Source organism: Caretta caretta, chromosome 23, assembly GCF_965140235.1.
Source record: "Caretta caretta isolate rCarCar2 chromosome 23, rCarCar1.hap1, whole genome shotgun sequence".
Lineage (NCBI taxonomy): Eukaryota > Metazoa > Chordata > Testudines > Cheloniidae > Caretta > Caretta caretta.
In genome coordinates, this window is record NC_134228.1 from 14778455 (window position 1) to 14908925 (window position 130471).

At 64.6% G+C, this 130471-nt stretch overlaps 10 protein-coding genes across 19 annotated transcripts in view; 4 read left to right on the forward strand and 6 right to left on the reverse strand.

Moving 5' to 3' along the window:
* Positions 1–662: 662 nt before the first annotated feature.
* On the reverse strand, positions 663–17498 carry SMC1A (structural maintenance of chromosomes 1A). 2 transcript variants are annotated; one of them, XM_048832698.2, is made up of 25 exons: positions 17372–17498; positions 16179–16367; positions 15974–16086; positions 15654–15857; positions 14548–14786; positions 11926–12184; positions 11406–11546; positions 11061–11143; positions 10511–10718; positions 9621–9806; positions 8509–8688; positions 7057–7203; positions 6657–6794; positions 6160–6276; positions 5399–5505; positions 5082–5223; positions 4683–4828; positions 4148–4301; positions 3846–3956; positions 3160–3316; positions 2602–2756; positions 2160–2311; positions 1846–1915; positions 1484–1594; positions 663–1205 (listed from the first exon to the last, which is right to left on the reverse strand). In XM_048832698.2, exons 1-25 carry the CDS (start codon positions 17478–17480, stop codon positions 1122–1124), a joined length of 3702 nt encoding a protein of 1233 aa, XP_048688655.1. In that variant the 5' UTR covers positions 17481–17498; the 3' UTR covers positions 663–1121. The 2 variants fall into 2 exon arrangements, with proteins under 2 accessions (XP_048688655.1, XP_048688653.1); XM_048832696.2 differs by lacking the exon at positions 17372–17498 and adding an exon at positions 16863–17004.
* On the forward strand, positions 17479–22783 carry RIBC1 (RIB43A domain with coiled-coils 1). 2 transcript variants are annotated; one of them, XM_075122578.1, is made up of 8 exons: positions 17479–17638; positions 18911–19035; positions 19820–19901; positions 20341–20676; positions 21102–21220; positions 21447–21674; positions 21793–21959; positions 22217–22783. In XM_075122578.1, exons 1-8 carry the CDS (start codon positions 17479–17481, stop codon positions 22296–22298), a joined length of 1299 nt encoding a protein of 432 aa, XP_074978679.1. In that variant the 3' UTR covers positions 22299–22783. The 2 variants fall into 2 exon arrangements, with proteins under 2 accessions (XP_074978679.1, XP_048688657.2); XM_048832700.2 differs by lacking the exon at positions 17479–17638 and adding an exon at positions 17779–17989.
* Positions 22784–23034: 251 nt separating this feature from the next.
* Positions 23035–28607, reverse strand: HSD17B10 (hydroxysteroid 17-beta dehydrogenase 10). 2 transcript variants are annotated; one of them, XM_048832701.2, is made up of 6 exons: positions 28096–28607; positions 25086–25250; positions 24741–24905; positions 24442–24570; positions 23651–23759; positions 23035–23466 (listed from the first exon to the last, which is right to left on the reverse strand). In XM_048832701.2, exons 1-6 carry the CDS (start codon positions 28120–28122, stop codon positions 23276–23278), a joined length of 786 nt encoding a protein of 261 aa, XP_048688658.1. In that variant the 5' UTR covers positions 28123–28607; the 3' UTR covers positions 23035–23275. The 2 variants fall into 2 exon arrangements, with proteins under 2 accessions (XP_048688658.1, XP_048688659.1); XM_048832702.2 differs by lacking the exon at positions 28096–28607 and adding an exon at positions 27559–27585.
* Positions 28608–28720: 113 nt separating this feature from the next.
* GPKOW (G-patch domain and KOW motifs) lies at positions 28721–34535 on the reverse strand. Its single transcript, XM_048832699.2, has 11 exons — positions 34324–34535; positions 33517–33665; positions 33174–33313; positions 32941–33047; positions 32498–32708; positions 32237–32369; positions 32003–32138; positions 31475–31613; positions 31239–31308; positions 30530–30615; positions 28721–30045 (listed from the first exon to the last, which is right to left on the reverse strand). Exons 1-11 carry the CDS (start codon positions 34518–34520, stop codon positions 29911–29913), a joined length of 1503 nt encoding a protein of 500 aa, XP_048688656.2. The 5' UTR covers positions 34521–34535; the 3' UTR covers positions 28721–29910.
* A 3098-nt stretch (positions 34536–37633) lies between these two features.
* MAGIX (MAGI family member, X-linked) lies at positions 37634–50102 on the forward strand. Its single transcript, XM_048833313.2, has 11 exons — positions 37634–37829; positions 38815–39194; positions 40759–40918; positions 41270–41346; positions 41522–42064; positions 43099–43374; positions 45160–45318; positions 45482–45564; positions 45837–45998; positions 46409–46547; positions 48683–50102. The coding sequence occupies exons 3-11, from the start codon at positions 40854–40856 to the stop codon at positions 49126–49128; spliced, it is 1950 nt and encodes a 649-aa protein (XP_048689270.2). The 5' UTR covers positions 37634–37829; positions 38815–39194; positions 40759–40853; the 3' UTR covers positions 49129–50102.
* A 4074-nt stretch (positions 50103–54176) lies between these two features.
* PLP2 (proteolipid protein 2) lies at positions 54177–61972 on the forward strand. Its single transcript, XM_048833157.2, has 5 exons — positions 54177–54396; positions 59321–59476; positions 60257–60352; positions 60819–60909; positions 61144–61972. Exons 1-5 carry the CDS (start codon positions 54307–54309, stop codon positions 61161–61163), a joined length of 453 nt encoding a protein of 150 aa, XP_048689114.1. The 5' UTR covers positions 54177–54306; the 3' UTR covers positions 61164–61972.
* A 337-nt stretch (positions 61973–62309) lies between these two features.
* PRICKLE3 (prickle planar cell polarity protein 3) lies at positions 62310–74165 on the reverse strand. The gene is given in 11 exon segments (XM_048833156.2): positions 62310–63788; positions 63790–64364; positions 64599–64788; positions 64790–65016; positions 66842–67028; positions 67287–67490; positions 68729–68866; positions 69437–69550; positions 70029–70212; positions 71304–71389; positions 74082–74165. Coding segments are annotated over 11 exon segments (2025 nt in total). The 5' UTR covers positions 74124–74165; the 3' UTR covers positions 62310–63710.
* Positions 74166–75587: 1422 nt separating this feature from the next.
* On the forward strand, positions 75588–84580 carry ALAS2 (5'-aminolevulinate synthase 2). 2 transcript variants are annotated; one of them, XM_048833050.2, is made up of 11 exons: positions 75588–75721; positions 76990–77181; positions 77342–77500; positions 77661–77783; positions 79085–79292; positions 81587–81771; positions 82174–82353; positions 82445–82609; positions 83221–83489; positions 83906–84068; positions 84338–84580. In XM_048833050.2, exons 2-11 carry the CDS (start codon positions 77004–77006, stop codon positions 84499–84501), a joined length of 1794 nt encoding a protein of 597 aa, XP_048689007.2. In that variant the 5' UTR covers positions 75588–75721; positions 76990–77003; the 3' UTR covers positions 84502–84580. The 2 variants fall into 2 exon arrangements, with proteins under 2 accessions (XP_048689007.2, XP_048689006.2); XM_048833049.2 differs by having other exon boundaries at positions 75589–75721; positions 77339–77500.
* Positions 84581–91044: 6464 nt separating this feature from the next.
* Positions 91045–98505, reverse strand: APEX2 (apurinic/apyrimidinic endodeoxyribonuclease 2). The gene is made up of 9 exons (XM_048833308.2): positions 97860–98505; positions 96569–96750; positions 95780–96044; positions 95318–95625; positions 95020–95072; positions 92979–93165; positions 92614–92760; positions 92219–92288; positions 91045–92115 (listed from the first exon to the last, which is right to left on the reverse strand). The coding sequence occupies exons 1-9, from the start codon at positions 98013–98015 to the stop codon at positions 91201–91203; spliced, it is 2283 nt and encodes a 760-aa protein (XP_048689265.2). The 5' UTR covers positions 98016–98505; the 3' UTR covers positions 91045–91200.
* Positions 98506–104679: 6174 nt separating this feature from the next.
* HUWE1 (HECT, UBA and WWE domain containing E3 ubiquitin protein ligase 1) overlaps positions 104680–130471 on the reverse strand; it is a 60250-nt gene continuing 34458 nt past the window's right edge. For 3 of the 6 annotated variants that reach the window (XM_048832996.2, XM_048833001.2, XM_048832995.2), the window contains 50 exons: positions 130299–130394; positions 129867–130136; positions 129568–129720; positions 128711–128838; positions 128377–128458; positions 127815–127991; positions 127568–127727; positions 126678–127036; positions 126231–126426; positions 125807–125974; positions 125570–125715; positions 125396–125462; positions 125020–125234; positions 124665–124879; positions 123964–124146; positions 123629–123801; positions 123167–123315; positions 122986–123061; positions 122495–122593; positions 122136–122269; positions 121761–121932; positions 121141–121369; positions 120843–121021; positions 120661–120750; positions 120426–120580; positions 120166–120211; positions 119085–119351; positions 118688–118934; positions 118412–118545; positions 117820–118034; positions 117103–117391; positions 114781–114883; positions 113759–114302; positions 113105–113543; positions 112734–112849; positions 112493–112649; positions 112143–112275; positions 111862–112064; positions 111151–111278; positions 110019–110115; positions 109533–109682; positions 109184–109429; positions 108638–108755; positions 107923–108063; positions 107098–107385; positions 106854–106959; positions 106597–106714; positions 105973–106154; positions 105466–105656; positions 104680–105270 (listed from right to left, as the gene is read on the reverse strand). In XM_048832996.2, the coding sequence (XP_048688953.2) occupies positions 105168–105270; positions 105466–105656; positions 105973–106154; positions 106597–106714; positions 106854–106959; positions 107098–107385; positions 107923–108063; positions 108638–108755; positions 109184–109429; positions 109533–109682; positions 110019–110115; positions 111151–111278; positions 111862–112064; positions 112143–112275; positions 112493–112649; positions 112734–112849; positions 113105–113543; positions 113759–114302; positions 114781–114883; positions 117103–117391; positions 117820–118034; positions 118412–118545; positions 118688–118934; positions 119085–119351; positions 120166–120211; positions 120426–120580; positions 120661–120750; positions 120843–121021; positions 121141–121369; positions 121761–121932; positions 122136–122269; positions 122495–122593; positions 122986–123061; positions 123167–123315; positions 123629–123801; positions 123964–124146; positions 124665–124879; positions 125020–125234; positions 125396–125462; positions 125570–125715; positions 125807–125974; positions 126231–126426; positions 126678–127036; positions 127568–127727; positions 127815–127991; positions 128377–128458; positions 128711–128838; positions 129568–129720; positions 129867–130136; positions 130299–130394 (8832 nt within the window). In that variant the 3' untranslated portion in view covers positions 104680–105167. The remainder of the gene's footprint in view (positions 105271–105465; positions 105657–105972; positions 106155–106596; positions 106715–106853; positions 106960–107097; positions 107386–107922; positions 108064–108637; positions 108756–109183; positions 109430–109532; positions 109683–110018; positions 110116–111150; positions 111279–111861; positions 112065–112142; positions 112276–112492; positions 112650–112733; positions 112850–113104; positions 113544–113758; positions 114303–114780; positions 114884–117102; positions 117392–117819; positions 118035–118411; positions 118546–118687; positions 118935–119084; positions 119352–120165; positions 120212–120425; positions 120581–120660; positions 120751–120842; positions 121022–121140; positions 121370–121760; positions 121933–122135; positions 122270–122494; positions 122594–122985; positions 123062–123166; positions 123316–123628; positions 123802–123963; positions 124147–124664; positions 124880–125019; positions 125235–125395; positions 125463–125569; positions 125716–125806; positions 125975–126230; positions 126427–126677; positions 127037–127567; positions 127728–127814; positions 127992–128376; positions 128459–128710; positions 128839–129567; positions 129721–129866; positions 130137–130298; positions 130395–130471) is intronic. The other 3 variants (XM_075122562.1, XM_048832999.2, XM_048833000.2) reach the window with 3 other exon arrangements.

The window sequence follows — 130471 nt, forward strand, 5'->3', positions numbered from 1 at the left end:
TTCTGGGGCTTCTCTCTGGGGACACCCCGATTGCCCCACATGCTCCTACCCCTCGCAGCTCAGCATGATGATAATTGACTCCAATCCACTCTCCTGTTTCAGGGCGCCAGGCGGTTGCCTGGAGGGGTCAGGCAGGTTATTTGCTCCGTGTCCCCCCCAGGCTGCCCTGGCACCCGGACAGCGGGCGGGGGGCTCTGAGCCGCTCCAGGGCACCGGTAGGGGAAGGTCAGACGAGCAGGGAGCTGGCAGCACCTGGCCGGTCTCACCTGATTTCCTGCCACCACCCAGATCTAGGCCAGGGTTGGCACTTTCTGCTACCCCTGTACCACGCCTGGCCCACAGCTCCGGGCCCTGAGGGCTGATGGCTCTGGTCTCAACCAAGGGGGGGGGGGGGGGGGGGGGAGTCAGACCCACAGGCCCAGCCTCCCCCCCATCTTCCTAACAGACCCCAGTATCCCTCCACGTCAGATCAGCCCCCCCATTTTGGCCACCTCCCCTCACAGGCCCCTGGCTCGTATCCGGGGCCCCATCCCAGGGCACGTGCCGCCCTGGCGGGGAGCAGCAGGGGGATACACACACAGCAGCAGGTCTGATCCCTTCCAGCAGGGGGCGCATGTATACACAACCCCGCACCCCAAAGATTGACCTACTAGCCATCCAGGGAAGAGGAAAATCTGGTTTATTTTGTTGCAGAAAGACACATTCCACACACACACACAAACACACACACACAGAGAGAGAGACAGGACTCGAAAAGCAACAGCCTGGTGATCCCTCCGCCACCCTACCCTGCCCTACCCCCTCCCCCCAACTTCTCCCCTAATTCCAGCCCTCCCGGGGCTAAAACTTCCAAGCCTGATTCCCCGGGGGCTGGTTTTAAAAAGCAAGTTAAATAGCATGATTCTAAAAAGAGCATCGGAGGGGTGCGGGGAATTGAGGGGCCCCCCCGGGATAAAACCGCTACCCTCAGTTTTGTGGGAGACAGGTAGCCCCCACCTTAGAGACGGGGGGGTTAACAGGCCCCCTCGGACTGCACTGGCAGAGGCAATGAAATGGTTAAAATGGGGATGGGGGTTTAACCCATCACATCCCCCCACCCCCCATGGCAGCGTCCGGCCGTCTTATTGCTCATTGGGGTTCGGGTTGGCATCGGGGTACTTGGTGAGGTCAAAGGTCAACACTTTGCTGATCACGCAGTCCCCTTGCTGTGGAGAGAGGGAGGAAAAGGGGGGGGGGTCAAAGATGGATCAAAGGGGGGGGTCACTTCCCCCCACTCCTCCCTACTGAATATGTGCCCCCCCACTTCAGGCAGGGCCTGTGGTCCGTGCCGCCCCACCCCAATGCCCTGCCCTCCCCCCGATCCCTGTGCCCCTGGAAACAGGCACCCCGACAGCCAGGCCTCCTGGGCCTCACCCCCGAGGGCTGGATGGATCGGACAGGGCCCCAGGCCCCAGCAGAGAAGTGGGGGGCATCCCCCCCGTACCTCGGGGTAGACCCCGATCAGGCTCTCGGCCTTGGTGTAGAATTCCTCCTTCAACGAGATGACGATAGCCTGGAAGTTGCAGGTGGACTGCTCTTTGATGTAGTTGGCCACCTGTGGGGGGCATCGGGGGGGTCAGTGGGGGTCCCCTAAAACCCCCAGCCCACCCCCTCCCCCACAGACCCCATCCCCAGACCTTCCCCCCAAACCCTCTAAGCTACGGGGGCGGATCAACGGGGCACCCCCTTCATGACCGCCTCCCCCAAACCACTTCCCTTTCCTCTACCCGCCTTCCCCCCAGCTTTCCGCCCATCACATGGCCCACGGAGGCCCCTCACTGTTGCCCCCCTGCCAGCCCCACACACCTTCCCGATATTGGTGTTGTCCAGCGCGGCGTCGATTTCATCCAGCACGAAGAAGGGGGCGGGTTTGTAGCTGGGCAGGGAGCAGAGATGAGGGGGTGATGGGGAGTTTGCCAATGACCCTGCCCAACAGCCCCCTGCTCTCAACCACTGTACCCCACTCCCCTTCCCAGAGCAGGAGAGAGAACCCAGGAGTCTGGCTCCCCCCCCCGGCTCTAACCACTAGATCCCACTCCCCTCCCAGAGCCAGAGAGAGAACCCAGGAGTCCTGGCTCCCAGCCCCCGTGCTCTAACCCACTGGGCCCCAGCGTCCCTACCTGTGGATAGCAAACAGAAGGGCTAAGGCTGCTACAGTTTTCTCCCCTCCGGACAGGTTGTCCATGGGCCGGAACCGCTTGCCAGGGGCCACGCAGTTGTAATTAATTCCATCCAAGTACGGCTCTTCGGGGTTCTCCGGGCCCAGGAACGCCTACAGAGGGGATGGGAAGGGCAGTAAGGGGGTGGGGCCCGAATGAGGGGGAGCCTCTAGCCCCAGCATCCCCACTTTCAGATTAAAATCATACTAAAGTCTCTAGCCCTTATGACTGGGGAGAAAAGCTCAAAAGGCAACGGAGCCTGAGTCTGCCGAGAGCCTGAGCCCATCGCTCGCAGAGGTGTGAGCTGCCACATGCATCTCAATGGGGATTAACTCCCAACCCAATGTGGGGTTTGGGCGGAGTCACAGAGGGTCCCAGATGGGGCGGGGGGCACAGAGCTCACCTGGGCGCTGCTGTTCCGCGACAGAGCCTTGTAGATCTCATCGATGTTCGTGGCCACGGACTCGAAGCAGGCGTTGAACCGGTCAAATCGCTCCTTCTTGATCTGCTCAAATGCCTGCTTGGCCTTCTTGGCGCGCTTCCGGGCCGCCTCAAACTCTGCGGGGTGGGGTGGGGGTGGTGAGCGGGAACCCAGGTGTCCGGGCTCCCGCCCCCCTTCTCTAACCTACCAGATCCTGCCCCCCTCCCAGAGCTGGGGAGAGAACCCAGGAGTCATAGAATCATAGAATATCAGGGTTGGAAGGGACCTCAGGAGGTCATCTAGTCCAACCCCCTGCTCAAAGCAGGGCCAATCCCCAGTTTTTGCCCCAGATCCCTAAATGGCCCCCTCAAGGATTGAACTCACAACCCTGGGTTTAGCAGGCCAATGCTCAAACCACTGAGCTATCCCTCCCCCCAGGAGTCCTGGCTCCCAGCCCCCCCACTCTAACCCACTAGACCCCACTCCCCTCCCAGAGCCAGGGCGAGAACCCAGGAGTCCTGGGACCCAGGCGGCCGGTACCGTCGGAGGTCTCCTGGAACTTGTCCCGGACGCTCTCCAGCTTCTCCATGGCCTTCATGTTGGGGGCGGCGATGCGCTGGAGGACGCTCTGCTGCTCATTCAGCTTCTGCTGCAGCTGGTTCATCTCCTGCTTGATCTCGTCTTCCGCCTGGGCGTCCTGGGGGCGGGGCAGAAAGGGGGGGTGGAGCCAGCCACTCTCATGCCCCGCCCACCGCCCTCCATGGGCCCATCCAGCCCTTTATCTCGCCTTCCCCCGGATCCATCTCCCGGGCCTCAGAGGATGGTGCAAATCGACAGTGGGGTGGCCTGGAGGGAGGAGACTTGAGAACCCTCATCCATTTTTACCATCAAGTGATCGTCTCCATGGAAACCCTTGCTGGCAGAGGAACCCTCTTCCCCCCCGCCCAGTGGCAGGGAGTCCCGCAGGGTCGCTGTGGCGGGATCTCCAGTGGCGGGGAGTCCCGCAAGGTCGCTGTGGCGGGATCTCCTGTGGCGGGGAGTCCCGCAGAGTCGCTGTGGCGGGATCCCTAGTGGCGGGGAGTCCCGCAGGGGAATCCCGGCAAGGTCGCTGTGGCGGGATCCCTAGTGGCGGGGAGTCCCGCAGGCTGCTGCCCACGGGAGTCCCACCCCCAGGCCCTGTGCGCCGGGATCTCCAGTGGCGGGGAGTCCCGCAGGCTGCTGCCCACCTTGAGGTCCTCGGACAGGTCGCTGTAGTCGATCTCGATCAGGGCCTCCCGGGCGTACATGTTGGAGGTGCGTTGGGAGCTGCTGACGGGCTCCTCGCCGTGCGCCCCACCCTGGGGGGAGACGGAGGTGAGGGGAAGGTGAGCGAAGGAGGGAACGGGAAGCACAGAGCCCTCCCCCTCACTGCCCCATAGTGCCACTCCACTCCCCGCTTCCCGTAGCGCCACGCCCCCCATTCCTCCAGCCCCCATTTGTGCCCCCGCTGCCCCCCCGCATCACAGCCAGTCCCCCTCCCTTCCCCCACCTCCTCCTGGCTGATGTCGTCCATGGTGCCCTTGGAGAGGGGCAGTTTGATGTCCTGCATCTTGCAGGCCTGCAGCAGGTTGTGGCGGTCGCTACGCTTCTGCTCCAGCTTCGTCTCGATGGCCGTCACCTCCTTCTGCAGGTGGGTCATTTCCCTGCGGGGAGGGGGAGCGGGCCCGGGGTCACTGGCTGGCCCCGCCTCCAGTGGCCCCGCCCCCTTCCCCACTGGGGGGGTCTATCATTCACTGGCCCTGCCCACTCTCCCAGCCCCACCCCCACTGCGCCTGAGTCAGTGGCCCCGCCTCCAATGGAGAGCTACCATGGACTGGCCCCACCCCAAGGAAGCTAGATCACTCACTGGCCCCGCCTCCAGTGGGCATCTACCATACACAGGCCCCACCCCACAATGGGCCCAGGTCACTCACTGGCCCTGCCTCCAATGGAGAACTTCCAATGCAGTCCACTCCACCACACCGACATGGGGCGGGGCCAAGTGGAGACTGGCTCCCTGGCCCCACCCCCTGGCTGTCACTCACTTGTTGGCCCCGCCCAACTTCTTGCGGATCTCCTCCATCTCGTGGTTCTTGTCGTTGACCTCGGATTTCTTGGCCAAGTGCTGGTTCTTCAGGTCCTGCAGCTGGGCCATGGTCTCGTCGATGATCTTCATGTGACGCTGCTCCTCCTGCACAGGGGAGGGCGGAGTGAGCCCCGCCCACCAGGACCAGAGCCCCGCCCACAATGCTCCTGGGGGGACAAGCCCCACCCACCACTGCCCATATGGCTCCTCTTGGACAGGGGGAGGAGGAAAGAGCCCCCCTTCACACCACACCCCAACACTGCTCTTCCGGGGTAGCTGGAGAGGGAGCCCCACCCTTCAACGCAGCACCCCCATGCCCACCCCCCCTCAACACCTCCGCCCCCCCCCTGCCCGGTACCTTCTTGAGCTTCTCGATCTCGGCCTCATCCTTCTTGACGGTCTGCTCCCACATGTGCACCTTCTCCTGGTCCTCCTTCAGCTGGTTCTTCTCGAAATCCAGCTGGATCCCCAGCCGCGTCTTCTGGTTCTCAAACTCCAGCCTGGGGACCGGGGGGGGAAGAGTCAGAGTGCAGGGTTCTCCTGTCCCCCTGTCCTCTCTAGGGGGCGCCGGCTCCCATCCGGCCACAGGGCAGGGACTGGCTGGTTCAGGGGGTAGGGAATGGGGCCTGGGGCCTGTCCCCTCTAGGGGCCGCCAGCTCCCCTCCGGGCCGGTACCTTTTCTTGGCAATCTCGTTCTGCCGCTTCACTTTCTCCTCCTCGAACTCCCGGATGTTCCTCACCCCGATCTCCCGGCAGAACTCCTCGAACACCTCGTCCTCCACCTGCCGGCGGGGGTGGGGGGTGTTGCTGTTAGACCCTGGCTGGGGGGTGCCCCTTCCCTGGCCCCATTGGACAGACCCAATTCTGGGTCCCGAGCTACCAACCTGGCATCACCCAGGAACTTCGAACACCCCGCACAGCAAACTGATCTCCCCTCCCTTTCAGCAGCAAAACACCGGCAGGAGCAGAGCCACAGACTACAACCCCCAGGATGCAGCACGGGAGTGCAGCAGGGCAATGCCACGGGGACTACACCCCCCACAATGCACTGCAGCAGGGCAATGCCACGGGGACTACACCCCCCACAATGCACTGCAGCAAAAGAGAGCAAGGGACCAATGTTATTTTGACTACATCCTCCACAATGCATTGCTGCAGAGCAATGCCACATGGACTACACCCCCCACAATGCATTGCAACAGCTTATCCTCAAACTACATGCCCCCCTATAATTACCACACCAGGCCACCTGGCAGAGTGTAACCCCCACAATGCATTGCAGCAGGGGACAGGCCTAAGCAATGCCACAATGTGTGGACTATGTCCCCCACAACGCACTGCTTCCAGGACACGATGCAGACTACAACCCCCACAATGCACCACTTCCAGCATGCAGCAGACTATGCCCCCCCACGTCCAGCATGCCTCAGGCTTACCTGGTTCATCTTCTCCTTGAGGTCCTTCATCTCCCGCTCCCGGCTCTGGATGATTCGCTTGATGTCGTTGATGCGGGGCCCAAAGTTGGCCAGTTCACTCTCCAGCTTCGACTTCTCCTGCGCGGGAGGGTGTGGGGGGTGTGAGATGGGGGGCAGAATACCCAGCTGGGGAAGCAGCCTACCTTCCCCCCCATCGGCCATTTCCAGATCCCCTTACCCTAGCAGGCCCCCCAACCCTACCCCCACCCGACCGCAGCAGGCCCACAGCAGCCCCAATCTTGTCCCCCCACACCCCAGCAGGCCCCGCATAATCCCCCATGACTTTTTACAGCCCCAATCCCCACCTGGGGAACATCTGTCCTGGAGACCCCGCCAATGCCACCTCCCAGAAACAGGTGTCTGAGGGCAGAGACTCCACAATCCATTTAGCCAGCCCCCCTCCGAAGAACGGCCAAGTCGATAGCAGTAGCCCAGGGGCAGTCGCTTTACCGCCGTACCTGGAGGTTCAGGGCGAGGTGACGGGTCTTGGTCTGTTCCAAGTCGCTCTGGGAGTATTTCAGGCGCATCTGCAGCCCGTGGGCTTGGGATTGTACCTGCCGCAGCTCAGCCTCTTTGCGCTTGGCCTTCATTTGCTCCTAAAAGAGAGGATTTTAACAACAGCCTGATGGCTCACCCGCTGCTGAGATGCAGCCACCTCTAGGGCGGAGCAGCTGGGGAACAGCCGCACATAACGCCGCATGGAGACGGCTCACCCGGCACTGAAATGCAGCCACCTCTGGAGCGGGGCAGCTGGGGAACAGCTGCACATACTGCCACACAACGCAGAGCTGCCTAGCTCCCAGCACTGCCTGCCAGGAGAGCGCCCCCATACTGGATCCAATCCCCAGCGTCCCTCACCTTTAACTCCTCTGTCAGCCTCTCCTTTTTCTCCTTCAGTTTATCCACGGCCTTCTCGTCCCAGCGCCGGGCCTTGGCCTTCAGGTCGCTGGCGCCTCCGGAGATCACCCCCGACTTCTGGAACAGGGTGCCGTCCAGGGCGACCGTCTGCAGGGGTGAGAGCACGGCAGGTCAGGGCGCGGCTCCTGCGATGCACCGGGCACGGCCTCCTGCCCCCCGATGCGCCGCAGCCGGGGCGAGGTTCAGGGATATCGTCTAGACGGCCTGGAAAGGGGCTGCAGCGAACTAGGGACACCGGGGCTAGATGAAATGACCATCAGGTGGGCAGAAAAAAACTGTCCTCAAAGACTACGGGTCGCTGTCAAACTGGGAGGGCGCATCCAGCTCCCGAGGGGCTTGGTCCTGGGGCCGGTGCGATTCGACATTGTCACGGACGATTCGAGCGAATGTGTGGAGAGCGGGCTTATGAAATCTGCGGCTGAACCAAGAGGGTCGCCAGCCTTTCGGAGGGCGGATTAGAGCCGGGGTCTGAATTCAGCAAGATGGCAGGGAGCCAGGACGCCTGGATTCTCTCTCCAGCTCTGGGAAGGAAGTGGGGGTCTAGTGGGTTAGAGTCTGGCGGGTGGGGGTGGGAATCAGGATTTCTGGGTTCAGTGTCCTGGGTCCAGCTCGGGGCACCGCACGTGGAGGAAGATGGGACGAAACTGGAGAGGGTCCGGGGAAGGGCGACAAAGATGATCCGAGGTTTTGCAAACCCGACCTAGGGGGAAGAGGCTGTGACATGGGGCGTGTTAGTCTGGAGAGCGTGGGGGGTCCTGGGGGCTGATAACAGGCTTCAGAGCCGCGAAGGGCTGCAGGAAAGCGGCCAGGATCAGCTGTTTGCTGCGCCCACTGATGGCAGGACGAGAAGCCACGGGCTTTATCTGCAGCAGGGGAGACTGAGGCTGGCAAGCAGGAAAAGCTTCCCCGTTCGACGGGGAGCCAAGCGCTGGAATCGGTTCCCAAGGGGGGTGTGGAAGCCCTGTCATGGGAGGGGGTTGGGCAAACCCCTGCTTGGGTGGCCTAGGCTGACTCGGGCCCGTCTCGGTGCCGGGGGGCAGACGGGACACCCTGTCGAGATCCCCTCCAGGCTCACTTCTAGTATTCTGCCATGTGGCTCCGGCCCCTGCAACGCACCAGGGTGGGGAAGAAAGCCAGGGGCGGGGGGGCTGGGAACCCAGACTCCTGGGTTCTGTCCCTGGCTCTGAGGGAGTGGTGTCTAGTGGTTAGAATAAGGGGCTGGGAGTCCAGACTCCTGGATTCTCCCCCCAGCTCTGGGAAGCAAGTAGAAGGGGCCTAGTGGTTTGGGGGCAGGGCTGGAAGCCAGGATACCTGGGTTCTCTCCCGAGCTCTGAGAGGGAAGTGGGGGTGTTTAGTCGGTTGGGAGGCAGGACGCCTGGGTTCCCAGCTCACCTTGTGCCTCTGGTGGCCCCCGAAGGCAATGCGCCGGGCGTCCTCCACGTTGTCACACACCAGGGCATTCCCGCAGGCGTACTGCAGGGCCTTCTTGATGTGGGGCGGCTCATAGCGGATCACGTCGATCACCAGTTTGGCCCCCTTCAGCTCCCGCAGCTTCTCGTCCGTGGGCTTCACCTGCGGGGGGAGGGGGAGAGATCGCAGGAGATTCCCGGTGCAGTGGGGGGGGGGGGGGGTGATCACAGAGCCAGTGGGGAGAGGAGAAGACAAGCACGTGGGGAGGGGCGGGGGGGGAGCGCCAGCCAGGGACCCCTTGCTACCAACTGGCAGAGCCCCTGGGAAACACGCGGCCAGCTAACACTCCCGGGGTCACCCATCAGCACTGGAAATTAGGCACCCCCTGGCAGTGAGTTCCCCAGGTTGACTGTGCGTTGAGTGAAGGAATATGTTAGCTCGTTTGATTTAAACCTGCTGCCTGTTAATTTCAGCGGGTGACCCCTGGTCCTTGTGTTACGTGAAGGGGTGAATGACACGTTGTCCACGCCAGTCCTGAGTTTAGAGCCCTGTCATATCCCCCCTCAGTCGTCTCTTTCCTAAGCTGAACAGTCCCGGTCTCTGTAATCGCTCCTCAGATGCGAACGGTTCCAGACCCCCAATTGTTTCCGTTGCCTTTCTCTGTACTTTGCCCCAATTCTAATATAGGTTTCGAGAGACGGCGCGCCCAGATCTGCCCACAGCATTCAAGGCACCATGGATTTACACAGCGGCACGGTGATATTTTCGGTCTTATTCCCCATCCCCGTCCTATATCCAAGCGCCTATTTACGAAGGAAAGACAAAGGCTCGGGTGGGTACGTCCCAGGCTGCGAAGAGCCAGGCCGTGAGCGGTCTCGTGAAAGGGAGCCCCAAGCGCTGGAGGGGTCTGGGGGGAGCTGGCACGGGCTGGGCGTGGATCTGAAGGGGAGTCGGGTGGCTGGCATGGGTTGCTTTGCGGGGAGCATATCACAGAGGGGCCAGGCACTCGGGGGTCAGCGTGTGCCTATCGCCGACAGGGGCCGAGAGGGCAGGCGGCAGGGGAGCTGCAGGTGGGGAGGGGAAGGGGGGCTCACCTCCAGGTAGTCCAGGGGGAGAAAGGTCTCCGGCTCGCCCCGCTGCTCCTTGATGTACTGGATGCAGTCCCGGCCCGTCTTCTCCGAGTCCACAATGATGGCGTCCATGTTCTTGCCCAGCACCTTGGTGACAGCAATCTGGTATTTCTTCTGTGTGGGCTGGCAGAGGTCGATGAGCCGCCCGTACTGTGTGGGGGGACAAGGGAGGGACAGGGGGTGAGCAGGGCAGGGACCCCCCACTCCCTGCTGGTCCAGAGACCCCCCATCCAAGAGCCCCTTCCCAGAGACCCGCCCCCCAAATCCATTTCATTTCAGAGACCCCCTCACCCCTCCTGTTCGAGACCCCCAAATCTCACAGCCTCTTTCCAGCGACCCCCAAAATCTCTCCTGTCCCAGAGATCCCCCACCCCTCCTGTTCCAGACCCCTCCAATCTCCCAGTTCCTTCTCAGAGACCCCCAAAATCCCTCCTGTGCCAGAGACCCCCCAAATCTCAGTCCCTTCCCAGCCTCCTAAAAATCACTCACCCCAAAGAGTCCCCCACCTCTCCTGTTTCAGACATGCCCCCAAATCCCTCCTATTCCCAAGACTCTCCCCCAACTCCCTCCCATGCCAGAGACACCCCCCCATTCCCAGACACTGCTGCAATCCCTCCTGTCCCAGAGCCCCCCCAACCCCTCCTGTTCCAGAGACCCCCAACGCCCCCATGAGCTCCCCAACCAATGGGAGACCCCAGCAAGCCAACAGTCCCCTCCCAGTTGCCCCTCTCCCCCCAAAATTACAGAGCCAGAGACCCCCCCCCCCCGCCACCTCTCTCCCCCAGGCACCTGGCCCCACCCCCCATGCGCCAGGGGAGCCAGCCCCCCATAGATCGCCTCCCCCCGCCACGCACCACGGAGCCGGGATAGAGGCGCTTGATGCTCTCCATGATCTCGGCCTTGCGCTGCTGGCGGCTGTTCTCCTGGCGGTCGATGCGGGCATCGCCCAGCTGCTCCATCACCTGGTTCAGCTCCTTGTTGATTTCGTCAATGCGCCGCTTGGCCAGCTCCACCTCCTCCGTCAGCTCCCCCTCCAGCTTCTTCTGCTCCTCCAGCGACTGCCTGCGGGGGGCGCCGGCGACTGCTCAGGGGACCGCTCCCCCCAGTACCCCCTGCCTGGGAAGAGTGTCCCCATCTCCCCCAAGTACCCGCTGCACGGGGACCGCGCCCCCTGCTGAGCCACCCACCTTGCTCCATGCAGCAAGCGCCCCCCAGTACCCACTGCCAGGGGACAGCACCCCCCGCCAACCCAGCCCCCGCAGCACACTGCCCCCCCAGTACCCACTGCCATGGGAACACCCCCCTGCCGAGCCCCCCGCTCCCTGGTCCTGATTGCCAGGGGAGAGCGCCCCCTGCTCAGCCCCCGGAGATAGCGCCCCCTAGTGCCAGCAGGGCGGGGCGTACTTGCTGGTAGCGATGTACTCCTCCAGCTTCTCAATCCGCTTCTGATTCTCCTCTATCTCCCGCAGCTTCTGCTTGATCTTGGCCTGGGGAGGAGACGCAGCGTGAGGTGGATGGACAGACGGACGGCTGCGCCGTAGACGGGGGCAGGGTGGGTTGCAGGGCCTGCTTCCGAGCCCAGGGCTTAGACATCAGGAAGGAGCTCATTAGCCTCTGGGCTCGGGAGGGCTGCACCGAGAGGGAGGAGCTGAAATTGGCGACAGGGGCGGGCGGCGTGGGGAGCATGCCCAGGGGATCCCGGCAGTGCGGGGAGAGAAAACTGGGGAAGGATCCTAGGTCCGGTCTCACCTCGGTCTCCACTTTCTTCCTCTCCTCCAGGTCCAGCCGGTCCTGATCCGCTTTCTGGTCCCGGTTAAATTTCTCCAGCTCCTGGGCCAGTGTGGCAGCTCTTTTACTGGCCTCTTCCTTTAGCCGGTGATATTTCTTCACCTGCAAGGGGGAAGAGAACAGGACAGCAACAGCATCAAATCTCAGCTGCAGAACGACACTGCACGGGGAGGGGTCGCTTGGCACTGAGATGCAGCCACCTCTGGGGTGGGAGAACTGGGGAGCCGCAATGCCACACACCAATTTAGGACAGGAAATGAAAGAAAATCCTGTCTGTAACTGAAACTGCAGCTGGCTCATTCTGGGGGGGGCAGAATAGGATCCCCAAGGTCAGAATTGACCCAGATGCCGGGGTTCACACTCCAACGCCTCAGAAAAAAGGATCTTAATAAATACAGTGGTTCAGGGCATCATCCCTAGGCAATCTCTGGCAGCCTAGCCCCCAGCCCCGCTCCCTGCAGCCCAGCACCCCACCCTGTACCTGGTTCTCTTCCAGGGTGAGGTCTCGCCCCTGGCTCTGGCTCTCCTCCTCCATGCGCTCCTCAAACTCCTGCCGAGCCTTCTCCACCGACAGCATCTCCTTCTCCAGCTCATCCATGTCACCTTTGCGCTTCTTGTACTGCTTCTGGGCATTCTGCAGGGACTTCTTGGCTGCCTCCAGCTTCTTGATCTTGTGAGAGGTGTTCTCCTTGGCCTTGATGTACTGAGGCCGCTTCTGGTTCAGCTCGGAGTCCTTCTCCCTGGGGAAGTGGGGGGGCACCATGGGTTACAGATCCCCACCCGGCTCTAGGCTGTGCCTGTAGGATCCTAGAACATCCAACTTGGACAGCCCACCTGCTCCATTCTAGATTACAGCGCTTCTAAGGTGCATTTCTATGCCATTCTAGACAACCCAACCTAGACAGTGTCAGCTTGATTGTGCTAAATCATGTTTCTAGATCATACGTAATGTTCTAGGACACCCAACCTAGTCAGTGTCACCTACCTCATGCTAAATCACCACATTTCTAGCTCATACATGATGTTCTAGAACAGGCAACCTAGACAGCGTCACGTTCTTTGTTCTGAATCACCCTGTGTCTACACCATACATACATAATGTTCTAGGCCACCCAACCTAGACATTGTCATCTGCCAGACCTGTGTATCACTGTGTTCTAGACCATACACCTGTAGTGTTATAGGCCACCCAGCCTAGCCACTATGACCCTGCCTCATTCTAAATCACTGTTTCCAGAGTTTACATTCATATAATTCAAGGCCACCCAACCTAGACAGTGTGACCTGCTCCATTCTAGATCACCTCATTCTGGAGCAGTGGTTCACAACCTGTGGCTCGCTTCCAGCCCAATCAGCACACAGCTGCATGGCCCATGTGAAATCCTCAGGGCCATACAGATAGTATATATAGTGTGTGAATGCAGCCCACATAACACAAAGAGAGCTGCATATACGACCCACAATGGTAAATAGCTTGAGAACCACTGTTTTAGATAGTATATTCATACTACTGTAAACCATCCTACCCAGACAAGTATGCTCTAGATCACCTGAGATGTTCTAGATCAACATTTCTGGAATCTATATCCATCCCGTTCTAAGCCACCCAACCTAGACAGCATCACCTGGCCTATTCTACACCCCATTTTCTAGGATACCAGAGTGGCATTCCAGGCCATGCAATGCAGACAATGTCATCAGCCTGATTCTAGAGTGCGCATCCAAAATGATGTAGACCACCCACTCTAGACACTGTTACCTGCCACATTATACATTACCTTGTTCTAGAGCATATGACCATACTGTTTCAAGTCACCCAATTTATAGTTCACCCACATTCCTGCACCATCAGCTCCTGTTCTAGATCAGCCATGATTCTAGAGGGGACCACGACCACCGTCATTCTAGAACAAGCCCCATTCCACACTGTTCCACCACCAGTCCCATTCCAGAGAAACCTCCATATACCACACCCATTCTAAACTACACTAATGTGGAGCTAGACTGACTTAACCTCCTCGACCAACCACCCCTTGTTCTAGACAATGCAATGTTCTAGACCATGCTACTGAGATCAGAATCACCACTCTACTAAATTTAATCACCTCCTTCCAGCCCAGGACATGTTCTAAACCTAACTCCATTCTAGAATGTAATGCGACCCTGCTGGCTTCAGCCAACCTTACTCAAACCATACTGCTGCCCCATACTTTGGTTCAAGACCTAACTCAGTTCTAGACCATCCTTCCAAACCATCCCTCTTAAAGACTATACAGCCGCTCTCAGCTCTAGACCCAGTTCCTTTTAGACTGCACCCAAGATGCCCAAGACTATATCAGTATCCCCTCATTCTAGATTGGGCTCCTTACCAAACCACAGCACATGCATCGGTCCTGCCCCCCACTCCTTTTCTAGAATCTTACCTCCAGTTCTACAGTGCAGCCCTACCCCCGCTCCTGTTCTAGTGCCCCACAGCGGTTCTAGAGTATAGCCCACACCTACTCATGTTCTGCCATCTAGCTCCCATTCGAGAGTAAGACTCTGCCTGTAGTGTAATATCCCATTCTAGAGCAAAGCCTTCACCTGTTCTAGTGCAACCCATAATTTTACAGCACAGCTGCCCCCTGATGAAGTGAGCTGTGGCTCACGAAAGCTTAGGCTCAAATAAATTGGTTAGTCTCTAAGGTACCACAAGTCCCCCTTTTCTTTTTGCGAATACAGCCTAACACGGCTGCTACTCTGAAACCCCTTTCTAGTGCAACCCCAGGTTCTAGAGTGCTGCACGTACCCACTCATGCTCTAGAACAAGACCCAGCTGCAGTGTCCTCCATCCCATCCTAATGTGCTAGACCATGCTCTAGACCAAGAAGGGGAAGGGCCATTCTAGAGCTCACAAGAGCTAGAGCCCTTCTCCTGTTCTAGAGTGTGCAGTGACCTGATCTAGAAACTTTAGTCCTATTCTGCAGTGCACTGGTCCAGATTGTCTTCTTACTCCAGTTCTAGGTCATAACAGCACCCTCTTGCTCCAGTGTCTTCCAGCCCCACTCTGGAGCATGGTCCCCTCCCGTTCTAGCACCCAAGTTTTACAGCATGCTGCCCTCACTTGATCTCCTTCTCGATCTGCTGCTGCTCCCTCATCATTTTGCCCAGCTCCTTCTTCTTGTCCTTGAGCTCATCCTCCACCTTGTCCATGCGCTTCTTGTCCTTGTCGATCTCCTTGTTCTTGGATCCCAGCTCCTTGTTGAGCTTCTCGATCTCGGCCTCGTTGTGGTACAGCTTGAAGAGCTGCAGCTGGACCTGGGCCCGCACCACCTCGTCCTTCAGCCGCTGGTACCGGTCCGCCTGCCCAAGTCATGTGTGCAGTAAACACCAGGTCGGGGGAGATTCCCACCCCACCACCTCCTCCCTCTTCTGCCCTGGCCCATTGGAAACCTCGCAATACCTCCTCCTCCTTCTGCCCCCCAACCACCCCTGCAGATACCACCCTACTCCCTGCAGATACCTCTGACGCAGGCCAGTCAAGGGATCCCACTCCACCCTCTACCCCCACCCTGATATCCTGCCCCACGCATTAGGGATCCTGCCCCACCCTTTACTGCCTCCAGAAATCCTGTCTCCCCCCTTCCTCCCAAGACATTCCTCCTTCTCTGTCCCGCTGAGGAAACCCCACTCCAGCTCCAACCCCCACCTGAAGATCCCACCTCCCGCTCCTCCTGCTGCCCCTGCCCTTCTAGATTCCCCTCCCTACCTCCCAACCCCAGCCCCTGCTCCACCTTCTTCTTGTGTGCGCAGCCTCATCCGCCCACCCCCTCATACACTAGGGCTCCCCACAGGCTCCAGAAACTGTGTCCAGCCCCCTACTCCCCATGCCCTCCAAATCCCAGACAGATCCACCGCCCATTAGAACCCTCTCACAACCCCCACTCCCCACCCTGCTCCCACCCAGCCCCCAAGCGCCCGTCCACTAGAACCCCCCTGCGCCCCAAGACTCATCCAATACCTCCCAGATGCCCCACCTGCTAAAGCCCAGCCATCCCTGAAAACACGTCACAACCCTTAGAGACACCACCCCAGCCCCTATATCGCTGTCCCACAGCCCCTACCCCCACTAACTGCTCAGAAAGACTATCTCCTCCTGCCTCCCACACACCCAGAGATTCCACCCCACCTCGTTCTTCCCTGCCCCACGGGCCCAGTGAGCCCCCCCACCTCCTCTTTCTCCTGTTTGGCCTCCTTGCGCTCAGCCGCGATGTTCTTCTTGCGGTGGTAGTTAAACTGTGTGTCCTCCTCGGCTTTCACCATCTCCTTCTTGCGCTTGTCGTACTCCTGGGCCAGCTCCCCTGAGCGGCTGATCTCCTCGAACAGCGCCGTGCGCTCCTTGGGGTTCTTCATGGCGATCGACTCCACCGCTCCCTGCGGAGAGTGGGCCAGGGCTGGGTTAAGCTCACAGACCCAGCCCGGTCTCTATCCTTTCCCCCCTTCTCCCCAGCCTGGATGGCCCCACAAGCCGTGCACCCCCTGCCCCTCACCTGGAAGACGAGAAAGTTTCTGGCTTTGATGAGGATCCCCAGCTTCTCCAGCTCCTCGCTGTACTCGCTCAGCTGCACCACTTTGTTATTGATCTTGTATTCCGACGAGCCCCCTGCAAGGGATGGCGGGGTCAGTCCCAGCAGCGCCGGGGGCGAGCCCCCCGCGGCCCAGCCCCTGCTCCCCAGCGCCCGCCCCGGGTCTCACCCACGATGACACGGGCGAAGGTGCGGTCCTCGGCCCCGTCCTCGGAGTACACCATGCTGACGAAGGCCCGGTTGGCGGCCGGCTTGCCCACGGGCGCCCCGTGGATCAGGTCCCGCAGCGTCTTCACCCGCAGGTTGCTCGTCTTCTCGCCCAGCACAAAGCTGATGGCGTCCATGAGGTTTGACTTGCCTGGGAGAAAAGGGGGCGGGTGCCTCAGCGCCCTGGGGTGGGGCGGGGCGGGGCTGGACCCCCTGGGGCGGGGCGGGGCTGGGCTAGGCGGGGGGGGGTGTCTCAGCCCCCTGGGGCGGGGCTGGGCTAGGCATGGGGGGGTGTCTCAAAGCCCCGGGGCGGGGCTGGGGGGGGTCTCTGCGCCCCGGGGCAGGGCCGGGGGGGGACCTGGACTGTACCACGTGCCTTTCAGGGAGGGTTTGTCCTCAGGACTAAGCGACCCCTCCCAAGGGGGGTGTTGGTCAACGGCCCGCACCATCCCCCCTTCCCCCACACGGGGGACGGGGGGGGTCGTTCTGCCCCTTCCCCCACACGGGGGGTGGTTTCCATGGACTGTACCATTCCTCACTGGGGAGTCCCATGGATTGCCCTGCCCCCCATGGGGGGGTGTCCATGCCCCCCACTAGCAGCCCCTCCACCACAGGGACATGGCGCCCACGGACTGCCCCACCCCACCTCTGTCCCTCGCATGCGGGGGGCGGGAACAGTCCCACGGCCTGAACCATCCCCCACGGTGGGAAGGAGGGTCCCGCGGGCCGTGCCACCTCTCGTAAAGAGGGGAGATTTCCGTGGACCGCACCATCCGGGTCTTCCGTGGGCCGTACCACACACACACCCCGTGGGGGGGGCTTCCGTGGGCCGTACCACCCCGCCAGTGGGGAGGGGGGTTCTGTGGGGACGGGGGTTCCACGGGCCGTACCACAGACACCCCGTGGGGGGGGGCTTCCGTGGGCCGTACCACCCCGCCAGTGGGGAGGGGGGTTCTGTGGGGACGGGGGTTCCACGGGCCGTACCACAGACACCCCGTGGGGGGGGGGCTTCCGTGGGCCATACCACTCCGCCAGTGGGGAGGGGGGTTCCGCGGGCCGTCCCACCTTTCGTGAAGAGGGGGGTTCCGTAGGCCCCCAGCGGGGAGGGGGCTCCCGTGGGGCAGGGGGAGACGCGGGCCGCACCATCCCACTTACCGGAGCCGTTGGGCCCGATGATGGCCGTGAACCTCCGGAAGGGCCCGATGATTTGCCGCCCCTTGTAAGACTTGAAGTTCTCGATCTCGATCAGCTTCAGGAACCCCATGGCTGGGGAGCTGCGGGGGGGCCCGGGGGGGGAGGGAGGGCTACGGCGGCCCGCGCCGGACACGGGGCCCGCGAGCGGTCGGGCGGGAATCGCGGCTCGGCCACAGCCACCCCCCTCCTCCCGGAGCCGCCAACAGAGCAAATCTCGCGAGAGTTCAGGTAGGAGGGGCTAAGGTGGGCTCGTTTGCAGAGAGCGCGCGGCTCCTTTCCGTCACCAGGCCGCGATTCAGAACGAGATTTGCATAGCAGCGTCACGCCTCCTGGGGCAATTTGCATATAGGGTCCCGCTCCCGGCGTTTTCTCCGCGCTGATAGGGCCGCGCCTCAGAGCCTGATTTGCATATCGTGACCGCCCTCTGCGCTCCCGCCCCGCTGATAGGCCCGACTCCGTCATTTCCATAAAGGGGCGGTGGGATGGCACCAAGTGGGAAGGGGGAAAGGGAATGGGCTGTCCCGTTACCAGGGAGACCAGGCTCTAAACAGAGAGAGAGAGAGACGGGTGGGGGCTTCGGTGAGTAGGAGCCCGGCAGCCAGAGGGCGAGGGGCCAGGGACCGAGGTCAAAGGGTAGGGAGACGGGGTCAGAGGTCAAAGGGCAGGGCGAGGGGGTCGGGGTCAAAGGGCAGGGAGGGGGTCAGAGGTTAAAGGCAGGGAGAGGGGATCACCACGAGGGTGCTCAGAGGCTAAAGGGTGGTGTGAGGGGGTCAGGGGTCAAAGGTCAGTGCAAGGGGGTCAGAGGGTTAAACGGTACAGTGAGGAGGTCAGATATTAAGGGGGAGAGGGGTCAAAGGTCAGGGGAGCACCCCAAAGGTAAGAGGTCAGGGGTCAAATGTCAGTGCAAGGGGGGGCCAGAAGGTTAAAGGTTACAGCAAGTGGGTCAGATATAAATGGGAGAGGGGTCAGAGGTCAAAGGGTAGAGTGAGGGGGTCAGAGGTTAAAGGGCAGGGAGAGGGGGTCAGGGCAAGGGTGTTCAGAGGCTAAAGGTGGTGTGAGGGGGGCCAGAGGGCTGGGGGAGGGGACCGGGGGTAAGAGGGCGGGGGGGGGGTCAGGGCTTAAAGGGTACATTGAGGATGTCAGATATTAATGGGAGAGGGGTCAAAGGTTAACAGGGTGGGTGTGGGGGTCAGAGGGTAACTTGCAGATAGGATGGGTCAAAGTCAGAGGTGGGGGCAGAGGGTAAAGGTCAGGAGGCAGATTCCCCATGTCCAACCCTCAGCTTCGGGGACCCCAGATTTAACCCCCCCTCCTGCCAGAGCAGAAAGGTTCCCCCCAGATCTTTCACAGCTCCACAGGAACCAATGCCCTGATCCCCTCCACTGAGAGCCTGGACTCCTGGGTTCTCTCCCTGGCTCTGGGAGGGGAGTGGGGGTTGGTTGGTGGGCGGGAGCTGGGAGCCAGGACTCCTGGGTTCTAACTTTCTTTCCTCCCACGTAGGCGCCAAGATGCACAAAGTGGACCTACTGCTGGAGACCAAGGAGGCGGCTGCCCGCGAGGCGCGGAGGGAGCGAGAGAAGCAGCGGCTGAGCCGCATCTTCAACTCACGCCACCGCACCATGGGGGTGAGCCCCGCGGGGACCCGCTGCGTCCCCCAGGGGGTGCAATGCTGGGAGAGGGGCTGGATCTGAGCCCTCCCCCCAACCGGAGCCCAGAGCAGGAGCAACGGCTGACCGGCAGGGAGGGCTCTCACCTACACAGCTCCCGTGTGCTACCCCCTCCAAGGGGCATTTGGTGCCCATCACCTGCTCAGTGCTTGGCCTCACCCATCTGGGTATCAGGGAGCCCTGACAAAGTTGGGCACCATCTGCTGTGGAACAAGCTGAGACCCAGCACCTAATTTCACTCAGAGGCCACCTAGCGGACACCAGACAGGAGTGAATGGTTTTTAGATCAATGGTTCTCACACTCTTGTACTGGGGACCCCTTTCACACAGCAAGCCTCTGAGTGCGACCTCCACCCCCATAAATATATTAAAAAAGTGTTTTTAATGTAACACCATTATAAATGCTGGCAGCAAAGTAGGGTTTGGGGTGGAGGTTGACAGCTCACGACCGCCCCATGTAATCACCTCACAACCCCTTGAGGGGTCCCGACCCCGAGTTTGAGAACCCCTGGTTTAGATTGCAAGCCTGGGTTCTGTCCCCGGCACTGGGAGGGGAGTTGGGTCTGGTGGTTAGAGCGGGGACTGGGAGCCAGGACTCCAGGGTTTTCTCCCTGGCTCTGGGAGGGGAGCGGGGTCTAGTGATTCGATGGGCGAGCTGGGGAGTCAGGACTCCTGGATTCTTTCCGCAACTCTGGGAGGATTTTTGCCTCCTCAGTAGCTCTCCCCTGCCCTTCTCCCCAAGGTGGACATGGAAGCCCTGAGGAGTCAAGTGGAGGAGTGGAAGCTGAGAGTGGAAACGGAGAAACGCCGGGATGAGACCTATGGTGAGAACACTGGACAGTCCTGCCTCGCCCACCCCTTTGATCTCTGGGGGAGGTGCCCCTGAACCCCAGCATCAGAAAACAATGCGTGGGGAGGAGTAGGCGAGTGAGCTGGCAGGACAGTGGGGGTCCTCTGTCTCTGACCAAGATGAGGACTGGCTGTGGCAGGGAAATCCCAGCTATTCCAGCCCTGGTCTCTCCAGCAGGGGGCGCCATGGGGGTTGGGGCAGGAGAACGGGCTCAAGATGGGGGGAGATGCCCACTACTCCAGCCCTGGCCTCTCTAGCAGGGGGTGCTATGGGGAGTGAGACAGGAGCACTGGCTGCTGGGAGGGGCTCCTTGCTACTCCAGCCCTGGTCTCTCCAGGAAGGGGCCCTGTGGGGAGCTGGGCAGGAGCGCTGGCTGGTGAGGGAAGAGGGGATCTGACCCTCTTTCCCCACAGATGCCGAGCAGGTGCTGTGCGACCGGGTGGCACAGATGCTGGAGGAGGAGGAACGTCAGAGGGTGCGGCGCCTCCACCAGGCCGTGCAGGAGTTCCGGGAGCAGGAGCAGCCACCCCACACCCGGCGGGAGTGGGACCTGTACAACCCCGAGGGGCTGCGCCTGGACCGGCCAGCCCGGCTCAGCGACTATGACCCACGCTGCGGTCCTGCCAGCCTGCAGCGCTTCGCCGGCGAGGACCTGGCGCTGCCCACCCGCCGTCGGCTGCAGCAGTGCCGCAGCCTAGAGGACCAGCGCGCCGAGCGGCAGCGGGCCCGAGCCAACGCCCAGTATGCAGGTGGGAGCATGAGCACAGATCTAGTGGTTAGAGCAGGGGGAGTGCAGTAGCTGGGACCCAGAACTCCTGGGTTCTGTGGGAGAAAAGTGGAGTCTAGTGATTTAGAGCAGGAGGAGGGGGCTGGGAGGCAGGACTCCTGAGTTCCTTCCCTTCACCCGTCTGGGAGAGGAGGGTGGTCTCATGGTTAGTGCAGAGAAAGCTGGGAGTCAGGACTCCTGGGTTCTACGGAAGGACAGTGGGGTCTAGTGCTGATTAGAGTGGGGGGAGCTGGGAGTCAGGACTCCTGGGTTCTACGGAAGGACAGTGGGGTCCAGTGCTGGTTAGAGTGGGGGGAGCGGGGTCGAGTGCGTTAGATCAGGAGGGAGGAAGGACTCCTGGGTTCCCAAAGTAAAGCCACTCAGAGGCTCTGTGCACTGTCCTGGCAGACACGCTGGAGGATAAAAAGCGGGTGGAGCTGGATCTGCGGGCACAGCAGCTGGCCCAGCTGGAGGAGGAGTGCCGCCGGGCCAAGGATCTTGCCACGGCCGACTACAACCGGGCCCAGGTAACTCCCTGGCCACCAGACGGGGACCAGGGGGGTAGGGGCTGTGGAGCCGGCAGACCTTGGCATGGGTTGGACAATAGGGCTGGCTCCTCCGCCCTAGGGGATTTGTAGGATACCAGGTCTCACCTGCTCCCTTGCCCTGGTGGGATGTCAAGGCAAGACCACTCTGGGGCTGAGGGGGTCCCCACACCTGGGGCTCAGGGGCAGGTCTCCTCTCTCCCCCCAGGCAGCGGAGGCGGCGGAGCAGCACCGGCTGGCGTGTCAGCGGGAACAGGAAGACAACCAAGCCGAGATCCACAACCACCTGACAGGGCAGCTGCTGACAGAGGATCCAGCCATGGCCGAGAGCCTGCTGGGGCCTCACCGCATCATCACCGACCGCTGGAAGGGCATGAGCCCGAAGCAAGTGGAGGCCGTGTGGAAGGCCCAGGAGGAGCAACGCCGGGAGAACCAGGTCTCCAGAGGAAGGGAAGGGAGGGATTCCAGCAGTGGGGAACGTGGGGAGCGCAGCCCAGTGCGAAATGGGGCACCGTTCCCCCCCTTCACCTGCCCCTCTCTCTGCCCCACCGCAGAGGCTGCGGGAGGCGGAGCGGCAGCGGGAGGCTGAGTGGGAGGCGCAGCGGCAGCTGGCAGCCCGCGCGGCCATGGCGCTGGAGGAGAAGGAGCGCTTGTCCCGGCTACAGCTGAGGAAAGGCCTGGATGCCTACAACCAGCAGCTGGCACAGGAGCAGAGGGCACAGTGAGTGCCCCCCCTAGGGTGGGGATGGGCCCTGGGGGGCTGGGCTAGGGATCCCTGAGGAGCAGGGCAGGAGTGGGTGCAGGAAGAGGTGGGGCTACATGAGGTGCGGAAGCAGGAGGGGGAGAGATGGGGCAGGGGCAGAAGTTGAAGGGGCAGGGCTGGGGCTATATGGAGGCGGGGCTAGGAGGTACAGATTACCGAAGGGGTGGGGCCAGGTGAGTTAGGCTGGCGGCTAAGCCCCGCCCTTTGTCTTGCAGGCAGCAGTACCTGCAGAGGGAGGTGTACACCAATCCGCCCAGCGCCCAGTACCACCTGCAGTTCAACACCAGCAGCCGCTAGGCCCAGCCCCGCTGCACCAACTTCGAAAACCCCATGGACCACCCCCGCCCCAAAGGGACACGCCCCATTCCCTGCCCCACCGAGATATACCCAATCCCCACCCCCTGCCCCAATCACTACCCCCACCCTGCTGGAACATTCCCAATCCCCAGTTCCCTACCCCACGGGACACGCCTAATCCCAGCCCCCTTCCACACCGGGATACCCCCAATCCCAGCCCCCTGCCCCAATCACTATCCCCACCCTTCTGGCACATGCCCAGTCCCCACCCCCTCCCAGGACACAACCAATCCCTGCCCCAAACACTACGCCCACCCTGCCAGGACACACCCAATCCCCCCATGGACACCCCTGCTGCCGGGACACACCCAAGGCTCTCCCCTCCTATGAGCGGGACGCTCCCACTCCCCCCTTGCAGAGGGGATCTGACACTCTGCACTGTTCCTTCAGCCACAGCGGCATCCAATAAACCCTCATGCCCCAAAGCATACTGCCCCCCCAAGTCTGTAGGGCAGGGCAGGAGAGTGCTACACACCCTTCCCCGCATGTCCCTCGCAACCCGGCCCCTGCCCTGCCCACACCGCCCCCAGGCGAGGGCGGCAGTCAAGGATGGGAGAGGAGTTGGAATTCGTGGTTACAGCCGGGAGCTGGCAGCCAGGACTCCTGGGTTCTCTCCCTGGCTCCAGGAGGAGAGTACGGGTTCGTGGCTAGCACAGAATCCCGAGCACTCCTGAAAGCACATTGAGACAATCGTTTATTAAGGCCCAGACGCCGACCAGGGGCAGGAGTCAGAACAGCTCAGACCCCCCTGCCCCCCCCCCCGTCCTCATTGTGCGGGGGGACGAATCACTGCAGGAGTCCATGATTAGAGTCCAGAGAGGGCGGAGCCACAGAAGGGGGGGAATCAACCCCACCCCCTTTCAGGGGCAGCCAGGGGAGGGGGAAATCAGCACCCCCCTGAGGCGTGGGGCAGCGGCTCAGGGCTGCAGGCGGATGGCCCCATCCAGGCGGATCACCTCCCCATTCAGCATGGGGTTCTCCACGATGCACTGGACCAGGTGGGCGTATTCCCCGGGCAGCCCCAGGCGGCTGGGGAAGGGCACCTGGCGAGCCAGGAACGTTTGCACTTTCTCGGGGAGCCCTGCCAGCAGGGGGGTGGCAAACAGACCTAGGGGGAGAGAGACAGTGAGGGGGGCTGGCTCTCTGCTACCTCCCCAGCTCTGCCGGTGCCCCTCAATCCCAGCCCCCAGGAGCCCCCCGCTACCTCCCCAGCTCTGCCGGTGCCCCTCAATCCCCACCCGTAGCCCCCTTCTCTCCCCACACCATGACAGGAGCCACGCTGGGGTTGGTACCTGGGGCGATGGTGATGACACGGATCCCCATTGGGGCCAGATCCCTGGCGATGGGCAGGGTCATGCCCACGATGCCCCCTTTAGAGGCAGAGTACGCAGCTTGACCCACCTGTACGACAAGCAAAGCATTATCTGGGGTGCAGGGACATGGGGGACTGCCGGGGAGAGCAACCTCTTCCCAGCCTCCTGCCTGCTCCCCACAGCACAGCACAGCACCCCCCCAGCGTCCGGCCCTGCCTGCCAGGGGAGAGCACCCCCTGCCCAGGCCCCCGCCCACAGCACCCCCTCAGCGTCCAGCCCTGCCTGCCAGGGGAGAGCACCCCCTGCCCAGGCCCCCGCCCACAGCACAGCACCCCCCCAGCGTCCGGCCCTGCCTGCCAGGGGAGAGCGCCCCCTGCCCAGGCCCCCGCCCACAGCACAGCACCCCCCCCCAGCATCCGGCCCTGCCTGCCAGGGGAGAGCGCCCCCTGCCCAGGCCCCCGCCCACAGCACAGCACCCCCCCAGCGGCCGGCCCTGCCTGCCAGGGGAGAGCGCCCCCTGCCCAGGCCCCCGCCCACAGCACAGCACCCCCCCAGCGGCCGGCCCTGCCTGCCAGGGGAGAGCGCCCCCTGCCCAGGCCCCCGCCCACAGCACAGCACCCCCCCAGCGGCCGGCCCTGCCTGCCAGGGGAGAGCGCCCCCTGCCCAGGCCCCCGCCCACAGCACAGCACCCCCCCAGTGCCCGGCCCTGCCTGCCAGGGGAGAGAGCCCCCTGCCCAGCCCCTTGTAGCACAGCGCCTCCTAGGGCTCACCTGGCCCTCGAAAGCAGCCACGCTGGCTGTGTTGACAATCACTCCTCTGTGCCCATCGGAGTCAGGGGCATTCTTGCCCATCTCACCAGCACTCAGTCGGATCACGTTAAAGGTGCCAGCAACATTGACCTGGGGGGCAGGGCAGACAGATCAAACCAATGAGCCCACCCACCACCATATCCCACCCCCAAAATCCAGCCCATTATCCCTCCTTGGTCCCCTCTCACCACCATGGCGTTGGCAGGGCAAAGGGGATCAAGGAGGGGATGGAGGGAGGGGGTCCCTCCAGCTCCACTCACGTTGAGGACCCTCTGGAAATCCTCCAGGTTGTGGGGCGTGTCCTTCTTGGCGTTGTAGGTCTTGACAGCCACAGCAATTCCAGCACAGTTCACGGCCAAATCCAAGCGCCCAAACTTCTCCCGCACCAGGTCCAGGACCCCCTTTACATCCGCCTCTGACGTCACCTGAGCCACCGGGCAGGGAGGAGAGGTTAATCCATGTCACCTCCGCGCCAGACCCCACTCCCCTCCCAGAGTCAGCGAGAGAACCCAGGTGTCCTGGCTCCCAGCCCTTCCCCGCTCTAACCCACTAGTCCCAACTCCCCTGCCAGAACCAGGAATAGAACCCAGGAGTCTGGGACCTACATCAGCTGGAGCAAAGACGCATTGTTCCCCCAGCACTTTGGCCACACTTGGCCCATCCGACGTCGGCAGGTCCACGATCACCGCGCTGGCTCCCTGCTGCACCAGGCGCTCGGCAGTGGCGCGACCCAGGCCAGAGGCCCCACCGGTAACCAGGCCAACCATTCCCTGGGAGCAAAAGCAGAGGAAGGGAGCAGTGAATACAAAAAAAAAAGCCCTGAATACCACCCATAGCTTTAATGAGCTATCCCAGACCCCCCCATCTCACGTGCATAATGGACTGTCCCTACAATCCTTTCTTCCTCTGACCATAATGGTTTCTCCCAGACCCCCCCATCACATGTGCATAATGGTCTTTCCCTATACCTCCCTCTTTGCCTGTGCATAATGGTGTCACCCACAACCCCCTCCTAAAGTGTGCACACTGGTCTCTTCCTAAGACCCCTGAATCTTGCACATAATGGTCTCTCCTTAACCCCCATCAGTATAATGGGCTCTGTTTACTGCTCTCATGAGCATAATGGTCTCACCCAGGATTCCCTCATACTGTGTGTGTTATAGTCTCTCCCTAACCTCCCCCAGAAATATAATGGTCTCTCCCTACACAGCCTCCTCCTGCTAACTGCATAATGGTCCCTCCCAGCCCTGCCTCCTCCCAGTGCACAGAATGGTCCTTTCCTTTGATTCCCCCCCCCCCCCGGTCAAATGGTCTCCCCCTCTTCTCAGGCTCATCATGGTATGGTCCAGCATGCTCCGCTGCCCCATGCGTAACGGGGCGTGGCTACACTTGCAGATGTGGAGCGCAGGGAGTTAAACCCGCCTGCTGTCCCCGCTGCCCGCGCCCTGGTGGGGCCTCAGTGGCGGCACTTGCAGTGGTGCATTGTGGGCAGCTACCCCAGCATGCAAGTGGCTGCAACGTGCTTTTCAAAGGGGGGGGTGGAGTGTGACAGGGAGTGTGTTGTGTGTATGTGTGGGGGGGAGAGGGGGTTTTGGGGGGGCTGAGAGCATGTCAGCATGCTGTCTTGTAAGTTCAGACAGCAGCAAACCCCCCCCCCCCCGCCCGCCTCTCTCTCTCACACACGGCATTCCACAGGAACGGTTGCTTTGTCTCGGGGCAGATAAGCCCCCGGCTGTCAGAAACGGAGCTTCCAAAGGGCACATCCGCGTTCCTGCGGCGATTCCAGAACAATGACAGGAGCGGCCACTTGACTTCAGGGGACTAGGGGACGTTTCCGGAGGCTGATCAGAGTGCAGTAATGCAACACCTCGTTCACACTGGCGCCGCGGCGCTCCAGGGGGGCGCAAATGTTATTCCACTCGCCAAGGTGGAGCCGCGGAGTCAGAGCGCTCTACATGCCTCGCCAGCGTGGATGGGGAGTGAGCTAGTGCGCCCGGGGCTTGCAAGTGTAGCCAAGCCCCCATAGTCTCTCGTAGAATATCAGGGTTGGAAGGGACCTCAGGAGGTCATCTAGTCCAACCCCCTGCTCAAAAGCAGGACCAATCCCCAATTAAATCATCCCAGCCAGGGCTTTGTCAAGCCTGACCTTAAAAACTTCTAAGGAAGGAGATTCTACCACCTCCCTAGGTAACGCATTCCAGTGCTTCACCACCCTCCTAGTGAAAAAGTTTTTCCTAATATCCAACCTAAACCTCCCCCACTGCAACTTGAGACCATTACTCCTTGTCCTGTCATCTGCTATCACTGAGGATAGTCTAGAACCATCCTCTCTGGAACCACCTCTCAGGTAGCTGAAAGCAGCTATCAAATCCCCCCTCATTCTTTTCTTCTGCAGACTAAACAATCCCAGTTCCCTCAGCCTCTCCTCATAAGTTGTGTGTTCCAGTCCCCTAATCATTTTTGTTGCCCTTCGCTGGACTCTTTCCAATTTCTCCACATCCTTCTTGTAGTGTGGGGCCCAAAACTGGACACAGTACTCCAGATGAGGCCTCACCAATGTCGAATAGAGGGGAACGATCACGTCCCTCGATCTGCTCGCTATGCCCCTACTTATACATCCCAAAATGCCATTGGCCTTCTTGGCAACAAGGGCACACTGCTGACTCATATCCAGCTTCTCGTCCACTGTCACCCCTAGGTCCTTTTCCGCAGAACTGCTGCCAAGCCATTCGGTCCCTAGTCTGTAGCGGTGCATGGGATTCTTCCGTCCTAAGTGCAGGACCCTGCACTTATCCTTGTTGAACCTCATCAGATTTCCAATCCTCCAATTTGTCTAGGTCCCTCTGTATCCTATCCCTGCCCTCCAGCATATCTACCACTCCTCCTAGTTTAGTGTCATCCGCAAATTTGCTGAGAGTGCAATCCACACCATCCTCCAGATCATTTATGAAGATATTGAACAAAACCGGCCCCAGGACCGACCCTTGGGGCACCCCACTTGACACCAGCTGCCATCTAGACATGGAGCCATTGATCACTACCCGTTGAGCCCGACAATCTAGCCAACTTTCTACCCACCTTATAGTGCATTCATCCAGCCCATACTTCTTTAACTTGCTGACAAGAATACTGTGGGAGACCGTGTCAAAAACTTTGCTAAAGTCAAGAAACAATACATCCACTGCTTTCCCTTCATCCACAGAACCAGTAATCTCATCATAGAAGGCGATCTCTCTCTTCGCCAGACTCCCCCCTCCTATTGTGTATAGTAGTCTCGCCCAATTACCACCCCTCTTGTTTGATGGTCTCTTCCATCCCAATCCCCCCATTGCGTAGAATGGTCTCTACCTCTCACGAGAAACAAGTCCTCCAGCCACCACTATTGGTAGAGAACAAGAAGTGTAAAATGGTTTCTCCCATCCCAATCCCCCCCCCATTCTACACAATGGTCTCTCCCAGGCACAGCCTCCCAGGGGTCTCTCCTGCCTACGTGGGCGCAGCGGCCTCCAGGCCTGGGGAGATGCCTAATGATCTCACCCATCTTGTGGTGCCTCCCCCCTACCCCGCATAGAATGGTCTCACCCTCCCCGTCCTTATGCTGCCCCAGCTGGGTACCTTCACGCTCCTCAACGCCGCCGCCATCTTGCTGCCGCTCCACGCCCCGCCCCCTGACACAGGGGCTGACCAATCAAAGGCAAGGCCACTCTTAAAGGGGAGGCAGACACTATTTAATAATCAGGGACTATTAATCCCCAGGAGAGAAGAGCTCTTAAAGGAGAAAGCGCAGGGAGAACTTAAAGGGAAAGAGGGAGGCAAAAAATGAACATAGCCATTAAAGGGGAGGGAGGGCTTAAAGGGGCAGGGGGAGCCAGGACGCCTGGGTTCTCTCCTTGGCTCTGGGAGGGGAGTGTGGTCTGGTGGTTAGAGCGGGGGGGGCGGAGGGCTGGGAGCCAGGACGCCTGGGTTCTCTCCCCGGCTCTGGGAGGGGAGTGGGGGTCTAGTGGTTACAGCGGGGGGAGGCGGAGGGCTGGGAGCCAGGACGCCTGGGTTCTCTCATTGGCTCTGGGAGGGGAGTGGGGTCTAGGGGTTAGAGCGGGGGTGGGCTGGAAGCCAGCACACCTGGGTTCTCTCCCCGGCTCTGGAAGGGCAGGGGGTGAATAGGTTGTTTCTTCTTTTATAATTTCCCGCAGAGCCCCCCCCGGCCCACCCGCCATGACCAACACACATCACCGGGGCGGGGTGGGGGAGGGACTATCGCAGTTTATTTACATTTTTTGATCCCATCCTGCTTTACAAAGTGCCCATGGGCAAGGGGCTGTCAAAGTCCCAGCAGCCATCTTGGAAGCTGGCATGTGGGGGGGGGGGGTCCTGCCAGGTCTCCTGCTGAGCCCCCCTCCGCAGACAGTACCTGCACAGCGCAGCTTTGTCCATGGCCCCCCTCTGACAGATGAGACCCCCCCTCTGGGGGGCACCCTCCTGTCCCACAATCTCCCACTGTGCCGCCTTCATCCCCGCCACTAAAACCGCTGGCTCTGGAACACTGCTCCAGAAATGACGGGTTCTGGGGTCACAAACACTCAGTAGGGGCCAGAGTTGATCTAGAACCGAGCCCCAGTGCTCCAGAAGCAGCTCAACTTGCTCCAGATCTCGCAGGCTACATCATCCTAGAAATCACTCGCTGCTCTAGAATCAACCCCCTTCTCTGTCATCAGCATACCCCCCCCCACTCCAGAACACTCCGGGTTGGGTCTAGGACCCAGGGGCCTCCCTCCAGCCCACACTGTAAACCTTGCTCTCAAACCCCATGCATCTGGCTCCCAGCCCCACATCTACTCTGGCTCTAGAGCCCATTAGGCTCCAGACCCCACTTTACAGGGTCACTCCAGTGTCGCTCTGGATCCAGTTTGAACCCCACCCTAGAACGATTTTAAAACTTTGCTCTAGAACCCATTGCTCCTACGCCACGTCCCACGTAAAAGGTCACTCTAGAACAGGTTGGTTTCACTCGAGAACCCACGTTGAGGGTTCCTTGAGAACCCAAAGCCATATGTGCTCTAAAACACATTGGCCCTGCTCTAGAGCCCATTTAAAAACCACCCCCGAAAGCCATCTTCTCTGCTCCCAAACCCAGCTTTCAGCTCATTCTAGAACGCACTCTTATTCTAGTTGAAGCCTCACTCTAGAGCCCAAATCTGGTCATGTTCTAGATCTTGTGGCTCCTGCCGCAGAACCCATCGAATTACCACTCTGGAACCTGTGGAAGTTGTTCTAGAACTCAGTCCCAGCCATGGTGGCCATGTTCCCCCTCTGCCGGACTCCATCCACGTCCTGCCACTCCCCAGAGGGGACGTGCCCTCTTCCCCTGCCCCGGGAGGCACACAGTCCAGCAGTCCATCTGTCAAGCAGAAGGGGGGGAGGGGGAAAGGGGGCTCAGTCGTCCTCAGTGCCCCCCACGTAGTGGCAGACAGCGTCGTAGTCTAGCGCCAGGACGTCCCCATCCTCATCGTGCTGCAGCTGCACCAGCGCCCGGCTCCGCTGCTGGTCGCGCTGCAGGATCCGACCCACCTGGGGGGGGGCGGGGGGGAGACAGGAAGCTCCTGTGAGTCTTGCATGTGGGGGGGGGGCAGTTTGCAAAGGACTCTGGGAAGAAGGGCAGCTGCGTACAGACTCCCGCAACAGGAAGGGCTAAGCTAGTAACTTCGGGGGCAGATGAGGGGGCTTCTCCAGCATAATCCCCCTCACCCACGAACCCCCTATATCTCCCTCTCCATTACCCCTAGATCCCCCCCCCGCAGCACTCACCCCCAGCTACCCCACCCCCTGCGTATCTTCCCTCTAGCTCCCAGAATCCTCAGAATCCATCCCCCACCCCTTCAGATTCCTCCCACTACCTCCAACCCCCACATGTTCTTCCCACTAGCCCCCCAGAGCCCCTGACTACCCCACCCCCATGTGTCCTCCCCCCACACTTCCTCCAGCTCCCAGCCTCCCCGTTACCCCCACTGCCCTCTGCGGTCCCTGCCAGGGAGGGGGGTTGGGGGTCACTCACCCTGCCAGCGTGCTCCCCCAGCACCACCATCACCCAGTCTGCAGAGCCCCTGGGGATGACCGTCTCCAGCATGGCCTCCCGGATGCCTGGGGGGTTGGGGAGGACATGGGTCAGTGTCATACAGTGGGTCCCCCATACACGATCCCTGGCCCCCCAGCCACCCACCCCACAGATGCCCCTCCATCCTCTCCAACACCCTCGCTCCCCAATGACCCAGGGTCACCCCTCCCCCATCGTAGTCACCTCGCTTCTCACACAACCCCCTTACCTCATGGGTGTCAGCCCCTCCTGGCAATTACCCCAGATACAGCCGCACGGTCACCTGCCCCATGGATCCATCTACAGATCCTCCCCCCCCGCAACAACCGTGTCTCCCCCACCCCACAAAACCCAAACTGGCTCTTCTAGCATCCCCAATAATCTGGGGTTATCCTGCCCCCCACAACCCTCTCCCTAGAGTCACGTGCCTCATATCAGGCCATATTCCCCCATAACCTCCCCCAGGGAATGAACCCTCTTCTGCCAACCAACTCTCCACGGGATCACCCCAAAACCCCCAAATGGGAGTAGGCCCCCCCCCCCACAACCCTCACATACACAACTCCCCTACCCCATAGGCTAGAACAGAAAGGCCCTGGAAGAGTGCAGAGAGGTGGAGAATGGGGAAGAGCTGGGATATAACAAAGGGGTGCCCCCCCTCCCAACTTACCATCCAAGACCTGCCCCTCTTCTGTCCGGCAGACACAGGTATCTGGGCTAAGCACATCCTCAATCTGCATCTAGGGAGAGAGAGAGGGGGGTGGAATGGACATGGGGCCTGTCCCCTGTAGGGGGCGCCAGCTCCCATCCAGCCCCAGGGCGGGGACTGGCTGGCTCAGGGGGGATGGGGAACGGGACGCTGGTTCCCGTCTGGCCCTGGGGGGGGCAGGGAGGGGAAGGAGGTACCTTGGTGTTATAGTATTTTCCCCCTTTGTAGAGCTTGTCCACGAAGCGAACCCGCAGATCTCGCCGCAGCCAGTGGGGGGAGCGGGAGGACGAGGAGCCGCTGCTGCCACCTTTACTCTGCTTCCCAGCGCGGGTGTCGCTGCGGGAGAACAGGCAGTCAGGGGCAGTCCTGGTGCCAGGGGGCGCCATGCTGCAAGGAACGGGGTGCACCGTGCTGTGGGGCGCTGTTTTATCAAGAAAGGCATTTGAGCTGCCCCAGCCTCAGGGCAGGAACCCTGGCATCCGGGCGGCACTGCAGCTCGGGGGATTTTGCCTTTTTAAATCTTCCTCTGGGCTTTGAATCAGAGACAAGAATCAGCTGCACTTCCTGTCCTAACAGCAGCACCAGCTGTCACCCGCCCCAGAGGTGGCTGCATCTCAGCCCCAGGTGAGCCACTCCCGAGCAACGTTGTGTGTGGCTGTTCCCCAGCTGCCCCGCCCCAGAGGTGGCTGCATCTCAGCACTGGGCGAGCCCTCCCAGGCCTCTACCTCTCCAAGTCTGCTGGCTGTTTCCTCTTTCTGTCCTTCTCTTCCCCCTTCTCTCGGGGAACCCTGGCGTCCGGGGTGTCAGAGGGTCCATTTCTCTCCTTCTCTTCTTTCTCTTTGTGGGCTTTGCTTAAGTGGCCTGAGAAGCAGATTGGGGAGACAGATGGGGGTGAGGTTGGCGGGGAGGAGGAGGGACTGTGGTGTGGTGGGGGTACCAGGGAAAGTCACGTGACTCACTCAGATCCTTGGCTAGTTTCTCGTACTCCTTTCTGGTCACAGGTCGCAGGCTGTGCTGGCTGACAGTGACGATCTTCTCCCCGATGGCCAGTTTCACCATCACCCGGGCGTTATCGGGGTCTACACCTTCGATCTGCAGGCAGGGAGAGAAAAAGACGAGAATCGGGCATGGGGCCTGTGCTCTCTAGGGGGCGCTGGCTCCCATCAGCCCCAGGGCGGGGACTGGCTGGCTCTGGGAGGCAGGAAACGGGGGAAACTCACCTTCCCGTAGAGGTCTTTGTGGGGCCCAGCCACGATCAGCACAGCGCCCCCTGCCACCAGCCCCAGCGGCTCCTCCTCGCCCCCCCGGCGCTCCTCGCCCGGCTTGGGGGGCCGCAGGGGGCAGGCCAGCTGCAAGTCCTGGATGGCTGAGCGGTCGGCTCCCAGGCCCAGCCCCCTGGGGCGCAGCTGGTGCTCCAGGGGCTTCACGTCTCTAAATAGGGGGGAAGGGAAGTTCAGGGACCCCCCAAACTCCCCTCCCCCAACTGACCTTTGACCCCCACCGGTCTATCACCACTCCATGATGACCTATGATCTCCGCACTGGTCTATAACTCCACCCAAACTCTGCCTGCCCCCCATATGAACCCTCCACCTCCTGCCTCCACCAGATCTGACCCACAACCCCCGCACTGATCTATGTTCCCCCCTCCAGGGGTCACTCACTGCTTAAAGGTGCGTCCAATGCCCTCGCCCGCCTTCCAGCCCATGCCCCTCAGCATTGCAACGCCGTAGGCCTCCACAGGCACCACCTCGTAATCTGCGTCCGTCGACTGCAGGAAGAGAAGGACAGGAACAATGTTAACCTGTGGAACTACCTGCCACAGGACCAAAGGGGCCCTGCCACAGGAGGGTGGGGCTCCAGGGACGGATGGGAGTCCGTCAGGGAACCCTCTTACCGATTCCGGCCGCAGGCTCACGTCCACCCGGTTGCTGTCTTCGTACCCGTCAGGGACACGGTTCTGCAGGAGCAGGGGGATGGCCAGGTTGGGGTCTGCCTGGGAGCCGCTCTCCCACCGCTCCTGGGACTGCCGGCACTCTGCAACGCACAGGAACCCATCAGGAGCTAGACACCAGGGTCCCAGCCGTGGTTCAGTGAGTGGGGGCTAATGGTTAGAGCAGGGGGGGCTAGGAGCCAGGACTCCTGGGTTCTCTCCCAGCTCTGGGAGGATAGTGGGGGTCTAGTGGTTAGAGCAGGGGGATGCTGAGAGCCAGGACTCCCGGGTTCCCTGCCGTGCTCACCCTCTATGATCTCCCTCACAGCCTGGGACTCCACCCCGTCATCCCTCTGCTGGTTTGGGGCCCCCGCAGGGGGCATCTCCGGCTTCTTCCATTGGTTGCGCTGGATCAGGGGGATGACGAGAGCCTTAGGTGGTGGGGCAGGCCGGAGGCTGCGGGCCAGAGAGAAACCATACCATTACCATGGGTTAGCTGGACCGTGCCCCCGCCCCCTGTACCATGGCTCCTCCCACTGCCCCAGAGCCTCAATGCAATGCCCCACCCCCCATGGGCCTGCCCCATGCCCCAATAGCCCTCCCCAACTCACACGCTGCATGCAGACCCTGCACACAGCCCCCCTCCCCGCCCCACTGCCCCTCCCAAAGTGACCTCCCCACCCACCTCTGATCCCACCCATCTGCATGGCCACACCCCACTCCTGCCCCACGGCCCCTCCCAGCCCCACGGCCCCTCCCCCAGGCACGCCCCCTTCCAGCCCCACAGCCCATCCCCAAGACATGCCCCCCACGGCACCTCCCCAGACTAGCCCCCTCCCGCCCCACGGCCCCTCCCCAAGACACGCTCCCACCAGCCCCACGGCCCCTCCCCAGACAAGCCCCGTCCCGCCCCACGGCCACGCCCCCTCCCAGCCCCACCTCCTCCCACCCCACGGCCCCTCCCCAAGACACGCCCCCACCAGCCCCACGACCCCTCCCGCCCCACGGCCCCTCCTCCCAGGCACGCCCGCTGGCGCACGCGCTCTTGCTCACGTGCGCAGAGCCCGCGGCTGCCCACCCCGGCCCGGCGCCCGCGCATGCGCGCTGCTCTCACCTGCGCAGCTCGCTCCCCTCCACGGCGCTGATGAAGTCGGGCTCCGGGGCGGCCCCAGCCCCGCCCTCCCCTACGAGCCGCCTGCGCGCGGTCGTGCGCGTGAACCCGAACGAGACCGGGCGCGGGGCCGGGGCGCCGCCCGCCGCCGGGCCGCCGTCCGACGCCATCTTGCTGCCCCTCGCAGCACGGGGAATCATGGGGGTTGTAGTCCCGCCCCCCGCGCAAGGCCTCATGGGGGTTGTATAACCCCGCCCCCCCCCGCGCAGAGCCTCATGGGGGATGTAGTCCCGACCCGACCCGCGCTGCACCGGACATAGCCCCGCCCCCCCCCGCGCAATGCCTCATGGGGATGTAGCTCCGCCCCCCGCGCAGGGCATCACGGGGATGTCGTCCCCGCCAATGCATCATGGGGGATTAGTCCCTCCCCCCGCGCTGCCTCATGGGGCAATGTGGTCACGCCCCCGCGCAAGGCATCATGGGCGTTGTAGTCCCGTCCCGGCGCACGGCTCCATGGAGGTTGTAGTCCCGCCCCGGGGCTGTCTCACAGGGGATGTGGGGGGGCTGACACGACAGCTCCCATGATGCCGTGCGAGTCTCCTCAAGTGCCCCCCGCCCCAATGGCCTGTGAGCCCATGAGACCCCCCCCGTGGCCCTAGGGGAGGGGGCGCTGGGCCAGGAGCCGGGGAGCCCCAATCCCCCCCCGTGGCCCTAGGGGAGGGGCGCTGGGCCGGGAGCCGGGGAGCCCCAATCCCCCCCCCGTGGCCCTAGGGGAGGGGGCGCTGGGCCGGGAGCCGGGGAGCCCCAATCCCCCCCCCGTGGCCCTAGGGGAGGGGGCGCTGGGCCGGGAGCCGGGGAGCCCCAATCCCCCCCCCGTGGCCCTAGGGCAGGGGGCGCTGGGCCAGGAGCCGGGGAGCCCCAATCCCCCCCCCGTGGCCCTAGGGCAGGGGGCGCTGGGCCAGGAGCCGGGGAGCCCCAATCCCCCCCCCGGTGGCCTAGGGGAGGGGGCGCTGGGCCGGGAGCCGGGGAGCCCCAATCCCCCCCCCGGTGGCCCTAGGGGAAGGGGGCGCTGGGCCGGGAGCCGGGGAGCCCCAATCCCCCCCCGTGGCCCTAGGGGAGGGGGCGCTGGGCCGGGAGCCGGGGAGCCCCAATCCCCCCCCCCGGTGGCCCTAGGGGGAGGGGGCGCTGGGCCGGGAGCCGGGGAGCCCCAATCCCCCCCCGTGGCCCTAGGGGAGGGGCGCTGGGCCGGGAGCCGGGGAGCCCCAATCCCCCCCCCCGTGGCCCTAGGGGAGGGGGCGCTGGGCCGGGAGCCGGGGAGCCCCAATCCCCCCCCCCGTGGCCCTAGGGGAGGGGGCGCTGGGCCAGGAGCCGGGGAGCCCCAATCCCCCCCCCGGTGGCCCTAGGGGAGGGGGCGCTGGGCCGGGAGCCGGGGAGCCCCAATCCCCCCCCCGGTGGCCCTAGGGGAGGGGCGCTGGGCCGGGAGCCGGGGAGCCCCAATCCCCCCCCCGGTGGCCCTAGGGGAAGGGGGCGCTGGGCCGGGAGCCGGGGAGCCCCAATCCCCCCCCCGGTGGCCCTAGGGGAGGGGGCGCTGGGCCGGGAGCCGGGGAGCCCCAATCCCCCCCCCCCGGTGGCCCTAGGGAAGGGGGCGCTGGGCCGGGAGCCGGGGAGCCCCAATCCCCCCCCAGTGGCCCTAGGGGAGGGGCGCTGGGCCGGGAGCCGGGGAGCCCCAATCCCCCCTCCGGTGGCCCTAGGGGAGGGGGCGCTGGGCCGGGAGCCGGGGAGCCCCAATCCCCCCCCCGGTGGCCCTAGGGGAGGGGCGCTGGGCCGGGAGCCGGGGAGCCCCAATCCCCCCCCCCGGTGGCCCTAGGGGAGGGGCGCTGGGCCGGGAGCCGGGGAGCCCCAATCCCCCCCCCGGTGGCCCTAGGGCAGGGGGCGCTGGGCCGGGAGCCGGGGAGCCCCAATCCCCCCCCCGGTGGCCCTAGGGCAGGGGGCGCTGGGCCGGGAGCCGGGGAGCCCCAATCCCCCCTCCGGTGGCCCTAGGGAAGGGGGCGCTGGGCCGGGAGCCGGGGAGCCCCAATCCCCCCCCCCGGTGGCCCTAGGGGAGGGGCGCTGGGCCGGGAGCCGGGGAGCCCCAATCCCCCCCCCGGTGGCCCTAGGGGAGGGGCGCTGGGCCGGGAGCCGGGGAGCCCCAATCCCCCCCCCGGTGGCCCTAGGGGAGGGGGCGCTGGGCCGGGAGCCGGGGAGCCCCAATCCCCCCCCCGGTGGCCCTAGGGGAGGGGGCGCTGGGCCGGGAGCCGGGGAGCCCCAATCCCCCCCCCGGTGGCCCTAGGGGAGGGGGCGCTGGGCCGGGAGCCGGGGAGCCCCAATCCCCCCCCGTGGCCCTAGGGGAGGGGCGCTGGGCCGGGAGCCGGGGAGCCCCAATCCCCCCCCCCGGTGGTCCTAGGGGAGGGGGCGCTGGGCCGAGAGCCGGGGAGCCCCAATCCCCCCCCGCCCGGTGGCCCTAGGGGAGGGGGCGCTGGGCCGAGAGCCGGGGAGCCCCAATCCCCCCCCCGGTGGCCCTAGGGGAGGGGGCGCTGGGCCGAGAGCCGGGGAGCCCCAATCCCCCCCCCCCCGGTGGCCCTAGGGGAGGGGGCGCTGGGCCGAGAGCCGGGGAGCCCCAATCCTCCCTCCCCCCGGTGGCCCTAGGGGAGGGGCGCTGGGCTGGGAGCCCCAATGCCCCCCCCATCTCCTACAGGCCTCAGGGCACCGTGCCCCAGACAGCAGCCGCCCTTTCCCTGCTGTGTACACACATAAATCCCTTAACCCCTGTTCCAGCCACTTTTGGGCTCGATGCCGAATCGATGTCCTTTACCTCGCCGCTCTAACCCGCCAGCCCACACTCCCCTCCTGGAGCCAGGGAGAGAACCCAGGAGTCCTGGGTCCCAGCCCCCCCCCCCCCCGCTCTCACTCCCCTCCTGGAGCCAGGGAGAGAACCCAGGAGTCCTGGGTCCCAGCCCCCCCCGCTCTAACCACCAGACCCCGCTCCCCTCCCGGAGCCAGGGAGAGAACCCAGGAGTCCTGAGTTGAGCCCCCCCGCCCCAATTGCTCCTGTACCGTGTGTGGCAGGGGTAAGACCTCTTTAGGGGCTGGGTCTGTTGAATGAACCCCCCCCCCCCTTCACAGACTGCACCCTCCTTAAGGAAGGCTTTATCATGAAATGACTGATGATTAATTACTCGCCCTTTTGGGGCTGGATTGGAGCCAGCGCCCCCTAGAGGGGAAAGGCCCCGTGTCCCATATCCTGGGGCGGGGGGGGGGGGGAATTAGCCGCTCTGGTCTCCGATTCGCTGGCCCGTCTGTCCATCCCCCGCCCCCCCCCCCGGCTCTCCCAGCCTAGCGACGGAGGAGGAGGTGGAAGGTTACCGGGACAGCAAACCCCGTTGCCTTGGCGACCCCCCGTTGCTAACCCCGGCAGCATCGGGTACCACTGGGGGGGGGCGGAGCAGCGCCGGAGGCCGGGGCACCGCAGGGTAAGGGCCCCCCCCAGCCAGCAGAGATGGGGCGGGCAGCAGGATCAGCTGTTAATTGGATTGTCCCGGCGGGGGGGGATGTAAAGGGGGGGGGGCTTGGATAGATCGAGGAGGGGCCCAGGGGGGATCCTAAAGGTCGAGGGGGGGGGTGGGATTGGATCTGTGGTGGACAAATGGATCTTAAGGGACTGTGGGGGGGGGGGGGTCGGGATGGATCGGTGGGGTCTGGGGTGGCATAGGGCAGGGATGGAGGTGGCAGAGGGGACAGATTCAGATTCCTCCTTTGGGGGGGCTCTGGAGTGGGGGAACCACCTGCCCTAAGGGAGACTTCCCACCCCGTGGGGCTATTTCTGGGTTCTCCCAGATGCTAAGGGGGGAGAGGCTGGCGTCACCCCTCCCCCTTTTAACCAGTCAGATCTAGACTCAGATCTTTTTCCAGAGTCTGTTCTGGAGCCTGGGGGAGGCGGGGGCCCCTTTTACCAGACCCACCTCTCAGCACCCCCCCCCCCCCACAGCGTTGGCTCATGGGATCTAGACCCCCTCCCATCTTCCTGCCGGGGAGCTGCAAAAACTCCCAACACCCCCCCGACGCACCCCAGGGCTTGGACCCCAGGGCTGATTCTCCCCCCAGGCTGCCAGCCCCGTTCATGGAGGCCCCAGGTTCTGGGATCTGTCCCAGCCTAGATCCAGGCTACAGGGAGCAACTCATTTAATGTGCTGGGCCCCAACGGCCAGCCCAGTTCTGCCCGGCTCCATCTTGTCTCTCCCTTCCTCCCCCCACAACACCCGGGCTGGGCTCCAGAAGCCTCCAAAAAAACCCAGTTTCCCAGATGCATCCCCCGTCCGGCCTGTCGGGCTTTCCCGCTGGTGTGGGGTGGCTGGTTGAGTCATGGGGGCAGGGCGTCTTGCTTGGACCCTCTGTCGCTTTGGGTCAGTTTTGACCAATTCTGCAATGGCCCGGTTATTTCTCCCCTTCCCACCCCAGGTGGCGAGATGACACCCCTACCTCATACCTCCCACCGTGGCCAAGGAGCGGATGGAAACCTCCTCCCCCTGCAAAGGCCGGAGGGAAACTGAGGCACGCAGTGGCAAAAGACGATGGCAGCTTCCCCCTTCGTCCCAGCCCCTTTCACAGGGGTGGGGCTGTGGGGCGGAAACACCCGTTTCCCGATCCTCGTGTCCCGCATAATCCATTGCGATGCCTGTGGGCTAGCAACAGACAGCTGCACCCGTGCCAGCCCGGGTCGAGCCTGAGCCACATCGGCCTCGAAGGAGAGCAGGGTCTTCCGGCAGGAACCCGTTCTGGGCTAACACCCTCTCTCTGCACCAGCCGGCCTGTCCCACCTTCCCCCCAGCTGCAGCCAGGTAATATCAGTTGCTCAGAGCCTGGGTAGGGGATGAACCTGCCCACCACCCCTGCCTGGAAGAGTCCCAGGCAGGAGACAGTTCTAGATCACGCCCCAGCAAAATGGGTTCTAGAGTTTCCAGATCCCCACTGGGTTCTCGGGGGAGGGAGGCGTTTCCAGCTATCCAGTGGGGCCCGGTGGGTTCTAGAGTGACTGAGGTTTGCGGCCAATCCAGCCCTCCCAGGGCCAGTGTGGGGAGGACGCCCCGTCACCCGGGGGGCTTGAGCTGAGATCCATGCTCTAGATCCCCAGAGTACTCGAACTGGCTCCTCACATGGTTCTAGAGTACCCAGGGGGGCCTCTAGATCCCAGCCAGTCCCTACATCCCGGGATCTAGCTCTCCCGGGGGTTCTAGAAGGGGCGGGGGGTTTCTAGAGCCCAATGGGTTCTAGAGCCAGAAGGACCTGAGAGATGGGCGGAGGGGGAGCCCAGGGGGCTGCGGGTCAGGAGTGAGGAGCATTTTCCCCCCAGGCTGGTTCTGTGGGGCACGGCCGCCCTCCCCGGCTGAAGGGGTGCCTCGGGGCTGGGGATAAGTGTCACCAGTGTCTGGACCCAGGAGACTGAGGAGCCAGAGTCCCCCCAACATGGCCCAGAGTGACTCTAGGGGGGACAGGAGAGAGGAGACATACAGGGTGATGGGGGGCACCGTGGGGCAGGGGATTGGGCAGAGGGTGCTCTCCCCTGGCAGTCAGGGCCAGGCACTGGGGGGCTCCGTGGGGGGGGCTGGGAAGGGTGCACTCTCCCTTGGTAGGGCTGGGTGCTAGGGGGTGCTATGGGGGGGATAGGCAGGGGGCATTCTCCCCTGGCTGTTGGGGCTGGGTGCTAGGGGGCACCATGGGGGGGCTGGGAAGGGGGCGCTCTCCCCTGGCAGTCAGGACCAGGAACTGGGGAGCGCCGTGGGGGGGTGAGGGTTGGAAAGGGGGCACTCTCCCTTGGCAGTCAGGGCCAGGTGCTGAGGGGTGACATGTGGGGGCTGGGTAGGGGCACTCTCCCTTGGCAGTTGGGGCTGGGCGCTGACGGGTGCCGTTGGTCAGGGGGCGCTCTCCCCTGGCCGTCGGGCCGGGCGCTGGGGGGCGCCATGGGGCACGGGGCTGTGCAGGGGGCGCTCTCCCCTGGCCGTCGGGGCTGGGCGCTGTGGGGCAGGGGGCTGGGCAGGGGGCGCCGTAGGGCAGGGGGCTGAGTAGGGGGCGCTCTCCCTTGGCAGTTGGGGCCGGGCACCGTGGGGCAGGGGGCGCTCTCCCCTGGCCGTTGGGTCAGGCGCTGGGGGGGCGCCATGGGGCAGGGGGCTGGGCAGGAGGCACTCTCCCCCGGCCATCGGGGCCAGGCGCTGGGGGGGTGCCGTGGGGCAGGGAGCTGGGCAGGGGGTGCCATGGGGCAGGGGTACTGGGGTTGCGGTGGGGCAGGGGGCTGGGCAGCGGGCACCATGGGGCAGGCTATTTCTGTGCTGCTGTTACCTCCCTGCCTCGCCCCAGAGGTGGCTGCATCTCAGGAGGTTCCAACTCTCCCATTCTCTCTCCTTGCAGAGCTGAGGCAGCCGGTGCCGGGGGTCGTGGGATTCTTCCCCCCGGTAGACAGAGACCCCGGTTTGGGCCCTGAGAGCCAGGCCGCCGTCTGCACCATGGGCGGGGCGGGGCCCCATCTCCAGCACTGGGGGGCGGAGCAAAGTGAAGCCTGCGGAATCAGGTGATTCCTCCCCCCCAGGCTGGGGGTCCTGTAGGGGGCGGCAACTGGGGTCAGAGGGGTTGGGCGCTTCCTGGGGCAGTTGAGGATGTGTGGCGGAGACAGGGATGATCTGGGGCTAAGGGGGTGCAGCTGGGGTGGGGAGACACTGGGGGAGGGGCAATTGGGGGAGATCCAGGGGGTCGGGGAAGTGGGGATGGGGGCAGTGTGTGGGGGGGTAGCATTTGGAAGTCCCAGGGGGAGGTGGGGGGCTGTGCGGGGTGGAAAAGGGGAGGAGATTCCAGGGGGAGAAAGCTGCCTGAGGAAGGGACCCCCTCAAATATTTAACCCCACCATATATTCTCCCCCTCCCAGCTGCAGCGCCCACCAGAGCCCCCACAGGGCCCCTGAACCCCCAATCCCAGCAGCAGAGACAGCACCGGTGGCTAGAGGTAAGTGGGGGGGCTCTAGGGGGCACCGGACACCCCGTACCCATCCCCTGGGTACTGGGAGGCCCCGCTACCCCAGCCCTGGCTGCTAGGGGGCGCTGTGGCCCCGCTATCCCTGCCCCGGGCACCGGAGGGTGCCGCGCTCTGCCCCATTAATTCTCCCCTCTCTGCCCCACAGTGAACGTGGTGGTGGTGGTGGACGGGAGCTGTATCCTCCAATACACCCATCGCGACTCCCCCTGCCTTTGCCTCCACCGCGGGGACGCCCTGCCGGCCCATCGGCCTCCCCCCTGCTATGGGGCCGCTGCCCCCTGCAGCCCCCCCGCCGCCGGGCCCCCCATCTCCCGCCGGGCCCGGGGCCTGGGGGTCCGGTGCTGCACTGAGTTTTGCCTGGGGAAGGAAGAGGAGCGGGCGGAGTGGAGACCCCGCCACCAGGGGGCGCCCCCCCGCCGCACCCCGCCACCTGGCCGGCTGACGCCGGTGCCCCTGCCCCGCAGCGCCACGGGGCCCTGGTTTACAGTGGAGGCGCCAGAGGACGGTGGACCCGGGGCCCAGGTGGCCAGGATCTGGGACCGGGGGCGCTGCCCCCTGCTGGAGGAGGGCGACCTCGTGGCCAAAGTGAACGGGGCCGACGTGAGGGGCCTCAGGCCCCGGGAGGTGGAGAACGTCCTGCAGCAGCACACGCGGGCCGGGGACGTCATCCTGCTGGTGGAGCGGAGAGGTAATGGGGGCCGCGGGCACTGGGGGGGGGCCCGTTCCTGGCTGCTTCACTTCCTGTCTGATCCACTAGGGGGCGCTGGGGGAGCTCTCACTGCTGCACCTCCTGCCTAACCCACCAGGGGGCGCCAGGGGCTGCTCCTGGCTGCTTCGCTTCCTGCCTGACCCACCAGGGGGCGCCAGGGGCTGCTCCTGGCTGCTTTGCTTCCTGCCTGACCCACTAGGGGGCGCTGGGGGAGCTCTCACTGCTGCACCTCCTGCCTAACCCACCAGGGGGCGCCAGGGGCTGCTCCTGGCTGCTTTGCTTCCTGCCTGACCCACTAGGGGGCGCTGGGGGAGCCCTCACTGCTGCACCTGCTGCCTAACCCCCCAGGGGGCCCCGGGGCTGCTCCTGGCTGCTTCGCTTCCTGCCTGACCCACCAGGGGGCGCCAGGGGCTGCTCCTGGCTGCTTTGCTTCCTGCCTGACCCACTAGGGGGCGCTGGGGGAGCTCTCACTGCTGCACCTCCTGCCTAACCCACCAGGGGGCCCCGGGGCTGCTCCTGGCTGCTTCGCTTCCTGCCTGACCCACCAGGGGGCGCCAGGGGCTGCTCCTGGCTGCTTTGCTTCCTGCCTGACCCACCAGGGGGCGCCAGGGGCTGCTCCTGGCTGCTTTGCTTCCTGCCTGACCCACTAGGGGGCGCTGGGGGAGCTCTCACTGCTGCACCTCCTGCCTAACCCACCAGGGGGCGCCAGGGGCTGCTCCTGGCTGCTTTGCTTCCTGCCTGACCCACTAGGGGGCGCTGGGGGAGCTCTCACTGCTGCACCTCCTGCCTAACCCACCAGGGGGCCCCGGGGCTGCTCCTGGCTGCTTTGCTTCCTGCCTGACCCACTAGGGGGCGCCTGGGGGTCTGGCTGCTTCGCTTCCTACCTGACCCACTAGGGGGCGCTGGCTGTGGGGGGAGCTTCTGGCCTTTCCCAGCAGGCGGAGATGTGGGGTGTTGGTAATTTTGGGGGACCCTGTACTTATTGACCCCCCCACTTTTCTTCCCCCCCCCAGGTCCTGGACTCTGCCGGGCCCCCCTGGAGCCCCTGTTCTCCATTCCCTCTCCCTGCTGGGATCCCCCCTGGACGGGGGGGGCCCGGGACTCTTGGGGGGGTCCCAGCAGGGATACCCTGGCCGTCACCAGCTTTGTGGGGCCCGAACCCAGGGACATGCTGCTGTGCCCAGCCCGCTGCTGCGGGGGGGAGACCCAGAGGCCGCGATGCCCCCAGCCCGCGGGGGGGCCTGGGGAGCTGGGGGGCAGCGTGGCCCCAGACAGCGCTGGGAGAGCAGGTAAGTGGGGAGGGGTGCATGGCGGGAATGGGGGGACAGAGGTGGGCGGGAAGTAGGGGGGTTTGGAAGCAGAGGGCTGCAGGTTGGGGGAAGGGACTATGGGGGATGGGTTTCGGGGTGTTTAAGACTGGGGAGTCTGCAGGGCTGGAGGGGTCTGTGGAGCGGTGGGGGAGGGGCTGGGGGCACAGCTGAGGGGGGATGGCCTCCATGGGGAGGGAGTGAAGGGGGAGCAGGTGATCTGCGAGGGTGGAAGATGGGGTGGCTGAGAAGAGGGGGGATCATGATGAGGGGATGATGCAATATGGGGGGGCTACAGGGGGAGGGGCAGGGAGCTGGGGGGGGCTCACCGGGAGATGGATATAGGGGGCAGGGTGACTCCTGTGTGGGGTGGGGGACATGGGGAGGCTGCTTCCCCCCCATACTCCCAGCTATCCCCTCCCCCCCATTTCTGAGCCCCCCCCATCCGGGCTGGCACAAGAGACCCCATTGTGTTCTGCTCCCCACTGTGTCAGGCTCCGCCCCGCTCCCCAGGCGGCGGGGGCACCTGTGGCAGGGGGGGGCTGCCTGTTCCACCCCATAAAGCTCTGGAATGTCTCCTCCCCCCCGCTCCCCACAGCGCCCCCTGCTGGGAGAGGCCTGGCACTCCCCCCCAGCCTCCAAAGGGTTAACCCCCCCCATGCCCACATGCCCCCCCTCAGTGTCCTTGACTTTCTCAGCCCAGCTTGTTTGTCCTGGGAAACTCCTCAGGGAGGAAGGCGGCCGAGCTGGGGGGCCCGTGGACACCCCGCCCCACACCTGTGCCCCCACCAGGAACCGGGGGCCTCCCCTCCCGCCACCCCACAGCCAGCCATGCTGCAAAGGGTCCAGTCCGTGCTGCGAAACGTCCAGGGTTTGAACCGACACCCCCTCCATGGCCCCCGGCTTCCTCCCCCTGGCTGTTCTCCTCCTATCCTGGGTTTGGGGGTGCGGTGGGGGGGCTGCATCCTGGGGGAGGGGGGGTTCTCCCCACATACAGGGGGATTCTGTAATTGAGTGGGTGGTTTTGGGGGGCAGATGGAAATGGGGGGGGCTGGAAGTCTCTCACCCCACACATGCCCCCCCAGCCTCCCTCCACACACCCCTGCCCCACAGACCACCACCCCCCACTCTGCCACCTCCATACTCACACTCACCTCGACTCCCCCTGCCCCACACGGCCCCCTGCTGCCAGGCCCCACACCCCACTCTATCCCCCTCTTCCCCCAACCCCCCCAGCCCCACCTCCAGCCCCCCCCCACAGACCCCTCTCCCCCACCCCGCACACAGCTCCTTCTGCCCCCCACAACCCCCCACAGCCCTCCATATCCCACACTTTGCCTCTTACCCCACAGCCCCCCCTTGCCCCCACAACCAACTCCACCCCCTCCTCCCACCCCTGTCTGTCCCCTGCCCAGCCGTCCCCCCCCCCCATGGGTAAATATTGACCCCCGATAAGAGCTTCAAGTTTGAAAGCTTGGGGGAGGGAGGGAAGAATTAGGGTGGGGCCCTATCTGGAGGAGGGGGAGGGTCGGTGTTATAGGGTTGGTGTTTATAGGGGGCTTGGTTGGGAGGGAAGGGGGGTGGTTGATGCTGGGTGGGGGGCTCTGGTCTCTAGAAGGGGTTGGGTGGGGAGGTTGGGCCAGTGCAGGGGGGGTCTGGTCATGAGGGAGAAGGGGGGGCAGGGTCTGTGGGGAGGAGGTTCAGTTCATCGGTGGGGGGGTATTCACTGACCCTCTCCCCATCTCCCCCTCCCCCCCCGCCCAGCAGACAGGCTGGTGCCCGGGCCCAGCGGGGACCCCCCCAGTGGGAAGCGTTCGGAGGACGGGGGGCTCCTGGCCCGGTTCTCCCACCGTGAACTCGGGAGCCTCTTTCGCCAGGTGGGGGCCAAGGTCCGGCTGCGAATTCTGTCCACCCCCAGGGACGCAGGTGAGTGACCCCCCCCAGGTGGAGGAGAGAAGCAGGCAAAGGGTGGGGAAAGGGGAGGGTTGGGAGTGGGGGAGGGGAGAAGGACAGGGGTGCGAGGGAGGGGTCGGGGGGGGCAGGCCACTGCCCCCTCCCACACCCACTGACCCCCCCATCCTCTCCCCAGCTGCCTCCAGTGACCTGGACGCGGCCGACATCCAGGTGGAGGAAAGAGCTGTGAGGCCGGGGTGCCGGCTGCCCCAGCCACAGGTAGGGGGCAGGGAGAGGGGCTGGTATGGGGGGGGAGGGAAGGCCGGGGCGGGGGGGGCAAATGGCTATTGCAGGACATGGATATGTGGGGAGGGCTGGGGCCAGCAGAGGGGGGGACAGATAAAGGGGAAGGGGTGGGGCCGGGGGGGCCAGCAGGGGGGCAGATGGCAATTGGGGATGGGGAGGGGCAGGGCAGTGGGTTTGCTATCAGGGGCTGAGAGCCCTTGCGCCGGGGGTCCCAGCCAGGCACTCACCCCACCCCCACTCCCTAGTGTCTGTCGGTCCCCTGGGACCCCCCCAGCTACTCGGTGGAGCTGGTGCGTGGCCCCCTCGGCTTCGGGTTCAGCCTGCGGGGGGGCAGCGAATACAACATGGACATCTACGTGCTGGGGCTGCTGGAGGGGGGGCCGGCCCAGCAGAGCGGCAAGATACAGGTACCTGCCTGCACTGGGGGCCCATGGGGCAGGGGGCGCTCTCCCCTGGCAGGGGGGCCGGGCGCGGGGGGGGCGCCGTGCTGCGGGGACTGGGGCGGGGGGCTGGGCAGGGGGCGCTCTCCCCGGGCAGGGGGGCCGGGCGCGGGGGGGGGGCGCCGTGCTGCGGGGACTGGGGCGGGGGGCTGGGCAGGGGGCGCTCTCCCCTGGCAGGGGGGCCGGGCGCGGGGGGGGGCGCCGTGCTGCAGGGACTGGGGCGGGGGGCTGGGCAGGGGGCGCTCTCCCCGGGCAGAGGGGCTGGGCGCGGGGGGGGGGCGCTGCGCTGCGGGGGCTGGGGGGCACCATGCTGCGGGGGGCGCAGGGGCTCTCCCTGGTGGCAGCGGCCGGTACTGCAGTGTCAGTCTCTGGGGCAGGTCAGCGACCAGCTGGTGGAGATCAATGGGGAGCCCACGCTGGGCATGACGCACGCCCGGGCCGTGGAGCAGATCCGCCGGGGGGGCAGCCGCATCCGCCTGGTGCTCAGGAAAGGCGACGGATTCGTCCCTGACTACGGTGAGTCCTGGCCCCCCCCCCCACCTCCCTCCTGCTACAGCCTGTCTCCCCCCAAAACTGAGGGCAGATGGTATTTCCCCACCAGCCCGCCTCCCGAGGGAGATGGTAGGACCACAATAATATCCTCCCCCTCCCCTATCCCATGGGAGATGGTATGATCTAAAGTGAGGTTCTTTCCCCCCCCTCCTCTAAATCCTAAGGAAGATGGTACCACCCATAGTGTGCCCCTCCCCAGTTCCTGGGACGATATGACCACCCCACCATTCCCCTCCCTCCCCACACAATCCACAGTGACCTCCCCTGACTCTCCCAGAGCAAATGGTACAACTCATGGTGACCCCCCGCATCCCCGGGGAGATTATATGACCCCATAGTGACCCCCAAACACACATCTCAGGGCAGATGGTATGACCCCCGGTGATACCCCCCTGCATCCCTGGAGAGATGATACAACTCCATAGTGACCCCATGCACACATCCCAGGGCAGATGGTGTGAACCACAGCAACACTTCCTTCCTGCATCCCTGAGGAGATGGTAAGACCCCATAATGACCCACACACACACACAACCTAGGGGAGATGGAATATGACCCCCAGTTATACCCCCCCTGCATCCCAGGGGAGATGGTATGACGCTCAGTGACTCCTCACCCCCACCCCCGCATCCCAGTGGAGATGGTACACCCCTCAGTGACAACCCCTGCATCCCTGGAGAGATGGTATGACCTTCAGTGACCCCCTCTGCATCCCTGGGGAGATGGTGCAACCCCATGACACCCTCCCATCCGAGGGCAGATGGTTCGACCCATAGCTGGGCAGGTAGCAGGTTGCCCAGTGCATGGGGGGCAGTGGGGTCTGGGGGGGACAGTGTATAATAGCCAGGAGCTGGTTTACCCCTCTGCCCCTCCCCTATGGGGGGCATCTCTAAATGGGGAGCAGATTTTCGGGGTTCAATACTCATCCTATTTTTCTCCCCTTTCTGCCCCTTCTCTGACTCTGACCCTCCACATCCCCCCATTCTCCTTTTGTCCCTCCCTGGGCCCCCACCCCTCCCACCATGTCCTCTCTGCCCCCCCTCCCCGGCCACCCCACACCTGTCTGCCCCACCCGCCCATGCCCCCTGCTGCTCCCACTATTCACGGCACCCCCCATGTCCCGTTCTGCCCCCCCATCCCTGCTGTCCCCTCCACACCCATCTGTCCCCTTTCCTGGGTCCCCCCCATCTGTACTGCCCCCCCCCCAGTGTCCGTGTGCGCCCCCCCCACAGCAACACCGCTCTGCAGCCTGGCGCTGTGCGTCACCAACTCCCGGCGGGGGGAGCCCTGCTTCTGCCTCGTGGGACGGCTGGAGCGTGACTGGTGGGTTGCCCCCCCCCTCGGTCACAGCATGCTCCCACCACAGCCCGGCCAGCACAATGGGCCAATCCAGGTCCGCCCTGGACAGAGCAATAGGCCAATCCACCTCCCCCCACCCAATCCCACTCACAGCAATGGGTAAATCCTTTCCCCCCCAGGCCAGAGCAATGGGCCAATCCAGCCCCTGCATTCCAGGCACATCAATGGGCCAATGCAGTTGCCCCCCCAGATCAGAGCAATGGGCCAATCCTGTCCCCCCTCCCCACACTACCAGGCCCCCTTTATCTGTTTGCTTGGCCAATCCTGAGAAGACACCCCCTCCCCCCCCCCCTGGGAATGTGGAGTTCGGTGCTGTTTCCCGGGGGGCGGGGTGTCTCTCCAGTGCCAGAGAGATAGATACTCCCCGCACCCCATAGATAGGGATATATGAGTAACCCCCCTCTCTGTTCTAGGCCCCTTGCCCTGACCCTGCTGTACCCACAGACTACCCCCACCCTCCCATCACTGACCCTGTTGTACCCCCCCAGAAACCCCCAACTACCAACCGCCCCCCCCCAAAGCTTCACTAAACATTCGCTGTTTAGCCAAACCATCTGAACTGATGTTGGCGAGGACATGCGGGTGGGTGGGGGACAGCCCCCAAAAAAACAGGGGGTTGATCCCAGGGAGCAGGACCCCTAAGGAAGCAATCCCAGGGTAACTGTGGGGAAGATGGGGGGTCTTTCACTACGTTCTCTGGGCCTGATCCCCCCCCATCTCATTCTGTCTCCCCTCTCCAGACCATGAGCACATCCCCAGCCCCGCCGGGCGGGACCAGATGCCAGAGGGTGGACCGGCACCACACGGCTGGAGAGCAGACACGGCCGAGAGGTCTCTGCGGTGGGGTCAGGACGCCGGGGGCTGCCTGGAGGCTTCTCCCAGCAGTGGCGAGCGAGGATCCCACCTCTGCCACCAACGTGGGTCCCGGGACCATCGGGGCACAGAGCAGGGCTGGCTGGCATCGGGGAAGGAGGCAGAGGCCAGGAAGGGAGACAGCGGGTCCCTCTCCCCCCGGAAGGAGCGGGTCTGGAGGGGCCTCTCAGAACCAGCCCCTGGGCCCTGGCTGGTGCCCAGCAAGGAGCGCCTCTCACGGGCCCTGAGGGGCGTCTGCATGGGGGACGGGGAGGACGACAAAGGGGGCAGCCTGGGGTGGAGCAAAGATGGGGAGGGGAGGAGGAGGACTTAGTCCAGCCCTGCCCAGCCCCAGATGTTCTCAGTGCCTGGGACAGTCCACCCACCTCTCATCTGGATGTGCAATGGTACCTTCCATTCTCCTCTCACCTTTTCAACCATGGTATCCTCCACTCTTGTTCCCCTCCCCATTTTGACTAATGGTACTGTCTAATCTACTCACAGTGGTACCTGCCATTCCCCCCCATCAGCAATGCAGTGGTATCATCCTCTCCTGTCCCCCATGCTGTGAAATGGTACCTTCCATTCGTCTTATGGTACTTTCCTATCTCCCCTGCCCCAGTCATAGTCTGCACTGATACCTTCTACTCTTCTGTGCTATGGTACTGTCCACTGGTGCCCTCTGTACTTGGCAATGGTATCGTCCATTGGTAATTTTGCACCCCCTATGGCAGGATTGCAATGGTACTGTCCACTCTCTCTTACTAACAAAAAGAAAAGGAGGACTTGTGGCACCTTAGAGACGAACCAATTTATTTGAGCATGAGCTTTCGTGAGCTACAGCTCACTGCATCGGATGTTTACCGTGGAAACTGCAGCAGACTTTAAATGAGCTGTGGCTCACGAAAGCTCATGCTCAAATAAATTGGTTCGTCTCTAAGGTGCCACAAGTCCTCCTGTTCTTTTTGCAATCCATTACAGGCTCACAGGTGGACTGATCCATTCTGTGTGGCAGGGAGGGGGAAGAAGATGGACACAATCCCCAGAGCCACTCACAGATGACCTATTCCATGGAGGAATGGATCAAACCATTCCATCAAGGTGGGGGGCAGATGGGAAAGGATTGGTTCTGCTCCAGAAGGGGTCCTTCCCCAGGGGATGGGAGGTGTTGGGGGGGGGGGGTGTCACAGTCTCGCATTAAGATGCTGCAGTTGCCTTGGTTTCTGTCTCCATGGGGACAGTGTTTATTTAAAGTGAACAGAAACTCTCTTGCTTACTGGCAACGAATAAAAAAGGAAAAAACCCAGAGAGGTTTGTGGTTGTCGCCTGAGTCATTTCAGTACCACAAAGAGCATCTGGGACAGGCCCGCCCCTCCACAGAGGGGACCCAGGTGTCCTGGCTCACAGCCCCCCTCTGCTCTAACCACTAGCCCCCACTCCCCTCCCTGGGGAGAACCCAGGAGTCCTGGTCCCCAGCCCCCACTCCCCTCCTAGAGCTGGGAGGAGAACCCAGGAGTCCTGGCTGGCTCCCCCCACCCCATAATCCACCAGAACTTGCTCCCCTCCCAGCCCTGAAGAGAGATTCCCTCTGCTAGCTTCAGAATCCCACAGCCTCGCTCGACTGGACAGGGGCCTGCTCCTGGGAGCCGGACGCCAGGCCTGTGCTGACCATTCGCCCCCACAGCTGCAATTGCCCCTCTGGGAGCTCTTCAGCTTAGGAGCATCGCTGCCTCCCGCTGAGCTCCGGGAGCCTCCTGAGGAGGAGGTGCTCCTTAGCCAGTTAGCTGCCGGCCACCTAGGTGGTTAATTACCTACAGGTGAGTCCAGCTGGATTCACTCTGGTGCAGCATTGGGATGGACTCCTGGTCGTGGAGCACCTCCTAGTGGCCAGATCAAGCATAGCAGCCCCATAACCACTGGCGGGCCATGCAAGAGTTCCAGCCCAGCGGGACAAACCCTCTGCTACCTTCCCTGGGCTCAGGCCACTTTTGCCCTGCCTCAGGTGTTTCCTTGAGCCCAGCTGCCTGCTCCTTTCCACTCCAGGTCCCACTGTGGGTCTTTCCAGGGAGTAGAAACTCTTGGTTGGCTAGTTGCCTCCTCCTACTCTGCCTTGAAGGTCAACATCAACTCTCCCCCTGCACCCTGCAGCTCTTTATAGAGCACCCATGACCCGGCCCCAGCTGGAGCTTATCACTGAGCAGGCCTCCGGCCTTTAAAGGGGGCAGGACCATTGCAGCCTCTTGGGGGGGAGATGTTGGTAGCAAATGGTGGGGTAGGAGGAGAGGAAGAGTGTTGTATGCAGGGGAGAGTGCCGGCAGCCACGGACTTGGGGGCCCGACGTCAGCACCAGAGATCAAAACTTGTGTCACGTTGTGGGTCTGGAGCAAGGGTCGGAATCCAAGTCCCAGTCAAGGCCGGGAGTTCAGGAGCAGAGTTGGCCATGGTAGCCACATTGTTGTCCTGACACTTTCTTGGAGGGACCTCCTGTGGGCCGGTAGGGGGATCAGGTGCCAATTGGGAGCCTCCCAGGGGGCTACCAGTTGGGTCTCTGGGGCAGGGCTTTCTGTAGTGGGTCATGGGGGGGAGGAGGGATCCCCATGCTGCCAAGGGGTGGGTGGTGACACAGCCCCTCTGAGGCCCACTGGGTGGAACGTGGCGGTGGGCCGTGCAAATGGTGGGTGGGGGAAAAACTTGGGGGCAGTCACTGGTGGGCCATGGCCCTCAGGGGCGGAGCGGGGCAGGTGCTGGTGGGGGCCTCCGGGTGAGGCGTGGGAGAGGCTGGCGAGGAAGGGGGCTGATGGGTGACTCTTCTCTGCTGGCTCTACCCTTGAGAAGTCCTTCCCCCCCCCCGCCCGCCTCCCAAGAGCCTCCCTCCTGGTCACCGTCATCCTTGTGTTAGTGGGAGGCCCAGACGCTGCTGATATTGCTGGAGGAGGAAGAGAACTGATCAGGGAGGGGAGTGGGGTCTAGTGGTTAAAGCCGGGGTGGGGGCTGGGAGCCAGGACTCCTGCGTTCTCTCCATGGCTCTGGGAGGGGAGTGGGGTCAAGACCTCCCCTGGGGGGAGCCAGGGAGCAGTGTGGGGGGAGGCAGTTCAGACACATGGTACCAGTGATGCCCCCTATATGCTCTCAGCCCCCTCCAGGTCTGCAGGCTGCCCTTGATTCCACCAGCCCCGCTCGTGTGGGCTCCCCCCCGGCCGGTAGATGGGGTGAGGGGGAGTGGGGTAGGCATGGGAGGGGGGTGACTCCGGATTAAGCCTTGGAGCTGAGCCCGGATTCAGGCCCCAATCCCCTCGCAGGCTGGGGGGACTCCGGCTTTGCCGCCCCAGGTGCCAGCTGCTGTTTGTTCCCCCGTCTGGCATGGCTCTGCCCAGCCTGGCCACTTCCTGCCAGGCTCTGCGAACACCAGGTGACTCAGCCACTGGCATGACGCCCACGTGGGTCCTGCCCTGCAGGGTGCAGCCACTCCTGGGTTGGGGGGGCAGGTGTCTGGGAACACCTGGATGGATAGAGGAGGGTGTGGGGAGATGGGGGGGGTGGCTACACGGGTGTGGGGGGATGGGTGGATAGAGGGGTGGCAGGATAGAGGGAAGCAGGGATGTGGGGGGGAAAGAGGGATGCAGGGGGATGGGTGGAGAGATGGAGGGATGTGGGGGGTTAGGTGGATAGAGGGGAGGTGGAATAGAGGGAAGCAGGGATGTGGGGGGAAAGGGATGCAGGGGGATGGGTGGGGGGATGGAGGGATGTGGGGGGTTGGGTGGATAGAGGGGATGTGGGGGGAAAGAGGGATGCAGGGGGATGGGTGGGGGATGGAGGGATTTGGGGGTGGGTGGATAGAGGGGTGGTGGGATAGAGGGGCGGAGGGAAGCAGGGATGTGGGGGGATGGGGGATAGAGGGGTGTGGGGAGAAGGAGGGGGGATGGGTGGATAGAGAGGTTGCAGGATAGAGGGAAGCAGGGATGCAGGGGGAAAGGGATTCAGGGGGATGGAGGGATGTGGGGGGATGGATAGATAGAGGGGCGAAGGGAAGCAGGGATGCGGGGGCGTGGAGGGATGCGGGGGGATGGGTGGATAGAGGAGTGGAGGGATGTGGGGAGATGGGGGGGATAAAGGGGTGTGGGGGAATGAGGGGGGATGGGTGGAAAGAGGGATGTGGGGGGATGGGGGGATAGAGGGGTGTGGCGGGAAGGAGGGGGGATGGGTGGATAGAGGGGTGGCGGGATAGAGGGAGGCAGGGATGTGGGGGGAAAGAGGGATGCAGGGGATGGGTGGGGGGATGGAGGGATGTGGGGGGATGGATGGATAGAGGGGTGGAGGGAAGCAGGGATGTGGGGGGATAGAGGGGTGGAGGGAAGCAGGGGGGATAGGGACACAGGTGGGGGGGTGACTAGATCCCTTCTGAGCCATTTGTAACGCACAGAGCGGGGGGGGGAGTGGAGATAAATCTCTGCATTAAGCATCTTCCCGTAACTTCCATGACTTTGTGTTAGGTCTCTATTGCCACACAACTTTGTATCAGATCCTTATGTAGAAAACGTTGAATTGAGCCCTGGTCTAATGTCTTTTCGCTGGGAGCAGAATAAGATCCCCCCCGCCCCGTTAATCAACGGCCCTGTTGAGTGACCGAGGCTGGAAGGCAGCGCCTCCGGCCCTGGGAGCGGGACCCCGGGCAATGAGCCGTGCCAAGTGGGCTCACTGAAGAAGAGCGGACACACGGGCGGCCTTGGGGGCGAGGAGCCGGCCCCTTCTCTGGGGACACCCTCTTTGCAGCATCGGGACGACCCCCAGAAGGAGGCGCCACAGGGGGCCAAGGGACCCAGACTTTGACTCTGGGACGGATTCGCAGGAGAGGGACGCGGCGAGAAACGTGGGGTGTCTTGCAGGGGACCCCCCCCTCGTCCCGACTCCTGCTCGGCAGCCGCCCAGCTCCAGCCCTCCCGCGTCTCACGCCCCTGGCCAGGGACGGTAAGGGGGGGGCAACAAGTTGGTAACAACAAGACGGAGTGTGTGTGTGTGTGTGTGTGATGGCGACCGTCCGCATACGTTCAGCGTCGGCTGATTCAGGTATTACCAATAAACGCGGCGGGGCGCCTTATCCCCCTGAACAGACCCCGTGCGGTACTTTAAGTAGAACAGGGACCAGCCGCGTCCCTCCCTCCTGTCCGGCTTCCTCTGTTCTGCACCTCTTGCGCCCCATAACCAGCCGGGCTTCTCCCCTGAGCCCTCCACAGCCCCTAGGCCAGACTCCGGTGCCCTCCCTCCTTGCCCTCCGGCGCCACCTTAACCAGGCTGCGGCACCCCCAGCGCCACCTTAACCGGGCTCCGGTGCCCGCCCTGGTTTCCTGAGCCGCTCTCCGTCCAATGCCTTTCTAAAGTGACGGGCTCTCTCCAGCTCCTCTTAAAGGGCCAGCCCCCCCAGCCGAGCCACGCCCGGCCCTACGCCCTGCCCCGTCGGCTGCCAGCTTTGACAGTCGCTTGACAGCCGGAGCCGTCTGGGGGGTTCTCCGGGGCCATGGACTCCTCTGGCGGCACCCCGGGGTGCATGGGGCAATGCACCAGCTTCCTCCGCTCCCACAAGGGCACCGTCCTGGCGCTGGAGATTGTGAGTTATCCGGGGGCTGGGGGCACGGAGCTCGGGGGGGGGGGGGTCCCGTGGAGCACGGACGAAGGAGGAGCCCGTGGGTGTCAGCTGCACGTGTCAGGTCTGACACACGACACACTACCCACAGAGGCAGAAACAGGGTCCTGACCCGGTCTGTCCACAGCCGCTGCTCGAACCCACGAGACCCTGCCCAGAGCCAGGGAGAGAACCCAAAAGTCCTGGCTCCCAGTCCCCCCTGCCCTGCTCTAACCACTAGACCCCACTTCCCGCCCAGAGGCAGGAGAGAACCCAGGCGTCCTGGCTCCCACTCTCGGTGTGGTGTGTGTGTGTATCTGTGTGTGATTTCTGGGGGGTTACCGCCCTGTTAGAGATGAATCAGCTGCAGCCCATGAAGGGTTAACACCTGCAGAGCTGGGGTGTGTCTCCTGCCAGCAGAGTGGAGGGAACTGAGATTCAAACAGGGCTGGCACCCCAAAGCGGGGGGGAGGGGAGCTGGGAGCTGGGACTCCTGGGTTCTCTCCCTGGCTCTGGGAGCGGAGTGGGGTCTGGTGGTTAGAGCAGGGGGGGCTGGGGGCTGGGACTCCTGGGTTCTCTCCCTGGCTCTGGGAAGGGAGTGGGGTCTGGTGGTTAGAGCAGGGGGGGCTGGGAGCCAGAACTCCTGGGTTCTCTCCCTGGCTCTGGGAAGGAAGTGGGGTCTGGTGGTTAGAGCAGGGGGGGCTGGGAGCCCGAACTCCTAGGTTCTCTCCCTGGCTCTGGGAGGGGAGTGAGGGCTAGTGGTTAGAGCAGGGTGTGGGAATGCCAGGACTCCTGGGGCCTATCCTAGTTCCTCCCTGTCCTCCATTATTTCGACACCCCAGAGGCTCCCTGCAGTTTGTGTCCCGCTGGGCCTCCCGGGGCCATGTTCCTGGGTGTGGCTGTCCCAGACAGGGCTCTGTGTGTGTGTCCCTGGTGGAGAGGCTGGGCCCTGCACTGTTGTGTGAGTGCTGGGGTTAGAGAGAGAACGTGTCTGTGTGTCGTGGACGCCATGCGGCTGGAAGGGAGCGGGGGGGGGGGGGGGTGTCTCTGTGTGTATCTAGCTGTGTGTGGCTGTGTGCACATGCGGGGTGGGGCCTGTCTCCTGGGGCTCTGGGCGTGTGAGTGTTTGTATTGTGGAAGGGGGGGTGCGGGGAGTGTCCCCATCGCTGCAGAGATGGGGGGCGGGGGGGTTAGTGTCTTGTTAGGATGGGAGGGGTACAATGGGGGGGTGAGATGATAAGCCTGACTCCACCCCACCCCGTGCCCCTCAGATCTGGCTGTGCCCATGGGCAGGAAGGAGGATTCCCTGCCCCCCACCCTCTGCACCTCACCCAGAATCAATTAACCACCCAGCCACCCTGCCCAGCTCTTGCAAAGGGAGAAATGAGCCGAGCAGAGAACCCAGGCGTCCTGGCTCCCAGCACCCCCTGCTCTAACCACCAGACCCCGCTCCCCTCCCAGAACCAGGGAGAGAACCCAGGAGTCCTGGCTCCCAGCCCCCCCGCCCCGCCGCACTAATCACCAGACCCCACTTCCCTCCCAGAGCCAGGGAGAGAACCCAGGAGTCCTGGCTCCTAGCCCCCCCCCCCCCCCCACACACACTAATCACTAGACCCCACTCCCCTGGCTTTCCTTCTTAAAGGGGCAGGGCTCCTTTAAGGCTCGGGACATGTTCTCCGGGGAAGGAGAAGGGGCGTTTATGGGGTGGGAGTGGGAGCAGCAGGTCCCGGCAGGACCGAGGCGCGGTGGGGTTGGGAACATCCACCCAGTTCCGCGCCCTGTCCAGACCTGTCTCCTCGTGCCTCGCTTTCCCCACCCCACGACTGCTGGGGCACCGTCTCCCTGCCACGGCGGGCTGGCCCGTTAAGTGCTTGCCGGGGGAGGGACACCCCGTCCCTTTAGGATTTATCACCCCACGACCCCTCCGCCTGGGGCAGGTGCCATCCCGGTGCCATCCCCCATCACCTCCGCCTGCGGCGGGCCCCGCCGCGGGAGCAGCCCCCCTCCGCTCCGCCTGTAGGGGGCGCCACCCCTTTCGCAAGCCCCCCGCTCCCCCCGTCGCGGGCCCCGCCCCTTTAAGACACCCCCCCATGTGCCCCCACCTGTGACAGACTCCACCCCTCCCGACCAGGGAATATTTGGCCGGGAGAGCTGGTTTAATTTAGTAGTTGCTATGGCGACCGGCCCCACCCCCCCCTCCACACACTCGCCCCTTTGTGTGCCCAGCGTGGGCTGGTATTTTTAGCCTCCAGATGTGACTCAACCTGGAACATTCCCCAGGCGCCCCGGGTGCCCCACCCAGCCCACGAGGGACCCAGGAGTCCGGGCTCCCACTCCCTCCCCACCCCCCAGCTCTAACTCACTAGACTCCCCCCTTCCCAGAGCTGGGGAGAGAACCCAGGAGTCCTGGCTCCCGGCCCCCTGCTCTAACCCACCAGCCCCCGCTCCCCTCCCAGAGCTGGGGAGAGAACCCAGGAGTCCTGGCTCCCGGCCCCCCCTGCTCTAACCACCATCCCCCACTGCCCTCCCAAAGCTGGGGAGAGAACCCAGGAGTCCTGGCTCCCGGCCCCCTGCTCTAACCACCATCCCCCACTGCCCTCCCAGAGCTGGGGAGAGAACCCAGGAGTCCTGGCTCCCGGCCCCCTGCTCTAACCACCAGCCCCCACTCCCCTCCCGAGCTGGGGAGAGAACCCAGGAGTCCTGGCTCCTGGCCCCCTGCTCTAACCACCAGCCCCCACTGCCCTCCCAGAGCTGGGGAGAGAACCCAGGCGTCCGGGCTCCCGGCCCCCTGCTCTAACCACCAGCCCCCCCTCCTGTCCCAGAGCCGGGGAGAGAACCCAGGAGTCCTGGCTCCCGGCCCCCCCTGCTCTAACCACCAGCCCCCACTGCCCTCCCAGAGCTGGGGAGAGAACCCAGGAGTCCTGGCTCCCGGCCCCCCTGCTCTAACTACCAGCCCCCACTCCCCTCCCAGAGCTGGGGAGAGAACCCAGGAGTCCTGGCTCCCGGCCCCCCTGCTCTAACTACCAGCCCCCGCTCCTGTCCCAGAGCCGGGGAGAGAACCCAGGAGTCCTGGCTCCCGGCCCCCTGCTCTAACCACCAGCCCCCACTCCCCTCCCAGAGCCGGGGAGAGAACCCAGGAGTCCTGGCTCCCGGCCCCCCCTGCTCTAACCACCAGCCCCCACTGCCCTCCCAGAGCTGGGGAGAGAACCCAGGAGTCCTGGCTCCCGGCCCCCCTGCTCTAACTACCAGCCCCCACTCCCCTCCCAGAGCTAGGGAGAGAACCCAGGAGTCCTGGCTCCCGGCCCCCCTGCTCTAACTACCAGCCCCCGCTCCTGTCCCAGAGCCGGGGAGAGAACCCAGGAGTCCTGGCTCCCGGCCCCCTGCTCTAACCACCAGCCCCCACTCCCCTCCCAGAGCCGGGGAGAGAACCCAGGAGTCCTGGCTCCCGGCCCCCTGCTCTAACCACCAGCCCCCGCTCCCCTCCCCGAGCTGGGGAGAGAACCCAGGCGTCCGGGCTCCCGGCCCCCTGCTCTAACCACCAGCCCCCGCTGCCCTCTCTCAAGAGACCCTCTCCCCAGGCACATCCAGGAAAGCGGCGGGTGAGTCAGGCCCTTGGCAGAGAAGCGACGCCCCGTCTTGCAGCTACTGGAACCAGCGTGACTCAGACTCTCCAACCACCCCCTTGCCCCTCCGAGGGGGCGCCGGGCTGCGGGGAGCGGTTGGGCAGAGCTGGGTGCTGGGGGGCACCGCGCTGTGGGGACTGGGGGGGCTGGGCAGAGCTGGGGGGCACTGTGCTGTGGGGAGCGGGGGAGCTGGGCAGAGCGGGGGGGTGCTGTGCTGTGGGGAGCAGGGGGGGCTGGGCAGAGCTCGGGGCTGGGGGGGCGCTGTGTTGTGGGGAGCGGGGGGGTGGGCAGAGCTGGGTGTTGGGGGGTACCGTGCTGTGGGGAGCGGGGGTCCTGGGCAGAGCTGGGTGCTGGGCGGTGCTGTGGGTAACAGGGGGGCTGTGCTGTGGGTTGCAGGGGGGGGCTGGGCAGAGCTAGGTGCTGGGGGGGTGCAGTGCTGTGGGGAGCAGGGGGGGTGGGCAGAGCTGGGTGTTGGGGGGTACCGTGCTGTGGGGAGCGGGGGTCCTGGGCAGAGCTGGGTGCTGGGCAGTGCTGTGGGTAACAGGGGGGCTGTGCTGTGGGTTGCAGGGGGGGGGCTGGGCAGAGCTGGGTGCTGGGGGGCGCTGTGCTGTGGGGAGCAGGAGGGCTGGGCAGAGCTCGGGGCTGGGGGGGCGCTGTGTTGTGGGGAGCAGGGGGCTGGGCAGAGCTGGGGGGCGCTGTGCTGTGGGGAGCTGGGGGCTGGGCAGAGCTGGGTAAGGTGCTGTGGGGAGCAGGGGGGCTGTGCAGAGCTAGGTGCTGGGGGGTGCTGTGCTGTGGGGAGCGGGGGGGCTGTGCAGATCTAGGTGCTGGGAGGCGCTGTGCTGGGGGGAGCAGGGAGCTGTGCAGATCTAGGTGCTGGGGGGCGCTGTGCTGGGGGGAGCAGGGGGCTGGGCAATGCTGGGGGGTGCTGTGCTTATTTAAATATCTAAACCTGGGGCCCCAACCCGTTCTGCTCATTACCCGCTTTATCCCTTCCCTGTATGTTCACGATGGGAACCCCGGCGTCCGGGCCATATCCCACTTTAGGGACGCTCCCATTCGGTTTCCTTTCACCCCCCTGGAGCTGCCACTGGAAACAAGATTCTCCCTCTTTCACGTCCTGTCCCAAAAGTCTACGGCTGTTCCCCAGCTGCCTCTGAACACCGGGCGAGCCATCCCTGAGCGGCGTTAAGCGCGGCTGGTCCCCAGCTGCCGCGCTGCAGAGGTGGCTGCATCTTAGCAGTGGCTAAAGAATTTTCCTAACTCTTGTCCATTTCCACCCCACCCAGGGCCTCTGTATTGTTATCCTGATCTGCTACGGTGCGTCTTGGACCCCTGGTTACACGGGTTTAGCCATCTTCGAGATGGTGTTTTCCATCGTCTTCTTCATCATCTACACCCTAGGATTAAACAAGCAGCTGGCTTTTGTGCACTGGGGCTGGAGCGTAAGGAGTTTTATTCTATCCACACCATTGTGGGGTGCTGTAACATGCAGCTGTAATCTTCTTCGGGGTGGCCGTACAATCCGCTGTTCTGAATAACCCTTAAAAAGGGGGGAGTTCCCCTAACAAACTGGTTTTAATGGATTAACATGCAAGAAAATTACAGCACAAAAACCTATGTTAAAATGCAATCAAATTCTTAAAGGCGGATTTGTGACCCCCAAAGAGATTGCTACACATGCAGATTGTTAATTTAGAATAAATAAATGAAAAAATTGCCATAGGGAAAAAATATTAAGGTAAAACCAAACATACAAGAAATGCCAATGTAAAAAAAACCCAAGTCCATTAAAGGGGTTAATATACTGAGAAAATGCCCCCATGAAACCCTGGTTAATTTCTTAATATACAAGGATTTTCCATGGGAAATTTGTTAAAATGCAAAGAAATTCAGATAAAAAAGTGGCCAAGTTATTCATCTGCCAGGAAATTTCTGTGCAAACGAGTTAATTAATTTATCACAGGCATAGAAATTCCCATGGAAACAACTCCATACAAATGCAAAGAAATTTCTATGCAGGAAGCTTTGTTAAACTGACAATTTCCTGCAACCAATTTCATTTATTTATTAATATGCAAGCACATTCTTATGCCAAAAAAGCCCGTTAAAATGCAAGGAAGTTCCTGTGCCAAAAACTTCGTTAATGTAGGTCAAGTGCATCGTACCAAAGATGGGTCGGTGCATCTCTCTTGCTTCTTACCTTCCGTTTCTTTCTTCCCCAGGATTTCATCCGTGCTGTGATTGGTGCTTTGCTCTTCCTCATCACCTCCCTCATCGTTGTCATTCGCCACAGGGACGGAGCTGGGATCGCAGCTGGGGTAAAGCAACTGTGGCTCCCCTGGCAGCCAGGACCGGGCGCTGGAGGGCACCGTGGGGGCAGGGAGCAGGGCAAGGGGGCTCAGCAGGGGGTGCTCTCCCATGCAAGTCCGGGCTGGGCGCTGGGGGGCCCCATGGGGCTCAGCAGGGGACATTGTCCACCAGTCAGTGCTGGCCTTGGCAATAGGGGGCACTGTGCTGCAGCATGTCTGTCATTCATTCCTTGCAATCAGCTGCCATGCCTGACCCCAGAGGTGGCCGCATCATAATGTTGGGGTGGGGGAAGAAATGAGGCAAACTGCCCAAAATTGGGGAGGGGGGGAATCTTTTGCTTCTCTTGATCCAGGGGCCTTGAACCGCCCCCCACAACCCTGGATGCTAGCAGTGCTTCCCACTGCAAATCCTCTGCTCGTTACTTGCAATCAACAGATACTGCAATTAACTACCGCTTGGTCCCATCCCGCACAGGTCTTTGGGCTCCTGGCCGGCATCCTGTTTGCATATGATGCCTATATTACATTCCCCACCCTCCGGAAAACCCACACAGCTGCCCCCACTGGTAAGTGCCCCCACTCCCCAGGATGGGGGGCCTAGACAGGAGCAGGCGACCCTGCCCCACCATGGAGCTGGGAGGGGTCGACCTTGCCTCACCACGGGGCCGGGGGGGGGGGGGGGGCTAGATGGGAGAGAGCGACCCTGCCCGACCATGGGGCTGGGTCGGGGGGCTAGACGAGGGAAGATAGGGGGTGATCCCTGACTCTAATGCCCCCTTGTGGTCTCTCTCTCCTTACAGAATCCCCGGAGGCTGTCTGAAGAGTTGCACGACCCCAGCCTCCACTTTGCTGTCTTTGCCCCCCCCCACCTCGCTGTTTCTAAGGATTCTTGTACATACTGCTGGGGGGGGGGCAAATAAGAGATTTCCCCCACCCCCAACTAATCTCCCTCCAGCTCCCCATCCCCAATTCCGGCCCTGACCTCAGGGCCCCACCCCACCCATGTTTAGAAGCCTTGACAATGGGGATCGTATGGGGGGAGCCAGTCCCCCATCCCAGCAATGCCACCCCCACTTTCCTAGGTTGGCTGGAGTGAGGATGAGGGCAGTGGGGTCTAGTGGTTTTGAACAGGTGTGGGCGGGGAGGTGGGATTGCTGGGAGCCAGGACTCCTGGGTTCTATCCCCAGCTCAGGGCAGGTAGCGGGGTCTAGTGCTTTCTGTCCCTACCACTTATTCCTTATCAAGTGCCTTTACTCTTTCTGTGCCTCAGTTTCTTCTGCGCTAACGGGTGTTACATTGCCAGCTGTTTAGGGCAGAAGGACCCATGTGTTTACATAGGGCCTACCAGAACCGGAGCCCATGGGATGTATTCAAGGGAAATAAATTTTAATATAAGGAGGAGATTTTTTAAAATTAATTAAACTTAATGCAAGGAAACCGGCCCCAGGGTGGGGGACTGGGTGGGGAATGTCACATGGGGGGATTCGTGTGGTGACGCTCAGGGCACTGACTTCCCCCCAAAAACCTTTCACGTTCCCCCCTCCTCCCCAGTCCCCGATCCTGCATGTGGCTTGTGTTAATTTCTGCTTATTTGGGGGGGAAAAGGGTTAATAAAAATACTGATAAATGGTTTTGTTTGATCCCAGTGATGTTGCGGGGGAGGGGGGTGGAGAGGTAACTAAAAGGGGGTTCTGAACTGGGGGTGGGGTCAGAGGTCCCATCTACCCCGGCTGAGAACCATGGGCCCAGACAGCCTGGCTCCCCCCTCCCCAGTTTCTGTTAAAACACAGGTCCCATCGGGCCTTATCACTTATCACATTGCAATGACACGGGCGCCCTCTACTGCCAGGAAAAGAAATAACTCCCTCCATTGCTCGCCAGGTGCTGAGATGCAGCCACCTCTGGGGCGGGGCATCTGGGGAACAGCAGCGTATAACGCCACAAGGGGACGGCTCAGACTCTGATCCAGGTTTTAAAGGGCTCTTTTATTAAAAGGTTGCTTTTTTCCCCTTTAAATTAACCCTTTAAGAGAAAAACAAATTGGAAGGTTAAATTCCAGACACATTGGGGACCCCAATTCTGTACTGAGACCAGTACAGGGTGTACCCCCACATATAACTGTACCCCCCTATTCTCTGAAACCCCCCCTCCACCTGCCCCCGAGCACAGCCCCCAAGGGGGTCTGGAGGGTGGGAACTGAACCCCCCAAATGTTCCACTATTAAACAATCAAAAAACCCCTGATCTAAATGGGGGAACACACCAAAAAAAAAGCCAAAATCCTGCTGACCCCCCTCCCAGATCAAAGTTCAAAGGTCACAATGGACAAGTCACAGGTCAATGATGATCCCCCAAAAATCATGTGAGGGGGTGAAAGGTCAAAGCGCAAAAGTCAACAGGTCAAGGGCCCCAAAGTCACAGTGCAAAGCTCCCAGCCAAAGGTAAAGGGTGAGAATGGGAGGGCATTTTTCAGGGGCTAGAGGTCAAAGTTCACAGCCAAAGGTCAAGGGGCACAGTGGAAAGGTCAAAGGCCACAAGGGAAAGCTCACCACCAGCAGGTCAAAGGTCACCACCAAATCTAACCAGCCACAGTGGAAAGGTGCCAGAGTTCAAAGGTCACCGATGCAAAGATCCTGAGTAGGGTTCAAAGGTCACAATGGGTAGGTCAATGCTCATAGGTCCCTGAGGAGAGGTCAAAGATCACACAGGCGAGGTCCAACCTTCCACAGCCCCAGGGCAAAGACAAGGGTCAAGGTCACTGTTGAGAGGTCTTTGCCCCAGGATTCTTGGCCAGAGGTTAAAGTTGAAAGGTCACAGTGCAAACATCCCAGGTGAACAAGGTCAGAGGTCACAGCAGAAAGGTCAAAGTCCAAAGGTCCCCAGTGATACGTGACGAGTTACGGTCATAGTGGAAAGACCAACCACCGAGCATTCACAGCAAAGGTCAGAGGTCACCACAGAGGTCAATGGCTGAGGATTCCAGATGAAAGGTCACAAAGGTCATAGAGCTGGAAAGGTCACAGATCAAAAGGTCAGAGGTTCCAATGCAGGAGCCAATCGTTGAGAGTCCCAGGGGTGACTCCAGAAAAGGTCAAAGTTCAAAGGTCCTCCATGGAAGGTGACCATTAAAGGTCAGAGCTCACAGCAAAGAGGGCAAAGTCTAAAGGTCACAAGGAAAGGTCAGAGGCCACACCGGAGAGGTCAAAGCTCATAAGTTGTGAGCAAGGACAGAAGGCTACAAGCAGAGGTCAAAGGTTGCCAGCCGGGGGTCAAAGTTCAAAGGTCACGAGTGCAGGTCAGAGGCCGCCGTGGACAGGTCACATGGGAGAGGTCGTTGCCAGCAGGAGGGTCGAAGTTCAAAGGTCGACTCAGGCCACCACGCAGCTCCTGTCCCGAGCCCCGCGCAGCCCCTGGTGCCCTTTGCCCCCTCCTTGCCGGGGGGGGCCCCGCCGCAGCGGCCAGCGGGGGGCCGGCCCCGCCCCGCAGGTGGGGAGGCAGGGGGATTGGCTCCCCGAGGAAGAAGCCTTCCTCCTCCGAGTCCGAGGAGGAGGAGGAGGAGGAGGAGTAGCAGCGCCAGGCGCCACCGTGGCCCCGGAGGTAGCGGCGCCGGTGGCTGGGGAGGAAGGCCCCCTCCGAGGCCGAACAGACCAGGGGCCGCCCCCCCCGGCCCTGATCCTCCGGGGGGAGCCCCCCCTCGGGCTCCCCCTCCCCTGCCAGGTGCAGGGCGTTGTCGGAGGAGGAGCAGGGCCGGGTGTGGGGCCGGCTCTGATGCAGCTGGCTGCTGTGGGGCCCCCCCGGCTCTCCTGCCACCAGGGGCTCCCGGAAGCTCACCCGGGGGGCGGTACCCCGCGGGAAGCCCCCCGCCCCCCTGTCTTCCAGCGGGGGGCCCTGGCTGAGCCGGGGGGAGACCGAGAGCTTGGAGGCAGAGCTGCTGGTCCAGTCGGCCCCCTTGGCCGGGGCCAGGCCCAGCTCGGGCATGGAGTGTCGGTGGGGGACGCCGCGCAGGAAGCGGGACTCAGAACCTGGGGGGGAAGAGACCAGGGTGGGGGGGTTAGAGACAGAAGCTGCCACGCTGCCCGCCTCCCCCCCCCACACCTGCCTCCCACCCCCGTCTACATTCCCCACACTACCCGCCTCCCCCCCCACCCATCTGCGCTCCCCACATCCCCCGCCTTCTCCCTCGCTTGGATCCCCAACCCGTCTGCGCTTCCCACACCACCTGCCTCCCCCCCATCAGGATCCCTCCCCAGCCTCACCTCCTTCCTCCTCTTCTGGGGGTCCTGGGCAGGTGGAGGTGCCCCGCGAGGTGCATCCGGCCAGCTCGCCCCCCTCCTCCGCCCCAGGGGTCCCGCTCCAGCTGCGCCGCCCGCCGGGGTCTGCACCCCGGGCTGGGGCCGTGCGGCCGGCGAAGGAGATGGAGCGGGCGACGGGTGGTCGGCGGGGGGGGGGCCCGGTGCCCGTCCTGGGGGCGGGGGCCGTGGAGGGCCGAGTCGCAGGAGTCCGAGGCGCTGGCGTCGTCCCCCCCCAGGCTGCAGCCCCGGGAGCAGAAGATCTGCCCCGCCTTGGGCAGGAAGGGTTTGCCCAGCAGCGGCAGCCGGCACCGGGTGCAGCAGAAGCAGGCATCAGTGGCATGCCAGTGCTGGCCCTCGTAGGTCATCTGGCCCTGGTTGATGCCTGTGGGGGGCAGAGATGGGGGGAGGAGAGAGAGGGGGGACACATCAGCTCAATCCCCAGGCCTCCGGGGTTCTATTCCGGCTCTGGGTGGGGAGCGGGGGCTGGACCAGGGGGGGCAGGGCTGGGAGCCAGGACTCTTGGGTTCTATTCTGATACTAGGGTGCTCCTTACAACCCCCCCACCTGCTCTCCTGCTTCATGAGTCCACGGACATCTGGGTCCCTCTGCTGCCTGGGTCCTCCCTCCTTTTCCGTTGCCTGGAGACTGGGGACCCCCTGCTGCCCGGACACCTGGGTTCCCCACTCTCCATTGTCCCCAGATGCCCGGACACTGGGGTTGCTCTGCTCTCCAGGTCCCCAGACACCAGGTCCCCCGCTGCCTGGATGCCAGGGTCCCACCGGCTCTCCACGGTTCCCGTACACCAGGTCCCCACCCTGCCCGGTGTAGCCCATGGAGTTACTTTCCTAGCTTGCTATATTATAAAATCTGTTGGGTTTTTTTAATCGGTTTGATCAATTATATGATTTTGGTTTTTCCATTTCAGCAGCCATTATCTCATTCGATTCAGCTGTAACACAAGGAACCTGCAGGCCTGTATCCTGTCTGATTAGCTAGAGCGAGTTAACACAAGAGTTAGTCTATAACCTTTGGCATAGAGAAATGGCCCACCGGTTACCCCTTGTGATTCCAAATGGGGAACCAAATGTGTTTACCAATACACTGGGGTGGACCGGTAACCGCAAGGACGTGGAAGTAACGGCTCAGGCCAAAGGAAACGCTTTTGAGAACAAGATACTCGAGGTGAATATGTGTGTGACTATGTGAGAAGGTGCCAGCCCATGGAGTAAACATCCCCCAAGATTTATCCGGGAGAGGAGATCAGATTTGGGCATGGACGGCTGGGCACGGATACAGATACTCTTGATCGTGCCAGGACGCTGTGAGAGAGTAAACCGCCAGACAAGCTAGAGCAGGACAACGTCTTTGTGGCTCCGTGGTTCAGAGCTTTGGTTACTCGCTCATATAGTTGAATGTACTGAACTCGCGATGTTCGCAAATTCTGTAGCCTGATTTTGGGACAAGAACCTAAGTATCTGCTGGTCAGATCACTGGCGAGCCTATAATAAATCAGCCCTATATAATCAGGTTAACAGCGGATGCCGGGGTCCGCCTGTTCTCCACCGTCCCCGGACACAGGGGTCTCCCCACTCTTCACAGTCCCCGGATGCCAGGTCCCCCTGCTGCCCGGACGCTGGGGTCCCCCTGCTCTCCATGGTCCCCAGACACCAGGCCCCCCCCGCTGCCCGGACGCGGGGTCCCCCTGCTCTGCAGACACCGGGTCCCCCTGCTGCCCGGATGCTGGGGTCCCCCCACTCTGCAGACACCGGGTCCCCCTGCTGCCCGGCCGCGGGGTCCCCCCGCTCTCCACGGTCCCCGGACGCCAGGTCCCCCCACTCTGCAGACGCCAGGTCCCCCTGCTGCCCGGCCGCGGGGTCCCCCCGCTCTCCACGGTCCCCAGACGCCAGGTCCCCCCACTCTGCAGACGCCAGGTCCCCCTGCTGCCCGGCCGCGGGGTCCCCCCGCTCTCCACGGTCCCCGGACGCCAGGTCCCCCCACTCTGCAGACGCCAGGTCCCCCTGCTGCCCGGCTGCGGGGTCCCCCCGCTCTCCACGGTCGCCGGACGCCAGGTCCCCCCACTCTGCAGACGCCAGGTTCCCCCTGCTGCCCGGATGCTGGGGTCCCCCCACTCTGCAGACGCCAGGTCCCCCTGCTGCCCGGCCGCGGGGTCCCCCCGCTCTCCACGGTCCCCGTCCACAGCCCCGTACCGACGGGCTCCCCGCAGGCGTCGCAGTACTCCGCGTAGAGGGCCTGGTAGCAGCGGCAGCAGAAGGGGCGGCTCTGGCGCATGACGTAACGCTGCCCGCCCAGCGCCTCCTCGCACTCGAAGCAGCAGAAATGGCGCATGTGCCAATGGCGGCCCTCGGCCTCCGTGCACTCGTCGGCGAAGATGATCTGCGGGGGGCGGGAGGGGGCAGATGGAGGCACGGCCCTCTGACCCGCTGGGGGGACCCCCTCGGTCCCCTACAGGACCCCCCAGATCCCCCCTCCCCCGAGCCCATCCTCCCGGACCCCACAATCCCACCCACGGAGTACCGTCCGGACCCCTGATCCCCCCGCCATACTCCAGAGCCCCCATATTGCCCCCCTCAAACTGCCCCCCCCGGTGTCGGCCCCAGGCCCCTGCCCCCCAGCCAGCCCCCTGCCCCGCACCTCGTCACAGGCCTGGCAGCGGGGTTTGAGGCGCTCGGCATGGTGCCGCCCGCAGTAGATCTTCCCCTCCTGGTAGAAGTAGATGAGATCCACGAGCAGCTCCCGGCAGGTCGTGCACTGGAAGCACTGGGGGTGCCAGCAGGCCCCGTGCCCCGCCCGGCTGGCGAACACCGCGATGTCCCCGCCGCGGATCTGCTTCCCGCACTGCCCCGCACAGACAGAGAGAGAGAGACCGGTCACAGGGAGCCAGGCGCCGGCTCCCCCCCGGCCCCAGGGCAGGACTGGCGGGCTCCGGGGGGCAGGGAACGGGGCTGGGGCCTGTCTCCTCCAGGGGGCGCCGGCTCCCCCCCGGCCCCAGGGCAGGACTGGCGGGCTCCGGGGGGCAGGGAACGGGGCTGGGGCCTGTCCCCTCCAGGGGGCGCCGGCTCCCCCCCGGCCCCAGGGCAGGAGGCTGGCTGGCTCCAGGGGGCAGGGAACGGGGCTGGGGCCTGTCCCCTCCAGGGGGCGCCGGCTCCCCCCCGGCCCCAGGGCAGGAGGCTGGCTGGCTCCAGGGGGCAGGGAACGGGGCTGGGGCCTGTCCCCTCCAGGGGGCGCCGGCTCCCCCCCGGCCCCAGGGCAGGAGGCTGGCTGGCTCCAGGGGGCAGGGAACGGGGCTGGGGCCTGTCCCCTCCAGGGGGCGCCGGCTCCCCCCCGGCCCCAGGGCAGGAGACTGGCTCGCCTCGGGGGGCGGGGAATGGGGTAGGATATCGTCAGATGCTGCAATGCCCCCTCTGGCCTGTAGATGTCACTGTGCAGCTGCTTGCCGACAGGGGCCTCCAAGGGCAGGGGGCGGGGCGCCGAGCTCTGGGTGGGGCTTTGGGTGCAGCCCCCGCCCCCCCCCGACCCCCACACAGACAAGTCTGGGCAGCCTGGCCAGGACTGAGGGCTCAGTATGGGATTAGATCCCCCAGCACGTGAGCGGGGAGAGAACCCAGGATTTAATTGGGGATGGGTCCTGCTTTGAGCAGGGGGTTGGACTAGATGACCTCCTGAGGTCCCTTCCAACCTTGATATTCTATGATTCCTGGCTCCCAGCCCCCGTGCTCTAACCACTAGCCCCCATTCCCCTACTAGAGCCAGGAGAGAACCCAGGAGTCCTGGCTCCCAGCCCCCCCCCCGCGCTCTAACCACTAGCCCCCACTCCCCTCCCAGCACCGGGGAGAGAACCCAGGAGTCCTGGCTCCCAGCTGCCCCTGCTCTAACCACTAGCCCCCCCTCCCCTCCCAGAGCTCCCAGTCAGCACCCACAACTCGCTGTCTGGCCAAGGGTGGCGTCCCAGCCCCCACAATGCTTTGCACAGCCCACAGGGGTTGGGGGTGTTTGCTCCCAAAATCCCACTAGGGGAAGCGGAGTGTGGGGTGGGAGTGGGGAGACAGGGCACAGGCGGGGGGTGTGCTGGGTACCTGCTCACAGATGGCACCAGTAATGGTGACCGGGAACAGCCGGACCGTCCCTCGCCCGAGATTCTCCCTCTTCCGCTGCTGGGAGAAAACCTTCAGCTCCTTCTTCTCTTCCTCCTCCAGAGGGCTGCAGTACTGAGCCTGGGACACAGAGAGACCGACTGAGCCAGCGCCAAAATGCAGCCAGCTCTGGGGCGGGGCAGCTGGGGAACAGCCGCACATAACGTCACATGGGGACGGCTCGCCCGGCACTGAGATGCAGCCAGCTCTGGGGCGGGGCAGCTGGGGAACAGCCGCACATAACGTCACATGAGGACGGCTCGCCCGGCACTGAGATGCAGCCAGCTCTGGGGCGGGGTAGCTGGGGAACAGCCGCACATAACGTCACATGGGGACGGCTCGCCCGGCACTGAGATGCAGCCAGCTCTGGGGCGGGGCAGCCGGGGAACAGCCGCACAGGGACATCCCAGACCAGTCTGGGGTGGGAAGAGCGACCGAGGGAGGCCAACTGGAATCCCTTGAGCTGGGATTTGGCCTGGACGCCGAGGTTCGCTCCTGGTCTCCTGGGGGAAAACACGCCAGGGGAATTTTTAAGAGATCCGGATCTCATTTAGGGACTCCTCCCACAGCACAGAGCCGGCCGGCCAGAGGAGAGTGCCCCCCGTCCAGGCCTCCAACCTGCTCCCCGCCCCCCAGAGCCTGGCCCCTCACCTCGCTGTCATGGGGGGGCAGCTGGTGCAGGAGCTGGCGGAGCCGGTACTGCTCTCCGGGACTGTTCACATAGGGCACCTTGTCCTCAGGGAGGCAGCTGAAGAACTGATACACCTGGTGTGGGGAGAAGGGCCAGTGGGGGGGTGTGTGGTCAAGCTCAGGGGGCGTGGCCTGGCCACCCCAAGGGGCGGAGTCACAGAGCTGGGTTGGGGCTGCGATGGGAGGGGCCTGAAGCCAAACGGGCAGGGCTGGGACGCCACTGGGGGAGGAGCCAAAAGGGCGGTGTCCTGCCTTCGATCCCGCCGTGGGGCACGGCTAGAGTCCCCCGGGTCAGGTATCTCTGGTCCCTACGTGGGCGTGGCTTTGGCCCCCTTGGAGGCGGGTCTAGGATCCCAATGGGGGGCGGTGCCCATGTACCTGTGTGGGCGTGGCTTCCACCTCCGGGACCGATGGCTGTGGCCATGGGGTGGAGCTATGGGACAGCTCCCTCCAGGGGGCGGGGCTATGATCACAGGGGTGGGGCTATGGGATCCTGCCCCATGAGACAGAGATTTGACTACGGGGCGGGGCTCCCCCAGGGGGCGGGGCTCACCTGCTCCGGCTTGAGGCCGGGTGGCACCCAGGCGTACTCCTCGGAGGCGCAGCCCGAGTCGTCGTCGGAGATGGAGTGGCGCTGGAAGTCCGAGATGAGCCGGCCCATCATGCGCTCCAGGTCGACGGGCACCGCCCGCACCATGTGCTCCTCCCGGGGGCACTTGCAGTGCTGGCAGATCTTCCTGGGGGAGGAGAGACCCTACGATAACGCCCCCCCCAGAGAGACCCTACAATAACACACAGCCCCCCCCCTCCAGAGAGACCCTACGATAACGCACCGCCCTCACCCGCCCCGGAGAGACCCTACAAAATAACGCCCGCCCCGGCCTCGGAGAGACCCTACGATAACGCCCCCCCACCGGAGAGACCCTACAATAACGCACAGCCCCCCGGCCTGGGTGAGACCCTATGATAACGCCCCCCCCGGAGAGACCCTACAATAACACACAGCCCCCCCCCTCCAGAGAGACCCTACGATAACGCACCGCCCTCACCCGCCCCGGAGAGACCCTACAAAATAACGCCCGCCCCGGCCTCGGAGAGACCCTACGATAACGCCCCCCCACCGGAGAGACCCTACAATAACGCACAGCCCCCCGGCCTGGGAGAGACCCTATGATAACGCCCCCCCCGGAGAGACCCTACAATAACGCACAGCCCCCCAGCCTGGGAGAGACCCTACAATAACGCACCGCCCCCCCATCTGGGAGAGACCCTACAATAACGCACCACCCGGAGAGACCCTACAATAAACACACTGGAGCAGAGAGTGACTCCTGGAGGACGGAGAGTGGGGCTGCAGCCTGGGCACGGGTGGGGGCGGGGGTCGGTGAGAAGTCTCTTGGGGATGGGGTCACAGGGAGGGGGGTCCCCAGAGGGTGTCTGGAGTGGGGGGGGGTCCCTTCCCCTCCCCATGCAGCAGGTGCAGAGAGTCTCCTTCGCCCCTTTAACCCCAATGGCCTGGGCCCCACAGTGCTAATGGGCTGGGAACAGGGCCCAGCTTGTCTGAGTCCCCCCCACCCAGGGCACCAGGCCAGGCCCATTACTCTGGGGCCGCCTCATATTGGGAGGGCAGTGGGGTCAGCAGGGTGGGTGCCGGGGGCAGCTGTGGGTGGGATGGGCAGAGTGCCGGGAGGCAGCGAGTGCTGGGGGGGCAGTGGGGTGGGATGGGCAGGGTGCCAGGAGGGCAGCAGGGTAGATGCCAGGGGGCAGCAGGGTGCCAGGGGGGAGGCGTAGATGCCAGGGGGCCAGCAGGCCAGCGCAGGGTCCCTACCTCCATCCGTGCACCAGGAAGCCGGGACACTGGTCCCCACACGCGTGGCACGGCTGCCCCCGGTCAGGGTCGGCATCGTCGGCCGGCTGCGGGGCAGAGACACAGAGTATCACCACCCGCCCCGGCCCCCCCGCCCCACGCCGTGGGGTCCGGTGGTTAAAGCAGAAGGGAGGGGGTCCGGAAGCCAGGACTCCTGGGTCCCATCACCAACTCCAGACGGGGCGGGGGTGTCTTTCTCCAGCCCCACGGCCACGCGCCCGGTCTCTGAGCTGCCAAGGCAGAGGCCAGAGCCGGGGGGCAGGTCTGGGGCAGGGATAGAAGCCACAACCCCTGCACCCAGGGCGTGGTGGGATCCCAGACCCCAACCCGGGCGCCCCAGGGCGTGGTGGGAGTCCAGACCCCAACCTCAGCCATGCAGGGGGCTCGTGGGAGCCGCGGCGCCGGGCCACCTGGGTCACGCTGGGGCTTGTGGAAGCTCAGACGCAACCGGGCCGGCCCAGGGCATTGTGGGAGGCGCGAGCCGCCCCACACGCCAGGACCTGCCCCAGCTCGGCTCAGTGGAGCGTGACACACGCCGAGAGCTGGGCCGTGGCCAAGGGCGGGGGGCAGAGAGTGGGAGGGGCTGGGGGTTGTATTTGGGGGGACCCACCCCTTCCCCTTGGGGAAGGTCACGTCAAGGGGAGACCAAATATGGGGAGGTCGTGCCGAGGAACCCACCCCCATGCCCGAGGTGGGGTGGGTCGGGACAGCACCCAGCCTGGCGGGGGGGGGCGGGTAGGAGACGAGCCGGGGAGGGGGGGTGAATGAGAGAAAGACAAAGCCCCCCCCGGACCCTATTCACACCCCAATAAACCCCCATTCCCCACAGCACCCCCTGCTGGGAGAGGCCGGGGCTGGAGCAGCCGGGAGCTCCCCCCACAACCTTTGCTCCTGCCCCGCTCTCCACAGTGACCCTGTGCCCCCTCTCCAACCCCCACCGTCCCTCCTCACAACCCTCCCCACTCCGGGTCTCCATACACAGCCCCCCAACCTCCCCTCCTATCCCATGGCCTCTGACTTGGGACCCCTTTCCCTGACACAGCACCCCCAAGCACTACCCCTCCCAACTCAGGGGCCCCCAAGACACAGATCCCCATCTTCCCCCCCCACAGTCCCCCATTCAGGAAACCCTCTCCCCCCACAGCCCCCCATTCCCCCCCAGTCCTGTCCTCCTGCCCTCAGACACAGCCCCGTCACTGCCCCCACAGCTCCTTGTCCTCCCCTCCCCCTCCTCAACCCCCCCATACATATACAGGCCCCCATTTCCTCCCCCACAGACCCCCCCCGTACCTACATGGCCCCCTCCCCCTACACGCATAGACCCCTTCCCACTCCACAGCCCCCTCCCCACACCCCTCGTGAGGGGATTGACCCCCAAAGCCGCATTAAACCTGACTCCTTAATACCACCAGCGAGTTAATCCTGACCCAGATGAGAGACAATCCCCACCCCCAACACCGGGGAAGTGACGTGGTCCGGTGAAACAGCCTGGATTATCCCCCACCATTTAACCCCCCCATACCCGCCACTCAACTGTCCCCCTGGAGGGAATGGGTGGGGGGGTATTGAGCTTGAAGCGCCTGTGGGTCTGACTGGGGGTGATGGAGGCGGGATACCGGGGTAGATGGGCCCCCAGGTCTGACCGGGGGTGATGGAGGCGGGATACCGGGGTAGATGGGCCCCCAGGTCTGACCGGGGGTGATGGAGGCGGGATACCGGGGTAGATGGGCCCCCAGGTCTGACCGGGGGTGATGGAGGGGGGACACCGGGGTAGATGGGCCCCCAGGTCTGACCGGGGGTGATGGAGGGGGGACACCGGGGTAGATGGGCCCCCAGGTCTGACCGGGGGTGATGGAGGCGGGATACCGGGGTAGATGGGCCCCCAGGTCTGACCGGGGGTGATGGAGGCGGGATACCGGGGTAGGTGGGCCCCCAGGTCTGACCGCGGGTGGTGGAGGGGGGACACCGGGGTAGGTGGGCCCCCAGGTCTGACCGGGGGTGATGGAGGCGGGATACCGGGGTAGGTGGGCCCCCAGGTCTGACCGCGGGTGGTGGAGGGGGGACACCGGGGTAGGTGGGCCCCCAGGTCTGACCGGGGGTGATGGAGGCGGGATACCGGGGTAGGTGGGCCCCCAGGTCTGACCGCGGGTGATGGAGGGGGGACACCGGGGTAGATGGGCCCCCAGGTCTGACTGGAGGTGATGGAGGGGGGACACCGGGGTAGATGGGCCCGTGGGTCTGACGAGGGGCAGCAGCATGGGAAGTGGGGCAATCGTAACCAGGAGTTGCCCTGCGCCCATGTAGGGCAGATGTCACAGCTGGTTTGTCCTAGGGGAGGGAAACTGAGTCAACCAGCTGGGTCAGCAGGTAACACCCCCATTCCTGCCCCATCCCCAGCGGGAGGGGAGAAAACTCCCCATCTGTCAACAGCAAAACACACAGCTCCCTAGTGCCGGGGCTGATACAGACGGCCAGGGGAGAGGGGCCTGCGCCCCCCAGCCCCCTCTCGAACTCCTGCCCCACGGCGCCCGGCCCTGACTACCAGGGGACAGTGACCCCCCCAACCCCCTGCTCTCCCCCCAGCCTCCTGCCCCACGGCCCCCCCCGGCGCCCGGCCCTGACTGCCAGGAGACAGCGCCCCCCCCCCACCCCCCGTTCTCCCAGCCCGTGTGTCCGGGATCGGAGGCCCCGTGCTTGGTTCCCCTGGGCGCTCCCCCCCCAGACCCCCCCAGCACTCACAGGGCGGGAGGAGCGTCGGCGCCGAGACCCCCGGGTGAACATCGTCTGGTGACGGCACCCGGCACCGCGGCCCCCCCCAGCTCCTCCCCCGGCCCCCCCGCCACGCTCCTTCTTCGCCCCCCAGCTCCTCCCCCGGCCCCCCCCCCCGCCACGCTCCTCCTTCGCCCCCCAGCTCCTCCCCCGGCCCCCCCCGCCACGCTCCTCCTTCGTCCCCCAGCTCCTCCCCCGGCCCCCCCCGCCACGCTCCTCCTTCGCCCCCCAGCTCCTCCCCCGGCCCCCCCCGCCACGCTCCTCCTTCGCCCCCCAGCTCCTCCCCCGGCCCCCCCCGCCACGCTCCTCCTTCGCGCCCCAGCTCCTCCCCCGGCCCCCCCCGCCACGCTCCTCCTTCGTCCCCCAGCTCCTCCCCCGGCCCCCCCCGCCACGCTCCTCCTTCGCCCCCCAGCTCCTCCCCCGGCCCCCCCCGCCACGCTCCTCCTTCGCCCCCCAGCTCCTCCCCCGGCCCCCCCCGCCACGCTCCTCCTTCGCGCCCCAGCTCCTCCCCCGGCCCCCCCCCCCGCCACGCTCCTCCTTCGCGCCCCAGCTCCTCCCCCGGCCCCCCCCCCGCCACGCTCCTCCTTCGCGCCCCAGCTCCTCCCCCGGCCCCCCCCCGCCACGCTCCTCCTTCGCCCCCCAGCTCCTCCCCCGGCCCCCCCCCCGCCACGCTCCTCCTTCGCGCCCCAGCTCCTCCCCGCCAAGCTCCTCCCCCGGCCCCCCCCGCCAAGCTCCTCCCCCCACCCTGTCCTTCACTCCTCCCCCCTCCACCTGCTCCTCCCCTTAGACCCCCCCAAGCTCCTCCCCCGTCCTCACGCTCCACCTCCGGCCCCTCCCACACCGCTCGTCCCCCGTGCCCTGCCCCCCCAGCTTTCCGCCCCTTCTTCCTCTGCTGCATCCCTCCCGCCCCCTGCTCTCCCCCCATCGCTTGTCCCGGCCCCGCCCCCCCCAGTCCCCGGGGTGCTGGGAGGTAACATCGACCCTGTAACACCTGCCCTTGGCCACCTGCAGCTCCCCCCCCCGCACCCGACCCCCCCATAGCTCTGTCCCTGCCCCCGCCCTCGCCCCCATTCCCACCCACAGCCCCCGCGAGTCCAAAGCCTCGCCTACAAACACCAGGGACTCGGGGGGTCTCTCCCCTGCTCTGGGAGGGGAGTGGGGTCTAATGGTTAGAGCGGGGGGGGGTCAGGAGCCAGGACTCCTGGGTTCTCTCCTGTCTCCGGGAGGGGAGTGGGGTCCAGTGGTTGCAGGGGGGCTGGGAGTCAGGGCTCCTTGTATTTCTGGCTGGTGGGTGATTAGTTCTGACCTGGCCTGTGCGCATGAAATGAGTTTACTGGATCTCAGCCCCATTCCTCCCAGGGAGGGTGACTTTGGGGGGGTTGCTGGGACATAGAACCCAGGCATCCGGGGCTCAGCCTCTGGGCCTGTTGTTCCCCCCAAACTGCGACACAGGCCTTTCCCTCCCCGCCCCCGGCTCTGTAGAGCCTGCCCTTATCTGTGGGCCTGGGTGGCTCCGTTATGGGGTGGGGCTGGCGAGCAGGGGCCCGGGCAGCCCTTGCTGGGGGTGCGTCAGGCAGTGCTGGTTGTTCGTCCTCAGTGCAGGACAACAGGTAATGGGGGTCAGCCGGGGAGGCACAGGGGGCCAGTGGGGGGGGGGGAGCATGGGGGGATGGTTAGGGGATGCAGGGGGCTGCTGGGGGACTCATCTGCGGGGCTGGTTAGGGGGAAGGGGCAGCTGAGGAGGACACACCTGGAGGGATGGGGGGAGCAGGGCATAATCTAAGGGGGGGCTCAGTTGGTAGAAGTGATTAATCCTGGAGGGGTTTGGGGGGTGTTTCTACTGGGGGGGCTCAGCCAGCTGGGGGCCATCAGCAACCCGGTGACACCAATAACTCAGCCCCATGGCTTGTTAGGGGGCCCTGCCCCTTGAAGGGGCACTGGCTCTGATCTGGCCCCACAGCGGGGGGGGGGGGGGGGGGTTGAGTCCTGAGGGGCAGGGAATGGGGCCTGGGCGGTGCTGCGCCCATAAAATCCCCTAGGCATTTGGGGCATCATTCTTCTAGGGCCTCCCCTCTGCTCCCCGTCCATCCGTGCTCCCCCCCGCAACCCTCTCCCCACAGCTGCATTGGGTGGGCCCCCCCCATGGCTCTTATCAGCCTCCAGCAGACACGGCCCCGCCCTGCTGCTGGGGAGAGATGGCCAAGTGAAAGGGGTGGAACCCAGGCTCCCAGCAACCTCCCCCCCACTCTAACCACTAGACCCTGCTCCCCTCCCAGAGCCTGGGACAGAACCCAGGAGTCCTGGCTCCCAGCCCCGCCGACTTTCACACAACCTCGGCTCCATAAAGACCGACAGGACATGGGACGGAGACGGGTCCCATCCACCCACCTCCGCCCACCCTCCAATCCCGCTTGGTGGATGGGCCCTTCCAATGCTCCCACTCAACCTGTCCCCCTATTGTTACTCCTCTGGGATGGGGGGGGTGAGTCATTCGGAGGGGGGGTCTCCATGGGGGCACTGGTGTGCTGGAAGGCGTCGATTTCTGCCCACCTTGATCTATCAACAGACAGGTGCTTACCGGTGTGGCTGTACTGAACCAAGGTGCCCCCCCCCGTTTCCATTTTCAGATTTGCCCCTCCCCCCCAAAAAAAATCCTGGAGGGGCAAATTTGGCCAATAGGCCAATCACATGCTTCAGGGCTCCCGAGGGTCAGGAAGGAAATTCTCCACCTCCGCCATACCCCTCCAGGCACAACTGGCCAGATGTATCTGCGTGTTCTCTCCTCCCCCGAAGAGCTGGGGGGGTGGGGATGTGCCGTGCTGCAGGGCGGGGGTCCCGGACGCCTGAGTTCCTCACGCCCTTTCTTTCTCCTCGGCAGCACCACAATCCGGCATGATGGCTTCCTTCCTCCAGCGCTGCCCCTTCCTGACCCGGGACCCCAGCGTCTTCTTGGTCAAAGCTCGCCCCCTGCTGGTGAGCAGCGCCCAGCGATGTCCCATCATGGTGGCTCGGACCCTGATGGGCTCCTCCCCAGACCTGCAGAGGGGGATGGACAACCCCATCCTACTTGGTGAGCAGTGGTGGGGCTGGGAGCCAGGACACCTGGGTTCGCTCCCCGTCTCTGGGAGGGGAGCGGGGTCTAGTGGTTAGAGCGGGGTGGGTGTGGGGGGGTGCTGGGAGCCAGGACTCCTGGGTTCCATCCCTTTCACTTGGCTGTCTCTCCCCAGCAGCAGGATCTGTCCCCCAGGAGTCAGGGTCCCCAGAAGCAGCCTCCAGCCCTTCCCAGACCCACTGCCCCTTCATGGAGTCGGAGGTGCGGGGCGGACGGAGCCGGATCGTTCAGCGCGCTGGGCCAGAGGTGCAGGAGGATGTGAAGGTCTACAAGGCAGGTGAGGACTGCTCTGACCAGGAGGCCAGGCTCCCAGCCCCTCCCCTGCTCTAACCACTAGACCCCACTCCTCTCCCAGAGCCAGGGAGAGAATCCAGGAGTCCTGGCTCCCAGCCCCACACACTCTAACCCACTCGCCCCCCATCTCTGTGCCCCTCCAGACCCTCTCAGCTCTTTGCTCCGCGAGGTCCAGTCCAGCCTCCGGAAGAAATTTCTGGGCCATGAGGGGCCGGGGCCCGACGCCCGGCTCCTCCCCACCCACCTGCTCCAGGACAACATGCCAGGTGAGGCCTGATACCGGGTTAGATGGGCCCGTGGGTCTGAGGGGAGCCATCGGGTCGGACGGAGGAGACGCCTGGCGGGGATACGGAGAGGGGATGGACAACAGTGGTTTGACTGTGGGGTGCTCTTCTGGGGGGGCCCTTCCTTCCCAGCTAGCCATAACCAGGTCTTGTGAGCCTCACCTGTCTTCCCCCTTGGCTTATATAGCCCTAGAGTGGGTGTGTGTGGGGGAACTGGGGGGGCTCCTTCCACCCAATCAGCTCCCTCAGCAATTAGCCTGCTTGGTTAATTGACCTCCTCTGCCAGCGGCCTTTCAACCCGGGCTCAGTCCAGATCAGCAGGCGGGGAGCCAAGGGCATCCGGCTCATGGAATGACCGCCCCCTCCTCCACTGGGGCCCCCCCAACATTCAACTCAGCCTCCACCCTGGACCCCCCCTCGGTGAGATTCATAGACACCCCCCAGGCCAGAAGTGACCCCCCCCCGTATAGCGCAGGCCAGAGAACACCCCCCCACCCCCACAATAATAATTCCTGGAGCAGATCCCTTCGGAAAAACGGCCCAGATTGACTTAAGAAATCAAACCTGCGACCCCAGTGAAGGTTTAGGGACACCCGGAGCATGGAGTTGCCTCCCTGCCCCTCCTGGCTACCAGCCATTGCTGGATCTAGCCTCCAGGAACTTCTCTGAACCCAGTTATAGTTCCGGCCTTCACAACATCCTGCGGCAGGGAGTTCCGCAGGTCGGCTTGCGCCGCGGCCTTGTGTTTGTGTGAAACCAGCCGCCTCTTGAATTTGTGGGGGGATCCCTGGCCCTTGTGTTAGGGGAAGGGGTGAATGACGCCCCCCAGTTCCCTCTCTCTGCACCAGTCCTGAATACAGAGCCCGCGCTCACCTCCCGCCTCCGTGGGCTCTTTTCCGAGCTGAACTTTTCAGTCTCCTACGGTGGCTCCTCCAGCCCCTGGGTCGGTTTCCTTGCCCGTCTCTGCACCGTTCCCAATTCGAACAGAGCTCTCTGGAGCCGGGGCGCCCAGCGGGCCAGGGCTGGGGGGCCCGGGGATATTCCCTGGCTGATTCCCCAGCCCTGTCCTAGACGCCAAGGTCTCCTGTGGGAGCGGGAGCCGTGGATTCAGGACCCCGCCCTTCGCCACTGCGCAGCCCCCCCCCCCCCGCTTGCCCCACAACTCTGTGACCCCTCCCTCACGCCCCCACTCTGCAGGCCTCCCCTTTCGCCCCACAGCTCTGGAGGGGGGGATACCGCTGTGTCGGGGGGGGGTCTCTCTCTGACCCTGCTCCCCCCTGCAGGCTCCGGGACCTTCTCCTACGATTCCTTCCTGGAGGGGCGGCTGGAGGCCAAGCACCGGGATCACACCTACCGCGTCTTCAAGACGGTGACGCGCCGGGCGGACGCCTTCCCCTTCGCCCGGGCGGCCGCGGGCCCCGAGGTCTCAGTCTGGTGCAGCAACGACTACCTGGGCATGAGCCGCCACCCGCGGGTGCTGCAGGCTGCCATGTGAGAGGGTGCCCCTCATTCCCGACCCGCAGCCCCTGCTCCCCCAGCCCTGCCAGTGCCCCTCACTCCCGACCCGCAGCCCCTGCCCCCCCCAGCCCTGCCGGTGCCCCTCACTCCCGACCCGCAGCCCCTGCCCCCCAGCCCTGCCGGTGCCCCTCACTCCCGACCCTCAGCCCCCTGCTTGCCTGGCCCTGGGCTCCCCCCAGCCCTGCTGGTGCCCCTCACTCCCGACCCGCAGCCCCTGCCCCCCAGCCCTGCTGGTGCCCCTCACTCCCGACCCGCAGCCCCTGCCCCCCAGCCCTGCCGGTGCCCCTCACTCCCGACCCACAGCCCCCTGCTAGCCTGGCCCTGGGCTCCCCCCAGCCCTGCCGGTGCCCCTCATTCCCGACCCGCAGCCCCTGTCCCCCCAGCCCTGCCGGTGCCCCTCACTCCCGACCCGCAGCCCCTGCCCCCCAGCCCTGCCGGTGCCCCTCACTCCCGACCCGCAGCCCCTGCCCCCCAGCCCTGCCGGTGCCCCTCACTCCCGACCCGCAGCCCCTGTTAGCCCAGCCCTGCCCCCCCCCCCCAGCGCTGCCGGTGCCCCTCACTCCCGACCCGCAGCCCGTGCCCCCCCAGCCCCGCCGGTGCCCCTCAGTCCTGACCCACAGCCCCCTGCTAGCCTGGCCCTGGGCTCCCGCCAGCCCTGCCGGTGCCCCTCACTCCCGACCCGCAGCCCCTGCCCCCCAGCCCTGCCGGTGCCCCTCACTCCTGACCCGCAGCCCCTGCCCCCCAGCCCTGCCGGTGCCCCTCACTCCCGACCCGCAGCCCCTACCCCCCAGCCCTGCCGGTGCCCCTCATTCCCGACCCGCAGCCCCTGCCCCCCAGCCCTGCCGGTGCCCCTCACTCCCGACCCGCAGCCCCTGCCCCCCAGCCCTGCCGGTGCCCCTCACTCCCGACCCGCAGCCCCTGCTCCCCCAGCCCTGCCGGTGCCCCTCACTCCCGACCCGCAGCCCCTGCCCCCCCCAGCCCTGCCGGTGCCCCTCACTCTCGACCCGCAGCCCCTGCCCCCCAGCCCTGCCGGTGCCCCTCACTCCCGACCCGCAGCCCCTACCCCCCAGCCCTGCCGGTGCCCCTCACTCCCGACCCGCAGCCCCTGCCCCCCAGCCCTGCCGGTGCCCCTCACTCCCGACCCGCAGCCCCTGCCCCCCAGCCCTGCCGGTGCCCCTCACTCCCGACCCGCAGCCCCTGCCCCCCAGCCCTGCCGGTGCCCCTCACTCCCGACCCGCAGCCCCTGCCCCCCCAGCCCTGCCGGTGCCCCTCACTCCCGACCCGCAGCCCCTGCCCCCCCAGCCCTGCCGGTGCCCCTCACTCCCGACCCGCAGCCCCTGCCCCCCCAGCCCTGCCGGTGCCCCTCACTCCCGACCCTCAGCCCCCCTGCTTGCCTGGCCCTGGGCTCCCCCCAGCCCTGCCGGTGCCCCTCACTCCCGACCCGCAGCCCCTGCCCCCCAGCCCTGCCGGTGCCCCTCACTCCCGACCCGCAGCCCCTGCCCCCCAGCCCTGCCGGTGCCCCTCACTCCCGACCCGCAGCCCCTGCTCCCCCAGCCCTGCCGGTGCCCCTCACTCCCGACCCACAGCCCCTGCCCCCCAGCCCTGCCGGTGCCCCTCACTCCCGACCCGCAGCCCCTGCCCCCCCAGCCCTGCCGGTGCCCCTCACTCCCGACCCGCAGCCCCTGCCCCCCCAGCCCTGCCGGTGCCCCTCACTCCCGACCCGCAGCCCCTGCCCCCCCAGCCCTGCCGGTGCCCCTCACTCCCGACCCTCAGCCCCCTGCTTGCCTGGCCCTGGGCTCCCCCCAGCCCTGCCGGTGCCCCTCATTCCCGACCCGCAGCCCCTGCCCCCCAGCCCTGCCGGTGCCCCTCACTCCCGACCCGCAGCCCCTGCCCCCCAGCCCTGCCGGTGCCCCTCACTCCCGACCCGCAGCCCCTGTTAGCCCAGCCCTGCCCCCCCCCCCCCCCCAGCGCTGCCGGTGCCCCTCACTCCCGACCCGCAGCCCGTGCCCCCCCAGCCCCGCCGGTGCCCCTCAGTCCTGACCCACAGCCCCCTGCTAGCCTGGCCCTGGGCTCCCGCCAGCCCTGCCGGTGCCCCTCACTCCCGACCCGCAGCCCCTGCCCCCCAGCCCTGCCGGTGCCCCTCACTCTCGACCCGCAGCCGCTGTTAGCCCAGCCCTGGCCCCCCACAGCGCTGCCGGTGCCCCTCACTCCCGACCTGCAGCCCCTGCTAGCCCAGCCCTGTATGCTGACCCATCTCTCCCCTTTAGGGACGCCCTGCAGCATCATGGCTTGGGGGCTGGGGGCACCAGGAACATCTCGGGCACCAGCCAGTACCACGTGGACCTGGAGCGGGAGCTGGCCCAGCTCCATCGCAAAGACGCTGCCTTGTTATTCTCCTCCTGCTACGTTGCCAACGACTCTACCCTCTTCACCCTGGCCAGGATGATGCCCGGTAACCGGACGCCTGGGTTCTCTCCCTGGCTTTGGGAGGGGAATGGGGTCTAGTGGTTACAGTGGGGGGGTGGGGCTGGGAGCCTGGACTCCTGGGTTCTCTCCCTGGCTTTGGGAGGGGAATGGGGTCTAGTGGTTACAGTGGGGGGGTGGGGCTGGGAGCCTGGACTCCTGGGTTCTCTCCCTGGCTTTGGGAGGGGAATGGGGTCTAGTGGTTACAGTGGGGGGGTGGGGCTGGGAGCCTGGACTCCTGGGTTCTCTCCCTGGCTTTGGGAGGGGAGTGGAGTCTGGGGTTTAGCACGGGGGTGGGCGGGGAGCCAGGATGCCTGGGTTCATTTCCCAGCTCTGGGAGGGGACCAGGACGCCTGGGTTCTGGTCACAGCACTAACCCACCCCCCTCTAGGCTGTGAGATCTTCTCAGACGCGGGGAATCACGCCTCCATGATCCAGGGCATCCGCAACAGCGGGGTCCCCAAGCACGTCTTCCGGCACAACGACCCCCAGCACCTGGCCCAGCTTCTGGGCCACAGCCCCCCCGGCATCCCCAAGATTGTGGCCTTCGAGACCGTGCACTCCATGGACGGTAGGGAATCCCTGCCCTGCCCCCCCACGGTCCCACCCCTCCCCCCACATCCCAGGGACACCCCCCACAACTGCTCCCTCTCCCCCCGCAGGTGGGATCTGCCCCCTGGAGGAGCTGTGTGACGTGGCCCACGCACACGGCGCCCTCACCTTCGTGGACGAGGTTCACGCTGTGGGGCTGTACGGCGCCCATGGGGCAGGCATCGGGGAGCGTGACGGGGTGCTGGGCAAGGTCGACATCGTCTCCGGCACCCTGGGTGAGTCGGCAGGGGGGCGGGCGCTGGGGGGCTGGGCAGGAGGGCACTCTCCCTTGGCAGTCAGTGCTGGGCACTGGGGGGCGCTGTGGGGCAGGGAGCAGGGCAGAGGGCAGTGTCCCCTGACAGGCAGGGCTGGGCACTAGGGGGTGCCATGATGTGGGTGTCTGGGCCGGGGGCACTGGCAGGCAGGGTGGGCATTAACAGGTGCTGTGATGTGGGGGGTTCTCCCCGGAAGGCAGGGCCGGGCACTGAGGGGCTTTGTGATGTGGGGGGCTGGGCAGGGGAGTGCCATGCTGCATGGTGGGGGCTGGGTGCTGTGCGGGGCTGGCCAGGGGACGCTGGCAGGCAGGGCCAGGCACTAGGGGCCGCCGTGATATGGGGGGCTGGGTGGGGGGGCTCTCCCCGGCAGGCAGGGCGGGCACCCAGGGGCGCTGTGGGGTGGGGGTTTGGGCAGGGGGCTGGGCAGAGGGCATTGTCCCCGGGCAGGCAGGGCGGGCACTCGGGGGCTCTGTGATTTGCGGGGCTGGGCCGGGGGCTCTGAGGGGTGCCGTGCTGTGGGGCGGGGACCTGGCCAGGGGGCACCGTCTCACCCCACTCCCCCCCGCCCCCAGGGAAGGCCTTCGGCTGCGTGGGGGGGTACATCGCCAGCACGGCCGCCCTGGTGGACACGGTTCGCTCCTACGCGGCCGGCTTCATCTTCACCACCTCGCTGCCCCCGCCGGTGCTGGCGGGCGCCCTGGCCTCGCTGCGGGTGCTGGCGGGGCCCGAGGGCCGGGGGCTGCGCCGGGCCCACCAGCGCAACGTCAAGCACCTGCGGCAGCTGCTGATGGACGCCGGGCTGCCCGTCGTCAACTGCCCCAGCCACATCATCCCCATCCGGGTACGGCTGGACGCCTGGGTCCTCGGGGACGGGGGTTGGGTTGAGCAGGGACGTGCTGGGAGCCAGGACGCCTGGGTTCTCTCCCCAGCTCTGGGAGGGGAGCAGGGTCTAGTGGTTAGAGCTGGGGGGGGCGGGGAGCCAGGACTCCTGGGTTCTCTCCCTGGCTCTGGGAGGAGAGCAGGGTCTAGTGGTTAGAGCTGGGGGGGGGCGGGGAGCCAGGACTCCTGGGTTCTCTCCCTGGCTCTGGGAGGAGAGCAGGGTCTAGCGGTTAGAGCGGGGGGGGGGGGGCAGGGAGCCGGCACACCAGGAGGGGAGCGGGGCCTAGTGTGTTGGAGGTGTGTGTGTGGGGTGTGGGAGGGAGGGGCTGTTTCCCCGACTCCTGGGTCCCACCCTTGTCTCTCCGGCTCCCCCCGCAGGTGGGCGACGCGGCCCTGAACTCCCGGCTCTGCGACCTTCTCCTGTCCCAGCATGGCATCTATGTCCAGGCCATCAACTACCCCACGGTGCCCCGGGGCGAGGAGCTGCTGCGCCTGGCGCCCTCCCCCCACCACACGCCCCCCATGATGGACTACTTCGTGGGTGAGGGCAGTGGGCTGGGAGCAGGGGATGGGCCAGCTGGAGCTGGGGGGGTCAAACGGGAGGGAGGTGGGGGCTGGGAGGGGCCATATGGGGGGGCAGTAGGTGAGGGATGGAGGTCCCATGGGGGAGGGGAGATTAGGGGCAGCCGGGGGGGGCTGGGGTCAGAGGTCAGGGTCCCGTGCCAGTCCCCTCCTACCGCTGGTGCAGTGAGGGGATGGACGGGTACCTGGGGGGGGCACAGAGGTCTCACCCCATCTCTCCCCCCCCAGAGCGGCTTGTGCAGGGCTGGCATGCCGTGGGGCTCCCCCTGCAGCCCCCCGCGTCCTCCGCCTGCCACTTCTGCCAGCGGCCTCTGCACTTCGCCCTCATGAGTGAGTGGGAGCGGGATTCCTTCGGCAGCCTGGGGGCCCAGTGCGTCACCAGCAGCGCGTGAGCCCGGACGGACCCCCCCCACGCGGGACAGACCCCGGGGCGCGACCTGGCCAGGGCTCAAAATAAAGCACCTCAGCTTGTGTCCGTGTCCCTGACTGCGTGGAACCCAGGCGTCCGGGCACCCATCTCCGCCACTGCTCCTCTCCCAAAGCCGGGAAAAGAACCCCGGCGTCCGGGCTCCCAGCCCTGCCCCCGCTGTCACCCATGGAATCCTGGGCCGGCTCTTCCCCCGCCATGTGGGTCCCTGGGCGCCCTGCCTGGTGGGGGGGCTGGGGGAGCGGGGCTAGCCCGGGTGCTCCAGCCTCCCTTGGCTCTGGGCTGGGGGGAGGAGAATGGGGGTGGCACTGGTGTGGGAGTGAAGGCCCGAGGGGGGTGGCCAGTGGGATCTAGCGGCCCCATGTGGCAGGGTGGGGAAGATAATCATGGTTGCACTTGGCCATGGGGCAGCCCCATGGTGCTGGGGGGGGGAGGCTGTGCGTGGGAAGTGTTGGTCCTGGTTAGGTGAAGGGGGGGATGGTGTTTCCCATCTTGCTCGCTCTCTACCCCCCACCTGCTCCAGAGCCAGGCTGCCCCCCCGCCCCCGCTTGCCAATGAAAGCACATTTAGTTGGGGGGGGGCGGCTCAATGAACCACAGCCCCCCCCCGAAGTCTTCAGGCACTCACGGTACCAGCCCCCCCCCCCCCAATCGGCAGCTCGGGGACAGGGGCTCATCAGCGGGGCTGGGAGGATTGGGGGGGGAGGGTTTTTAAAAAATTTTTACATGTTGCAGTTGCTGGCATTAAGTTCTTTTGTGTGTCCCCCCCCCATCCGCTGGGTGTCCCATGGGTGGGGGGTGGCAGAATTCGGGGGCGCGTCCCTCACCCCCCGATTTCCCCTTTAGTGTCCGAGTCGTAGAGGTAAGTGGGGGTTCTACTGTGTCATGAATATCGGGGTCCCCCACCAGCACCTAGACTCACAGATGATGGGGGTGGAAGGGACCCCAGGAGGTTCTAGTCCAACCCCCTGCTCAGAGCAGGACCAGCCCCAACTAAATCATCCCGGCCAGGGCTTGGTCCAGCCAGGCCTTAAACCCTCCAAGGATGGGGATTCCCCCACCGCCCTAGGGAACCCACTCCCGGGCTTCCCCCCCTCCTAGGAAAGCCCCTCCTTGGGAAACCGTGTTTCCTAATATCCCACCTAGACCCCCCCCCCCACTGCAACTCGAGGCCATGGCTCCTTGTTCGGCCCCCGCTGAGACCAGCCGAGCGCCATCCTCTTGGGGACCCCCCTTCACTGGCTACTGTCAACCCCCCCTTCTCGTCTGCAGACGAGATAACCCCAGCCCCCTCAGCCCTTCCTCGTGACCCTCAGCCATGTGCCCCGGCCCCCTGATCATTTCCGTTGCCCCCCGCTGGACTCTCCGATTTGTCCACATCCCTTCTGTCGTGGGGGGCCCAAAGCTGGACGCAGGACTCCAGACAAGGCCCCCCGAATAGAGGGGAACGATCCCACCCCTCGATCGGCTGGCAACGCTCCTACTAATGCAGCCCCATGTACCCTTAGCCAGCTCGCTTGCCACCCCCCAGATTGGAGCATCCGGCTCCCCCCCCAGCGCGTGGGGCTGGGGGGGGCTCCTGCCTCCCACAGTTGGAAAACAACTTTATTTTCTATAAAACTTTCTTTTTGGGCAAAGAAGAAAAAAAGCCCAAGGGGGGGACGGTTCCGTGATCCTCCCTCCAGCGGACTGTGCCCCCCCAGGTGGGGGGGCTCCCTGCTCACGGAGGGGGGCACAAGTCAGGGTTTAAATGACATGGCAGTAATTAGTCCATTGGGTCTTTTATGGGGGTGACGTTTGCTTCCCCCCCCCTTCTGCCCTCCCAGCAGACATAGCCCGCGGGGGGGGGGGGGGGGGATGTTAAAACCCGTTTGTGGTCACACAATCACAGACATGAAGGTCGCTATCTTAAAACAAAAAAACTTCAAATCCAGACTCCAGCGAGAAACTGCTGAATTGGAATTCATTTGCAAATTGGATACTATTAATTTAGGCTTGAATAGAGACTGGGAGTGGCTAAGTCATTATGCAAGGTAGCCTGTTTCCTCTTGTTTTTTCCTACCCCCCCCCCCAGATGTTCTGGTTTAACTTGGATTTAAACTTGGAGAGTGGTCAGTTTAGATGAGCTATTAGCAGCAGGAGAGTGAGTTTGTGTGTGTATGGGGGTGGGGGGGATGTGAGAAAACCTGGATCTAGGCAGGAAATAGCCCGACTTGACTATGTAAAGAGCTGTCACTTTGGATGGGCTAGCACCAGCAGGAGAGTGAGTTTGTGTGGGGGGGGGGGTGAGAAAACCTGGATTTGTGCTGGAAATGGCCCACCTGTTGATCACTTTAGATAAGCTGTTACCAGCAGGACAGTGGGGTGGGAGGAGGTTTTGTTTCATGGTCTCTGTGTGTATATAAAGTCTGCTGCAGTTTCCACGGGATGCATCCGATGAAGTGAGCTGTGGCTCAGGAAAGCTCACGCTCAAATAAATTGGTTCGTCTCTAAGGTGCCACAAGTCCCTCCTTTTCTTTAGACTCTCAGCGGTGGCCAAGGCAGCCCCCCCGGGTCTTTCGCATTGCACTGGGGGGGAATCAGGTGACTTGGTCACATGACCAGCCCCACAGGTGGGTCCTGATGGGCCTCCTCCGAGCCCCCGCCCCATTAGCTCCTGCCCCCCCTTGCTCTCTGTCTCTGACCCCCCCCCCCCATTGGGGAGGGTCGCCCCAACACGGCAGGGACGGGGGAGGAGCAGCTGGGCGCCGGCCGGACGCCTGGGTTCCGCTCCCCGCCCCCGCTGAGTCCGTCTGGCCAGGGAGCCGAGCCGGGCCGGGCCGGGCCGGCGGACGCTGCTGGAGGCCGGGGCAAGCGCTGGGTGGAGCCATCGGCATCTGGGCCCCCCTCCGCCCCCGAGTGAGTGAGAACCCAGGCGTCCGGGCTCCCCCCGCACCCCAACCCACAAGACGCCACTCCCAGAGAACCCAGGCGTCCGGGCCTTACCCCTGAGCCGCAGGTGTGGGGGGATGGGGAACAGGTATTGGGGGTGGTGAACGGGGCGCGGGGGACTTGGATAGCAAGGGGTGGGTACTGGGGGGGCCTGTGCGGTCGCGGGGAGGGGAAGCAAGAGGGGCCCACGCCCCTGCCGCCCTCCAGGTCTGGGTCTATGTCCTAGTCTTGGGGGGGAGGCCCTTGGGGGCCGGGTGGATTAAAGGCCTGGGGGGGGCGGGAGGAGTGGAGGGCTGAGCAGGGCAGGGGCTGTGGTCCCTGGTGGCTGCCACAAGGTGAGGCGATGCAGAGATGGGGTGGGGGGCTGGGACTCCTGGGTTCTCTCCCGGGCTCTGGGAGGGGAGTTGGGGGGGGAGGGGCTGGCAGCCAGGACTCCTGGGTTCTCTCCCGGGCTCTGGGAGGGGCTGGCAGCCAGGACTCCTGGGTTCTCTCCCCAGCTCTGGGGGGGGGAGTGGGGGGCTAGTGGGTTAGACCAGTGGCCCCTGGGGGTCCATCAACTTCTCTAGAGATTTGCCTGGTTCAGTGGTTCCCAAACTGGTGGCCGTGAAATGCTCGGGGGGGTTCTCAGGGAACCCCCCCCCCCCAACGGGGGACAGACAGAGCTGTCCCTGGGCCCCCCAGCCCGGAGCCCCTGGACTTCCAGAGCCGAGCCGCCCGAAGCCGGCTTCTCTCTCCGAGGCGCTTATTCTGCTGCTTTTAAAACGAAGGAGGCAGCTGGGCTGGTCCTAAAATGAGGCGGCTGAAGAAGAGCGAGTTGGCGCCTCCGTCCGCTGGGTTTTGCCCGGGCGGCTCAAGACCCGAATTCTCTGAGCTGGCGCCTAAATCCCGCCCGGCGCTTGGAGGGGCCGGGGCGCCCTAAACCCGAGGGTCCGTTCCCGAGAGCCCGGCTTTGATCGCCCCTGCTCGGGCCAAGGAGACACGTTCCCGGGGCGGGGGCGGCAGACTGACGGGGGGGGGCAGACTGACGGGGGGGGGGCCCGGGTTGTGACGGGGGGGGGGACAGACTGACGGGGGGGGCCCGGGTTGTTACGGGGGGGGCAGACTGACGGGGGGGCCCCCCCATGTACAGCGCAGCCCTAGGGTGCAAACGTCCCTGGGGGGCGGGGGCCCTTCAGCCCCGAGGCAGGAGAAGTTCTGGGCACAATATTTCGAGCTCCGGCCAGTCCCAGGCCGCCCGCCGGGCAGGGGGGACCCGGGACCCCCCCGCCCCCAGGCTCGGCGGTGGGGAGCCCGCAGAATCGCTGGGCGGGGCGGGGGCCTAGATAAGACCCTCGGACGCCACCTGGCGGCCGCGCTAGTGAACCGCGCCCTCCCGGCAGAAGGGCGCATGCGCGGCTCGTCCGGCCGCCCCATTGGCCGGTCTGCGGCGCGGCGGGCTATAAAGCCGGGCGCGGCCCCCGCGCGGGGAGCGGCGGCTGCTGCTGCATCCGGAGCAGGGGCTGCAGGGAGCGGCCGGGGCCGGGCTGCGGGACCCAGGCGTCCGGGGCTGCTGGTCTGGCTGGGCCCGCGGGCGGACCGGACCGAGCTCTGCCCTGGGCCTGCCTGGCTCTCGCTGCAGCGTCCAAATCGGTGACTAAAGAGACGGTGTGAACACCCTTGGGAGGGCTGAGTCCGCAGGTGTCCCTGTTTGGTTCCTGCCTCCCAGGCTCCCAGCCCCCTGTGAGCAGCGTAGCGGCCGCCATCGGGATTCTCAGAGTGTCCTTGTTGAACCTCCTCCGATTTCTTTTAGAATCATAGAATATCAGGGGTGGAAGGGACCTCAGCTAAGCCAGAGGGTGCTACCCTTCAGCCCAGGCGACAGGGTGTCGGCCATTCTCTGTGTCCAGACCCCTGCACACACCTGCCCTCCAGGGCTCATTATACCCAGTGACCTGGGGAAGTTCGAAGCCACCAACGTTCCCATGTTACACCAGGTCCTTCCAGTTTCACGCCCTCCCTTAGGTTGGGGGCGGTCGATAGCACTCGCAGGCCGCATGTGGGAAGGTTTCCACTTGGTTATAAGAAAAGGACTTTGTATACACACAGAGACCATGGAACAATACCTCCTCCCACCCCACTCTCCTGCTGGTAATAGCTTATCTAAAGTGATCATCATCGAATACAGACTAAGTGTGTATATAAAGTCTGCTGCAGTTTCCAGGGTATGCATCTGATAGACGTGAGCTGTAGCTCACGCTCGAATAGTCTCTTCCTAGATAAATTTACAGTGTTTCCACACCCTCAGTAGGTAACACAATAGACCCTAACTGGATGTGACCTAGTTAAAGAGACAAGTCCCAGCACATTGACAGAGCCTTCAGCACACCAGATCTGCTCCCCATGAAGCCAGTCAGGGAGCATTCAGCATCCTCTGCCCCTCCATGCACTTCCCCAGCAAGTCCGCTCAGGCAGGGTCCTGCCCCCCAACTCCACAGTCAGCTTTCACCTTGACCTTACAAGGGGGGGGGGACCCTGCACCTGCCCTCTAGGGCTCTGCAATGATCATACACCCTTACCCCACCACCTAGATACTTTAGAACTGCATAGGGGAAACTGAGGCACCCCCACAATATTCGGAGGAAACATTAAGAACAGTCCCACTTCATCACACAGGCCAACGCTCAAATCACTGAGCTATCCGTCCCCCCCCCCAATCCTCTCATGAGTGTCAAAAAGGGAAGAAGACAGTGGACATAGAATATCAGGGTTGGAAGGGACCTCGCAGGAAGGAGACACCTGATGAGGTTCAACAAGGATAAGTGGGAAGAGAAGATGAAGGGGGGGGGTGAGCAGGGCTAATCCCCAATTTTTGCCCCAGATTCCTAAATGGCCCGCTCAAGGATTGAACTCACAACCCTGGGTTTAGCAGGCCAACGCTCAAACCACTGAGCTATGCCCCCCCCCCCATCCTCTCATGAGTGTCTGCTAGCAATGCCCCTACTTAGTCCAGTGCAAGCCACTGGACATAGAATATCAGGGTTGGAAGAGACCTCGCAGCTAGGGCGGAAGGAGATTCTGAACGCCCCCCTTCATCTTCTCTTCCCACTTATCCTTGTTGAACCTCATCAGGTGTCTCCTTCCTGCGAGGTCTCTTCCAACCCTGATATTCTATGTCCAGTGGCTTGCACTAGCCTAATACTGATGAGGTTCCTGAACTGAGAAGGCCAATGGCATTTTGGACTAAGTAGGGGCATTGCTAGCAGACACTCATGAGAGGATTGGGGGGGGGGGGGGGGGGGGGGCATAGCTCAGTGGTTTGAGCGTTGGCCTGCTAAACCCAGGGTTGTGAGTTCAATCCTTGAGCGGGCCATTTAGGAATCTGGGGCAAAAATTGGGGATTAGCCCTGCTTTGAGCAGGGAGTTGGACTAATGACCTCCCGGATAAGGTTCAACAAGGGCAACCCAAGAAGGCCATGCCTGGGATGAAACCCTGATATTCAAGCAGGCACCTTTGCAGGGGAAGGGCCCCAGCCATCAGTGCCCCAGAAGAGCTGGGGAGAGAACCCTGGCTTCCCCCACAAACAATGACACCAACCCAGTGTCTTTCATCTTCTTTATTTATAAAAATAGACGGAGTTTCCCCTTCTGTACATGCCCAGGCTCCCAGGTTCCTATGCACGGGGTGGTGGTGTGGTGTGTGGAATTCCTACAGGAATGATTTGAGGGAGGAAAAAAACACACAACCCCCCCCCCCCTCACGAGCGCCCCTTGCTGGCCCAGCGGAAGAAGTCGCAGCGGGCGCGGGGGTCGCTGGGGCGCCCAGGGGGCTGGGCGCACACGTAGAAACGCCGCCCACGGTTGGGGCCGGGTTTGCGGACGGTGCGCAGGGCACAGGGCTGCCCATGGGCCGGGCAGCAGGGTGGGGGGGCCGGGCCGGGCAGCACTGCACGCCAGCGGGCTGTGCAGCTGTCCTGGGTGCCTGCTGCCTGCCCCATCATCAGCTCCCTGGGCACCAAGCCATTGCAGGGCTCCCGTTGTCCACCCTGCCCTGGTGCATCATGGGCCATCTCCTGTGTCCTGTGCCCTGGGGCATCCTGGGCTGGCTCTTGTCCGCTCTGCCCCAGTGCATTCGGGGTCGTGCCTGTCCTCAGCTGGCCCTGTGAGGCTCTGAAGTAGCTCAGCAGGTCTCCTTGCCCCCTGGGTGGGCATCTCCCCCTCTGTGTAGAGCACCCCCGCCCCGCCCCGGCCGCCTGACACATCGCGCCCGCTCCCCGCTCCACCCTGACCAAAAAGCGGCTGAGCTTCTGCTGGGTGCCGGCGAATTCAGGCATGTGGCGGGTGCAGAGCGGGGGGCAGCGGCGCGCCGGCAGGAAGGTGGCCGCCAGCTCGGCCAGCACGGGGCAGTGGTCGGAGCCGGGCACCTCGGGCAGGACGCGGGCGTCCCGCAGCTCGGCCAGCGCCAGGGCCCGGTCAGCCAGGACGTAGTCTAGCCGTGTGCCGTAGTTGGTGAGCCGGGCGCCAGTGTCGATGCGCCAACAGGTGAAGGCATAGGGCTGGCTGGGGTGCAGGAGGCGGAAGGTGTCGACGAAGAGCCCCTGCCCGGGGGGCCCGTCTGGCACCCATAGGAACCCATCCAGCCAGCGCCGGCCTGGGTGCTCCTGGAACGCTTCCTGGGGGAAGGAGAGGGGAGAGTCAGTATTCTGGAGAACCCAGGAGTCCTGGCTCCCCACCAACCCCCCCAGATTAGAGGGGGGACCCCCCCTGGGCACTAACCAGGTCCCCGGGCTCGCAGTGGTCGATGGGCCGATGCGATGTGTTAATGTCCCCCAAGATCACAACGTGGCTGGAAGACAAAAAACAGGGCCGGGGGTCAGGGGTCTGGAGGGAGGAGCCCAGGCAGTGAGAGGATGGGGAGGTCTCTAGTCCCAGGAGGGGCTCTGAAGGGTGGTGGTGGAGAGACAAGACCTGGGTGGGGCTATGGGGAGGGGAGGGGCCTGGATCCTCCAGGAGATGTGCGGGTGGCCTGGATCCTCTGGCTTTGAGAGGTGCTTGGGTTTGTGTTGAGGGGGAGGTCAGGGGAGATTGAGGGGAATACGAACCCCGTCTCTCAGCAGCGCCTCGGCCCAGGTAGGGAGGTGTTGTGGATTGGGGGGGGGCAGGGTACCTACCCCCCGTCTCTCAGCAGCGCCTCGGCCCGGCCCTGCAGCAGGCGGTAGAAGGACGCCTGGTAGGCGGCGCGCTCGGGGCGCTGGGGGTCGGCCCGGGGGCAGTACACGTTGATCACTGTCAGAGTGGTCTCCTGCTGTGCTGAGGTGCTGCGGGGGAGTGCAGAAAACACGTGTGCGAGGGGAGGGGGTCAGGCTGGCATCTGCCCCCCCCTGGCCCCAGCATTTGGCAACAACCATCCCCCCTCACCTGGCCCCCTGCCCCTCCCAACCCAGCACTCTGTGGGCACCTGCCCCAGCACAGCTCCTCACCCCACAATCCTCAGGGACAATACCCCGTGGCCCGCAGGGGTCCCCGCGCCCCTCACCGTATGCGGTGGTGGGTGATCACCGCGCGCCCCTCGCTGTCCAGCGCCTTCAGCTCTTGGGGTGTGAAGGCCCCTAGGTCTCCGTAACACCCCACGGCACCGCCCTCCCCAGGCTGGGCCAGGAGCCCAGAGAGCCCCTCCTCCGCTGCCAGCGGGGTGGCACTGTCCTTACAGAAGGTCGCCACACCTGATAGAGGGGAGAGAGAGAACCCAGGAGTCCGGTGCCAGTCCCAGCTCTGGGAGGGCGGGTGTCTAGTGATTGGGGGGGGGGGGGTACTGGAAGCCAGGACGCCTGGGTCCCAAGCCCCCCGGTTACCTGAGTAGCCGCTCCGGGTGCGGCAGAAGCTGAAGTAGGAGTTGTAGCCATCCACCATGGCCAGTGGCTCCTCCAGCAGGTCCCCTGGGGACACGGGGTCACCACAGGGTCAAGCTGGGCTCTGCCCCCCTCTCCCCATCGCTCTGGGGGCAGGTTGGGCCTGTCTGGCCCCTTGTGCACGGTGCCCTTTGACCCCTGACCCCCATCGCTAGCCCTGCCCTTTGTGCTCTACCGCCACCCGCACTTCCCTGGCCATGCCCTTTGACCCCTGCCCTGTGACCCCCCCCCTTCCCCGGCCATGCCCTGTGACCCTCCTTGCCATGCCCTGTGACCCCCCCTTCCCCGGCCATGCCCTGTGACCCTCCTTGCCATGCCCTTTGACCCCTGCCCTGTGACCCCCCCCCTTCCCCGGCCATGCCCTGTGACCCTCCTTGCCATGCCCTGTGACCCCCCCCTTCCCCGGCCATGCCCTGTGACCCCTGCCCTGTGACCCCCCCCTTCCCCCGGCCATGCCCTGTGACCCTCCTTGCCATGCCCTTTGACTCCCTTCCCCACGGGACCTCCCACCCCAAGCCCTGCTCTGCTCCCTTCCCCTGGCTCCGCCCCTGTGACCCCTGACCCCGCTCACGCGTGACGCGGGTCTCCTGCAGGCAGATCACGTCCCCGCCCAGCGCCCCGAGCCCCGCGGGGCCCGGCCCGGCCCGGAGCCCGGCCACGTTCCAGCTCAGCAGCCGCATCCCCCGAGCCCGCCGCGCCGGAGCGCCGCCTCCGTCACTTCCGCCCCGCCCCGCACCACTTCCGCCCCGCCCCGGAAGTGATGGTCTGGGAAGCGGGAGCGGACTAGAAACGCTCCGAGCTCCCTCTTCCGAGCCCCGCCCCCTGCTGCCAGGGCCACGCCCCATGGGGTAGCCCCGCCCCCTCAGGACCACGCCCCTTGCTGGTAACTGAGACTTTATTGGGCTCTCAGGCAGGTTCCTCCCCAATTGCCCCAGGAGGCTCCGCCCCTTTCTCCATCATGCCCCTCCCCCTTCTCTGCTGGCTCCTCCCCTCAGCGCTTCTTCTTCTTGTCCTTGGGGGGGCGGCTCCGGCTGTCGCCCCGGCTCAGGCTGGCGCGGGACAGAGACTTCACCAGCGACAGGATCCGGCTGGGCTTCCTGCCTGCAGCCGGGGCAGAGAAGGGGGCCGGGCGTCAGCCTGCCTGGGGGGCCGGGCGTGTCCCCACCCGGACCCCAGACCGCCCCTTCGCAGAGGGACGCTGGCGGCTCCCGCCGGCACCGCGGACCGGGCTGTGACAAGTCCGGTCGGTGGCGCGGGGGGTGAAGTCCGGCTCCCTGCCTGCCAGGCTCCGCACGGCTCCCGGAAGTGGCCACCGGGTCCTTCCCGGAGCTCGCACCCCCCCACCCTCACCCCAACCCCACCCCAGAGCCCGCACCCCCACCTGGAGCCCTCACACGCCCCCTCCAGCACCCCAACCGCGGGCCCCAGTCCTGCAGGGCCTGAGTGAATGGGGGCGGGACTTCAGAGAAGGGGCGGGGCAGGAGGCGGAGCAAGGTTGTTTGGTTTTCTGCCATTAGAAAGTTGGCAACCCTGGGTGGCAGAGGGATGGGCAGACGGACTGCACGGGGGTCGGGCCGCAGGGGCTAGCTGGGGGACGCAGTGGGGGAGGGCTGGGCTAGGGGGCTGTCACGCAGGGAGAGCAGCTGGGGGACTACTCCGGGTTCCTACTCCGGGTCTGCGATGATTTGCTCCGTGTGGTTCCCCCTCCTCGATCTGCCCGCCTGGAAATGAAACGATGAAACAATGAGACCCTGAGATCCCCCCCACGCCTCCCCCCACCTTCCCCTGATCTCCCAGGCCCTCCATCTCGCCCCCCATGCCTCCCTTCCCCCTGACCTTCCCATCTTCCCCCCCATCCCTCCCCCCCCAACCTCCTCCAACCCTCACAGCTCCATACCCCCGGCACTTCCCATTGCCCCCAACCCGCCGGATCCCAATTTCCTCGGCCCTCCCCCCACCCCCTCACCTGCTGGACTCTTTCTTCTTGCTCAAGGGGCTGCTCCCCTGGCTGCCCTGCAGGCTGCCCTGGTTCCTCTCCTGGGGGGCCGGTGACCCCCCTGGCGACTCAGCCTGGCTCCTGAGCTCCCCTGTGGACCCGCCCCGCTGCGACCCCCTCCCCACGCTGGGCGGCTTGCGGGGCAGCGAGGGGCTGAGGCTGGGGGGGGTCCGGCTGCGCAAGCTCTCTGGGTCATCCCTGGAGGGGCTGGCGGTCCGGAGACTGCGGACGCTCAAGGCATCCAGGCCCTCTTCCTCGGCGGCCAGTGACTCCAGGCTCTGGGGAGGACAACGGGATGGGTTAGAGCTAGGGAACCCAGGAGTCCTGGCTCCCAGCCCCGCCTCCCCGAGCCAGGGAACTCAGAAGTCCTGGCTCCCAGCCGACCTGCTCTAACCACTAGACCCCTAGCCCAGCCCTGGGGGCAGAGCTCACCCCGGTGGTGTCCTGGCTGATGCCTCGAAACAGGGGTTCCCCGAAAGCCCCGGGGTCTCCGGGCAGAGCCTGGCCCCCGTAGCTCCCCTCGGCGGGCGGCCGGAGGAGGTTGACGATCTGCACCCACATGTCGAAGAGCTCGCAGTGGGTGTCGCCCTGGGGGCAGAGCTGCAGGTAGAACGAGCGGCCGCTGGCCAGCTTGAGCCGCAGCTGCCGCATGTCGCTGTCGTGCACTGAGATCTTCACAAACCGCAGCGGGAGCAGCCTGCAGGGACAGGAGGGGGCTGCGGGTCAGGAGTGAGGGGCACCGGCAGAGCTGGGGAGGGGCCCAGGGCCGGGCTAGCAGGGGCTGCGGGTCAGGAGTGAGGGGCACCGGCAGAGCTGGGGAGGGGCCCAGGGCCGGGCTAGCAGGGGCTGCGGGTCAGGAGTGAGGGGCACCAGCAGAGCTGGGGAGGGGCCCAGGGCCGGGCTAGCAGGGGCTGCGGGTCAGGAGTGAGGGGCACCGGCAGAGCTGGGGATGGGCCCAGGGCCGGGCTAGCAGGGGCTGCGGGTCAGGAGTGAGGGGCACCGGCAGAGCTGGGGGGGGGGCCCAGGGCCGGGCTAGCAGGGGCTGCGGGTCGGGAGTGAGGGGCACCGGCAGAGCTGGGGAGGGGCCCAGGGCCGGGCTAGCAGGGGCTGCGGGTCGGGAGTGAGGGGCACCGGCAGAGCTGGGGAGGGGCCCAGGGCCGGGCTAGCAGGGGCTGCGGGTCAGGAGTGAGGAGCACCATTTATGGGGGGGGGGGGTCTCACCTGGTAAGCTCTAGTGCCTTGGCAGGGGGACCCCGGCGGCCCCGGCTCTCCTCGGAGGGGACCACGGGCCGGGCCAGCAGCAGCACGTTGGGCACCAGGAGGGCTGGGCTGGTGCAGGCCACGCCCACCGTGACCACTCGGACACGATTGTGCACGTCCACCACCTCCCCACGCTTGCTGATCTGTGGGTGGGGCGTAGAGGGGCAGGTTAGTGCATCCCCCCTCAGCTGCTTAGCCCCAGCTGTTTGCTGCCCCATAGGCCCGCCCCCAGCTCTGCCCTTCCCCTATAGCCCCGCCCCCAGCTGAGCCCCCACCCCTATAGCCCCGCCCCCAGCTCTGCCCTTCCCCTATAGCCCCGCCCCCAGCTCTGCCCTTCCCCTATAGCCCCGCCCCCAGCGGTGTCCCTGCCCCCTATAGCCCCGCCCCCAGCTGAGTCCCCGCCCCCAACACTGCCCTTCCCCTATAGCCCCGCCCCCAGCTCTGCCCTTCCCCTATAGTCCTGCCCCCAGTTCTGAGCCCCCGCCCCCAACACTGCCCTTCCCCTATAGCCCCGCCCCCAGCTCTGCCCTTCCCCCATAGCCCCGCCCCCAGCTCTGCCCTTCCCCTATAGCCCCGCCCCCAGCTGAGCCCCCGCCCCCAGCTCTGCCCTTCCCCTATAGCCCCGCCCCCAGCTCTGCCCTTCCCCTATAGCCCCGCCCCCAGCTGAGCCCCCGCCCCCAGCTCTGCCCTCCCCCTATAGCCCCGCCCCCAGCTGAGCCCCCACCCCCAGCTCTGCCCTTCCCCTATAGCCCCGCCCCCAGCTGAGCCCCCACCCCCAGCTCTGCCCTTCCCCTATAGCCCCGCCCCCAGTTCTGAGCCCCCGCCCCCAGCTCTGCCCTTCCCCTATAGCCCCGCCCCCAGCTGAGCTCCCGCCCCCAGCTCTGCCCTTCCCCTATAGCCCCGCCCCCAGCTCTGCCCTCCCCCTATAGCCCCGCCCCCAGCTGAGCCCCCACCCCAGCTCTGCCCTTCCCCTATAGCCCCGCCCCCAGCTCTGCCCTTCCCCCATAGCCCCGCCCCCAGCTCTGCCCTCCCCCTATAGCCCCGCCCCCAGCTCTGCCCTCCCCCTATAGCCCCGCCCCCAGCTGAGCCCCCACCCCCAGCTCTGCCCTTCCCCTATAGCCCCGCCCCCAGCTGAGCCCCCACCCCCAGCTCTGCCCTTCCCCTATAGCCCCGCCCCCAGTTCTGAGCCCCCGCCCCCAGCTCTGCCCTTCCCCTATAGCCCCGCCCCCAGTTCTGAGCCCCCGCCCCGTACCTGTATGAAGTCGCTCTCGAATATGGGGGCGTACTGGAAGATCTCGTACTCGCCCGCCCGGAGCTGGCGCTGCAGTGGCCCCATGGCCGTGTTCATCAGCCCTCGCGCCTGGTCGCAATCCGCCGTGTAATACGGCAGGACGAACTCCTCATGCATCTTCCCACCAGCCTAGAATATAGGGGCAGGGAGCCCGGACGCCTGGGTTCTCTCCATGGCTCTGGGAAGGGAGTGGGGTCTAGTGGGCTAGAGCAGGGGGGGCTGGGAGCCTGGACTCCTGGGTTCTGTTTGCAGCCTGGAGAGTGCTGGGCTTTTTGGGTGTAAGCCCCCCCCACCCCAGACCTGCTGGTCCTGCAGCCCCAGGTGCCTCTGCCCCCCCACCCCATTGTGATAGTGGTGGGGGTGACACAGCCGACGTGGGGTGGGGTTGTAGCAGTAGGAAATTTCCCAGCTATCTTGAGACCCCCTCCCAGCTCTGAACCTCTCCCGCAGCTCCAGGCTTTCCCATAGTCCCGCCTCCCGAGGTCCAAGCTCCGCCCCCTAGTTCCATGCCCCGCCCCCTATTGGGGACAGTTCTATCCCTTGGGAGGGACCAGCCCCTTTGGGGTGGGGGGGTCTCTGTAGCCGCTATTTTAGAGGAAGGGGAGCTCACTCCCCCGCCCTGCGTATGGGGCTGCAGCTCACCTCTGCGGCCCCTCTAGGGGGCGCTCGCAGCGACAGCAGCTGGGGGCGGTCTCCAGCTCCCACTGGCCCCACCCCCTTTCCCCCCCTCCCCGTGCCTGGCGAGGGTAAATTATAACGTCACACTCCTCTCTATGACATAATGCGGGGGGAGCAAATCTAGCACATGCCACACCCAAGATGGCGCATCAGTAGCGGCCATTGTGGCAGGGCCACACCCAAGATGGCGCACAGGGGGCGCCCTCCATTATTTCCGACACAATAAATATGGCGTCCTTCTCCCGACTGCACTGAGTACTCATCCGACACATCCAATATGGCGCCCACGCAACAGCCTTTCCAGGCCTCTACCAAGATGGCGCCGGCATTCCAGTGCTCATTCTGCCCCCCCATGCAACAGAGGCTGCGTGATTTAAGTTCCAGCCTGGTTCCCTGCAGAAGGACTGGGGTAAGGGGGAATTAACATCTCCCCCCCCCGCCCCAGCAGTATCTCACCCCTGCACCCAGCTCTTGCCACCCCATGGCCACCCCCCAGCCTGGAGCCAAGATCGCAGAGCTGGGGTTGGAACACCCCAGGGGCTGCAAGTCAGGAGTAAGGGGCACCAACAGGGCTGGGGGTCAGGTACTAACAGAGCAGTAGCCTGGTTATGAGTCCCCCACACCCCAAACACCCCCCCCCCCCCCAGGATCTCTAGCTGCTCCCAGTTCCACAGGCAGGACCAGTTTGTGAAGGAGAACTGCAGGGTCCCACTGCGTGGCTGAGATGACAGGGTAGGGAGGAGGCGTTTAGATTTATTAAGAACTGGGGAAACTTTGGGGAAAGGGCAGCCTGCCCAGGAAGGACGGGCTAGACCTGAACCAGAGTACCAGCACTTAGTTTAAAAACCACTCTGCAACCTTTTTAATGTTAAGGGCTGGGGGGAAGCCAGGAGGTGGAGGGGAGCACGTGTTCTAGCTAGAGCCAGCCCCGAAGGGAGGATTATTAATGGAGATTCTCTATGTTCTAATAAGGGGGAAGAGGATGGAAGAGGATAAAATAAGGGTAAGATCTGATGAGAAACAATCAAAATGACAGGTTTCAGAGTAGCAGCCGTGTTAGTCTGGATCCACAAAAAGAACAGGAGGACGTGTGGCACCTTAGAGACTAACCAATTTATTGGAGCATAAGCTTTAGTGAGCTGCATCCCATGAAGTGAGCTGTAGCTCACAAAAGCTTATGCTCAAATAAATTGGTTAGTCTCTAAGGTGCCACACGTCCTCCTGTTCTTTAATCAAATGAGAGAGTCCCATTCAATTACATCATGTAATGGGAGAGAGCTAAAAAGTGACAAGTTTTTGAAGTGCTTATATACCAATGCTAGAAGTCTAAATAATAAGATAGGTGAACTAGAGTGCCTCGTATTCATTGAGGATATTGATATACTAGGCATCAGAAACTTGGTGGAATGAGGATAATTAATGTACCAGGGTACAAAAATATATCATCAGAATGACAGAACAGGTCGTGCTGGTGAGGGAGTGGTACTATATGTGAAAGAAAGCATAGAATCAAGTGAAGTAAAAATTATAAATGGATCAAGTTGTACTATAGAATCTCTCCATAGTAATTCCATGCTCAAATCCCTACTGCTATATTCTTAGAGACTAACCAATTTATTTGAGCATGAGCTTTCGTGAGCTACAGCTCACTTCATCAGTGTAGCTCACTTCATCACTGTAGCTCACGAAAGCTCATGCTCAAATAAATTGGTTAGTCTCTAAGGTGCCACAAGTCCTCCTTTTCTTTTTGCAAATACAGACTAACACGGCTGTTCCTCTGAAACCTGCTATATTCTTATTATTCATTACCGACCACCTGACCAGGATAGTGACAGTAACTGTGAAACGCTCAGGGAGATTATAGAGACAATAAAAACAAGACACTCAATAATAATGGGGGATTTCAACTATCTGCATATTGACGGGGCACATGTGCCCCCAGAACAGGATGGAGAGATAAAGATTCTTGACACCTTAAATGACGGCTTCTTGGAACAGCTAGTCCAGAGAGGCAATTCTTGATTTAGTCTTTAAGTGGAGCACAGGATCTGGACCAAGAGGTGAATATAACTGGACTGCTTAGTAATAGTGACCAGAATATAATTAAGTGTAACATCCCTGCGAGGGGAAACGACCACTGCAGCCCAACTCTGTAGTATTTAATTTCAGAAAGGGGAACCACCCAAAAACAAGGAGGTCAGTGAAACAGAAATTAAGCAGTATAGCACCAAAAGTGAAATCCCTGCAAGCTTCCTGGAAACTTTTTAAAGACACCATAATAGAGGCTCAACTTAAATGTACACCCCAAATTAAAAAAAAACAATCGCAAGAGAACCAAAAAAGAGCCACCCTCGCTCAAAGTAAAAGCGCAGTGAGGCAAAAAGGCATCTTTAAAAAGTGGAATTTAAATCCTAGTGAGGAAAATAGAAAGAGCCTAAACTCTGGCAAATGAAGTATAAAAATACAATTAGGAGGCCAAAGTAGAATTTGAGGAACAGCCAGCCAAAGACTCAAAAAATAAAACCAAATTTTTTTTAAGTACATCAGAAGTGGGAAGCTGCTAAACAACCAGTGGGGCCACTAGATGATCGAGATGCTAAAGGAGCACTCAAGGACGATAAGGTCTTCGCGGAGAAACTAAATGAAATCTTTGCATCCGTCTTCATGGCTCAGGACGTGAGGGAGATTCCCTAACCTGAGCCGGTCTCATTAGGTGACAGGTCTGAGGAACTGTCCCAGACTGAGGTGTCATTAGAGGTTTGGGAACAAATTGATAAATTAAAACAGCAATAAGCCACCAGAACCAGATGGGATCCCCAAGAGTTCTGAAGGACTCAAATGTGAAATTGCAGGACTGCTAACTGTGGTTTGTAACCTAGCATTTAAATCAGCTTCTGTACCCAATGACCGGAGGGCAGCTAACGTGACACCAATTTTAAAAAGGGCTCCAGAGGCGATCCCAGCAATTACAGGCGGGTAAGCCTGAAACTATAGTAAAGAACAAAATTGTCAGACACAGAGATGAACATAATTTGTTGGGGAAGCGTCAACATGGTTTTAGTAAAGGGAAATCCTGGCTCACCAATCTACTCAAATTCTTTGAGGGGGGTCAACAAGCATGTGGACAAGGGGAAGCCAGTGGATACAGTGTACTTAGATTTTCAGAAAGCCTTGGACAAGGTCCCGCACCAAGGGCTCTTACGCAAAGTCAGCTGCCACGGGATAAGAGGGAAGGTTCTCTCATGGATTGATAACGGGTTAAAAGATAGGAAACAAAGAGTAAAATGATCAGTTTTCAGTATGGGGAGAGGTAAATAGTGGTATCCCCCAGGGGTCTGTATGGGCACCAGTCCTTTTCAATATATTCAGAAATGATCTGGAAAAAAGAGGTAAATAGTGGTATCCCCCAGGGAGGTGGCAAAATTTGCAGAGGATACAAAAGCACTCGAGATAGTTAAGTCCTAGACAGACCACGAAGAGCTACAAAGGGATCTCACAAAACTGGGTGACTGGGCAGCAAAATGGCAGATGGAATTCAATGTTGATAAGTGCAAAGTAATGCACATTGGAAAACATAACCCCCACTACACACATACAATGATGGGGGCTAAATTAGCTGTTACCACTCAAGGAGGAGGAGATCTTGGAGTCATTGTGGAGAGTTCTCTGAAAACATCCACTCAATGTGCAGTGGCCGTCAAAAAAGCGACCAGAGTGTTGGGAATCATTAAGAAAGGGATCAAGAATAAGACAGAAAATATCGTACTGCCTCAATAGAAATCCATGGCACACCCACAACTTGAATAGTGCATGCAGATGTGGTCGCCCCATCTCAAAAATGTTATATTGGAATTGGAAAAGTTTCAGAAAAGAGCAATAAAAGAAGAGATTAACAAGACAGGGACTTTTCAGTTTGGAAGAGAGACGACTAAGGGGGGATGTGATAGAGGTCTATAAAATCATGAGTGGGGTGGAGAAAGTGAATAAGGAAGCATTATTTACTCCTTCTCGTAGCACAAGAACTAGGGGTCACCAAATGACATTAACAGGCAGCAGGTTTAAAACAAACAAAAGGAAGTATTTTTTCACCTAACTCACAGTCAGCCTGTGGAACTCCTTGCCAGAGGATATTGTGAAGGCCAAGACCATAACAGGGTTCAAAAAAGACCTAAATACATTCATATTAGCCAGGATGGGCAAGGATGGTTGCCCGAGCCTCTGTTTGCCAGGAGCTGGGAATGGGTGACGGGATGGATCACTTGGTGATTCCCTGTTCTGTTCATTCCCTCTGGGGCACCTGGCACTGGTCACTGTCGGAAGACAGGACACTGGGTTAGATGGTCATTTGGGCTGACCCAGTAGGGCCGTTCTTATGTTTTAGGCCTTGTCCAAACCTCACAGCACTAAAAGTTAATGGGAGCGGCGGTCCATGTGATTTGCAGCCAGCCTAGTGACAGCTACACCTGGTGCTTTGACAGGGCCAGTTTCCCAATGCTGAAAGAGCTGATGAGCCCAGGCAGCTGGGAGGAAGAATTTAACCACAAAAATGTGACTAGAATTGGGAACCATTTAAGGACCACGTACTAGATGTCCTAAAAGCCACAATCTCCCCCTTGACAAAGGTTGAGTGGGGATGTGAAGGGAGCTATTTATTTATATATATTACACACACACACGCGAAGGGAAAGTTGATAGTAATGAATATAAACCAGAAGTTATGAATTGTAGAAAACTGATGAGGGAAGCTAAGAGACGCACAAGGAGCCAATAGAATTAAGGACAAAAAGGAGTATTTCATATATATCAGGAACAAAAAGAATCCTGACACTGGCATGGATCCATGACTAGATGGAAACAGTAGAATAATCAATTTTAATGCAGAAAAAGGCAGCTGTTTTTAATAAATAGTTCTTTTCTGTGTTTGTGAGGAAAACAGATGACAGTCATATGGTGACAACAACACTTTCCATTCCACTAATATCTCTAGAGGATGTTCAGTAGAAGCTACTAAAAAGTTAGATATTTTTAAATCAGCAGCTCTAGGTAACTTGCATCCAAGAGTTTTACAAGAGCTGGCTGAGGAGCTCGCTGGACCATTAATGCTGATTTCCAGTAAGTCTTGGCACGCAGGTGAAGTTCCAGAAGAGTGGAAGAAATATTATGCCAATATTTAAAGAGGGTGCATGGTGTGGCATCAATCCTGGACAAGATAATGGAGAGGTTGGAACAGGACTCGACTAGTAAGGAATTAAAGGAGGGTAATGTTAATCAAGATGGGCTTACCAAAATTAGATCCTGTCAAACTAACTTGTTATCTATGGTTGATGAGATTACAAGTTGCATCAACGGAGGTAATAGCGCTGACGTAACAGACTTTGGTGAGGCATTTCAGTTGGTACCGCAAGACATCTTCATCAGAAACCTCAAACGATGTAATATGAACCCAGCCCACATTAAATAGACACACTGCCTAACGGATAGGTCTCAAAATGTGACTAACCACGGAATCTTCATCAAGTGGGTCTGTTTCCAGCGGGGTCCCACAGGGATTGGTTCTTGGTCCAACGCCAAGAAACATTTTGATCAATGACGTGGCTGAAAACAATCCTTGCTGATAAAGTTTGCAGACGACACAAGCATTGTGGGAAATTGTGCAGAGGGCAGGTCACTGCTCCGGACCAGGCTGGCAAACCGAGCGCAAAGTGCTTTAATCCAGCGAAATGGAAACCGGTCCGTCGGGGAACAAGAGGCCGGGCATGCGTACAGGCTGGGGGTCTCTCCCCTGGAAAGCAGTGAGTCCTGGGCAGATTTGGGGGTCGTGGCAGAGAACCGGCAGAACAGGAGCTCCCAGTGCGAAGCTGGAAGCGGAAGTGAGACAAACAGCCTGGAATGGACTGTGCGGTGAGTTACTGGCTGGAACGTCCGACCCAGGGGCGTGGGGGAGTCTCTGGTTCCGACCGTTTTCCCATCAACACGCGGTGTGTTTCCAACAGAGCCGCTCTAGGCCGTTCCCTGGCCTGGGTCACACAGGCCCCTCCGGTTTTGGGGCCCAGGAGCTCTCTGCCCCCACGCGGCAACGCCGGACGAAGACACGACAGCCGGGTTTCTTACCAAGAGTGCGCTTTTATTTTTTAATTTTTTTTTTGTCTTTTTCTTCTTTTGGAGGGGGGAGGGATTTCTTCTTTTAAACCTCAGGGCGTCCCACCCCCCCTTGTTTTCCCCTCCCCCTCTGCAGGGGCCCAACAGGGTGGGGGCGGGGACAGAAGGGGGCTGGGGCAAGGGGAAGGATCGAGAAACCAAAGCAGATTGTATCATCGTCTCGTCTGTCCGGCTCACGTCAACACATTCCAAGCACAACTTAAGAAATGCAAACTAAACCAAAAAAAATATATATATATTTATATATATCATTTGTCTTCTCTCCGGACGCATGTGGGGATGTGTGTGTGTGGTGGGGGGGCGCCACCTCAAAGGGAGGGGGTGGAGATCCGCTAGGCCCCGCCCCCATGGCTTGGCCCCTCCCCCCACGCCCCTCCCTTTCCCCCGAGTCTGCCTCAGTACAAAAAGAGCCGTGGAGGCGGGAAGCCCGGCTCATGCCAGGCCGAAGCCTTCCGAGCACTCCTGGATGGCCAGTAGCAGCATGTGACGTAGCTTCTCGTAGCTCTCGTAGGCGGGAAGGTCCAGCTGATTGAAACTGGGGTGGAGGGGGAGAAATCAGTGAGGGGGGGCAGGAGGCCAACAACCCCCCCCATTCTAGGATCGGGCACTGTGCACCCCACCCCCCAATTCCCAGGAGATCAGAGTCTACAGCTCACCCCCCGCCCCGGCGCCTGTCCCCCCCTTCCCATGGGTGGGACCCAGCCCCGTGTGTCCCCGCCTGGCCCCTCACCATGTGTGAGCGGAAGGCAATCTGTCGGTGGAGCGGTCGTCTCGGTGGATCTGGAATTTCTGGATGCCGTTCATACCCTCCAGGGCGGCGAAGCCCTGCAGAGGGACCTTGGAGGTGCCCGTCACGAACTGCAGGAACTTGGCTCGGTCTGCCTGGTCAAAGGAGCGCAAGGCTCGCCAGAACCACTGGATCTGCCAGGGGAGAGGGAGCAGGTCAGAGCCGGCGGAGAGGAGCTGGGACACAGCCGCACCCAACGCCGCACAGGGCTGGCTTGCACGGTGCTGAGATGCAGCCAGCTCTGGGGCGGGGCAGCTGGGGAACAGCCGCACATAACGCCGCCCGGTGTGGAGCTGCAGCCAGCTCTGGGGCGGGGCAGCTGGGGAACAGCCGCACATAACGCCGCCCGGTGTGGAGCTGCAGCCAGCTCTGGGGCGGGGCAGCTGGGGAACAGCCGCACATAACGCCGCCCGGTGTGGAGCTGCAGCCAGCTCTGGGGCAGCCCCTCACCTGGATGGAGTTGGACTGGTACTTGTGGTATTCGGTGTTGGATTTGAGGTCGTCAATGTCGATGGTGGGCAGCCCCGAGATGAGGAGCTCCAGCTCTTGCTCCGTGAAGATGGAGATGAGGCGCTTGGGGATGATCTCGTAGAAACCCTCCAGGAAGGCAGCCAGCTGCTTGCGGATGGCTCCTGAGGTGTGAGGGAATGAAGCCAGTGAGCCCCATCCTGCTCTAACCCCAGCCCCACCTTCCCTCCCGGAGTCGGGAGAGAACCCAGGAGTCCAGGCTCCCTGCTCCAACCCCCAGGAGGGAAGGCGGGGCTGGAGTCGGGAGAGAACCCAGGAGTCCAGGCTCCCTGCTCCAACCCCCAGGAGGGAAGGCGGGGCTGGAGTCGGGAGAGAACCCAGGAGTCCAGGCTCCCTGCTCCAACCCCCAGGAGGGAAGGCGGGGCTGGAGTCGGGAGAGAACCCAGGAGTCCTGGCTCCCTGCTCCAACCCCCAGGAGGGAAGGCGGGGCTGGAGTCGGCAGAGAACCCAGGAGTCCTGGCTCCTGCTTAGCACTCTATTTACAGCTCACTCTCACTGGCTAAAGAAACCCGGGCTCCCCACCAGAACCACCCCCCAGCCGCCTACCTGTCATCCTCATCTGGCAGACCAGGTGCACGTATTCCTTCTTGTTCTCCTCCGTCACCAGGATATTGGCCCCGTTGGGCTTGAGGTCCCGCACCTCACATACCCCGAACTCCTGTACCTGGGGAGGGGGGGGGGCAGGGGGTGAGGGTGGGGCTCCATTCCCAGCCAGTGCCGCCCATACCCTTGGCCCCATCCAGCCTTCCCCAAGCCCATCACCCTCCCCGCAGGGTGTCCCGCAGCCCCCTGGCACCCGGTACCTCGGTGCTGAAGGTCAGGTCGTAGCCTAGCGTGGACACATCATTCTCTAGGAGGTAAACCAGGCCCTGGTAGAAGTGGTAATCCTCGCTCTCCATATCCGTGTACCTGGGGGGGGACGGGGGTCAGTGGGGTCACGGAGCCGCCCCCAGCCCCAGTAACCCCTGGCGGGCCCCTTGAAGACCAGTGTCCCCCCAATCCCAGGCCGAGGCCCCCAGAGACCCTTGCCCCCCGGCCCTGGCGCACCTGACAGACTTGCCCAGGATGTGCTTGTAGAAGGAGCGGGTGAAGTAACACTCCAGCAGGCGGTTGTCGTACACGGCCTTGGCCACGATGCGCCCCACGAACTTGAAGTAGCTCAGGTGGTTGGGGTTGCAGTGGGACGAGGGGTTGATGGTGTAGGTGACGCGGTCGCCGGGCGAGGTGCGGAACAGGGCGTACATAGGGTTGAACATCTCCCGCGAGATGATCATGTACCACTCCCGGAGCAGCCCACCCGCGTCCTGCCCCTCCTCGCCCTCGAACACGATGTACCTGCGGGGACAGCGGGTTAGGGGGGGACCCACGCAGCCCCGTCCCTGCTGGGTGCCCCCTGCCCCACTCCCATCTCCCCTGTTCCCCCCGCCCGCGTCCTGCCCCTCCTCACCCTCGAACACTATGTACCTGCGGGGGCGGGGGGGGACCCCACACAGCCCCACCCCCTGCCCCACGTCCTGCCCCTCCTCATCCTCCAATACGATATGCCTGCGGGGGCAGGGGGTTGGGGGGGACCCACGCAGCCCCGTGCCCACTAGGTGCCCCCTGCCCCACTCCCATCTCCCAGTTCCACCCACCCACATCCTGCCCCTCCCCGCCCTCCAAGATGATGTACCAGGAAGGGGGGGGGACAGGGGAGGTGGTTAGAACCCACGTAGCTCCGCCCCCACCAGGCACCCCCCCCCCATTTCCCCTCGAACACGATGTACGTGGGAGAGGGTTAGTGGGTGGGACTCTCACTCCCTGCCCACCCCCACCCCAGCTGTGGGGTACCCGGCTGCTGCCCCCCCCCAACCCCGGAGAAGCCGGGCTCACAGTCGGTTCTTCATCTCCTCGGGCGACTTGCGGTGCAGCTCACGGTACGAGTCCTCGAAGACGTGGTCACGGCGCACGTGGACGGCCATGTCCTCCTTGCGCAGCCCCTCGTCCAGCCGCTCCAGCTCCTGGCGGAAGTACCTGGGAGGGGGCGGGCGGGGCGCGGTGTCAGGGCTTGGGGAACCCACCGCCACTGGACACGGCCCCATTGCCCCACCCAACGCACCATGGCCTGCCCTCCGCCTCCTTGACACAGCCCCCATCCCCAGCGCAGGGTGTCCGTGCCTGTGAAACCCACCGCCACTGGACACGGCCCCATTGCCCCACCCAACGCACCATGGCCTGCCCTCCGCCTCCTTGACACAGCCCCCATCCCCAAGAGCAGGGTGTCTGCCTGGGGAACCCACCGCTACTGGACACGGCCCCATTGCCCCACCCAACGCACCATGGCCTGCCCTCCGCCTCCTTGACACAGCCCCCATCCCCAGCGCAGGGTGCCCATGCCTGTGAAACCCACCGCCACTGGACACGGCCCCATTGCCCCACCCAACACACCATGGCCTGCCCTCCGCCTCCTTGACACAGCCCCCATCCCCAGGAGCAGGGTGTCTGCCTGGGGAACCCACCGCTACTGGACATGGCCCTTGTCCCGCCCCCAGGCATGCCCTGCCCCCCTCACCCCACCCCCCAAGCCCACCTCCCTGGCCTGCCCTACTTGCGCTTGACGTCGAAGTCCAACACGCGGATGTAGTCGACCAGGACGGCGAAGGGCCCGTCGGCCAGGTGGGTGGTGGACTGGCGCAGGATCTGGTTCAGCACCGTGCGGTGGGTCTCTGGGGAGGGGGGAGCACAAGGGGAGGGTGTCACTTCCTGCTCTCCCCTGTGCCATGAGACACCCCCCCCCCGACACAAACACACACCTGGGTGACCCCAAAACCACTCCCCCCTCCCCTTACAATGCTGGGCCTTACACACCTCCCCTGGCAACCTGACCACAGGCCATGCCCCTCGCAGCCCTGTGCGCCCCCCGTTATGTGCAACTGTTCCCAGGCTGCCCCACCCTAGAGATGGCTGCATCTCAGTACTAAGCGAGCCCTCCCCATATAACATTATGTGGGGCCATTCCCCATCTGCCTCATCCTTGGAGCCCCGTGACCCCCCCCCGACCCTGGGCCATGCCCCTCAGAGCCCCTCCTTTCCCCCAATCCTCCCACACCACAGCCCCCCCTTTCTCTCCCACCCCAGGCCCTGAGCCCCTCACCTGCGAAACGCAGGAACTTCTGGGTGTCAGGGGGCAGGCTGGAGGAGATGTGCATGGAAGAGGGCTCACGAGAGAAGAAGGGATCCAGCGAGGAGGGGGTGGCGGGCGTGAGGGGGGCGGGCGACAGGGGTGGGGGCTCATCCTTGATGTGGGCCAGCTGGCTCTCGCGCGTGTCCCGCACTGGGGGCTTGCTCTCCCGCTCCGTGGCGTGCACCAGGAAGAAGGCTTCCACCGCCGGCTGCAGCACTGTGGGGAGGGAGAGAGGGAGGGTGAGATCCGGGGGCCCCCACCCCACGGCCGGCTGCAGCTCTGCGGAGGTGGGGAAGGGGCTGAGAGCCCAGACCCTTACCTAACACAGCGTGCTGGTCGTGGGACTCCTCCAACTCCTTCAAGCACTCGCCCAGCATGGCCCAGAGCTCGTCTAGGTTCAGCTGCTCACTAAGGAGGGGCAGATCTGGGGGGCGCTCGTCCTTCTCCCCGGGCTGGGATCCTTCCGAACCTGCAAAGGGGGGACAGGGTCACCTGGGGGTCCCTGCAACAAGAAGCTCTCCCCACCCCATGCCAACACTGGCTGAGCTATGTATACACAGCCGTTCCCCAGCCATCCCGGGCCAGAGGTGGCTGCATCTCAGCACCAGGTGAGCCATCCCAGTGTGGCGTTATGCGCAGCCATTGCCCACCTGCCTTGCCCCAGAGGTAGCATCTTAGCTCTGAACAAGCCACCCCCATGCAGCGTTATGTGCTGCTGTTCCCTGGCTGCCCCGCCCCAGAGGTGGCTGCATCTCAGCGCCGGGCGAGCCGGCCCCAGGCATGGCTGTGACAGCAGGACACTCACCAACCAACTGGGCGTCCTGCGTGACCGGCGAGGGCTGATCGACGTCCATAGGCGACTCGTCCCTCCGAACAGCCCCTTCCGACTGGCTCGACTCCGACTGCGTGGACAAAGAGGGGGTCAGGGCGGGGCTGGGGGCCTCTTTGGCAGATGTATGGTGGACACAGAGGGACTGTCACTCCAGAAGTGGCTGGGGGGGTGGGGGGGGGATGATTTGACTGACAGCATGCCACACCTCCCCCCCCAGACATGCAGCGCTCACACACAAGCTGATCTTGCAAGGGACGATGGGTAGGTGCCCCCCACCTGTTCCCAGGGTTGGGGACAGCTCCAGCATGGCACGCATAGACCAGCCCCACTGCAGCTGGATGGGGGGCGGGGGCATGCGGGGGGGACACTTTCCAGACAGGTGAAAATGGCGGGGGGGGGGTGTGTGGAATATTATCTGGCTGGGGATTCCCACCCTCCCCGAGGGCCTGTGAAGTGGGGGACCCTGGGGCTGGGAGCCATTAGATGTATACCGATCCCCACTCCCCTCCCAGAGAGAACCCAGGAGTCCTGGCTCCCAGGAGAACACACGGAGACCCTGGAATTCCCAGGCAGCGAAGGGACACCCCAGGACTGTGCCCTGAGGGGTGGAGGTGGGGGATTGGGGCCTGGGGGTGAGATGACGCACGTGGTATCGTCCCTGGAGCCCGGCGCGCCCGTCTTCAGGACTCTGCTCCCGGCAGGCGAACGTCTCCTGTTCTCGCTGGGACTGGGGGGGAGCCCGGGGGGCAGCCAGGCGCTCGGAGGTCGGCACATGCCAGCGGGTGGGTTTCGAAGGGCATGCGGGGGAGGGAAGGGGAGGGGCGGGCTCACAGCCCTGGGTACCCCCAGGAGGCCTCACACCCTCCCAGAGCCGGGACAGAACCCAGGAGTCCTGGCTCCCAGGCCCCCCCCTCCCAGAATTGAGGGAAGAACCCAGGCGTCCCGGCTGCCAGCCCCCACCCCGCAGCGGGGAAGAGAACCCAGACGTCCTGGCTCCCAGCCCCGAGGCGAGGCCAGGCCAGGCCAGGCAGGGCGGAGGTCCCCGGAAGGGGGGCGGGGCCCCACGGATGGAGGGGCCCCCAAGCGCCACAGGCCCCATGCTAACCGTTGCTGCTTGCTGCTGCCGCCGCGCCCGCTGCCCCTCACGTACCATTTGTATAATGGCGTCAGCCTCAGCCTCCAGCTGCCGGACAGCGGCCTGGATGCTGTTAGCTGAGCCCAGACCGGAGCTACCTGCCGGGGGGAGATAGGTCAGCGAGCGGCCAGGCCACTGCTCCACCCCGGGGCAAGCCTCCCCCTCGGCCCCGGTCCCAGAGCCCCCCAGGGCAGGCCTTCCCCTCGGCCCCGGTCTCCCTCCAGCCCAGAACCCACGGGGGCAGACCTCCCCCTCCGGTCCTAGAGTCCCCATATGGCCCAGAGCCCCCCCTACAGCCCAGAGTCCTCCCCGGGGCAAGCCTCCCATCCAAACCAGAACCCCCCCAGTGCAGGCCTCCCCCTCAGCCCTGGTCTCCCTCCAGCCCAGAACCCATCGGGGCAGGCCTCCCGCTCAGCCCTGGTCCCTGTCCAGCCCAGAACCCCCCAGGGCAGGCCTCCCCCGCTGGTCCCAGAGCCCCTGGGACAGGCGCCCCCCTTGGCCCTGGTCCCACTCCAGCCCAAACCCCTCCGGGTCAGGTGCCCCCCTCGGCCCTGCTCCCCCTCCGGCCCAGAACCCCCTGCAGCAGGTATCCCCGGACCCCTCTTGCCAAACCCCCAAGGCAGATGCCCCCCCTCAGGCCTGCTGCCCCTCTATCCCCGAGGCCCATGGGCCAGGCCCTACCTAGCCGGCCCGTCTGCTTGGCCTTCTTGTTGGCGCGGCGCGTGTCGTCCCGCAGCTGGATGATGACCTGCAGCACGCGCAGGAAGAACTTCTGGGTGGAGGTCTTGGAGGTCAGCATGGACATGGAGGGCAGCTGCAGCTCCCGCCCGCCCAGGGGCCGCTTCTGGGAGGCCACGATCACCACGTTCTCCGCCATGTCGAACCTGCCCGGGACTGGGGGTTAGCAGGGGTGCCAGGGGTGTGGGTGTGTCATGGGGTGCGTGCGTGGGGGGGTCACTCACCGGCTCTGCATCTTGCCCTTCAGCTTGGTGGTCTGGGGCTGCTCATCGGGGAGCCCGTCGGGGGAGAGCAGCTCGCACTGCGCCCGCCGCTGCTGCTCCAGGTTGTACTCGCGCAGCTCCGCCAGCAGGGTGCCTGGGGGGCCGGGGGGAGCTTGGCATCAAGGCCTTCACACCTCACAGCTGCTTCCTGCTGGCCCCTCCCAGCATCCCTATGCCCCACCCTCTCCCTCATGGACCCTTCCCAAAGCCGCCCCCTCTCAGAACCCACCTGCCCCCCACCCATGCCCTGCTCTCCCAGCCCCCCAGCCCCTTCCCAAAGCCGCCCCCAGCCCATGGCCCTGCCCCGTTACCGATCTGCTTGCAGAGGGTGTAGCCCAGCTGCCGGGCACCGCTGAGCAGGAGCCGCAGCACCGTGTCCCGGGTGGGCGAGTCGCCCCGCGACAGCTGGAGCAGGACATTGGCTGCATCCTCCAGCCCCTCCTCCGAGCAGGAGTGAGACGTCAGCACCTGGTGGGGGGAGGCACATGGGGTGAGCGGGGAGCGAGGGCACCGGGCGGCCCCAACCCCGCCTGGGCACTGCCCCGTGCTCACCTCTACCGAGAGCTGCAGCTGGTTTTCCGTCAGGCCTGATGCCACCACCTTGGGGTCCGTCCCGCCGCCACCCGCTTCGCCCGCCTTGGCCGGAGACTTGCTGCCCTTGGCGGGAGCTGCGGGGAGACACCGCGGGGTTAGCGAGACCAGGCCCTGGATCCATGGGGAGCGTGGACGGCAACCTGGGCAGGAGCCTGTGCCCCTTGCCCCCAGACCCCCCTGGGGCAGGGCGGTATCAGGATCCCACCACCCCTCACTCCCAGCAGTCTGCAGGGGTGGGGAGAGGCCAGCCCCCCAGGTGCCCCCTTAATCCCAGAACCCCCGGGGCAGGGAGACACCAGCTGCCCCCCTCAATGCCCGCAGCCCCTCACCTGGCACGGTGGGGGCAGGGGTGGGGGCGGCGGCCCCGGCGGAGGGCGCAGTCGGGGCGGGGGCGGCGCCCGGCCCCTCGGGTGCCTTGTTTTCGGGCAGGGCGATGGAGATGAGCGAGAGCAGACGAAGCAGCTTCTCGGTCAGCAGCGAGCTGCGCCGGATGACGGGGTGCGAGAGCATGTTCATGAGCTGGCCCAGTGGCGAGGCCTCCAGGCTGTAGGGGGAGCTCTCGCCCTCGGCGCCCGCGCTCACCGGCACCGACTTGACAGAGTTCTTGCCCTTGCGGCTCACGTTCATGTTGTCCAGTTTGACCAGCAAGTCCCAGAAGTCGGTGGAGATGCCGCTGGCCTGGCCCGGGCTGCCCGACTGCCTGGCGCCCCGCTCCCCCTCGCAGGGCGCCTCCTTGGGCCGCTGCTGCGTGAAGTGGCTGGGGAACACCTGGGGAGAAGGGAGAGAGAGTCACAGCCTGGGGGGAGGAGACCAGCTCTGGGGCGCAGCTGCCTCTGGGGCGGGGGCAGCTGGGGAAACAGCCACACATAACGCCACGTGGGACTGAGTGCCAGGAGAGCGCCCCCTGCCCAGCCTCTCACCCTGCAGCCGCCAAGGCCCTGCCCTGCCCCGCCAGACCCCAGCACCCGGCCCTGCCCCGTCACCTTGGCCAGCTGGATGAGGGTGTCCAGCACGTGGCGGCACACCACGGGGGCGGCCTGCGGGTGGATGTGGACGGCGGCACCGGCGGCGGTGCCGGCGGCATGCTTCTCCGTGTGTTTGCGCCCGCCGGCCCGCTGGATCTGGAAGATGTTGGTGCGGCAGCCCAGGGCGGCGTCCATGGAGACGGAGAGCCAGGAGAGCTGGCCCGAGCTGCGGGCCTCCATCTTGTGCAGCAGCTCCAGGGGGCGGCCCTCGGGGGCGCCGGCCTTGGCGGCCCGCTTGCCCCGCTCGTCCGGCGGCCCCTTGGGCGTCTCCAGGCAGGGCTCGCTCTCGCTGCTGCGCTGCAGGATGGACAGCAGGCTGCGGATCACCCAGCCCCGCGTCTGGCCGTGGTAGCAGAGATTGCGCAGCACCCGGTGCAGCCGGCTGGTGTTCAGCTTGGGCTCGTCCACGAAGAGCAGCACCAGCAGGCAGGAGAGGGCCTCGTGGTCCAGCAGCAGCCGACCCCGCAGCCGCAGGAGGCTGTCCACCATGCTGCCCGACGGCCTGCGGGAGGAGGCGGCGGCTCAGACAGCGGGGCAAGGAACCCAGGCCCCCGCCCCTCCCGGAGCCTGGCATGGAACCCAGATGTCCGAGCTGCTACCCCTACGTCCCTCCGGGGGCTGGGCACGGAACCCAGGAGTCCGGGCTGCCTGGCCCCCTGCCCCCCGCTATAACCACCAGCCCCTCCCACGTCCCTCCTGGAGCTGGGTGGGGAACCCAGGCATCTGGGCTGCCATCCCTCCCCCGCCACTGTCAGCACCAGCCCCCACGTCCCTCCCAAAGTTGGACATGGAACCGGGGAGTCCTGGCTGCCAGCCCGCCCGCCCGCCCCCACCCCCCTGCTATAACCACCAGCCCCCACTCCCCTCCCAGAGCCGGGCATGGAACCCAGGTGTCTTGTCTCCCCTCAGGAGAGGAGACTTGAGTCTCCTAGCTAAGAGGTCTCCTCTCAGCTGTGCCCCCCACCCCCCGGGGCAGGTACCTGCTGTGACTGCTGCTGCCACCCATGTGGAAGGTGCCCCCCCTCTGCACGGCCAGGCGTGTGTACTGGACCCCGCGGTTCCCGCTCAGCCGGCTGGTGAAAGCTGTGGGGAGAGAAGACACAGGAGTTGGGGGGCTGCAGGCCGAGGTGCTGGAGTGGGGATTTGGGGGGTGCCATGGGCCCTACCCGGGCTGCGGAGGAGGGCCGACAGGGCCGAGGTGCTGGGGGGGGGGCGCCCTACCCGGGCTGCGGAGGAGGGCCGACAGGGCCGAGGTGCTGGGGGGGGGGGGGGCCGTACCCGGGCTGCGGAGGAGGGCCGACAGGGCCGAGGTGCTGGGGGGGGGGCGCCCTACCCGGGCTGCGGAGGAGGGCCGACAGGGCCGAGGTGCTGGGGGGGGGGGGGCCGTACCCGGGCTGCGGAGGAGGGCCGACAGGGCCGAGGTGCTGGGGGGGGGGGGGGGGGGCGCCCTACCCGGGCTGCGGAGGAGGGCCGACAGGGCCGAGGTGCTGGGGGGGGGGGGCCGTACCCGGGCTGCGGAGGAGGGCCGACAGGGCCGAGGTGCTGGGGGGGGGGCCCGTACCCGGGCTGCAGAGGAGGGCCGACAGGGCCGAAGTGCTGGGGGGGGGGCCGTACCCGGGCTGCGGAGGAGGGCCGACAGGGCCGAGGTGCTGGGGGGGGGGGGGGGGGGGGGGGGGCGCCCTACCCGGGCTGCGGAGGAGGGCCGGGCCGACAGGGCCGAGGTGCTGGGGGGGGGGGGGCCGTACCCGGGCTGCGGAGGAGGGCCGACAGGGCCGAGGTGCTGGGGGGGGGGGGGGGGCCGTACCCGGGCTGCGGAGGAGGGCCGACAGGGCCGAAGTGCTGGGGGGGGGGGGCGCCCTACCCGGGCTGCGGAGGATGGCCGACAGGGCCGAGGTGCTGGGGGGGGGGGGCGCCGTACCCGGGCTGCGGAGGAGGGCCGACAGGGCCGAGGTGCTGGGGGGGGGGGGGGGGGGGCCGTACCCGGGCTGCGGAGGAGGGCCGACAGGGCCGAGGTGCTGGGGGGGGGGGGGCGCCGTACCCGGGCTGCGGAGGAGGGCCGACAGGGCCGAGGTGCTGGGGGGGGGGGGGGCCGTACCCGGGCTGCGGAGGAGGGCCGACAGGGCCGAGGTGCTGGGGGGATTTGGGGGGGCCGTACCCGGGCTGCGGAGGACGGCCGACAGGGCCGAGGTGCTGGGGGGGGCCGTACCCGGGCTGCGGAGGAGGGCCGACAGGGCCGAGGTGCTGGGGGGGGGGGGGGGGGGCGCCGTACCCGGGCTGCGGAGGAGGGCCGACAGGGCCGAGGTGCTGGGGGGATTTGGGGGGGCCGTACCCGGGCTGCGGAGGACGGCCGACAGGGCCGAGGTGCTGGGGGGGGCCGTACCCGGGCTGCGGAGGACGGCCGACAGGGCCGAGGTGCTGGGGGGGGCCGTACCCGGGCTGCGGAGGACGGCCGACAGGGCCGAGGTGCTGGGGGGGGCCGTACCCGGGCTGCGGAGGACGGCAGACAGGGCCGAGGTACTGGGGGGGCCGTACCCGGGCTGCGGAGGACGGCCGACAGGGCCGAGGTGCTGGGGGGGGGTTGGGGGGGCCGTACCCGGGCTGCGGAGGACGGCCGACAGGGCCGAGGTGCTGGGGGGGGCCGTACCCGGGCTGTGGAGGACGGCAGACAGGGCCGAGGTGCTGGGGGGGGCCGTACCCGGGCTGCGGAGGACGGCAGACAGGGCCGAGGTGCTGGGGGGGGCCGTACACGGGCTGCGGAGGACGGCCGACAGGGCCGAGGTGCTGGGGGGGGCCGTACCCGGGCTGCGGAGGACGGCAGACAGGGCCGAGGTGCTGGGGGGGGCCGTACCCGGGCTGCGGAGGACGGCAGACAGGGCCGAGGTGCTGGGGGGGGCCGTACCCGGGCTGCGGAGGACGGCCGACAGGGCCGAGGTGCTGGGGGGGCCGTACCCGGGCTGCGGAGGACGGCCGACAGGGCCGAGGTGCTGGGGGGGGGTTGGGGGGGCCGTACCCGGGCTGCGGAGGACGGCCGACAGGGCCGAGGTGCTGGGGGGATTTGGGGGGGCCGTACCCGGGCTGCGGAGGACGGCCGACAGGGCCGAGGTGCTGGGGGGGGTTTGGGGGGGCCGTACCTGGGCTGCGGAGGACGGCCGACAGGGCCAAGGTGCTGGGGGGGTTTGGGGGGGCCGTACCCGGGCTGCGGAGGACGGCCGACAGGGCCGAGGTGCTGGGGGGGGCCGTACCCGGGCTGCGGAGGACGGCTGACAGGGCCGAGGTGCTGGGGGGGGTTGGGGGGGCCGTACCCGGGCTGCGGAGGATGGCCGACAGGGCCGAGGTGCTGGAGTGCCCGAAGAGCCGCTCGTGCATGAGCTGACGCTGCCGGGCCTCCTGCTCGCGGCGCAGGGCCTGGGCCTCGGCGGCGATGTCGGGCGGCATGACGGCCAGGACACTGTCCTCCATGTCCTCCAGCACCGAGCGCCGCAGGTCCGAGGGCAGCGTCTGGATGAAGGTCACCGGGTCCATGGGCGTGTCCGAGCTGATGCCCTGCGCCAGCTCCCGCCGCTGCTGCTCCACCCGCTGCTGCGCCAACACCTGGGGGGACAGGTCACTGGCGGGGGGGACCCTGCCCACGGGGCCGTAGCCCCGCCCACGGGGCCGTAGCCCCGCCCACACCACCCACATGGGGCCAGAGCCCCACCCGTGCCCATAGCCCCGCCCACAGAGCCATAGCCCCTCTCAGACTGAGACCCTGTCCCAGGGGCCGTACCCCTGCCCAGAGACCCGTCCACAGACCATGCCCCCAGAGCCGTAGCCCCGCCCCCACCCAGAGACCCCACCCACAGGGCCGTAGCCCCGCCCCATGGCCCAGCCATGCAGAGACTGCCTTGAACAGGGAAATGGCCCCCAGCCCCACCCACCCTCTCACCCCTCAGGTCTGCCCCAATCCACCCAGCCCCCCAACCTGAGACAGAGCCCTCCCCCATCCCACCCAACCCCGCCTTCCCAGGAGCAGCACTTACCTCCTCCTGGATGGCAGGGGGCAGGGCAGCCAGGAACTCGGGGCTGACCTCTGTCACCCCAGGGTTGCTCACCACGGGCGGGGTGGGGGTGGTAGCGGTGGGGGGAGGCCGGGCTGGCGGCCGGATGCCCAGCTGGTTCTGCAGCACCTCACGGCGGATGTCGTCTGGCAGGGCCGCCAGGAAGGAGGGGTCCACGCCCTCAGGGAGATTTATCCCTGAAAGGAGATGGGGGTGTCAGCAAAACATGCTGCCACCTCTGGGGTGGGGCAGCTGGGGAACAGCCACACAATGCTGCACGGGGATGGCTCGCCACACGCTGAACTGTGGCCACCTCTGGGGCAGGCTGTGCACCGTGGGGTTACAGCGGGAGAACGGAGACAGCTGGGAATTGACGAGGACACCAGGATTCATCCATCCCCTGACTCCACAGTTTTAATGCCCAGAAGGGATCAAGAGCCTGGCCCTGACTGCCAGGGGAGAGTGCCCCCTGCTGAGGCCCCCGCAGCACAGCGCCCCCTACAGCCATGCTAGAGCATCGCAGCTAACCAGCCCCTCTGCCAAGAGGCTGGTCGGTTGCCCCCGCCCCCGGTACCTGCTAGCGGGTCCTCCTCTTCGCTGCTGGTGGAGGGCAGTGGCTCCTCCAGGATGCCCCGGGAGTCGGCTCCGGAGATGGCCACGGCCGAGTCCCTGGTAGAGGAGCTCTCGGAGGACGAAGCAGGGGGAGAACTGGGGGGGATGGGAAGGAGGGGGTGAGTGGGGGCCAGACCCCAGATCCCTCCTTAGCGAGTCCCTCCCCAAGCCAGATCCCCACTCCCCTGCCCCACAGCCAGAGCCCTCCTACCACCCCACTGCACACCCTGGCCCATACCTGTCCTCCCCTTGCTGGCTGGCGTCGACCAGGCTGTCGCTGCCGGCCTGGCCCTCAGGGCGCTGCTGAGCTGGCTCCGCCCCGTGGGCAGGAGGCTGCTCTGCCCCACTGGGCACGGAGCCCTCCCCGACCCCCTCCTCCAGGCTGCAGGAGGCCAGGCTGCTGGTGTCCATGGGCGAGCCCTCCAGCTGGCTGCTAACAGCTGTCAGGGCATCCGAGTCCTCTGCCCTCTCTGGGGACAGCGAGGCTGGGGGAGAAACGGGGGTGGGTCAGGGGGATCCCAAAGGGGAAACTGAGGCAGAGAGAGGGAAAGGATGCCTTCCCAAAATCAGCCAGTGACCCAGCCAGGATAGAACCAGGCATCCTGGCTCCCAGCCCCGCAATCTCCCCCACTTACTGATGGTGGGGGCGGGTGACAGCTCCATCTGGGTGGCCTCCGCGTCGGCACTGGGCCTTCCCGGCCCTGAGTCCTCCTGCTCAGCCGGCACCAGCAGCTGGCGCGAGGCATCGGTGCTGGGCTGCCCGGTGAGCTCCGGAGGCAGCTCCCCACCTGCTGTTGCCGGCTGCGGGGTCTCCAAGGTGACCAGCGTCTGCTTGGGGCCAGTGGAGGGGCCCTCGGCGGTGGGCGGGGTGGCAGGAAAGCCGTCAGTCCGGCTGGCCACATCTGGGGCGGGGAGGGAGGGTGAGTGAGACGGGGCTTAGATGGGACACCCCACACCTGGGCCACGCCAGCCCCGCCCCACCTTGATCCCTGCTCCCCTGCCACAGCTGGAAGAGAACCCAGGAGTCCTGGCTTCCAGCCCACCAGGCTCCTCCTCCTGCTGGTGAGGGCCCGGCACTGGGGAAAGTAGTAAGTTGTATCGTTATCTCTGATTGGGGCACGAATCCTGACCCCACAACAATACAACGTACTACCTCATCCCGGCGGGGGCGGGGACTGCACTGAGGGGGCTGGGTCTGCCCCCCATCTGACACCCACATGCTGCAGGGGCTGGATCCACCCCCGGGGGCCCTCCCGCTGCCCCGCATCTCACACGCGCGGCTCGGCAGGATGCACAGACGGCTTGTTTCATAGTCCTACGGAGACCCATGATTAAGGGCAGGACCCCCTATGCTCCCATCAGCCCCCACTCCCTTCCCAGAGCCATGAGAGAACCCAGGCATACTGGCCCCCCATGCTCTATCCACCACACACCATTCCCCCCCCTCCCCCACGCTCCCAGAGCCAGGAAAGAACCCAGGCGTCCTGGCTCCCAGCCCCCTCTGCCCCTTGAGCTGGGGGAGACGGCGGTTCCTGGCTCCTGCTCGCAGTGCTGAGGGTGACCCCGCGGGAAAGACAGTAGACTGTATAGTTATCTCCGAGACCGGGTGTGACCCTAAAACTATACAATCTACTACCTCATCCCCCAGGGCCTCGGGGCGCTGCTGGGCCCGGCCGGGACGGAGGGGGAAGTGGGGGTGACGGGCGGGGCAGTTACCTGAGAGAGACTGCTCGGTGGCGGTGTTAGGTGTGGGCACCGCCCCCTGGAAAGCAAAAGAGGAACAGAATGGAGTTAGGAGAGGGGAATACAACCTGGAACCTCTAGGGGTGCCGGCTGACTCGGGGGGACAGGGAATGGGGCCTGTCCCCTCTGGGGGGCGCTGGCTATGATCCAGCCCAGGCGGGCAGGGAATGGTTAATTCTCCGCCAGCCCTTTAAGCCCTCAAGGGCCAGACAAGCTCAGCAGCAGCTCCCCACCTGGGCGCTCTGCTCCTTCCCATCCTTCTCCTCCTTGGCTTTGTCCGTGGCTTTGGCCTCCTCCTCGGCCAGCTGCTTACGGCGCTTCTCCCGGCGCTCCTCCAGCTCCTCATCCCGCAGCGCCTCCAGGTGGTTAACGATAGGAACCTTCACCACTGCCAGGGAGAAGAGCCATGGTTAGGAGGCTGGACCAGGAGGGGGCAGGGCCGGGCGGGAGGGGGGGCACGAGGCTCACCTGAGACACAGTCGTGCATGCTCTCTGCGTCCAGCACCTTGCACTCCTCGGTCCAGCGCGTCAGGGCGGTGGGGATGCTAGAGAGGGTCCCTGCAGAGGGAAGAGGGAGGGTAAGGAGGCTGGCTCAGAGCTGGCGACCCCCAAGGGCCAGGCCCGGCCCCCTGGGGTCCTCTGGCACTCGCCTGCTTGGCTGGTGGCCGTGCTCTGGTCGTGGAAGAAGTCGTCCAGCAGCTCGTCGTCGGAGCGGGCAATGATGTGGACGTCGTCGTTCCCCACCAGGAGGCGGGCGCGGCCCCGGCTCTGCAGCGGGAGGCTGCTGCTCAGCTGGAGGATGTCAGCTGCGGCCGAGGGACCCAGCAACCTGAGGGGGTGGTGGGGGGGGGAGAAGGGCGGTTAGGGTACTTCTCCAGCGCCGAGATGCAGCTACCTCTGGGGCGGAGCAGCTGGGCCCCCAGCCAGGCGGGAGTGAGTGCGTCTCACCTCTGCAGGATGAGGGGGGGGTTGGGCTGCCGCGTGCCGGGGTAGTGCACGTGGATCGTGTGGCCGGTGTTGGCCGTCAGCTGGCGCAGCGTCCGCTGGCTCCGCCCGATGCCCTGGGCTAGGCGGGTGGTGGAGGAGCCGCTGCCGAGGGTCAGGGAGCCGTGGTCCGCGTGCCGCACCATGAGCGGGTGGGTGGCCGGGATGTTTCCTGGGGAGGGGGGGATATCCGCTGGGGGGGGGGTGGGGGGAAGAAGAGGCAAGTTAGCAGCTACCTGGGCTAGCCCTATCCCGGCTGGGCGAGCCCAAGGCCACAGAGAGCCCCTTCAGAGCAGCTCACGCCACCTGTTGTAGGGTGCCAATGCACCATGGGGCTCAGGGGCCTAGCAGGGATTGGCTGAGAGCCTGGGGTGCCACCCACCCCACGGCTGAGAACCTGGGGACCCCACCCCACCCTGAGCTCTGGGACAAAGCCTGGAGACTGCAGCCCACCCCACCCTGAGCCCTGCACTCTGGGGGCTGAGAAACCTGGCCACCTTCTCCGACTGGGTGTCCTGCCCCCAGTACGGGGCCAGGAGAGAACCCTGGCATCCGGGCGCCCAGCGAGCCCCCCGTCCCCTTACTGGCGCTGGAGAACATGTTGTCGAACTCGATGATGAGGTCATCCTCACGGTCGAAGCGCTCGAAGCGCACAAGGGGCGAGGCGTTCATGTCGGGGTAATCCTCGTCCAGCTCCATCTCCGAGCCATCGTCATCTTCCTCCTCCTCCTCCCCCTCCTCGCCTTCCTCGTCGTCCTGCCGGAGCACAGCCTGCTTACAGCCAGCCTCCAGGGCCCCTGTCCCGGAGCCGGGAGAGAACCCTGGAGCCCAGCCCCCACGCCCCTCCCAGAACCAGGAGAGAACCCGAGAGTCCTGGCTCCAAGCCCCCCACCCTAAGCATTAGACCCCACTCCCCTCTCAGAGCCAGGGGTGATGCTAGCTGCTGGCCTCCGCCTCACCTGATCATCTTCATCTTCCTCCTCTTCCTCCTCCTCCTCGTCCTGACTGTCATCCTCGTCCTCATTACTTCCGCTGCTGTCTTCCTCCTGCGTGTGCTCCTCCTCATCTTCGGGGTCCAGGATGTTCATTGAGTCTGGGGACAGTAGGGGGGCCACAGGTCAGCCCTGCCCTTTGCCAGCCCCCTGGCTCTAACCACTAGACCCCACTCCTCTTCCAGTGCCGGGAGAAAACCCAGGAGTCCGGGCTCCTCTCAGCAGACACAGCCCACGTGTTTCCCAGGTTGCAGGGCTCAGCTTCTGGTCTCTCCCGCAGTGCCCCATACTGGCCACCGGGGGCAGCGTTGTGGGTTAACCCTTACCTTCCCGGTTGGCCTGGAGAGTGGAGCCCTGGCTCAGGTTGGAGGGGGCCTCGTCCATCAGCACGTCCTCCGGGGCGTCTTCCTCCCCGCTGCGGCTCACTGTGGGGGGGAGGGATGGGGTAAAGGAGGCCCCGCAGATGGCTACATGTGCAGCGCTGGCCAGGCCCTTGGCTCCGGGGCCACAGGGTGAGGCAAGGAAGGGGGGCGTGAGTTCAGCCCCCCAGGCTCCTGACCGAGATCCCCCTCTACATGGGTCCCCCATCTGCTGACCGTATCAGAGCAGGCCCCCCGCTGCCTCCACCCCGCTCTAGCCACTTAACCCCACTCCCCTCCCACAGCTGGGGAGGGAACCCAGGAGTCCTGGCTCCCACAGCAGCAAGTAACCCACCAGGCTCTGCTTCGTCCCCAGATACCCTCCTCCGGGCTGTGCCCCAGCAGTTCCCGCCCCAGACCCGGCGCACGCCCCTCGGTGCCTGCCCCACAGCCCTCACCGATAATGGTACTGTTCCCAGGACCGCCGTCCCGCTCCAGCAGCTCATCTATCAGGTCCTCCAGCTCATTCTCCACCTGCAGGGGCAGAGGGTGGTAGGTGGGGGCCAGGCCAGCAGTGCTGCCCCATCCAGGGGCCCCCATCCTGGCGCCCCCCTCCCAGCTTGCTGGCCGGCCCCTCACCTGCATCTCCTGGGTGCTGAGCACCTCAGGCTGCCCAGCGATCACCACCGCGTCGCCCTCCGCCTCTCCGTCCATGATGTCGCCGTCGGCCACCTCTGCCTGGCCTGCGTCCTGGTCCTCCTCGTGGGCACCCGCCTCGCCTGGCTCCCCTGGGGGCACAGTGCGATCAGGGGACAGCCCACGGATGGGGAGAGGGCATGAGGCTTCTGGGGTGCAGGGATCCTGGGAGCATGGGGAGGGGCGCAGGCTGGGGGGAACTGGCAGCAGGTGATGAGGAGAGGGATCCCAGTGGAGTAGGGGGAAAAAAACTGGAGATGGATCCCGGCAGGGGGAGGCAGCAGCAGGCCGTGGGCTCACAGACTGCGGGCGAGGGGAGGGATCCCGGCAGCAGGGAGAGGCGGGAGGGAGCAGGCCGGGGGCTCACAGACTGCGGGCGAGGGGAGGGATCCCGGCCCCACGTACCCACGTCCTGCTGGTTGCTGTTGGCGTCCCGGGCAGCGCCCTGAGCCTCGCCCTCTGCCTTGCTCTTGCTGGCCGTGCTCTTGCTGCCGAAGAGGCTGCTGGGCTGGTTGACGATGCGCGACAGCGTCTCCAGGGGCTTCAGCGCCGCGTTCACGGTGTTGGCCATGTTGGGGCTGCAGGGCAGAGTCTCCATCAGCCCCCGCTCCCCGCCCAGAGCCGGGAGAGAACCCAGGAGTCCTGGTGCCCAGCTCTCCCTGCTCCAACCACCAGCCCCCACTCCCCTCCCAGAGCCAGGAGAGAACCCAGGAGTCCTGGTGCCCAGCCCCCGAGCGCACCTGGAGAGGTCGAGGCTGTGGGGCACCCGCGCCAGGTCGCTGACCAGCCCCTTCTTGAGGAAGAGGCGGATGATGTTATTCATGCCGTTGTGCTGGGTCTTGGCGGCCGCGCTGCTGTAGAAGCTGGAGGTGGAGGGGCAGGACTCCATGATGGTGCTGATGATGCACATCACGGCCTGCAGCCTGGAGAGGGAAAGGAGGGGTCAGAGCCGCACCACCCCTACGCTAGAATCACCCCCACTGCATCCGGACAGGCATTGGTGTCTGCACTGGGAGATCACCCCCAGCGAGGTGCTGGTGTCAGCAGTGGGATACCCAGATATGTTCTTCCCAACAGTCAAGGGGGGGGGGGGGGGCTGTTCTTCTCCTGCCACACAGACCCCTGCCTCTCAGTGGGGCGCAGCTGGTGAAGCACCAATTGCCCAGAGCTCCCAAAATGGGACTTGACACCCCTCTGAGGTGCATCGAGGCAGATCCCCCTGCCCCACCCCCCAAGCGACTGGCTCAGGCTCTCAGCACACTCCGGCAGCATCGGCCTTTTAAGCTTTTCTCCCCAACCATCAGGGCCAGAAACCTGAAGAGGGGATTTGGGATCATCCCAGGAGCCATGGCCTTTACCAGGTCCTGGAGCCCTGATTCCTGACCCAGCCTGTTAGACTCCCCACTGGGCAGAGAACCCAGGGCTGCCAGCCCCCACTCACCTGGCGTGTTTCTCCGTGCTCTCTGCCATGGCCAGTGCCCGACCCAACGCAGCCTTCACCTCGTTCACCAGCGCCACCTGGGCATCCGTGCCACTGCCTGCCGCAGCCAGGCTAGCAAGGAAGAGGCGGGCCAGTGCGGGGGTGTCCTTATCCTCCACGTTCTGGGTGTGGGGCAGCAGGTGGTCCAGGACAAAGGCCAACACACTGCAGTCCTGCTGGGACATGGGGAGGGGTGAGTGGGTCCCCATGCCACACCCCAGAACCCTGGCACCGAGCCCCCCCAGCTCTATCCCCCCAGACCCCACTGCCCTCCCAGAGCTGGGGAGAGAACCCAGGTGTCCGGGCTGCCCCTCACCTCCTTGATGAGCTCGGACTGGCCCACGGTATAGCTGTAGTTGGCGATGAGGGTGGCAATGCCCACGTAGGAGCGCACCAGCTCAGCCAGCAGGCGCAGGATGGTGGAGGTAGGCATGAGCGGCTTGCTGCCCTTGGCCTTCTGCTTGCCCTCCTCTGTCGCCTTGTCTCCCTCCTTGTCCTTCCGGCCCTCCCGCGACTCCTCGGGGGTAGAGGCTGTGGGGGGGAGATGGGTTAGGTGGGGGGTGCACAGAAAGGGGTCCTCAGGGAACCCGGTGGCAGCCGAGATCCCCAAGGGGTGGCTGAGGGAAGGATCCTGGGGACCCCCAGCAGTATTGGGGTACAGGGGGTCCCCCAGCCCAGGAAGTCACCGTTACCTTCTCCTTGGGGGGTCCCAGACGGTGGCGTCTCAGCGGCTGCCCCGTCTGCGCTGAACACCTGGGCCTGGGAAAGGAGAGGAGGGGTCAGCGCCAGGTCACCTTGGTGTGGGGTAACCCCCCACCCCCACATCTCAGGCCCTACCCGCCCCGGCGCCGCCCGGCTGGACTCACGGTGATGGCGAAGCCGCTCTGTGAGTCGAAGTCGCTGCCCTGGCGGGTGAGGGAGCGGTACTGCTGGTACACGTCGTCACCCACGTCCGACAGCAGCTGGCTCACCTCCTGGCTGGCCGTGCCCAGCTTGGTCTCGCTCTTCTCAGCTGCGGAGAACGGGAGAGGGTGAGAGACAGCTCGGCCGGCCCAGAGCCCCGGGCCATGGGGAGCCTGGCAGAGTGGGAGGGGGGCGGGTACCTTCGTCAGGGGCGTGGTAGGCGGCCAGCGCGTTCAGCATGTCGTAGATCACCTCCTTGATGGGGTCGGGGATGACGGGCAGGGCAGACGGCTTCACCGGCGTCGTCTTCACCAGCTGCACTGCGTTGGGGCCTTTGATCCGCAGGTTCTCAAACTCGTCGTCCGATGCTCCCAAAGGGAGAGAAAGGGAAGCAAAATAGAACCCAGGAGTCCTGGCCCCCAGCCCCCTGCTCTAACCAGTAGACCCCACCCCACTCCCCTCCCAGAGCCCCGTAGAATCCAAGAGTCCTGGCTCCCAGGCCCCTGCTCTAACCAGTAGACCCCAGTCCCTGCCCAGAGCCCGGGAGAGAACCCAGGCATCCTGGGTCCCAGGCCTGCCCGGTCTGGGCGGGGGAGCCGGGGGTGGTGTCTGTGCCCCACTTACCGGTGCCTGAGCCGCGGGGGGCGGGCAGGGCGATGCGGATGCAGCCGTTGGCCACCTCGGTGAAGATCTCGGGGTTGCGGCAGGCGGCCGGGCCCAGCACACGCAGGATGTAGTTGATCTCGCGAGAGCCCAGGCTGCCCGACACCACCCCGGAAGTGGTGCTGCCCGCGCCGCTGGTGGCCGCCGAGCGCACCACCTGCAGGGGGACAGGCCACAATGCAGCAGCTGGGGGGGGGGCCGGGCCAGGGGCACCCACCTTCTCCCTGGCATGGCCTAGGAGCACCCACCGTCTCCCCAGCGTGGCCCAGGGGCCCATGAGGTGACAGGGGGCGGGGCTGGGAGCACCCACCATCTCCCCAGGGGACCCCATGCAGTGCCGGGGGGGCAGGGCCAGGAGCACTCATGGGGTCCTCAGTGTCCCCCAGGGGCCCAGCCGGCAGCTCCCACCTTCTCCATGGTGTGGCGCAGGGTGCAGGGCTCCTCGATGATGTGCCGGAAGAGCAGGGTGACCAGGGGCGTGAAGCCGTTGAAGCCGGAGCTCTGGGTGAGGCCAAGGATCATGCGGGTGCTGCGCAGCTCGGCGAACATCAGGGCGTATTTGTGGTGGCGCGTCAGCCGTAGGCAGAGGCGCAGGGTGGCGTGCAGCGTGTCGGGGTCCACCGGCACCCCCAGCATGCTCACGCAGGCCCGGATCAGCACCGTCACCATCTCCTCCGTCAGCCCCTCGAGCAGGATCTCTGCCGCCTTCGGCTCCTCGGGGGCCGCCTCCTTCTCGGGGGGCAGGGGCTCCACGGGCGCTGGGGCCTCTGGGGGGCAGAGCACATTGGGGATGGCAGCTGCCCCCCACTCCCACCCCACAGCCCCCCCACCAGCCCGGCCCGGGCTCCCCCGGTGTCCCCCACTCTCACCCCGCAGCCCCCCCGCCAGCCCGGCCCGGGCTCCCCCGGTGTCCCCCACTCTCACCCCGCAGCCCCCCCGCCAGCCCGGCCCGGGCTCCCCCGGTGTCCCCCACTCTCACCCCGCAGCCCCCCCGCCAGCCCGGCCCGGGCTCCCCCCAGCTCTGCTGGTGTCCCCCACTCCTGACCTGCAGCCCCCCCGCCAGCCCGGCCTGGGCTCCCCCCAGCTCTGCTGGTGTCCCCCACTCCCGACCCGCAGCCCCCCCGCCAAGGCTCCCCCGGTGTCCCCCACTCCCACCCTGTAGCCCCAGCCAGCCCAGGCCTGGGCTCCCCTCCCCCCAGCTCTACCAGTGCCCCCCACTCCCAACCCGCAGCCCCTGCTAGCCCAGCCTGGGCTCCCCCAGTCTACCCGCAGCCCCGCCACCAGCTCGAGGGGCGTACCATTTGCCTTCTCCTCCTTGGCTTTGCCCTCCGTTTCTTTGGCCTCCTCCAGGGTCTTCTCCAGCTCCTGCCCGTTGCTCTCCTTGGCTCCCTTCCCAAGCCGGGGCACCCGCAGCAGCGTCAGCATCACGGGGCGCCGGTTACCGGTCTCCTCGTTCACCTGGCAGGGGAAGCGGGGGGTTCAGCATGGGGTCGGTGGGCCTGGGGATGCCCGCCAGCCGGGGGTCCCCGGGAGCGCTCTCCGTACCTGCACCATGGTGGTGAACTGCACGGTGTAGCGCCGGCGGCCGGCGGTGAAGCGCACGCTGGTCTCGCCGGCCTTCCAGGCCGTGTCGATGGTGCTGTTGTTGCTGGCGCTGTAGCTGCACCAGCGGCCCGAGCGGTCGTCAAACCAGCGCCAGTTGTTCCCATTGGCCTGGAGATACTGGGGGGCAGAGAACCCAGCCGCTCGCAGAGCCCAGCGGATCGGGGGCGGGGGCCTCGCCTCGCCTGGGATCCTTCCATGCCCCTCCAGGCCTGCACTCCCTCCAGCCCCCGGCCTGCGCTCCCCCACAGCCACCCGGATCCCCCCAGGCCTGCGGCACCCCCAGCAGCCCAGATCCCCCCACCCACCTGGCCTGCTCTTCCCCCCACTCCCAGCCACCTGGATCCCCCCACCCTCAGGCCTGCTCTCCCCCCACCACCCGCTGCCAGGATCCCTCCCTGATCCCCTCAGCCTTTTCCACTAGGGACGCTCCTTGCCCGGTGGCCGAGCAGAGAGGGAGGCAACGGGCACAGATCCCCCCGGGCAGAGCCGACAAGGCCTGTACCTTGTTCATCTGGGCTCTCCTCTTGGACGAGATGGCCGTCTTCTCGTAAAAGTCAATGAGCAGCAACACTGGGGTGATCCACCTGGGGCAGAGAGGGAAGGGCAGTCAGTCCCATGGAATGGGCCAGGCCTGCCCCTCTAGGGTGCGCCAGCCCCGATCTGGCCCCAGGGCAGGGACTGGTTGGCTCAAGGGGGTGGGGAATGGAGCACGGGCCTGTCCCCTATGGGGTGTGCATTTGCAGGGTCTGAGCAGCACCCCAGGTCAGTCCTATGGGGACCCTGTCCCCTGTTTGCCCAAGATGCAGGGAGGCTCAGGGAACCCTCTAGGCCCTTACTTGGGGGTCTGCACCTCCTTCTGCTCCTTGGCGGCCTGGAGGCAGGGCTGCACCACCTCCAGCAGCTTGATCAGTACGTTAAGGACACCGCTCGACTCCACCACGCGGGCACACGGCAGCTTCAGCTCCTGCACAGGGCACATGAGAGATGTGGGGTGGGGCCAGTGGGTTGGCCCCGCCCCCCAGACAGCATCACCCCCTGCTGGAGGGGACGAGCGCCGCTTGGAATGGTTAGTGCTCGATTTAGGAAGCCCAGACGTGCCTCAGTTTCCCCGACGTTTTGCACGGCAGGCACTTGGGGTGGGGGCGAGGGGGGGTTTCCCCAGCTGCAAAGGGCTGGCTGAGGCTGACCCCGAGACGATGACAAACCAGGCTTCAGAGGGAGGGAGATTCCCCCGCCCTGGAGCAGTGGCAGGTAGCAGATGGGGAGTCTCCCTGGGAGTTGATGGAGGGTGGCTGGCTCTGGGCTGTGCTACCCCCAGGTTTCCTGCACTGTGGGTAATACACCAGCCACGCTGGCAGTGCAGCCAGGTATCACGGCCCAGTCGAGTCCCCGCGGAGGGTCACAGGCTCTCCCAGGAGCCTGACTCGGTGAGATCTGCTGGGCAGAGCATGGGTTGGGAGGGAGCCGGAGGACAGGAGCCCAGGGGCTCAGTCTGAGGCGGCTGGAGGCCATGGGGCCGGCCCTGGATGAGGGGGAGGCCCCCTTGGGAGTCAGGCACATAGGAAAGGGGAGGCTGGGAGCTAGGACTCCTTTGTTCTCCTCTGAGCTCTGGGAGGGCAGTGGTGTCTAGTGGTTAAAGCAAGAGGGCTGTGAGCCAGGACTCCTGGGTTCTCCCCCAGCGCTGTGGCCTCACCTCGAATAGCAGGGTGAGCAGCAGGATGCGGGTGGCCAGGTTGGCAGCCTGGGGCAGCGTTGCCATCTGGCTGATCCACTCCGAGACCGTCTTCGTGTCGCTGGTGGTGAGGGGCAGGGCTGCCTTGATGAGCACGTCGGCCGCTTCCCACACCTGGGGAGGGAGGGGGGACACAGGCAAGCATCAGACCCTGGGACCCAGGCCCCCCAAGTGACCTGTGCCCAGGACCCACACGGCCCCCTCCATGGGTACCGGCCCAGGACAGATGCCTGCAGTCTGGCTGGGGCAGGGCTCCTCACCTGCTTGACCACTTGCTTGAGAATGGTGTCGCGGTAGGGGGCCCCGTTGCGCTTGACGGCCGTCATGATGAGGTCACAGACGCGGTACACGGTGTCCGGCAGCTCGTCCAGCAGTTGGGAGCAGCCGGGCAGCATGGCGTCTGTGAAGCCGTGCAGCTCAGCCGGGTCCAGCGGCTGCGCGTCCTCAAACTTCTCCAGGCACTTGGCCTCCTCCTCCTCCTGCTTCTCCCGTGCCTTGCGCTCCTCTTCCTCCTTCCGGCAGGCTGCCTCCTGCGCCGGGGGTGAGGGGCATGGGGTGAGATCTGCCTGCCTGCCGGATTCCCCCCCGCTGCACCCACTGCTGGATCTCCCCCCAGCACTGCCAGGCCTCCTACACTGTATCCGCGGCACCCCACAGCCCCCTGCTATCCCAGCCCTGGGCGGGTCTGTTACCTCCGGGGACTCGGCCCGCTGCTCCATGGGGATATCCTGGCCCAGCGACATGGCGATGGCTCGCATCATCTGGTCCTCCTCCGACATGCTCAGGTCCTGCAGCACAAGCCACAGGGCAGTTGAGGGGTGGGCGCCAGGCAGCCCCAGAGGGAGCTGGGGGGCAGAGGGGCTGG

Coding starts and splice junctions, on each gene's coding strand:
- GPKOW (XM_048832699.2), bottom strand. CDS start 34,520: ATGATTCCCCGTGCTGCGAGGGGCAGCAAGATGGCGTCGGACGGCGGC. Junction 32,370..32,497: donor ACAAAGACCTCTACGGGAAG/GTGAGTTTCCCC, acceptor CCCTGCCTGCAG/ATCGAAGGTGTAGACCCCGA. Junction 32,139..32,236: donor GAAACTAGCCAAGGATCTGA/GTGAGTCACGTG, acceptor TCTGCTTCTCAG/GCCACTTAAGCAAAGCCCAC.
- PLP2 (XM_048833157.2), top strand. CDS start 54,307: ATGGACTCCTCTGGCGGCACCCCGGGGTGCATGGGGCAATGCACCAGC. Junction 59,477..60,256: donor TTGTGCACTGGGGCTGGAGC/GTAAGGAGTTTT, acceptor TTTCTTCCCCAG/GATTTCATCCGTGCTGTGAT. Junction 60,910..61,143: donor CCACACAGCTGCCCCCACTG/GTAAGTGCCCCC, acceptor CTCTCCTTACAG/AATCCCCGGAGGCTGTCTGA.
- SMC1A (XM_048832696.2), bottom strand. CDS start 16,989: ATGGTGCGGTCCACGGAAATCTCCCCTCTTTACGAGAGGTGGCACGGC. Junction 16,087..16,178: donor CTTCGCCCGTGTCATCGTGG/GTGAGACCCGGG, acceptor CATCCCTTGCAG/GGGGCTCGTCGGAATACAAG. Junction 3,957..4,147: donor ACGACATCAGCCAGGAGGAG/GTGGGGGAAGGG, acceptor GTCTCCCCCCAG/GGTGGGGCGCACGGCGAGGA.
- APEX2 (XM_048833308.2), bottom strand. CDS start 98,015: ATGCATGAGGAGTTCGTCCTGCCGTATTACACGGCGGATTGCGACCAG. Junction 95,626..95,779: donor TCAGCCAGGACACCACCGGG/GTGAGCTCTGCC, acceptor TGTCCTCCCCAG/AGCCTGGAGTCACTGGCCGC. Junction 93,166..95,019: donor CAAATCATCGCAGACCCGGA/GTAGGAACCCGG, acceptor CCCCTCTATCAG/GTGTGGCGACCTTCTGTAAG.
- MAGIX (XM_048833313.2), top strand. CDS start 40,854: ATGGGCGGGGCGGGGCCCCATCTCCAGCACTGGGGGGCGGAGCAAAGT. Junction 45,319..45,481: donor GTCCACCCCCAGGGACGCAG/GTGAGTGACCCC, acceptor TCCTCTCCCCAG/CTGCCTCCAGTGACCTGGAC. Junction 46,548..48,682: donor CGGATTCGTCCCTGACTACG/GTGAGTCCTGGC, acceptor TCCCCTCTCCAG/ACCATGAGCACATCCCCAGC.
- ALAS2 (XM_048833049.2), top strand. CDS start 77,004: ATGATGGCTTCCTTCCTCCAGCGCTGCCCCTTCCTGACCCGGGACCCC. Junction 77,182..77,338: donor GGACAACCCCATCCTACTTG/GTGAGCAGTGGT, acceptor GTCTCTCCCCAG/CAGCAGGATCTGTCCCCCAG. Junction 82,610..83,220: donor CATCGTCTCCGGCACCCTGG/GTGAGTCGGCAG, acceptor CCCCGCCCCCAG/GGAAGGCCTTCGGCTGCGTG.
- RIBC1 (XM_075122578.1), top strand. CDS start 17,479: ATGGCTGGGGAGCTGCGGGGGGGCCCGGGGGGGGAGGGAGGGCTACGG. Junction 20,677..21,101: donor AGCCAACGCCCAGTATGCAG/GTGGGAGCATGA, acceptor CTGTCCTGGCAG/ACACGCTGGAGGATAAAAAG. Junction 21,960..22,216: donor GCACAGGAGCAGAGGGCACA/GTGAGTGCCCCC, acceptor TTTGTCTTGCAG/GCAGCAGTACCTGCAGAGGG.
- HSD17B10 (XM_048832701.2), bottom strand. CDS start 28,122: ATGGCGGCGGCGTTGAGGAGCGTGAAG. Junction 25,251..28,095: donor CGGCGTTGAGGAGCGTGAAG/GTACCCAGCTGG, acceptor TTTTGCTCCCAG/GGAATGGTTGGCCTGGTTAC. Junction 23,760..24,441: donor TGGCTGCTTTCGAGGGCCAG/GTGAGCCCTAGG, acceptor CTTGTCGTACAG/GTGGGTCAAGCTGCGTACTC.